Source organism: Heterocephalus glaber, unplaced genomic scaffold (genome assembly GCF_053883595.1).
Source record: "Heterocephalus glaber isolate CG9 unplaced genomic scaffold, H.glaber_assembly_v1.0 deba00001610, whole genome shotgun sequence".
In the NCBI taxonomy this organism is placed as follows: domain Eukaryota; kingdom Metazoa; phylum Chordata; class Mammalia; order Rodentia; family Bathyergidae; genus Heterocephalus; species Heterocephalus glaber.
In genome coordinates this window covers 35559168-35699170 of record NW_028258381.1, presented here as the reverse complement: position 1 = coordinate 35699170, position 140003 = coordinate 35559168, and the positions used below count along the sequence as shown (strand labels likewise).

General features: G+C 54.5%; 2 protein-coding genes and 1 long non-coding RNA gene across 15 annotated transcripts; 2 read left to right on the top strand and 1 right to left on the bottom strand.

Moving 5' to 3' along the window:
• Positions 1-21499: 21499 nt before the first annotated feature.
• Positions 21500-47128, top strand: Slc29a4 (solute carrier family 29 member 4). Of its 4 annotated transcripts, none has more exons than XM_004840388.4 (11): positions 21500-21594; positions 35301-35484; positions 38423-38554; positions 38694-38807; positions 39155-39283; positions 40565-40639; positions 41929-42167; positions 43360-43501; positions 43576-43763; positions 44312-44552; positions 46056-47128. In XM_004840388.4, the coding sequence occupies exons 2-11, from the start codon at positions 35307-35309 to the stop codon at positions 46199-46201; spliced, it is 1584 nt and encodes a 527-aa protein (XP_004840445.1). In that variant the 5' UTR covers positions 21500-21594; positions 35301-35306; the 3' UTR covers positions 46202-47128. The 4 variants fall into 4 exon arrangements, with proteins under 4 accessions (XP_004840445.1, XP_004840443.1, XP_087052575.1 ...); XM_004840386.4 differs by lacking the exon at positions 21500-21594 and adding an exon at positions 31897-32047; XM_087196449.1 differs by lacking the exon at positions 21500-21594 and adding an exon at positions 34569-35063.
• A 1321-nt stretch (positions 47129-48449) lies between these two features.
• Tnrc18 (trinucleotide repeat containing 18) lies at positions 48450-133975 on the bottom strand. 10 transcript variants are annotated; one of them, XM_021254653.2, is made up of 30 exons: positions 133570-133975; positions 131231-131648; positions 110970-111125; positions 108454-108579; positions 105889-107466; positions 99588-99690; positions 99237-99442; positions 98740-98886; positions 98282-98472; positions 96842-97271; positions 94669-95667; positions 89038-89213; positions 88051-88187; positions 87698-87826; positions 85950-86121; positions 83815-84175; positions 80013-80288; positions 75238-75480; positions 65118-65545; positions 59109-59261; positions 58580-58721; positions 57203-57320; positions 56941-57016; positions 56738-56846; positions 53824-53940; positions 52891-53055; positions 51334-52619; positions 49996-50232; positions 49807-49881; positions 48450-49638 (listed from the first exon to the last, which is right to left on the bottom strand). In XM_021254653.2, exons 2-30 carry the CDS (start codon positions 131415-131417, stop codon positions 49432-49434), a joined length of 8730 nt encoding a protein of 2909 aa, XP_021110312.2. In that variant the 5' UTR covers positions 131418-131648; positions 133570-133975; the 3' UTR covers positions 48450-49431. The 10 variants fall into 10 exon arrangements, with proteins under 10 accessions (XP_021110312.2, XP_021110314.2, XP_012926052.2 ...); XM_021254655.2 differs by having other exon boundaries at positions 52939-53055; XM_013070598.3 differs by having other exon boundaries at positions 96842-97268.
• A 154-nt stretch (positions 133976-134129) lies between these two features.
• Positions 134130-136450, top strand: LOC110348258 (uncharacterized). The gene is made up of 2 exons (XR_002393350.2): positions 134130-134760; positions 135232-136450. It is a non-coding gene; the product is annotated as an uncharacterized LOC110348258 (long non-coding RNA).
• The last annotated feature ends 3553 nt before the right edge of the window (positions 136451-140003 follow it).

The following is a 140003-nucleotide window of genomic DNA, read 5'->3' as shown; positions in this document are numbered from 1 at the left end:
GCCTCCCAGAGTGCTGTTGATTTCAGGCATTTCCCTGACCCTGTTACTTTCTGTCTCTGTTTGGGCCAACACCTGCCTTAACTACAGGAACAGGCTTTGGGGACACCTCGCTGACCAAGGGTGTCTCTGCCACCCTTGCTTCCTCACTCCATTTAAACAGCTGAGTTGAAGCGGGTGTAGTGCTGCACACCTATATACATTGACTCAGAGGCCAGGGCAGGAGGATCATTTGAGCTTAGGACAGACAGCTGGACAGACAGTTGCATAGCTGAGTCATCAGGGACCCCTGGGTCCTCCTCCCTCCACCTGATTTCCATCCTCTCTCTCATCAGGGAGCAGCTCTGAATGAATACACAGCCTACTGCCCACCCACGAGGCACACGTGTGAGCCAGGAAAAAGTGCCAGTTAGGGAGTGTGAGCATCTCTGGACATTGAGCCACTGATGGTTCAAAGCTCCAAGCGCAGTTGCTAAGGCAGTCCGCAAAGGATTCTGGGAGCCCTTAGTGAGAAAGGGCCAGGCTGGCCAGAGGACACGAAGAGGTCCCAGGCACTGCATCTTTGACTTGGGGTGGAATGATCCCTCCCTATGCCCAGGAGGCCTCTGCTGATGTTTGCTGAAGCTGCTGCCTGTCAGACCTGGAGGGGTCACTGGCATCTAGTGGGTGGAAACCAGCAACGCCACTCAGCAGCCCCCAGGCACAGCATGGCCCCACCAGAGTGAAGGACCTGGTCCCTAGTGTCGGGGCTGAAACCCCATCAGAGAGGAACTTAAATCCCACATTATTCAAGTCTGTATCTGTGAACTAATGCACTCACCAAACTCACCAAGATTTGTTTCGCCTCAAACCCGGCCACCAGCATGGTCACGGTCACTTGCAAACAGGAGCAGAGAGCTAAATCACTTGAGTCCCTTGTTCTCCTCCAAGCTCACTGTTTCCAGGCTCAGCTCTGTGCTGCAAACAGGGGAGCGGGTGTCCTTGTTGTGGTTTCTCTCCCCACTGCTGTGCTGGGGGTTGACCATAGGGCCTTTGCACTAAGCTACATCCCCACCCCCTTTCTATTTTGAGGCAGGGTCTCCTTAAGTTGCCCCGGCTGGCAATTTAGAAGTTGCTCCTTCTGCCTCAGCTTCCCAGAGTGCTAGAACTATAAGTGTGCACTGCCATGCCAGGCTTATACATTTTATATGCAGCCCAAGACAATTCCTCTTCTCTCAGGGTGTCCCAGGGGAGCCAGGATGCTGGTGCAGCCATGATGGCGTGGTATCTGCCACGCCAGTGTCAGCGGTGACTCCTTGGCAGCCGTCGAGGATGCTGGGTGGCAAAGCATGGAAGTCTGGCTGGGAGTGGCCGCGTGGCTCACCAACTGCACAGAGAGCTGGACTGCAGCCCCTCTCCGCTCCCAAGCTTTCCTAGAAGGCACAGGGTACTGTGGAAAGTACATTCATGGTGCTAGTTAGTGGTGGTCTTGTTCTCGGTGAGATCCACTCACAGTCAACAGCAAGAGCCCTGCTAAATACAGAAACAAGACCCCTGAAGATGCTCCTGGGTCCTGCTGAGAAGCTCCCAAAAATTCCCATCCTTCCTTCTCCATCCCATTTCCTGTGTCTGCTGTCAACAATGAAAGGAGGGAGCCCAAGTGCAGCCTTGTCATTAACAAGGGTCCACCGGCCAGTGGCAGAAGAAGGAACCAACTTCCCGAGCACCCCCACAGGTGAAGGGTGGACAGATGTGGCCCATCCACGCACTGGCGGGCGGCTATGAGGGATTGTAATTCCTAGGCTGGGCACACTCACTCACATGCCTGTAATCTCACTAGGGAAGCTGAGGCAGGAGGATCGAAAGTCCAAGACAAGGCTACACAACTTAGCAGAAGCCTACCTCAAAGTTTAAAAGTCTGGGTGTAGGTCAGTGGTAGAGCACTTCCTAGCATAAATGAGGCCACAGGATTGATTCCCAGTACAAAAAAAGAATAAAGTCAAGCCGGGATTTAGCTCAGTGGTGCTGCTGCCTGCCTGGAAAGCACAGTCCGGAGATCGAGCCCCGGTACCAAAACAAAAAGAATAAACTTCCAACACAAATGGAACTTTACATCACAGGCGATCCTGTGGTATCAAACTGAGGAGAGACGCCACCACAAGACCCCAGCCTGTAATCCCATTGACATGAAGTGTCTGTGATGAGGTGGACATGGGGACACCCCTGTAATCCCAGGGCTCTGGGAGGCTGAGACAGGAGGACCTCAAGTTCGAGTCCAGTTTAGCAACTTCGTGACTGTTTCAAAATTAAAAATTAAAAAATAGAGAAAGGCTGGGAATGTAGCTCAGTGTAAAGATCGTAGGTTCAATCCCCAGCAATGCAAAAAAGGAGAAAAAGGGAAGAAAGATAGGAAGGGAGGGAGCGAGGGAGGGAGAGAGGAAGAAAGGAAGGATGGAAGGAAAAAGAGAAGCTGGAGGCGGGTGAATCTACTGAGACAGTGAATCCGTTGCCAGGGAGGAGGGGTTAGGGAGGGTGTCATGTTTCTCTTTGGGGCAATGAAAATGAAGCAAGATCAGCTATGGGGACGCGTGGCACTAGACGCCCCCTGGAAGTGGGCAAAGTACGTGGCATGTGAAACAGCTCCACCACGTTGGAAGTGAGGAGGCTGCACTTCCGGGCAGCGTTCTGCTGGGGCAAGGCTGTCCAGAGCCTCCCAGTGCGGACGGACAGTGCCAGCGGCCACCTCCATGGGGGGCGGGGGAGAAGGAGGGCAGTGTGGGCTCCTGGTGGTCGCTGTGCCTGCGGCAGGCATGTGGGGGCCTGGGTGCTGCCCCTCTGTGGCCATGACAGTGGCTGCATCGCGACAGCTGCTCTCAGGGGCCGCCCTCCCTGCAGGCAGGCAACAGCATCAGAGAACTCCCCACAAGGCCTGGCGGGTCGATGACACCAGTCCTCTAATTCATGAGCCGCCTCAGGAGCTGCCCCGCCTGCCCTCCTGGGAGCCTGCTGGCGCAGCTGCCTGGTCATCGTCATCACAGAAATTGCTGCCAGCAGCAGCCCGGGGAACCAGGCCTGGCCTGGAGGTGGCCGGGAGGTGCCCGGGAGACAGGGCTTAGCCTGATCCCTGCCAGGCCACAGCACATTCAGGGTCCCATTCCTGTCTCTGGACGCCGGTCCAGCCAGGGCACCGTGGAGGATGGGTAGTGCCAGGAAGGCCCTGGGTATTAGAAGAGGACAAATCTTGCATAAGGCTCCTCAGAGAGAGGCAGCTCAGTCCCCAGCGTTGGTTCGTTTGCTTGTTTGTTTGTTCTTGGGTATTGGGAATGAACCCGAGGTCTTCATGCCGAGCTATACCCCCAGCCATTTTTTATTTTTCATTTTGAAACAGGGTGTCACTAAGTTGCTAAGTTGCCCAGGCTGGGCTGGAACTTACTGTCAGGGAGCACAGGACTTTGTCTACTCTGATGTGGAAACAGGTTCAAACCCCAGCTCCACCACGAGCCAGTTGGGTTAGTGTCTGGGTGGGGGCTGTCATGGTGAAGTCCCCCGGAGCAGGGCTGAAACATTAGAACTTCCTTCTCCCACAGTTCTGGAGGCCAGAAGTCCAAATTCGGGGCGTCGGCAGGGCTGTGCTCCCTTTCCCTGGCAGCTCAGCATGCAGCCGGGCTGGGGGCCTTGCCCTGACTCTTCTTACTTCTGGGGGCTCCAGGAACCCCTTGACTAGTAGCCAAGCTGCTCCAGCCTCCACCTCTGTCTCAAATGGCTTCCTCGCTGTGTCTCTGTGTGTCCCCTCTTCTCATGAGGACACAGGTCATCAGATTGAGGTCCTGACCCAGTTAGGTGTGACCTCATCTCAGGATCCCACAGGCCACCAGTCACATGCCGAATTCCAGGATCCAGACCAGGGTCACTGCGGCCCACCCCAGAGCTTGCACCAGGCTGGGCACCTGTGGCTCAGGCTTCGTTTAAATACGGTGTGTGAGTGGCGACTCCAAGGTGCTGGAGTGTGGCTCAGTGGGAGAGTGCTTGCCTAGCATGCATGAGGCCGTGGGGTCCATGCCAAGCACCACAGCAAGGGAGGGAGGGAGGGAGGGAAAGAGAAAGAAAAAGTTTGAGATACTGGGAGCCATCAGGGTGGGAGTCGGTGATGCCACAGAGAAGCTGGGTTGCTGCTCACAGATCCCAGCTGGGCTACCACGGTCAGTGGGAGGCGGAAGGAGGAGGCGCTGTAGTGTGCGCCTGACTGGCTCCCTGGAAGGAGCAGGCGAGGCAGGATATCCAATGAGGAAGGCTGGTCTGAACAGTGCCTGTGGGCTCTGGGCTATAGTGATGGTCCCCAGTTGTCTGTGCCTGGCCCTGGGTGACTGGAACAGGGGAATGGTGTCCCGTAGTGTGGCAGCCCCAGAGAGGGGAAGACTGGGGAGTGGACTTTGGATGGGTTGGACACCTCTGAGGAAGACCGGGTGATCAGGAGGCCAAGGTGGGGGGACGCATGTGTACCACGGGACTGTCCGGCTCACACCCCTGGGGAGATGGCCGCTCGGCAGGGTTTACACACCTCCTCCATCCTCCTCGAGGGGGCGCCCCTACCCCACAGCATGACTCCTGAGACCGCCTGGGGGCCCCAGGGCGCAGGTGAACAAACTGGGCCATGAACCACAGCAGCCCTGCCTTAGGCCACACAGACGTGTTCTATGTTTCTCGTTTGTTTGGTTTTGGCTTTTTGAGACAGGACCTCACTAAGTTGCCCGGGCTGGCCTTGAATTTTCGATCCTCCCACTTTGGCCTCATGACCATTGGGATTACAGCCCTGCTCCACTGTATCTGGCTCATGTTCTACATTTTTTGAAGAAAACATGAGTGAAGCATAACACAAAAACTAGAAAAGAATTGACACCAAAGTGTGGAACCTGCTATGTGTTCGCAGGTGAAGTGGTTGTGTCAACAGCTTTATGGTTTAGATGTCCCCCAAGGCCTCATGTGCTCATAGGTGGGGCTTTTGGAAGAGAATTGGACATGGGGGTGCTGTAGCTAAATATGTTGTCAAGAGGTGGGGCCTGGTTGGAGGATGCAGGTCACTGGCTGCGTGATGTGAAGGCCACATCTCTGTCCCTGGCTTCTTTCCTTTCTGCTTCCTGGGCCCCATGAGGTGAGCAGCTTTCTCCTGCCAGACCCCTCCACTGTGCTGTCCTACCTTGGAACTGACCAACTAAAAATAAACTTCTCCCCCTGTAAGTTGTGTGTGTTGGATATTGTTTCCCTGTGATAGGAAAGAGGCTAAGCCAGATTTCGGTACCAGAGGAAGTGGGGTTATTGCTGTGCTAGTATTGTAGACAGATAAATTAATAAGATATATTATAGGCAGCCGGGGCTGAGCCCTCAAGGGAGTCAATGCAGAGGACAATTGAGGCATATTTACTGAAGGTCAGCATTAAAAACAGGATGAACTATTACACCCACCTACTTCCCCTAGGGATGAATAGCAGTGATTGATATTCTAAATAGATGGCAATCACTTTAAGCAGACTAAAATCTCCCTAGCTCATTTCATTTCTGGAAAATCCTTATTCATTCCAAGCATGTTTGCTGTGACTCGTTTTCCCAGTTGATCCCCATTTAATCAATATTACCTAAGGGACTGTACTTGTAATCTTATTGGTTGATCATAGTGTGGTCCCACTTTGTACTCACCTCACCTCGTGGCTTTGTTCCATAAAAAAACCCTGAGAAATGAGGTCCCAGGCAACCCACTTGCTGGGAGTCCCTTTCTGTTCCTCTCAGGCAGGAGCTGTCTTTCCCTCAATAAATACTCCCTGCTCTTTTTTTTTTTTTTTTTTTTGGTAGCGGGGATCAAACTAGGGACCTTGCCCTTGCAAAGCAGGCGGCGGTGGCTTTTGAGGCAGACAGCGAAATCACTGAGCTAAATCCCTGGCCCATGCTCCCTACTCTTAACCTCCATTGTTCCTAGAATTCATTCTTTATTTTAGAGGACATGAACTCGGCATTTTGGATATCTAACCAGTTAGGAGTTATAATATTTCCCTTATTTGGTTTATTTACATTATTTGGATTACTTGGTGCCCTATATCATTAGTACCTGACCATATTATTCAGAAGCCTTTGGAATTGGTTCTCAGGAGGAGTTTGGAAAGGTTTGGAGATGTCAGCTGGAGAAGCAGTCCTAGAATGCTGTAAGCTGAGCTTGATGGGAAATTCTGGTTGGAACTCAGAGGATTAGAATCCTGATTAAAGCTAGATGGTAAAAGCCTAGGAGATTTCAGTTGAGAATGAGGACTCCATTGGCAGCTGGACTCATAATGCACATTATGCTCTGACAAAAATCTTGCCTACATTTTGCTCAAGTCATGCAATTTTGCAGAAGGCTGAGATTAAGAGCAGTGGAAATTTTAAGACAGCACAATGTTGATGCTGTGGCATGGGTACTTTTGGGGGCTTTTAACCCCACATTGAAAATCACAACCATGGGACTGGGGATTTAGCTCAATGGCTCTGCTCCGTGCCTTCCAAGCACAAGGTCCCGAGTTTGATCCCTGGTACTAAAAAAAAAACCACAAGCAAATGGCAGAGCTGAGTGATTTTAAAAGTTTTAAATTTCACCATTAAAGAAGATCCTGTGTAGTCCAGGTCTGTAAAGTTTTGGCCTAGGAGAGTTTAGGTGCTGTAAAGATTTAAAAGAAAGCAAGTACTTTACATCAGGACAATAGGAAAGATACCTTGAGGGTATCCTGGGAACCAGCAAGACTCCAACCCTTCACAGGCTACAAGATGTAAAAATGAAAACTTTGGGGCCAGGGATTTAGCTCAGTGGTTTCACCCCCTGCTATGCAAGCACAAGGACCTGAGTTCAATTCCTGGTACCAAAAAAAAAAAAGAAAAAAGAAAACTTTGCTTTGAGAAGAGAGCCCCTCTGTAATCCCAACACTCAGGAGGCTGAGACAGGAGTTCAAGGCCATCCTGGGCTACACGGTGAGCTCAAGGCTAGCATGAACTACACAGTGAGACCCTGTCTCAAAAAAAAGAAAGAAAGAAAAGAGAGCACCAGGGAACTCAGTGCAGTTAGAGCCAGCTAGGAAGGTTTCCTAGAGCTCAGGCACCAGAGGCCTCTCCAGCCATCATCCGAGGGGGCCCAGCTATTGCTCAAGCTTGCAGCAGACCTTGGCATTATCAACACTGCTGGTTTTACAGGCATGCAGAATGCAAGAGTTGTGGCATCAGGGAAGCTTCCATTCAGATTTCAGAGGAAGGCCTGGGAGGCCAGGCAGCATGTGATGCTGTTAGAGTGAAGGCAAAAGTACACTCCATGAGGGCAAAGTATATGTCCATGCTAGAAACATGGACATATATGGAAAGCCACGGGGGCTGGGATTTAGCTCAATGGTTCTGCCACCTGCCTTGCAAGCACAAGGTCCAGAGTTCAGTACCCGGTACCAAAAAATAATAATAATAATAATAATAATAATAATAATAATAAGGAAAGTGACAGGCAATGAGCAAAGGTACTCCAAGAGAGAAGCCACAGGGGCTGTAGCAGGTGGAACTGTCCAAGCCATTTGGAATTTGCATCTCTCCACAGCTTGAGCAGGTGCTAGATGTGGAGCTACAGAATATAATGTTTGGGGCTGGGGATTTAGTTCAGTGGTTTCACCACCTGCTGTGCAAGTGCAAGGACTCGAGTTCAATCCCCAGTACCAAAAAAAAAAACAAAAAAAAAAACCCCAGAATATAATATTTTGTTGTGCTTTGGTCTCTTCTCTTATTTCTTCCTTTTGGAATAAGAATGTTTACCCTGGCATTGTACGTTGGCAGTATTTAACTTTCTTTTTGATTTTTACAAAGGCTCACACAGCTAAGAGTTTCAAGTCCCATTGGAGACTTTAGACTAGAATTTTCAGCAACTGCTAAAACTATTAAGACTTTGTCACTCTTAAAGATGAACTAAATGCATTTTGCATAAAGATAAATGCATGAGCCTTTGGGGGGCCAGGGCTTCATATCTAGATGTCCCCCCAAGGCCTCATGTGCTCATAGCAACCCTTTTGGAAGAGGATTGGGCCATGGGGCGCTATAGCTAAGTGCACTGGAAAGAGGTGGACCCTGGTTGGAAGGGGCAGTTCCTGGGGTGACCTGGAAGGGTTTATCTTCTTTCTCAGTTCCTCCTTCCACTCTTGGCTTCCACCTGCCGTAAGGTGTGCAGCTTTTCCTCCTCCAGACCCCTCCACCATGCCTTTCTGCCCTTCAACCAACTATAGACAAAATTGTGACCCAAAGTAAACTTCTCCTCCTGTAAGTTGTGGGTGTCAAGTATTTTTATCCCAACGACAAGGAAAATGACTAAGACAACAGCCCAAAGGGCAGCACAGAGAGGAACTGATGCCCAGCCAGAAGCCCATGGCCCTGCCCAATGCTAAACCCCTATGGTAACTGCCATCCTGCTGTCTCATGCCTAGCATTCCATTTCACCTGTTTTGTGCTTGGGGAACATTGATCTGTCACCTGTGCTGCTTTGTGACCAGCTTCCCCCAGTCTGCATCAACGAGGCTCACTGGGGGCTGGAGGTGGCTGTTTTGTCCTCACTGCTGGGTAATTCTCCCTTGTGAAGATGGCAAATGTCTGTGTGTTCTGTTGATGGATGTCTGGTTATTTTCTGTTCAGGGCTATTACAGTATTCCCATGTCATTTATTGTTGTTGTGGTGGTGGTGGTGGTGGTGGTGGTTGTTGTTGTTATTATTATTATTATTATTATTATTATTTTGCCACGCTGGATTGAACCTAGGGCCTTTACACTGAGTTATATCTCTGGTTATTTTTTAATTTTTTTACTTTGTTTTGAGATAGGATCTCCCTAACTTGATAAATTGCCCAGGTTGGATTGAAACTTGCAGTCCTCCTGCCTCAGCCTCCCAGAGTGCTGGGATTATAGGTGTGCACCACCACATCCAGCACGTGCATCCTTGTGTCCTCCATCTAGAAGTGGAGTTGCTGGGGCTCAAGGCAGCACCACACTGGTTTCCATGAAATGGTTTCACAGATCTGCTGCTGCATAACACATCACCCCACACTTGGCTCCAGCCACATGCTGCTGTTTCTCCACACCTGCCATTCGCTGGACCGGGCTCTCCGCTGGCTAGAACATTCCAAAAGAGAGGCTCTTTTCTCATTCAGTGGGAACAGCCATGAGAGCCAGGCACCACCCTCTCCACATGATGGCCTGTCCTCCTTCACAACATGGCGGTGTCCAACGGTCAGTCTGTGATTTCCAAGGAAGAAGGAAATGCCAGGGTTCTTAAAACCTCAACCCAGAACTGGCCCAGTGCCACTACAGCTTCATCCCCTTTGCCAAAACAAATAAAGCCAGGCATGGTGGTGCACACCTGTAATCTCAGCACTCTGGGAGGCTGAGGCAGGAAGACTACAACTTCCAACCCAACCTGGGCAACTTAGTTAAGTTAGGAAGACCCTGTCTCAAAATAAAACCAAAAATTAAAACGAGTTGGAGAGCTGGGGATTTAGCTCAGTGGTTTCACCGCCTGCTGCACAAGTGCAAGGACCCAAGTTCGATCACCGGTACCAAAAAAAAAAAAAGAGTTGGAGATGTAGCTCAGCGTAAAAGCTCTGGGTTCAATTCCCACTACCCACCCCCCAAAAGCCAGAAGTTCAGGGTAGGTTTGAGGGGAAAGAAGCCAATTCCACAGCTGGTTATGGAGCACCAGGTGCAGGAAGAGGGTGAGGGCTACAAGTGGTGGGGCACATCTATAATCCCACCACACGGGAGGCTGAGGCAGGAGGATCACTGTGAGTTGAAAGCCAACCTGGACTACATAGTGAAACCCTGTCTCAAAAACCCAAATAAGGGCTGGGGATTTAGCTCAGTGGTTTCCGGTGCCTGCTGCACAAGCGCAAAGGCCCGAGTTTGATCCCCGGTACCAAAAAAAACAAAAAACAAAAAAAACCAAATAAACAAACAGAAAAGGAGAGTACACCGACTTCCACCTCCGTCTGCAACGTGAGAATTTGATGGATCATATCCTCCCTGACTTGTCAAACATCTTTATAACACTCAGAATTTTATATTTATTTATTTTTTGGTGTTTGAGAGAAAGTCTCACCATGTAGTTCAGACTGACTTTGAACTGTGCAGCCCAGGCTGTCCTCAGATCCATGGTGATCCTCCTGCCTAGGCCTCCTGAGGGCTGAAACTACAGATGTGGGCCACCACAGCCTGCTTAACATTCAGAATTTTAACCAGCAAGAAAAGCAGAGCTTCCAGACCTTGTGTCCCAGGGTGCCAGCTCTGCTTGGGAAGGCTGAGCAGCGGGCTCTGTGTAGCCCCTGCCCACCCAGCCCCCAGGCAGCATCTCCCACTGGTTGTGACTACCAGAGCCGGACTGTGGGCGGAGTCTAGGTCTCTGTGAGGCAGTCGGTGTAGGGGCTTCCTATTAGCATAAACTGGGAAGAGCTGGCTGGAAAAGAGCCATGTGCAGACGTTTTCCATTGCAGCCCAAATGCTCAGAGGTTCTTAAAATAGACCCTAGCGAAGAAATAGGCCAGCAGAGAGGCGGTGTGACACCCCGAAGCCCTCGGAACCCTGGCACGGCCTCCAGACCCGGGCAGCGGCCACCAGCTTTATGTTTAGATCTGTCTCTGGCACGCTCAGGGCTTGCTTTGGAAAGGCCCAGCCGAGCTTCAGTGCGCATGGAGGAGTCTGGCTGTCACTCTCCTCTGTAAATAGGAAGGCCACCATCAGTGCTGCGTGGGATGATGCAACAAAGCGGGGGTCTTAGCAACTGGGATGGACTCGGGGTACACAGATGTCCCAGCTGGAAACATTATGCACACACCATGGTTTGGATAAGGGTCCCCAAGGGCCTCGGGGTTAAAGCCGAAGCTTGAGACTTCTGGGAGGTGGTGGGCCTGGCGGCAGCCTCCTGGCCAGCAGGGACGTGGCCTACCAGGCAACATGGGACCTTCCTCTTCCTCTTCCTCTTCACCTTCCTCTTCCTCTCTGTGGCCTCTGGCAGGAGGTAACTGGGTTTCCCACATACTGCCACCACAATCCACTGCTCACCACTAGCCCAAAAGCAACAGGCCAACTGGCCACGGACTGAACCCCCTAAACTGTGAGCCAAAATAACCCTGCTCTCATATAAACTGATGGTCTCAGGTATTTTTTACACTAACAGGAAGCTGACTAACACAGCATAGCTGAGCTCAGACAAAAAAAGGACAAATAATCAAACATGAAGAACTCAAAGCCCAAGCAGGAAGATGAGTTTGTGGCTCCGTGGCACGGACTGGTGTGGGAACCTTCACACCAAGCAAGACTTGCCCTCGACCTTGAGATGTGGACCACAACAGAGACAGCTGAAAACACAAATCTGTGAGGAGCTGCACAATGAAAGGAGACAGGACGCCCCTGGCACCAGCTCTGGAGAGGGCTGGGGACTCTGGCTCTCCCCGGGGAATGGGGGGTTATTGTGTAGTGGTATGGAGCTCCTGCCTGGGACGAAGAAAAAGTTGGCTAATGCACTTAATGCCACTGAATTGGACACTTTTTTTTTAGATTACAAAATGATTTTTATTAAATTTCATTTTATTTTATCCCATTTCCCCCAAGCCCCCTCCCCTCCCTATGTACAAAAGCTTTGTTTCCATTTTTTCCTTCTATTTTCACTTTTTTCTTGTCCCTTCCTTCCTTTCTCCCTCCATCCTCCCTTGTTCCCCTTCACATTTGAGCACTTTCTTCCCATTTCCCAGCATCCTTCATACATTTTGGTCCTTATTTCCACTTTTGGTTTCTCACACCAGAGAAACAAGGTGGTATTTACACACGTGTGTCTGATTTATTTCACTTAGGAGTATGGTCTCAAGGTCCATCCATTTAGCTCTAAATGTCTGAAGCTCACCCTTCTTTATGGCAGAGTAGTACTCTGTTGTATAGAAAAACCACATCTTCTTTATCTGCTCGTCGGTTGATGGACATTTGAGCTGTTTCCAAGATTTAGCTATTACACACTGTGCTGCTATAAACTTGGGTGTGCATCTATCACTGTTGATGGACACTTTTTTTAAAGTCTTTTTTCCCCCTATACTGGGACACACTTCACTACTGAGCCACATCCTCTAAATGGGACACTTTCTTTTTTTTGGTACCAGGGATTGAACTCAGGTCCTTCCACTTGTGAGGCAGGCGGCAGAACCACTGAGCTAAATCCCTGGCCTGGGACACTTCTTAAATACAGTTGAAATGGTAAATTTTATGTTGCATATATTTTGCCACAATTAAAAACAAAACATACTAGAAACAAGAAGATAGAATTATCATTATTTAGAAGTAATGACTGTCTACCTGGAGGGCCCATGAGAGCAGTAGTGCTGGGTGAGTGTTTCCTACAGCCCGCAGCCATCACTTAGAAAATACAGTGGTGAGGGGTCCTGGAAACAACCAGGCTGTCTCTCACAGAAAGACATGCTGCCCTGCATCATCAGCTGAATGAAATGAGTAGAGTTTATATGAAAAGGGGCTGCGATGCCTAGAGATGCTCAAGATATATTGGTTAGTGAGTGAATAACTACCGACATTTCTGGCGGGAAATAAAAGAAAAAAGCTAAAATAAACAAAAAATTTATCCTACTTAAGGGGTTAAAAAGATGAGCAAAGACCTTGGTCAGCCTGTTTGTACATATAAAAACTATTAAAAATAAAAACAGGAACAATAACTTATTCGGAATGGCACCTAATAATGAAACTCTGGATGTCAGTGATGAAAGATAATGATCCTAATGATTAGAGAGTCTGGGTGAGGGGTCTACAGGTGTTCACTGTACTGTTCTTTTAGCCATTTGGTAAGATCGAAAATTGTCAGAATAAAAAGTTGGAAAGTCCCAGGTGTGGTGGTTCATGCCTATAATCTCAGCACTTGGGAGGCTGAGGCAGGAAGATCCCATGAGTTCAAGGCCAGCATAAACTACATAGTGAGTTCAAGGCCAGCCTGAACTACATAGTGAGACCCTGTCTCAAAAAAAAACAGGGCTCAGTGGCACCACACCTGCCTTGCAAGTGCAAAGTCCTGAATTCAATCCTGGTACCAAAAAACAAAACAAAACAAAAACAAAATGTCCTTCTCTTATAGAAGGAGACCTTGAAATATGTTGAGGTGATGCGATACAAGACCTGGGATTTTCACATCTAATACACAGTAGGGGAAGACACCCAGGCAGAGATGGAACAAGACTGACCACAAGTTTACAACTGTTAAAGCCAGGTAATGGGTACCTAGGAGCTCATTATGTTCTTCTCTTGAGTTTTCATATTTTTAAATTTTTCCACAATGAGAAGATTTTTAAAGTTAATGACTTCATTTTCGTTTGCAGATGATATGATTGTCTATATGAAAAATCCTAAAGAGTTGACATAAAAACTTCCTGAATAGGTGCTTTGTAGCAATGTTGCAGGATACAAAGTTAATATACAAACATCCATTGCTTTCCTACATGCCTGCAATGGACAACTGGAATTTGAAATTAAAAGCACAGCCTTGAAAGCTCAAGGACCCGAGTTCGATCCCCGGTACCAAAAACAAAACAAAACAAAACAAAACACAATACCATTTATGCTAGCACTCAAAACATGGAACACATAAAAAGCTACTGAAATATATCCAGATTCTATACAAGGAAGATTAAAATACTTCAATGAAATAAACTGGCGATCCAAATAAATGGAGAGATAGTCCATGTTCATGGATAGGAAGACTCAGTATTGCCAAGAAGTCAGTGCTGCTTACTCTATAGATTCAACACAATTCCAGTCAAAATTTAAACCAAAAAAAATTTTTTTTGCTTGTTTCTTGAGACAGGCTTCCACTTATGTAGCCCAGGCTGGCCTCAAACTTGTAATCTCTCTGCCTCAGCCTCCTGAGTGCTAGTGTGAAAGACTTGTGTCACCACACCTGGCAGAGCAGATAACCTCATGGATAATGACAAACAAATTTTAAGGTTTACATGGAGAGGCAAAAACCCTAAACGGTCAATACAATATCAAAAGAGGAGAACAAAGTTGGAAGATAGACACAATCTGGCTCCAAGACTTACTATAAAGTTATAATAATCAAGACAGTGGTATGGGTGAAAGAACAAATAGACCAATGGGATAGAATGGAAAGCACAGAAATACATACACACAAATATAACACATTCCTTGGAAAACTATGGAGCAGATCTGAGCTCTCTAGTAGCTTTGTACTTGTGATAGTACAAACTCTTTTTCTGAAATTTATTTTTGCTACCAGGCTGTCCTTTCCCACCACCAACTAGAGCAGTTTCTCCTTGAGCCTAGTGAACCCCTGACTAGAAGCAGAGGTCTGCAACAGGGCCTCCTGTTGAAACCCACCATGCCCTGCTGCCCTCCCCTGGGTGGGCCACTCTACAGCCTTCCCTGGGGTCCCTGGCCAAGCTCCAGCTGGATGCTCTGCTCCTATAACCAACATGCCACACACACACACAAAAAAAATTAGTGTTACTGGGGATTTAGCTCAGTGGTTCCACCGCCTGCCTTGCAAGCGCAAGGACCCAAGTTCGATCCCCAGTACCAAAAAAAAAAAGCATGCCAGCACCACTCCAAGTGCTGTACGTGACTGAATCATTCATGTGTAGACCTCACTACAGCCCTGATGGTGGATGCTTTTTTGGTGCTCACTGCAGATGAGGAAACTGAGGCCCCCAGGAGGAACTAACTAGTGAGACCATGGGAGTCAGGGTGCAGCTGCAGGTGTCCGCCCCAGACTCATCCCATCCCTAGCCTGCTGGCCCCTTCACCTGCCCCATCACCTGGGGACCCCTAGGACAGATATCTGCCTGCTCAGTCTTGCTGTCCCTGGTGCTAGCACGGGTCCCCGCACATGTGGGTATCACACATGTTGAATGAAAGGAGTCCTGGGCATAGTGTGACCAGGGGCTCCACCTTGTCTCCTGCTTCAACATCTTCAACCCAAACACTCCACTCATGCTGCAGTACAATCGTGCCCCCAGGTGTGCACCCAGTGATCGCCATGTGACGGGCCCCTTCACGCCTGGCAGGTGACCCACCCTTGGGCATTTAGCTTGCAGCCTGTGCTGCAGGGAGCATCTGTGCTAATTCACACCTCTCCCAGCATGCCTGGGCCTTGGTGGCTGAGTGTCGTGGAGGGGACTGGGCCTCATCCAGCTCCCCCCAGCTCCACACCATCCAGACCTTCCTGCTGCTGTTTTCCCTCTGTTGGAGACGGGAGGGGCCATAGCAGGGCCAACCACCAGGTCCCTGCCCTGGCCCTGGGGCTCACCCATGAGGTTCATAGGCAATTGTCATTTCTTCTGTCACTTATGGTCATCACTGCCTGAAGCTGTCCTACTTGGAGTCTGTTTAAGGCAGGATGGCATCACTGAGTCCCTTTCCAGAGGAGTCACTGGGAGCAAGAGGCCCTGGACCAACCCGGGCTCACTCCACAGCTCACCAGGTCTTGGGGCTGGTGGGGCCCCAAGCCTGTCCTGGAGCTGGGGAAGGTTCTACAAGTGATATAGACAGCTAAGTTAGGTAGAAATATTGAAGGAAGTCAGACAGGTCTGGGCCCTCTAGGAAGTCAAAGCAAAGGATGAGAACTCGCGGAAGCTGTGGCAGAGGCACATCTAAAGTCACAATGGCTGGATCTGCATACTTCCCTAAGGGATGAACAGAAGCTCGAGTTTACTGGCACCACCCTTGTGGGCTTTTCCGTAAAGATAGACCATTGTCTCATTGCGGTACGCCATCCTCCTCCACCCACTAAGACTAAGACACTAAGACTACAGGTTACCAACCAAGGTTAGTGACATCATCCATATACCCTTGTTACTATTGGGTCGATATTACCTAAGCAACTGCACTTGTAAACTTATTGATTGATTATAGTTTTTACCCATGTTGTACCCACCCCTCATGACTTTGCTGTCTAAAACTTCCTTTGAGAAGTGGGCTCATTGGCAACCCGTGTGGGACTGCTCCTGTCTCCAGGAGCTATTCCTATTTCACATTTCTATTCCCCAATACATTTTCCTACTCTTAAGGGGCTTTTTTTTTTTGGTACCAGGAATTGAACTCAGGGCCTTGTGCTTGCTAGGCAGGTACGGTGCCACTGAACTACATCCCCAGCCCTGAATTTTCCTACTCTTAATCTCCACTGTTCCTTAGAATTCATTCTTCAACTTTGGGGAGCACAAACTTGGTGTATGTGACATGTGGCATGATGGCAGTTCCATCTCTTACCCCTGTATCAGAAGGACAGCCTTCCTCCCCAGTCTGCGGCTGCCTGAGGCAGGTGGGGGTCTCCCCTGTGCGGATCCTCTCTGGGAGAGTCAGGCACCTTTTTTTTAATCAGGGGAAGGGATGGTGCCCCCACATGAGCAGCATGAAGGGGACTGGGATTTGGGGTAAGGAGGGAGGCTGGGAGCTGGGTCAGGGCTGGTTTGACTGCTGTTGGTGGGCACTGCCAGCTGCCCACCACGGATGCCCAGCCTGCCTGCTGTGACACCATGCTCCCCTTCACAAGAGTGGCCCTGGTCCTGAGCCGTGAAGCCAGCAAGCAGCAGATACCACTGTGTGTCACTGTGTGTCTCTGTTACTGTGTCTGTATATGTCACTGTGTCAATGTGTTGCATCACTGTGTCATGTGTCACTATGTACCTGAGTGCCTATGTACTATGTACCGAGTGCCTGCATCACTGTGTATGTCATGTCCCTGGGTTTCTGTGTGTGTCACTGTATCACTGTATAACTGTGTGTGTCTGTTTCACTGCATCCCTGTGTGCATGTCTCCTTGTCACTGTGTCCTCTTAAACTGAAGATCATGACTTCAACTGGAACTGAGGTCGCGTGTGGATGACGCCTGTCGTGAAGCTCGGATGTCCTTGCAAATGTCCTTCAAGAAGCAGAGGCGAGATGGGGTGGGGGAGGGGCACCGCAGAAGCCAGCACCTCCCCCCTAGCCCTGTACCAAGGGTTCTTGTGGGGACCCCTGGGGGGCACCAAGGCCTTGTGGGAACCCTGCCAGGCCTGACCACAGCACTCCAGCCTGATCATCCCAGAGGATCCAGAAGGATAAAAATATCAGCTTTGTTGCTTACAAAGTCACCTGCAGTTTAAGTGCTCATCTGTGTTGTCATGGAATTGACAAGGCCGATAAGGATCAAAGAGACCAGAATAGACTCAGAGCTCTGCTTCTCACTAAACTCTTGGAATTTCAATTCCAATGAATTTGCGGGGCGTGGTGGCACATGCCTGTGATCCCAGCACTTGGGAAACTGAGGCAGAAGATCTCTATGAGGTTGAACCCATCCTGGGCTACACAGTGAGTTCAAAGTCAGCCAGAACTACACAACGGGACAAAAAAGAAAAAAAGAAAACATTCCGCTGAAGTCCAGGCTCACTCTGAAGTCCAGTTCTTCCTTTGAAGAACTTTCTAGATGCTGCGTGCTGACTGACAGGCACACACAGGCCAGCCCTGCCCTGCCCGGTCCTTCCTGCTCCTCACTGAGGACCCCCAGCCATAAGGACTCAGCAGGACCCCAGAGCAGGCTCTGCCCACTGTCTTCCCCACAGCCGAGACGCATGCGTGGTCAGGAGTGTGGGAGACCTAAGGCCTCCCCATCCACGGCTCCACGAGATCAGGAGGCCACCGGCACTGAGTGCCCAGGGCTCAGAAGGACTCTCCGGTGTGGACGTGGTGGCATGAGGAGGCTGTGGAGAAGGGAGGGGACCTCAGGCTGACCTCAACATAGTTCCTGGGGACACGAGTCAGTCCATGGCCAGCCACTGCGCATGATGTCAGCTCCCGTGAGACCACGTGGAGTGGGGGGTGAGGAGGAGCCACAGCAGTGAGCCTTCCCTGCCCAAGTCCAAGTGACCACCAGGAGACGTGGGGTGGCACAGCCTTCAAGACCACCCGGCTCTCCAGCAAAGGAGCGGGGTGCTGTTGTTTCAACCCTCTTTTTCTTGTGGTTTTGGGTCTTTCTGGTGCTGGAGTGGAACCTGAGGGCTCACAAGTGCTGGGCTGCACCCCAGCCCCAGGTTTGGGGATGTTTGTTACACAGCTCTAGATAACTGAGAGACTTTTCACAGAGGTCACAGGAAGCCACAACCACAAGCAAGAGGGGGCTGCCTTCCCTCAGCCTTTCCCAGGCGTTTTCCCTACATGGTCTGATGGGTGGCACAGGGAAGTTTGAGTTTGTCACCTGCAACACGCTGCCCTGGATTTGGAGGGGGGACCAGAGAGACACAGAGCTTCTGAGAGACAACAGACAGCACATGCAGGGCAGGACAGTTCTTGCAGGCTGTTTACAAGAGAATGGGTCACATGAGTGGCTGGGGTCCAGAGCTGCCAGACACTGCAGTCACCTGGAGCAGGAACAAAGGAGACGTCAGCACCCCCTGAGCTCCAAGGGCCGGGAAGGGACCAGGTGCCAGCACCTGAAATGAGACAAGAGAATCCACAGGCTCCTCTTTGTGGAAATAGGTGCCTCAAATTCTGGGTGGAAGAAACAACACTCAACCAGCTTTATGACAAGAAGGGAATTAACTGGCTGGTGGAGTGGATATCAGGTAAGGCTGGATCCAGGGTCACAAATAATGCTGCCAGGTCCCCCCTCTCTCCCTGTCTTGTTCTGTGTCTCCCTGATCTTCACTCTGCATCGGTGCAAGCACACAGCAGACAGGTGGCTGTAGGAGCTTGACCTTGGCTGACTTTAAGAGGGGTTGAAAGCCATGCACCCAGGCAGACCCAGCAGCAGGTCCAAGGCAGGCCATGTGGCCGAGGCTCCAGCATGATGCCCTTCCCAGGTGGTCACAGTGACGCAGGGATGTCATCCCAATTGCCCCAGAGCCTTCCTCACCAGCCTCTCCTCTTCCCCGTGCGGGCAGATGGGATGCTCTGCAGCTACCATAGCTCACCAGAAGCACAAACAGGAACCACAGACCATTGCCAACTCTGTCCTTTTCAGGTGGGGAAACCGAGGCACAGACCAAGGTCACCCAGTGACTTTGGGGCCCAAGCAAGCTCTTCGGTTCCTCTTTGCATGAGGCCTATTAAATCCTAAAGGGCCTAATGCAGATGTCCACTGTGACAGCCACAAGCATCAGAGCTCTAACAGTTCAGGAAGGTGGCCAGGGACAGCATCCTGGGCAGACAAAACAGCATGAACAAAGACATGGAGTCTGTACCCCTGGAGCAGAGCTGCCTGGGGACAGTCGCCAACACGAACAGTCAGAACCACTGAAGATGTGGGCCGAATCTGGGGGGCTCGATCAACACTAATGAAATCATTCTTTGTCTGCCCTGTCTGAGCCCAAAAGGCTGCAATAGCAGAAGTGACAGGAGGCTGAGACTTGGATGGGGCAAGGAGTCTCTGCTCAGATACAAGAGCTGGCTCACACCGCCCTGTGCCCATGGTGCCCAGTACCATGGAGAGGAGGCCTGTGCCACCCCAGTGACCTGGTCCTCCCCTGACCTCACCCGCACATCTCCATGTCCCCCACTCAAACCCAGGGAAAAAGGAAAAACAACAATTAAAGACCTAATTGGCCACATCTACAGTGATCCCACTTCAGTTCAGTCCCAGCTGTTCTCTGTGAGCCCCAGTGCATGTGAATGCTAATAATACTAATAAACGTGGCTACTTTTTTCCAGAAAGGAAGGAAGGAAGGGAGAAAGAGAGACAGAGAGAGAGAGAGAAAGAAGGAAGGAAGGAAGGAAGGAGAGAGAGAGAGAGAGAGAGAGAGAGAGAGAGAGAGAGAGAGAGAGAGAGAGAGAGAGAGAGAGAAAGAAAAGAAAGAAAGAAAGAAAGGAAAGAAAGAAAGAAAGAAAGAAAGGAAGAAAGAAAGAAAGGAAGAAAGACACTTGAGTCTGGAACTTGGGGTCAGGCCCACCCCAAAATTTGCAAGGCAAGGGTTGAGGGTCAAAGGGCAAAAGAGCCACATACTATAATGAAGAACTGCAGAGTAAGGGACTGCGGATGTAGCTCAGTGGTTCCACTGCCTGCCTTGAAAGCGCAAGGTCCTGAGTTTAATCCCCGGTACCCACCCCCAAAACAAAACGAAACAAAACAAAAGTATATATATATATGTATATAAAGGACCAGGCATACAGCTCAGTGTAAAGGCCCTGGACTCAATCCACAGACACAAAGGAAACAAAGCACCCCAGGCATTTATTTCATTGCTGGTCCTGCTGACCACAGCTAATTGAAACTGGGCACCTATTCAGGGCCAGCCCTGGCTTGACAATCGTCACACATCATTGACGTAATTCCAACAATCCCATGACATGGTCCTATTGCCACCCCACTTGACAGGTGACAAGCTGAGGCTCCGTTGGCCAAGGAGTCTGTCTGAGGTCACACAGTGAGGAGATGGTGAGGCTCAGACCCACAAGGGTTGGCGTCCCCAAGAGACTCACCCCAAGACCACCGGCTCCTGGGCCCTGTGAAGGCGTGGAGAGCCAGGGTGGGACCGTGTGTTCGTCCACTCTCGCGTCACTGGGGTATGGTACCCGCCCTCGCAGCTGACAGGAGCAGAAGTCTAATTTGGCTCAGGGCTCAGGGAATTCCAGCCTGGGCCGGCCGGCCAGCTCCCAGGCAGGAACGGACCCTCCCACCATGCTGAGGGCAGCTGCTCACCCGATGGCAGCCCGGAAGCAGAGAGAGGAGGGAGGAGCCAGAAGAGAACACACCTTTTCAGGTCACGCCCCTGTGCCCCCCTCCAGCCAGGGCCTGCTCCTCACTGCACCTTTAGCCCCGAACTTGTCCATGGAGGGATCCACTGACTCCATCCCCTTCCAAACCCCTGAACACAGGAGCCTTCGGGCGACATTCTAGACCTAACCCCTAATGGCGTGGGATCCCCTGTCTGTCTCCCAGTCTCTCAGATGTCCCAGTCAGTGATCTCACCCACCCAGGACTCCCACCATGGTGACCCTGTATGAGAGGGCTCTGGACAGGTATCTGCTCCCCATGACACCCTCGCCTTCCTGACATGTATGCTTCTGGGTTGCTGAATTATCACCTTTATATTCAGAGGAAACAACAAAGCCATTTTCAGTTGGGAACAAATGAGGCCCTCGTTAGTAAAACCCCTCAGGCCGCTGTTCCCTTGTGGTGACTGTAACCTTCTCTGCCTAGGAGGAGCTTGGTCCCAGGGCTGGGGGATAGAGGATATGAGGGCCAGCAGGGGGAAGCTGGAGCTTCCAGGAGCCACACACTGGACACGGCCCTCAGTTTTCCAGAACCAGACATTAAGGCCCAGAGAGGGTGAGTGCCCTGCCTGGAGACACACAGCTTGAGGGTGCCGGGGCCAGCTCTCCAAACGCTCTGCTGGCCCCCGAGCCTCAGGCGACAGCTCCAGTGTTTTCTCAGCACTTGGGAACAGATGGCTGCAGCTCTCAGCCACAGAAGCCAAACATTTTCCCTGGTTACCCTGCTAATTTGCTCACAAGTCTCCTCTTGTAAATAGAGAGTACAAAGGCTCCGCGCAGCGCTGCTGACAGCAGACAGTGGCAACGTGGGGACAGGTGTGGAGGGAGAACAGCAGAGCCCCAGGTAAGACCCAGGGGGGTCTAGAGCACTGGCTCCGCACCCCCCACCCCAGCCCAGCCAGCCCCAGGCTGCCTGGCTCCCCGTTCTCATCTGTGAAGTGGGTCCCCAATTCCCCAGGACTGCACAGGGGACTGATGTGTCCAGTCTGTCGCCCACGCTGCCTCATCCAGCTGGGTATATGCAGGGCTAGGCCTGGGCCAGGGCCACAGCCGCCCACCCTCCTGCAGGTCTTTTCTCAGCCTTCTTTCAACAACACTCTCAGGGTCCCCTCAGCCTGGCCCTGGCCCAAGCCTCAAAGAGGAGCAGAGTCCGCCAGGCTTCTGAGCGGAGCTGTGACCCCAGAGAGCTGCCCTCGCCTCCCTGGGCCTTGCCCCACCTGCACAGTGGGGTGTCATCAAGCCTCCAGTGACTGCTCAGGCTCATCTCTCACGACGTCAGGGGGGCTTCCTGAAGGAGGCTCGGTGTCCCTGAAACCTCACAGAAGCAGGGGACTGGGGTGGGTAAAACATGCGTAAAAGAGGTGCCTCAGGGTGTGTGGAGTCACAGGAGACTGAGTGTGGCTGTGCTCCTGGGAGAGGCCTCGGGTTGGTGCAGGGCCAGGGTGTGCAGAGCCACGGGCCGGGCCGGGACTCAATGTAGCAGCAGCCTGGGGGTCACCTGAGGCTCCCCCTGTGGGGCCTCCCGCCCACCAGCCTCCACAGCAGCCAGTAATGAAGAGCTGCTTCCAGCCACAGCTTCTGGACCATGGCCAGGCAGCTCCTGTCCTGGGCTGGCAGCCAGCAGCCATGCAGGCCTGGGAATCTGCCCACCCTGAGGCCTGGGCCTGGGATCGGAGGTCCCCCCACGCCAGGCTGCATGCAGCTTGGGGCCTCTGCCTCAGGGCCTGGCTGGGTGCAGCTGTCTGAGCTCCACACCAAGGGGTCTGAGACGTGGATGTTCAGGGAACCGGCAGAAGGACAGCCTGTGGTCTGGGGAGGGACCTGAACCTGCTGGCCCTGCTGTTCATCCTGGCCAGGCTCTGCCATCTCTCTGAGCCTTGCCTGCCCCTCCCTGAGGCACTGTGCCATCTAAGCAGGGTTGCCCTTAGCCCCGAGTCCAGCCTACAGCTAGGTAGTGAGCGCCACCCCTACCTGCTGGACCTTCAGTTTGCCTTTTCTTCCCAGATGGATGGGCCTCGCCATTTCTGGGAGTCTTGCTACCCAGTGTGGGCAGTGAAGGGAGAGCAGGCAGCAGCTGATCTAGGAGCAAGCAGAATTGGCTTGACCTGGTGTCAGGGCTGAGTGTCCTCCCTCCCCATCCGGGGACCCCAGAGGGAACTTCTGTCCACCATCAAGTTTCACTCCCAGTGGGTCCCCAGCCTCCCCTCCCCGCTGTGGCCTATCTGTGACAGTGTCTCCAGGGAGCCACCCCTGGGAGAATTCCGGAGGTGCCCTCCGTGAAGACCTCACCCTGTGTAGGGTAGGGCAGGGGACGAATGCCCCACGGCCCCATCTGGCCCCCTGTGGCAGGTGGAGCTAATGGGAAACAGCCTGATGCACTCTAAGTTAATAAGTCGGGAATAAATTAGGTTTGCACTGGCAAGAAGCTGCTGGCTCAGAGCCGAGCCTGGAACAGCCCTTCGGGAGTTAGGAGACACCTCTGGGGTCTTTCCTCTTCCTCCAACTTCTTATTAGGAAAGCCTTAAACATAAGGGAGGGTGGAAGGAATTGTGTGCTGGACACTCACGTGCACACGTTGGCCACCTTTGCTCTCCGCACCCGCCTGTCCTCTACCTATTTACTTGTTTGCTTATGCAGTGCCCAGATGGAACCCAGGGCCTCTGGCCTGCTAGACAAGTGCTCCACTCCTGACCTCCACCCCAGCCCTTATCCCTTTAGTTTTTCTTTTATTTTAAGACAAGGGCTTGTTAAGTTTTCTAAGCTGGGCTGAGATTTTTGATTCTCCTGCCTCAGCCTCCTAGAGTACTGGGATGACAGATGGGTGCCACCACGCCTGGCCCATCTTTGTAAAAAGGTGTTTCAAAGGCAGATGTGGACACAAGGTTACAGCATCTGTAAACGTACATCGTGAGAGACCAGTGTTTGTTTGGGGGTTTTATTGTTGTTTAGGCAAAATTTACAATCAGTGAATTGCTTTTGTGTGTGCCGGGCTTCGGCACCCCACCCTGCAATGCATAAATCTGAAGTGAGCTTTTGATGAGTTCAAAAACTGAAGGCACACAACCATGGTCAAGAGACAGGGCACCACCGTCCCAGAGAGCACACCCTGGCTGCCCCAAGGGCAGCACCTCTGATTCCCTGAGCAGCCTGCGCCTGCTCCAGAAACCTGTGGAGACAGAACTGCTCTGTCCTTTGCATCTGTCTCTGTGTCTGAGGGCGGTGCAGGCTACAGGGGTACAGGGGTTCCATCCTCTGTATCCCAATAGGGAACCCCATGGGGGCCCACTGTCTGCCTCCTTAGCCATCTCCTCTTGATAACTTGGGCTCTTTCCAGAATGTGTTGGTTTTGTTTTTGTTTTTTGCAATGTTGGAAATGGAACCCAGGGCCTTGTTTATTTATTTATTTATTTAGATACAGGGTCTTGCTAAATTCCCTTGGCTGACCTCGAACTTGAGATCCTCTTGCCTCAGCCTCCCAAATAGCTGGGATTATTTTTTTTTTTTTTTTTTTTTGGTACCGGGGATCGAACTCGGGTACTTGTGCTTGCACAGCAGGCAGCAAAACCACTGAGCTAAATCCCCGGCTCTAGCTGGGATTATTGATGTGCACCACCACACCCAGCCTATTGACAATGTTTAGAAGCTTCAACCCTAGTCAGCCAGCTCCAAGGTAGAAGAACCACATGGTGAAAGGGAAGAGCCCTTCCAGGGCATGCTCCTAGTGACTGGGCTCTTAACAGCTCCTGCCTCCCTAGGGCAACTCAGCGCTACCTCACCATGATCCAGTCATCATTCAAAAGCCCCATCTGTGAGCACCGGAAGCTTTGAGGGAACACCTAGATATAAACCGTAGCAGTCTGTTTTAAAATAAAAAGGCCTGGGAGAGCCAGGCTTGGTGAGCAGATAGCAGGTAAGGTGTTGCAAAGCAGGCTGGAGAAATGAGCAGCACCTGTAAATTGCAGGATTCCAGAACAGTGCCAAATAATTCCCAGAGCCCTCTATGTAGCACTTCTCGAAGTTCCCACAAAATTCGACTGCATATAAGGACACAGATGCCACAAGGAGCCTGCTATGGTGATTCTTCATGAATCACCATTGTGTGTCTTCTAGACCAGAGTGTATTTTTATCTTTTCTTTTATCCCTTTTTTTTTTTTCCCATGTTTGCTCTGCAGAGACAGTTTTTCCCATACTTCTTCACCCTTCTCTCTTCAAATAAACTTTTGGCACTGTTGTTGGCTTGTGTCATCCAATTCTTTGTAGATTTTAATTTTTTTTCTTTTTTAATCTTTTTTTTTTTTTGGTACTGGGGATCGAACTTGGATCCTTGTGCTTGCGAGGCAGGCGGTCAAACCATTGAGCTAAATCCCCAGCCCAACCTAGAATAAATTTAAATGGCAAAGCATTTCTAAGGGAACTACCTGACAACAGTGGCACAGAGCGGAGGCTGAGGCTGGAGGATTGCTGTGAGTTCAAGGCCAGCCTGAACTGCATAGTAAAACCCCCGCGAAACAAAAAACAAAATAAGGGAGGGGAGGGACAGGGATATAGCTCAGTGTGAATGGCCTAGGTTCAATCCCCAGTACCAAAAAAACCCCCAAACAAGAATCTTTTAACACCCTTTTATTTTTTTATTTTATATATATATATTTATTTATTCATTTATTGGTCCATTTTAGGTATACAGTACGATTATATTTACCATTGGGTGCTTGTACCTGTACATGATGCATCTTGGTTCTTATTTTTTCCCCCATTCCCTGTGCTCCCTTCACCCCCTCCACCCTTCCCTATTTACATAGATTTCATTTCCATTTTTTTTTCTTTTCTCACAATTTTTCCTTTCCTTTCTTCCCTTTCCCCTTCCCTTCCCTTCACCCCTACCCCTTTAGACCTTTTCCTATTTCAAATTATCAATTGTTCATTTTAATCATTTTCATCCTTATTTACACTTTCAGTTTCTCGAACCAGAGAAACTATTCGGTATTTACACATCTGTGTCCTATTTATTTCACTTAAGAGGATGGCCTCAATATGCATCCATTTAGCTATGAATGACTCTAGTTTCTGGTTCTTTATGGCTGAGTAGTACTCCATTTTATTAAAAAACCACATCTTCTTTATCCAGTTTCCAGTTGATGGGCACTTGGGCTGTTTCCAAGCTTTAGCTATTACAAACTGTGCTGCTATAAACATGGGTGCACATATATCGCTGTGCTATGATTCTTTTAATTCTTTTGGGAAGATACCCAGCAGGGAATAGGTGGGTCAAATGGTACTTCTAGTCCTATTTCTTTGAGGTATCTCCACACTGATTTCCACAGTGGTTGCACCAGTCTGCACTCCCACCAACAATGGAGAAGGGGGAAAACAAGAATCTTTAAAGTGACTATCTTAGACTCTCTCTGCTACACTACAGTTTCTAAAAATCTTGGGCTAGGGATTTAGCTCAGTGGTTCTGCCGCCTGCCTCGCAAGCGCAAGGACCCAAGTTCGATCCCTGGTACCAAAACAAACAAACAAACAAACAAAATCTCAAGGGCAGGGTCGAAGGCATAGCTGAGTGAGAAGTAGAGCACTTGCTTATCGTATGTGGGGCCCTGGGTTTAAGAAAAAATCTTAAAAGGCTTTGTTCCAAGGCAGGGAGGCGACAGCTCAGAGCTGTGGGTGTGGCTCTGGTCTGGGCAGTGTGTTGCAACCTGACACCCAGGGATTTGGCTCCGTGGTGCTTTGCCTGTCTGGAAAGCACAAGGTCCTGAGTTTGATCCCCGGTACTGCAAAAAAACAAAAAACAAAAAACAAAAAACAAAAAAAAATGGGCCGGGATTTAGCTCAATGGTGCCGACACCTGCTTCACAAGCACAAGGTCCTGAGTTTGATCCCTGGTATAAAAAAAGATTTACAACAGAGGGGAAAGAAGGACTCTGCCTGGGGTTGGAGGGTGCAGTGCCAGAACAGAGGGACCCAGACCACCGAGGGATCTCTCCTGGGGGACAAGGTCATTCATTCATTCCTTCATTCCTTCATCATTGTGAGTGTCTGAGGCCATTAGCACAGTGCTTGGCCCTCCTCCGGTGACACAGCAGTGGCAGCCCCTGCTCGTCCCGTCCCCAGGGCAGACCCCATGGCAGCTGCTCCCAGCACCAAGTGGCTGCCTGGCCTGAGCCCAGAGACAGGAGAGGGCTGGCTGCTGCCCCCTCCGCTCCTACCACACTGTCTCCAGCTCATTCCACGGGCCTTGACTGGACATATTTTTCATCCTGCAGACAGCCAGGGGTTTCCTGATTTTTGTTTTTGTTTTTCAGTACTAGGGATCAAACCCAGGGCCTCACACTGAGCTACACCAAAGCCTTTTTTCTTTTTTCTTTTGAGACAGGGGCTTACTAAATTACTAAATTGCCCAGGCTGGCTTGAACTTGCAGTCCTCCTGCCTCAGCTTTCCAGAGTGCTGGGATCACAGGCATGAACCCCACACCTGGCTCCAGATGGCTTTTCTTCAAGGGCACTTGCCAGCAAGAGAAGCAGGACGGACACTGGTGACCAGAGGCCTGGCTGTTGCCAGTGAGGAAGGCAGCTCCGTGAGCTGGGTGTCATTGGTGAGGACGGCAGTGGTCCCCACAGAGGCCCTGCTCCTGACCCCCACCACTGAGGCACCTCCACCTACCAGCAGAGCCACAAGGCCCAGCTTTGACCTCCTGGCCAAAGACACCACATGCCTGGGCCTCAGTTTCCCCATGTGTAAAATAGGTGATAACAAATAATAGTTCCTCATTGTGGGGCGGTTGGAAAAATTACAGGGAAGGCTGTGTATAAATCAAGCCCAGGGCTTGACTGCACTGAGCATGTTAACTGGGGCTTGGCATGTGCCAGACCCCAGGAGAAGTTCACTGTCTCTGATTCCTCAAATAGTCCCTTTAGCAAACAGAGAGGGAAGGTGAGCAGCCTAAGGTCACACATCTCAGAGGGTAGAAGAGGGTCCCCATGTCACTGAGCAAGGTGAGGACTAGGCATTGGAGACCAGGGCTGAGGACAATGTGGCCTGGGGCTCTGGTAGTGTCCTTCAGTCTATGTATCAGTTATCTCTGGCCCAACAGTGCCGAGTAACAAACATCCCAAATACCAAGCCTGCACAGCTGTGCATGAGCCTCTCCTATCCTGGGTGCCTGGCCAGTGGCTCCACTGGCTTGATGGGGCTTGTAGCTCTGTCTATGCTGCCCATCCCTAGGAGACCACCCAGGGCATATGCTTACGGTGATGGCAGAGGAGCCAGCAAAGCATTTTCAGATCTCTGAGCCACCTGTGCGAAAGTTCCAGAGGGGGCCACTCAGAAAGCCCCCCCACTAGTCCTGTGCATCTTTCTTCTGTACCCTGGGCCACATCCTCTGTGATCAGCCATGGTGCATGCATCCCTGTGGCCCCCTTTGCTGGTGGGGAGACACCCAACACTCTTAGGGTCACAGAAGCAATCCAAGTTGAGAGCAGATGTGGGAGAAACTGAGTTTGAGTTTGTTTTCTCAAAATGACCCTGCACAGGGGCTTTTCTTACAAATACCCTGCTAAACATTCTGTGCAGCTGTTGAACAATTCTCTATTTTTTTTTTCAGTACCAGGGATCGAACTCAGGACCTTGTGCTTGTCAAGCAGGCATGCTGCCACTGAGATGCATCCATGATCCTGAACTATTCTGATTAAGATTATTCCAGAGTGTTCTATCTTGTTGGCACTGGAAAGAATCTTTTCTTTCATTGAGTTTTTCTAGTTGCTCATTGCATCTATGGAGAAAGGCTATCAGAATCTCTTCAGGGGGTTTTATGCGGGGCACCTGGGTCTTCCAGCTATGTGATCCTGTTACCTACAAATGACAATAATTTAACTCCTCTTGTCCACTTTTTATATGTACTGTTCTTGTCCTTGTCTTATGATGTCAGCTAGGATTGCAAAGAAAAGAGACAGGGGGTAAAATTATGGGAGTGAGAGTAGACATCACGTGCTGAGTTCCTGTTTAACAAGATGTGCATTTTGACTGCAGAACACATGAAATATCCACTGATTCTGTTTCATTGACGTTTTTCAAAATTACAAATGCACATTACATTTTATCAGATGCTTTTGCATATCTTTGTAGATGATCATGATTTCCTCTAATCTATTTCTAATCTATTAATAGAAGTGCAAGGATCCGAGTTCAATCCCTGGTACCAAAAAAAATAATAAATACCTCTAATCTATTAATAGGATGAATTATTGAATAACCTTCTTTACATTAGACCATCCTTTTATTCCTTTTATTTGGAATATTGTATTCTTTTTTTTTTGTACCAGAGATTGAACTCGGGACCTTGCACTTGCGAGGCAGGTGGCAGAACCACTGAGCTAAATCCCCGGCCCATTGTATTCTTATTTTAATGTGCTCCTGAATTCTTTTTTTTTCTACCTTGTGCTTGCAAGCCAGGCAAGATGCCACTGAGCTAAATCCTCAGCCCTCTGTTTTTGTCTTTTGAAACATGGACTTGCTATGTAGTCCAGGCTAGACTTGAAGTCACTATGTAGCCCAGGCTGGGCTGGAACTCATGGCAATCCTCCTGCCCCGGCCTCCTGAGTGCTGAGATTACAGGTGTGAGCCACTATGCCTAACTCATGTGCTCCTGAATTCTTTTTTTTTTTTTTTGGTACCAGGGATTGAACTTGGGTCCTTGTGCTTGTGATTCCTCCTGAATTCTTTTGGCTAATGTTTCCTTTAGAATTTTATATTGATATTCATAGGAGCTGTCTTTATCAGGTTAGGAGTGTTTTTCTTTTTTTTCTCTGCAGTGTTCCCCACCACTGGTATTGGGGATCAAACTCAGGACCTTATGCTTGCCAAGCAGGCGCTGTGCCACTGAGCTAAATCCCTGGCGCTCTCTGCAGTGTTTTGAGTAGCACCGTGGTTCTCTCACCTTTGAGCCTCGATGTGTCCCTGTGCTTCCCGGCAGCCGCAGAGCCTGGTGTTCCAGGGCAGAGAAGCAGAGTTCTTCATTGGATTTCTCTTTCCTCTTCAGGGATTGTTCTATTTAAGTTTCTCTTCTGATGGCAGCTTTTCTGCTCATTTATAGTTTCCCAGAAAATCATTCTACCCAGCTTCTGCAATTCTTTTTTTGCTGTTGTGCAGAGTGGAAGTTATCTTTTGCATTCCTTCCCACTTCCTATTTCTGTCTCTAACGCTCGCACATGGACAGATTTCCACCACATCATAAAGCCTCACTAACTGCACACACCCTGGTGAAGAGTCTCTCTGCAGGCTTCCATGCGATTCCACGGGTGGCTCTGGGATTTTCAAAAACAATAGCCCAGTCGCCTGCTCCCCACAGTGAGCCCCAGAACTTATGCACCTGCTTTGGGGTGCCTGGCTCTTTGCAGCACTTAGCAAGTGTGACGAACATCTTTGGATAGAAAGCCTTTTCTGTATTTAGAACTATTTCCTTGGACTGAGTTTTCTGGACCAAACAGTAAACACATTTTGGGGCCAATTTACTTTGCAGAGGGGTTGTTCCAATTTGCATCAGCAGCGGAGCAAGTTTTTAATTAAAAACTGAGTGCGCTCTTGTCCCCAATTCTGATGCAAACTCTCAGGGGCTCCAGCTCCTCCGTGTAGCCAGCAAGATGTCCTCTGGCTGCTTTGGTCCCCAAGCCCACCTTCCACCCCTTTCCCCCTGGCCCCAACACCTGCCTCCCTAACTTGACTGTGGTGAGCCCTTCCTGCCTCTGCACTTGGTGCTGCTGTCTGCTGCCCAGAACACACTGAGCACGCATCTCCACCCCGGCTCCGGCCCAGCACTCTAGCCTCCCAGTGGGGACGTCACCTTCTCTGCACGCCCTTCCCTGACTACCTGGACAGCTGCCCACCCCCCAGAGTCCCGCCCTCTGGCCCACCCCACCATCCTGTCTGACATCTTCCAGGCACCAGATGCTCACACAACAATGGCACTTGGTTATCACCAGTGTCCCCTGTTAGACAGAAGCACCATGGGGACAGGGACCCCATGTGTCCCCTGAAATTAGAGCAGAGTCTCATACGCGTGCGGTCACTTTATTTGGAAGCCTGGCTCCCTACATAGGCCACGGGCGCCTATTCAAAGCTTAGACTCATGGGAAGCTTGATTCTCATTTGCTTTGAGATTAATTCAGTGGAGCTGCCAGTCAGATATCGCCCAGACAGCAGCGGGGGAAGGCTGGGGATCCCACATTGTGCTCCAGAACCTGGAGACCCTAAAGCAGCCCCTGCTCTCAGGGGCCTCTCTCTCTTAGGAGAGACGAGCAGGCGAGGCCTGGAGCAGGACCCCAGCAGTGAGTGCAGCCCTGGAGTCCCCTGGAGGGGCAGAGGTCAGGGCGTTCCAGGCAGAGTGGGTCAGCGTGCAGGGGCTGGCAGGCGCCCGGCAGGCCTATGCCCTTCCTCCACTGTTTGGGCCAAGGAGGGCCCGCCCCCGCCTCTTCCCCGATTCCCAGCTCCACCTCCCGCTGGACTGTCCATCACGCCCACTGCAGGCTGTCTATCCTCTCTGGAGCGTTCCCAGGCCCTTCTTCAGGACAAGTCAAGTCAACCCCACGGGGCTCCACTAACTGTCCGTGCTGGGACACAGCCCGCCCCCCCAGATTAGAAGTCCATTTTCCTAGGAGAAAACCTGAGGCTTGGTGGTTGGAAGCAACGGAGCCGAGTTGGATCGCTGGGAGGAGGAGCTGGGTAGAGATGGGAACAAAGCAAGGGCAGCAAGGGGACGGTAAACAGGCCCCAGAACTGGCTGGTTTTTTCTGCGTTTTCTCCCACTCAAGAACTCCTATTCACCCTCCAAAACCTTGTCTGGTCATCTCTGTTGGGAAAGGGAGAACAGTAGGACTGGCTCCAAGTTTGAGGGGCGGGCAGCATAGATGGCCGGTCGGTCAGTGGCAGGCCACCTTGGGGTCACCAGGGCCAGGAGAGTCTGGGATTGCAATCTGGGTTCCCCCACCCCATCCTGTGTAGGCAGAGGAATGGGGAGGACGGGGCAGGGCCAGGGAGATGGGAGGGACTGTGGGCGGGGGACCAGGGTGTGGGCGGGGAGAGGGTCGGGCGGTGGGTGGAGCAATCGGTGTTGGATGGGCGGGGAGGTGGGCGGGGAGATGGGCGGGAGGGCGGAGCCGGGTTCCGGCGGCGCTCACTGGCGCCGCTCGCCCCCCCCAACCCCGCTCGGCTAGAGCGCTCTGAACCCGGGCCGGACGGACCTGGGCACCGGCCCGACCCGCGGGGAGGGAGCTCGGGGCGCCGTGGACCCCCCGAGCCGGCCGAGGTGAGTGTCGCGCGGAGCGGGCGGCGGGCAGGGCGGGCCGCGTGGGGACCTGTCGGAGCCTTTGTCTGCGGCGCGGCCCCCTCGCGCCCTCCCGGGGCGCACTGTCCCAGGAAGAGAGGTCCTCGCTCCCCGTCCTGCGTTGCAGTCCCCGGGTCCCCAGCTGCGAGGGCGGGACCCGGACCCAGGAAGGGACAGCGCCGGTGGCCCTGGCCGAGCCAGGTCTGGGCACTGCTGGTCCGCCGGGCGCATCCAAGGTTCCTCCCTCCCCTGAAGTTCCTCCCGGACCCCTCCCCGCCACCTCCGCCGAGTTTCTGGGAAAACTGCTGGAAGAGGCGGGGCCTGGGCCCAGGGGTCACCTCGTGGATGACCCTTGTGCCCGGGGTGGTGGCCTGAGGTCTGACTGCTGCAGACAGGTGGGGCCCTGGGGACTGAGTCTGCAAGAAACCAGCAGGGGAGGGCGTCGGCCCAAGCTGCCCAGCATCCCAATGCTGCCCAGCCAGTGTCCTGGAGACCCCAGGAAGCAGGTGGCCAGAGGGTCTTGAAACCCACAACCTTCCCACTGCAAGGAGCACGGAGCTGCCTAGAAGCTGGGCTGTGGGACACATCCTAAGCCTGGCCTCCGGGCACAAGGGACAGGGGCAACCAAGGACATCCGGCTAAGAGGCCAGAAGTTCAAGGTCCTAGGGGAGCAAGCAGGCTGGGGCTCCAGGCAGAGTCTGTTCCCCGCAGCCCCTCGGCTCTGCTGGTACAGGGTGAAGCCTGTCCAGCCTGGCCTGGGGCCAGACGCCCAGCACCTCCGTGCTGCCCCAGCTCGGCAGTTCCAGCTGCAGTGGGAGAGGCCCAGGGTGGGCAACTGGGCTGGGCCCCAGTGTGAGCTGCTCAGTCCTGGACTTGACCTCTCTCTGCCTCGGTGGCTCTTTCTGGAGAATGGGGGCATGAGCACTGCTTGCCAGGGCGGATAAGGGTGAGGAGCTCTCTTTGACCCTCACGGTGCTCCCCGCGTAGTGGTTTGTGAAGTGGGGAAACTGAGTCCCAAGTGGCTATCTGAAGGCCAAAGAAAGGACCTGTGTCATCTCAGCTGCTCTGCAGAGATGGACAGAGGGGTCCCGGCAGCTCTGGCTGGAGAGCAGAGAACCCTGTATCACTTGGCTCTTTGAGCCTGGTTGCCCGTCCTTAAGCCTGAATTAAAAGAGACATGGAGGGAGGGAAGGTCTGAGGCCTCGGGGTGCTGGTGTGGAGTGTGCAGGGCCAGGGGAGGGGAATTGAAGGCTGCGGGGACAGTGGCCAGGGCGTGCAGTGTGGGTGGCAGCTGCCCGCCCCACTGAGGGAGCTGCTGCGATGCTGAGCACGTCCGCCCTCCCAGATGGCGTGGCCTCCGCCGGGTGGAAACCTCACTTGCCGGCCAGGCGTGTCCAGGATGCTGCATGTCCAGGGCAGCATCTTGGGAGCCCTGCTGAGCTCGAGCCCAGCCTTTCAGGGTTCAGATGTCTCCAGGTTGAGCTTCGGTCCTCCTGAGCAGCTCAGCGGGAGGAGCACTCAATTGTTACGGACTGTCATTCTGCCAGCTGCCCCCTTCCTGGCCTTTCATGACTGAGGAGGGAGGCTGGGGAGGGGCTGGGCCCAAGCAAGGGGCTCCAGTCTCCACCCACCACCACTCTTCAGGTCAAGCAGGCATGTCTGGCTGCTAGGCGAGCGCAAGGGTGAGTCCAGGGCCACCATCAGGGAAGCTCGGGCAGCCCTGTCCTAAGCCCCCTTGTCCCTCCAGCTCCAGATGTGGCTGGAGAGGCTAGGCAGGCAAGGGGGCCATGGGGAGGCCCCCTTGAGCTCAGAGGGAAACCATTTGCTTCCCAGCCCCCAAAAGGAGAACCCCTCACCTCTTCTCCCCAAGCCATGGGCAAGATTGCCTGGGTCAGCTCCCAGCTGGTGGGGCGACTTCCCCAGCCACCCAAGACCAAAAACAGAGAAAGCTGGAGCCTCTGAGACCCCAGCCTGTGTCCTGACCCCAGTAAAGCTCTGTGGAGAGCTGGACAAGGGTAAACACAGGGCCAGGAGGAGGACTTGGCACCTGGAGGCTGGGGAAGGGATAAACTGAGGCAGGAGAGCTGGGGACATGAAGTCCAGGAGAGGGGTGTGAGGGGTGCTGGCCGGTCAGCCTGAATGATGACAGAGTGCCCCCAGCACGTGGGGTCCCGAGGGATGGTTCCCGTCAACTTCCTCCACAGTGCTCCCTTGGGGGCTGGGGGCCACACTCAGGGCCCTGGCTGTGTTGTTTGTCCCTTCCCTCCGTGAGCACACATCCTTTTTGCAGTAGAGAAATGAATTCTGTTCTTGTAAAAATCAGTTGGTAGATGTTTTAGGGGAAAGCTGGACACCGCAGGTGCACACGAGGCTGCCCACCCAGTGGGGTATCTCAGCACCCTGGATCCCCCGGCACCTTCCCTCGACGCAAGGTCAGGGCTGGCCAATCCCAAGTGCAGCAAGAAACACTGGGAGCTCCAAGGGGAACGGCCTGCTGGAAATGGGGGCCCCAGAACGGAGGCTGTAGCGGCTCACAGCTGGGGCACCTGTTTGGGGTTCAGGCCTCACCGTTTTCAACCTGTGAGACCAGAGCAGGTGTCATTCACCCCGTAACCCTGAGTTCGAATGCACACAGAGACGCATTCCCAGCCCTGTGCTGGCTCACACAGTGTGGCCCGTGGTGCTGATTGCTCACCCGGCCCTGGTATTCCACCACCTAAATATTCCTCCATGCCCGCTGCCGCCACCCCCCACGCAGGCCACTGAGGTTGCTCCGGCCTCGGCCTCTGAGCTCTGGTCTCCACTGTTCCCACCCCATCTCCATAGCAACGAGGGCACGCTCCTTAGACATCTGAGGTGACATCACCCCTCTGCTGAGTTTGTGTCCTTCATGGTGAATACCAAAAGGGGGAGTGAAGCCCAGCACAGTGGTGCACGCCATTAATCCCAGCACTGTGGGAGGCTGAAGCAGAAAGATTCAAGTTCAAGCAGAGCCAGGGTAATTTATCAACTTAGGGAAACTGTGACTCAAAATTTAAAAATTTTTAAACAAGGGTAGGGGTCTGGCTCAGTGCTGGGGCCCTGGGTTCAATCCCCAGTACTGAAGAAGAAAAAAAAAAAGAGGGGATGTGAATGTGAAGGCCGGTCCCAGGGGCCTGGGGTAGTGACTGGGCAGTGGGGCCAGAGGAGTCCCTGTCCTATTCCCACACCCTCCCATCTTCTCCCTGAAACGCAGGCAGCCATGGGCTCCGTGGGGAGCCAGCGCCTCAAGGAGCCCAGTGTGGCAGGCACACCCGACAGGAGTATGGGGACCAGCTTCAGCTTCGACAGCTTCCAGCTGGAGGGCACTTCAGCCATGGTGGAGGCGACTCAGGACCAGGGCATCAGGGCCAGGGCCATTCCCTCCCTCATGGACTCCGGTGAGTGTGGCTCGGGAGTCTGCCCTGTGCAAGGTTCGGCCTCATGGCCCTGGGCAGCCCTAGGCCGGGGTCATCTGGGACTGCGGCAAATGCGTGGAGATGCATACTCCAGGATGCCCTGCAGCGGCCATCTGTGCCCACGGACAGGCTCTGTGCCCACCAGGAAGGTGAAGGGCGGCGGTGAATGAGCCCTGAGCCATGCTCTGTCCAGAGGAGCAATGGGGCACGTGGGTCACATGCATCAGACAAAGCCAGTTGTTCCCAGCTGCAAAGGAGTCAGACAGGGCCAGAGGTTGGTTTTCATAGCTGGGCATGGCAACTCAATCCTGTCATCCCCAGATTCTGGGAGGCTGAGGCAGGAGGATCACAAGTTTGAGCCCAGCCTGGGCAACTTAGCACCTTAGTGAGTCCCTGTCTTGAAGGAAAAAATAAAAAAGGGCTACGGATGTAGTTCCATGTGAAGGCTCTGGGTTTAATCTCCAGTATGGAAAAAAAAAAAAAAGCTGTTTGTCAGCCCAGCTGTGTGACCTTGTGCAAGAACTTAAACCTCTCTGAGCCTCGGTTTCCCCAAATTGAGGACTGGGGTCCACCAGTTGTGAGGTGGGACCTGCGGAGTGGTGGAGGGCAGGACTGGCATGGAACAGGTGTGGGGACTCCCAGCCTCCCGTCCTTTGCTGCTGGGGCCTTGGATGAGTCCCTGCCCCGTGTAGCCGTGGCTTATCCACTGGGACATGGGACATGGGACGTGGACACCAGGCAGGGTGTGGGCTGCTGTGTACATCAGCCCCTGGCCCACCCTTGCCCACGGGCCCCAGAGGCTCTGCTGGCCAAGCCACTCCGTGTGGAGGGCGACGGAAGCCGGGCAGTCCTCCGGGTGGTAGACACCACAGGGCGAGGCCCCCAGCTGTGGCCACACTGGTGTGCACTACTCATGGTGGCAGCGGTGCTTTACCTAGGAGCACATGGTGACAGTGGGGTTGGTGAGAGTGGCAGGATCAGGCAGGGTTCAGCTAGAGAAACAGAACCAGTCAGAGATGGGGAGAGAAAGAGAGAAAAATAAGCCAGTGTGGTGGCGCTCACCTGTCATGCCAGTGCTTGGGAAAGAGAGAGAGAAGAGGAGAGAAAGGGAGGGAGGGAGGGAGGGGAAAGAGAGAAAGAGAGAAAGAAAGAAAGAAAGAAAGAAAGAAAGAAAGAAAGAAAGAAAGAAAGAAAGAAAGAAAGAAAGAAAGAAAGAAAGAAAGAAAGAAAGAAAGAAAGAAAGAAAGAAAGGAAGGAAGGAAGAAAGAAAGGAAGGAAGAAAGAAAGAAAGGAAGAAAGAAAGAAAGAAAAGAGAGAGAGAAAGGAAGAAAGGAAGAAAGGGGAGATAGAGTTATACAGATAAATGTATGTACACAGAGATTAATTATAAGAAGCTGGCTTGCCCGTGCTAAATGGAATCATTATGGACTGCAAACGTGTACTAATAAAAAGTAATAATGATAATTCTAAAAACAAATTGGCTTGCTAAAGTAGGGGCTGGTAAACTAGCATTTAAGCCCGTTTCCTGTTGCTTTAGGGAAATACCCAAGGCTGAGTGTTTTATAAAAAAAAAGATTCACTTTGGTCACAGTGCTGGAGCCTCGAGAACACTATCCCAGCCTCTAGTGAGGGTGTCAGGGTGGACAGCGTCCCAGGCGAAGGCCACAGAGACAGACAGGGAGACAGTGAGACAGAGGGACAGGAGAGGGGTCGCTCGGTAGAGTGTGGATTCGGAGGTGGTGGAGGCTCACTTAGGAGCCTGCTCCCCAAGAACAAGGAGCCCAGTCCCTGTCACAGACCCAGCCACCTCCCAAGGCCCCACCTCCTAAAGTCAAAGGTTCTATCACAAGGGGACCAAGCCTCCCGCACACAGGTGAACCCTTAGGGAAAACCATTCCTGCTCACAGCAGCCAGGCTGCAGCCCGCAGGGCAGGAGGTCAGGAAGGGAGGTCCAAGCTCATCTGATTAGGCCAGGCCCACCAAGGGTCACCTCCCTTTTGGTTGATTCCAAGTCCACTGAGGACAGACTTTCTTCTGCACTCCCTTCCCAGCCATACCTAGAGGAGTGTCTGATTGCTCAAAGAGAGGCTGCATGTCAGCTGGCCAGGCTGTCTCCCAAAACAGGCCGTCACGGTCCACCCCTGGCCATCCCTGGAGCAACCTCGGCTCTGTCAGCCACACTTCCTCTCCAAATAAGGTGACACCAAAGTCACAGCACCTCTGAGCACAAGACAGCTCACCCGTGTGCACCCCCAGAACTGTGCTGCCCCTTTCCCAGAGGACGATGTGTTGTCTTCCCAAGCTGTTCACCTGCTCCTTCAGGGTCCCGTAACCTTGCACCGAGCCCCAAAGTTAACAATGACAACCACACCCTGTGCTAGTGATAGGGCATGCAAGAGTTGAGAAACAAAAATATTTGGTAAGCCAGGAATGGAAGTGCTTGCCTGCAGTCCCAGCACTGTGGGAGGCTGAGACAGGAGGATCACAAGTTCAAGTCCAGCCTGGGCAACTTAATGAGAGACTCTCTCAAAACAAAAAGGGACCGGAGATGTAGCTCAGTGTGAAGGCCCCAGGTTCAATCCCCAGTACTGTGGGCCGGGGATTTAGCTCAGTGGTTTCGCCGCCTGCTACGCAAGCCCAAGGACCTGAGTTCAATCCCGGGTAAAAGAAAAAAAAAAAGATTCTTTCCCCAGTACTGCAAAAAGAATTAAAAAAAAAAAAAAAAATCCAGGCTGTTTCCACCACTGTGATGAGGGTAGCTATGGTGGCCGTGGCTTCCCAGTGGTTTGTGGCAGCCATGATGAGAGTCGTCATGGTGACCACGGGCAGTGGCTTTGGTATTATGCCCCTGTTGCTGGGTGGCCTGGGTGACTGGCTGTGGTGTTGGTGGCCATGGTGGCCACCCTGCTGTGTCTCTCAGTGGTGGAGGAGCCGGTGCCCGAGGACCGCTACCACGCCATCTACTTCGCCATGCTGCTGGCCGGCGTGGGCTTCCTGCTGCCCTACAACAGCTTCATCACCGACGTGGACTACCTGCACCACAAGTTCCCAGGTGCGCCCTGGCCCCGCCCCGCCCACCGAATGGCTGGGTGCCCTCAGGGTGCCCTCGCCCCCTCTGACACAGGAGGGAGCCACGGTGGGCCGAGGGTGGGCTGCCCCAGCGCCCCATCCTGCCCTCATCCTCCTCACAGGGACCTCCATTGTCTTCGACATGAGCCTCACCTACATCCTGGTGGCACTGGCAGCCGTGCTCCTCAACAACGTGCTAGTGGAGAGGCTGAGCCTGCACAGCAGGATCACCACAGGTAGCCCCCGTGGCTGCTGGGCCCCATTCCACTCTCCTGTAAAATGGGCACATTTCCCAGGACACTCTGGCCTTCTCTCCTGGAGAACAGGGCCAGGCCGGGCCCCTCTGCCTCTGAGGAGGCCCCAGCCTCCACCCTTGGGCTCTGCACAAACTCTTCCCCTCGCCCAGTGCCCTCTTCCTTCCTGTGGCTCTTCATGGAGGTGTCCAGCCTCCAATGGTGCCTCCTCCAGGAAGCCTTCGGTGTTGCCCCTTCTGGACCTGCCAGGCATCCTCCATCCAGGAGCGGGTGCCTCATACCCAGCTCCAGGAGGACAGGAGGGGAGCGCTGAACCCCTCTCCTCACAGGCTACCTCCTGGCCCTGGGGCCCCTGCTGTTCATCAGCATCTTTGATGTGTGGCTGCAGCTCTTCGCACACGACCAGGCCTACGCCATCAACCTGGCCGCCGTGGGCACCGTGGCCTTCGGCTGCACAGGTAGGGGTGGGCCACGCCACAGCCCCACATACTCCACCCACGTCACCACAGCCCTGGTTCTGTTGGGCTGTGGCTCGGACTTTCTTGTGGTACTAGGGATTGAACCCAGGGCCTTCACTCTGAGCTGCATCCCCAGACCTTTTTATTTTTTTAAATTTTGAGACAGAGTCTTGTTAGATCGCTAAGTTACCTAGGCTGGGCTCAAACTTGCGATCCTCCTGCCTCTGCCTCCTGAGTGCTGGGATTACAGGTGTGTGCCACCACGCCTCCAACTTTGTCTTTCACTGTGACTTCTGGGAAGAAACAGATTTGACACAATGATCTCCTCAATCCATGTGTGCACATATATGTGCACATATGTGTGCAAGTCAAGGTTTCATGAAGTCATGCTTTCCACCCAGGCACATTGGTCACATTTTTGTGTGTGTGTGTGTGTTTCGAATACCAACGCTGAAGCAGGTGTGGTGGCGCGTCCCTATGAGCCCAGCTACTAGAGAGGCTGAGGCAGGAGGATTGCTAGCTAGTTCAAGGCCAGCCTGGGCAATTTAGCAAGACCTTCTCTCAAAAAGTTTTTCTTTAATGTAGGGGCTGGGGATTTAGCTCAGTGGTTCCAGCACCTGCCTTGCAAGCACAAGGACCCGAGTTCGATCCCTAGTACCAAAAAAAAAGGCCACTAATGTGAAAGGCCACTTCCCGGGTTTGATCCTTAGTACCAAAAAAAGGAAGGAAAGGGGAGAAAAGAGGAGGGAGAAGAGGTGGTGGGAGCAGACACACTGCCCCAGCCCTGCTGAGCATCTGTGTGGAATGGGATGGAAGAGGCCTGCGGTCTCAGTGGCTTCTTGAAGCAAGTTTCCTCCCTGCTCTGGCTGCATGCCCACCCACCTCGGCGGGGCAGCCCAGTCTCTCGGACTCAGGCCCACAGCCCCATCCATGAGCAGCCTCCTGGGTCCCGGCTGGTGGGAAAGAGGGAGCTAAGGTCCCTGCGAGTCTGCACTGCCTGTCCAGCAACGATGCATGTCTTTCTGCTCCTGTTCCACCGGCCAGGGCTGGTGAGGACCCTGAGCCACGGGAGGGCAGGAACATGGGCGGCCTTGGTACCTACTGGGAGCCAGCACTGTCTCCACCGTGTGTGCCGTGAGGTGGTGGCATCAAGCCCCTCTGCCTGGACACCGGCACCTTTTCACACCCTTGCCAGCCAGCAGGGCGCTCTGGCTGGGCACACACATGGTCTAAACTGCCCAGTGACAAGCAGTGTCTCAGGTTCCCCCTCTCTCTCTTAAGTGCAGCAATCCAGCTTCTATGGGTACACGGGAATGCTGCCCAAGAGGTACACGCAAGGGGTGATGACGGGGGAGAGTGAGTATTGCGTACCCCAAGGGCTTCCACGGGATCTGGGGCCTCTTCCTGGGGACCTTCACCTGGGGACTGGGCCAGGGCTCAGCAGCTGGGAGCATGCGCTACGTGTGGACGGCCCACGAGGCCGCACTCAGGGTGCATTTGTGCGCGTGTGTGTGCATGGCAGGGGCTGAGCCCACAGTCCTACAACATCAGGTGCCCCCCTTCAGCACAAGGCTGTCCTCAGAGCTCCGGTGCCACCCACCACCCACCCCTGGTCAGCACTCCCACCCTAGGGTCCTGATGACTTCCACCTCCCTGACACTCAGTAAGTGGTGCCACTGCCCCATCATTACCCAGCACCCAGGCCTCCTCCTCTGGACCTGCCCTGTCCCCTCCTCCAGTGCCTGGTGCAGGGTGCCGACTCCCAGCCCCCAGCCCGGCTCACACATGGGGCTCTGTGCTCTGCCCCCACTCATCCTGGGGTGGCCTGGGGGGTCCCACCAAGCTGATTCTCCCTTGGTGGCATTGGCAGCCCTTGGCGATGCTCTGCTCTGGGGCCCTGGTTCCAGGAGGACGGCCGGGCACACAGATCTCTTCTGCTGGCCCGTAGAGTTTGTGCCCATGGTCCTGCCCGCCCGCGGGATGGCACAGAGGCCATGACCTGCCCCCGCCTCAGGCTACCCATGGCCTTGGTTGAACTGGACGAAGCCCAACAGCCTGGCCATGGCTGCTGGGCCTTCCCAGACACCACCACCACCTGCCCCCCAACTTTGGATCTTGCTCCGGGGTCCCCACATCCCTTCCTGTGCTCAGCTCCTCAACTGAGTGTGAGCACGGCCTTCTGCCAGCCCCAGCCAGGGACACAGCCCCCAAGTCTGCACTTGGGTCCCTTCTCCTGTAGACCCTGGCTTCAAGATCCCCTCCTGGGACAGAATCATCTCACACACACACACACACACACACGCCCTGAGCTCCCTCGAGAACCATGTTCTGGTCCCCTCAGCCCAGCCTGCACCCTGCTGGTCCTGTGTCCTGTGTCCTATCACCCAGCACCGGGGCCCGTGTCATTCCTAGTGGGTCCCGGACGCTCTGGGCCCCAGACCGGTGGCCCAGGGAGGCTGCGCCAGCCTCGAGTTAGGACAGTGAGAGCGGACTCGCGGGGGTGCTGGGGGGACGATGGGCCAGATGGATCAGGAGGGTGCTGGGCGAGGCGGGGCCGGGTGGGGTTGCCGAGTGGGGCGATGGCGGGCCGGGGCTCGGTGTGTTGGAGGCGTGGCCAGACCAGCCCCTCCCCGTTGCGTCCCCAGGCACGGCGGGGGTGATGATCTCCCTGAGCCGCATCCTCACCAAGCTGCTGCTGCCAGATGAGCGGGCCAGCACGCTCATCTTCTTCCTGGTCTCCGTGGGCCTGGAGCTGCTGTGCTTCTTGCTGCACTTGCTGGTGCGGCGCAGCCGCTTTGTGCTCTATTACACCACGCGGCCGAGCGACAGCTGCAGGGCGGGCTACCGCGTGCACCACGACGTCGCCACGGGAGACATCCACTTCGTAAGTGCCTGCGCCAGGTCAGGGCTGGCCCGGCCTCCGTCCTTGTCACCTGATGCGGAGGGGGACCAGCCCTGCCCTGGCTGAATTTCTCTGCTGGAGCCCCTCACTGGCCCCATTGTCACGGGGGCCCAAGGCTCCTGCAGCCGCTGTGCCCCACGACGCGGGGTGTGCGAGGTCCCTGTCCGCGGGGTTACCCTACACTGCCGACTGAGGCTCCTGTGCACGGGGCAGCAGGTCAGGACTCCTGGTGCAGGCCCAGCCTGAGCTCACCCTCTGTCCATTGGAACAAGCGCTGGGCGAGGGGGACACATAGGCTACCCCTTCCCTGGGCCTGCGGGGGCCAGGGAGAGGGACCCAGGGCACGGGGCAGGATCCTCATAGGCTCTAACACAGCGGCCACCAGAGCCAGCCGGGACGGTGTCCCAGGCGGAGAGGGAGTGTCCGGCTCAATTCCCACTCCCCCAGCTCCGAGGAAGGCCGAGCCTAGCTGGGGAGCCTGGTGCCCCCTGGTGGCGCAGGGCGGCAGAGCCCCGGACCTGAGGACCGGCAGGTGCCTGGGGCAGCAGGGGCCGCCTTCGGCCCCTCAGGCCTCCTCGGCAAAGCGCAGCCAGGATGGTGGGGCAGGCCCTCATTCAGGGCGTCCCCGGGGCCTTGTCCGGGGACACTGCAATGAAGTGTCCTTCATGGAGCCCGCAGACCCAGAGACGGCCTTTGATGGAAGAAGACAGGACTGAAAGGGTGCACTGGGGCCCCCGGCCTGGCAGGCGCCCCAAGAATGGGGGTGCAGAGACCACTGCAGGGTGCAGGGCGCGTGTGCAGACTCAGGCTGGGGACGTGTGCGGGGAGCGAGGCCTCCGGGGGCCTGGGAAAGGTGATCGCTTAGGGTTAGGTTTACACACTTGCCATACCAGCTTGGGGGGCTGAGGCAGGAGGATTTCAGCCTGGGCAACTTAGCAGGACCCTGTCTCAAATATAAATGAAGAGTAGGGAATGCAGCTTATTGCGCCCTGGGTTTAATTCCCAGTACTGAAAAAAAGAAAGAAAATGGAGAGACCTTGGTAAGTGAGGGAGAGGGCCCTGTAAACAGTAGGCGATAACTGGTGGTCAGCCGAGGCGGCGCTCCCCACTTGGGTCAGGTGTTCGCCCCATGCCTTCCGGATGCCCCCTCCACCGAGTCCCGTCTTCCTTTCAGGAGCACCACGCCCCGGCCCTGGCCGGCAGTGGTTCCCCCAAGGACAGCCCGGCCCATGAGGTGACCTGCGGCGGGGGCAGCGCCTACGTGCGCTTTGACGTCCCACGGGCGCGGGCGGAGCGGAGTTGGCCTAGCTTCCGAGGTGAGGGCAGAGCCCGCGCACGGATGGCACCAGGGCCTCCGCGGCGCCGCCCTCTGACCCGCCCGTGTCCCCAGCCCTCCTGCTGCACCGCTACGTGGTGGCGCGGGTCATCTGGGCCGACATGCTGTCCATCGCGGTGACCTACTTCATCACGCTGTGCCTGTTCCCCGGCCTGGAGTCGGAAATCCGCCACTGCGTGCTGGGCGAGTGGCTGCCCATCCTGGTCATGGCCGTGTTCAACCTGTCGGACTTCGTGGGCAAGGTGGGTGCGCGAGGCCTCAGGGGCTCCTGGCGTGGGGGCCTCATCCAGGGCCGCACCCTCTGGCCCCACAGGGCGACTCCCAAGTGTCTGCCGACCGCTTTCCTAGGCAGTGGGGTTGCCCACCCTCCGAGGTTGAGCTCCTGCCCCTGAGCCCCCGGAGATGGCAGGGGCCCAGAGAGCCTGGGGGAGGGTAGCACCGGCCACATCTGCAGACAGGGCTGGCGGTGAGCGCAGGGCCTTCCTGCCGGTCTAGGATGGGAAGGAGACCCAAGAGCTCAGGCAGGGCAAGCCATCTCCCTAGGGCCACACAGCAGAAAGGTCCAAGAAGCCAGTCTGTGGGTCTCGAGGGAGCACAGCTGCTTGCTGAGGGCAGTCGAGTCCTGTGACCCCATTTCTCAGAGGGAGTTGCGGTCCCACCTCCTGAGAGCACCGTGGGGCATTGGGCTGGGTGCCAGCGTCCAGCACGAACTGTGTGGATTTGAAGGCTCTTGGGGACACAGGCCGAGCTGGACACAGGTGCCTGGGGACCCACACTCCCACTCCCGCAGATCCTGGCCGCCCTGCCCGTGGACTGGCGGGGTACCCACCTGCTAGCCTGCTCCTGCCTTCGTGTGGTCTTCATCCCCCTCTTCATCCTGTGCGTCTACCCCAGCGGGGCGCCTGCCCTCCGCCACCCGGCCTGGCCCTGCGTCTTCTCCCTGCTCATGGGCATCAGCAACGGCTACTTCGGCAGTGTGCCCATGATCCTGGCGGCCGGCAAAGTGAGCCCCCAGCAGCGAGAGCTGGCAGGTAAGGCTGTGCCCCAGGGACGGCAGGGAAACTGAGCCAGGAGGAGCCCCAGCCAGGCAGCCAAAGGTGCATCTGGGAGAACATCAGTCCATCGCCTCATTCATTCACCCTGCACCTCCTTCGGGAGACACTCTTTTGTGCCGGGCACTGTCCCAGCCCTGGGGACACAGACTCCCCGTGGTTGTGGGACCACAGTCCGGAGATGAGACAGCCAATAAACCCATATGACAGAGAGACGTGATCTCACACAGAGGTGAGTACTGTGGGGAAACGAAAGCTGGAGAAATGGGAGCAGGTGGGCGCCTGTAATCCCAGCACTCAGGAGGCTGAGGCAGGAGGATCATGGTGAGTTCAAGGCCACCCTGGGCTACATAGTGAGTTAAAAAGAAAAGAGAAATGGGAACAGCAGGATGCAGCAGCAGGTTGGGGGCTCACAGTGTAAACAGCAGCAATCCGGAAAGGCCTCACTAAGGGGGTGGTTTTTGAGCAGCCCAGGAGGAAGTAGTGAGGGAGCCAGCCATATGAAGATGCAAGGGATGACTAGGATGTAGCTCAGTGGCACCATGCCTGCCTGGCAACCACAAGGTCCTAAGTTCGATCCCCTGTACTGCAAAAAACAAGCAAACAAACAAACAAAGATGCAAGGGAAGAGGGACCTGGCAGAAGGGATGGTGCGTGCAAAGGCCCTGAGGCAGAAGCAGGCATGTGTGCCACAGCCAGGAACCAGAGTGGAGGGGGTAGATCTGTGACTGAGGAGCTGCTACAGCTACCTAGGCCTGAGAAGACCGAGGCATTGTCACCCAGTGCGGGTGCTGCTGTGGAGCCGGGAGGTGGTGCTGGATTTCAGATGTTTTGCCAGTAGAGGCCACAGGGCTGGCTGATGATGAGAGATGGGGTGTAAGAGAGTTGAGGGGCACTTCTAGGTTTAGGGTCCACTGTGAGCACTGTGGACAAGAACATGGTGGCTCTCATGACTGTGATCCCAGCACTCTGGGAGGCTGAGGCAGAAGGAGGGAAAGTTCAGGCTCAGCCTGGGCATCTTACCAGCACCCTGCCCCCAAATAAAAATAAAAACCACAGGAGATGTAGCATAGTGTAACAGTCCTGGGTCTAATCCCCAGTAACATCACCTCCAGAAAGAAGGAGGAGGAGGAGGAGGAGGAGGAGAGAGCCCATTGCTGTCAGCTGAGACAGGGAGGGTTCAGGCGGGACTGATACGTTGGAGGTGCCCATCGGACTCCCAGATTGACCCCGACAAGGTCACTGGGGGCAGTGAAGCAGGGGGGCCCGGGCCCCCATTGGAGGAGGGTCGAGCTGAGGGAGGTCACGCCTGGAGGGGTCAGCGGGTGCCGGTGGTGGTAAGCACGTGCTTCGCAGGCTCCTGGGGCCGGCCCTGTCCCCATGTTGCACACCAGACCCACGGTGGCCTCGGGTTCAGCCAGTGCAGCCTGGCCTCGCTCACGTGGCTGCCGCACTGGCTGCTCAAGCCCCTGTCACCCACAGGGAACACCATGACCGTGTCCTACATGTCAGGGCTGACGCTGGGCTCCGCCGTGGCCTACTGTACCTACAGCCTCACCCGTGATGCCCACAGCAGCTGCTTCCGAGCCGCCACCGCTGCCAACGGGTCCCTCCTCATGGGGCCCTGAGCCCTGTCACCTTCCCCGCCTGGGGAGGCTGCTCTGGTGGCCGGGACCAGGCTCGAGGCCAACTGCCCGGCTGCCTGCAGTGCCTCAGGGCCCAAGCCAGCCTCCTCCTGTGCCAACGGCCCCAGCTCTCTGGATGCAGCCATCCGGCCACCTGGGCCACGTCTCTGTGACCCAGGGCCCTGCCCAGCACTGTGTCCCACACACCCTCTGCCACGTCTGTGTCCAGTGGCCCCGGCTCGAGTCAGGCCAGCCCTCAGTGGGCCCCCTGCCTGGGATGACAGAGCATGAGCATCCCCGTCCGGGTGAGCCTGCTGCAGGGCCTGCTTCAAGGTCAACTTGGTCATCATCGCTGTCCTCGGCCCTAGGTGGGGGAAGACCCTCCGCCTGGCCCTCAGAGGAGTGGTGCAGTCCCCAGCCTGTCACCCTTGGGCCACCCATCCTTGAGCACTGAACACAGGCGCCTGCTGAGGAAGGATGGTGGCCCGACCTCAGTGTCCCCAGCGGCGGAGCTGGCCCAGGAACGTCCCCTACCCCAGGCCTGGGGCTCTGTCTGCTGGGCCCTGTTGCCTCTCCAGCTCCCCTCAGCCCAACAGGGGTAAGAGAGGGGGCTGAGTTTGGGGGCCACGAAGCAGTTACCCCAAGGTCACCTCAACCCAAACTTGGCTTCCTCTCCACGCCCCATCCGGTGGGGCTTCAGGGAGGGACATGTGCCTGAGAGTCCATGGGAAGTCGGGAGAGCTGGGGTCACTGCAGGCCACCAGGCAGACTCCAGGGCATCCTGCCAAAGAAGGCTTTCCCAGGGACAGCACCCAACCGTTGTCCCCAGCCCTAGCTGTGACCATGCTGTCCCCTCACCTGTGTGTCCCGTCCCCCCATGTCCTCTAACTGTACCGCACTGCCCATTAAAAGACAGCGGCTGAGACTGCCCCACCGCGCCTCCCAGGAAGTGTGTGTTGGGGTGCAGGGCTGGAGGGGTGCTGGGACTCAGCGGGGCAGGGAGCCAGAGTGCTGGGATTTGTAGCAAGGGCCCCTTCAGCGAGAGGATCAGGGAGAATGGCTGCACCCAGCCCATGGCAGAAAACAGAAGGTGGAAGGAAGCCCCATCCCAGGAGCTGAGCCTTCTGACTCACATTCTGCTGTTGCTGATTTGTGTGACTCAAATTCCTGCAGTTTTGTGCCTCAGTTTCCCAAGGAGTGGGACTGGGATATGGGGTCCCTAGAAGGAGGGCCAGAAGGCCACCTAAGGTCCAGACCTGTAGCCTCAGGGACACAGGTGGGCACCACATGACCCAAAACCACAGGGCAGTGTCAAAGATTGCCACCAGGTGGCGTGAGGGTGCCACTCTTCCTTCAGGCTGGAGTCCACCTGCGTGTGACTCAAGTTTCTCTGCTGCACAACCTTTCCTGCACTGCCTTCCCCCGTGTTAATGCTTGTCATCACCTTGCCTCTTCTGCAACCCTGAAATACAATAACAAAGCCCAGAATGACATCGTCAGCCATCCAAACTGGGTCAGGGGTGGCCAGGCCCCACACCAGCTTCTGCAGGCCCCAGAGGTATGGGCTTGGGGCCCCTCAGCCCCGCAGTGCCTCACCCAGAAGTGGGCACAGCTGGGAGCATTTTGCTCTGCCCTTTACAGAAAAAGTAGATGAGAAGCCTCCAGGGACCCCTGGCCAAGGAGACATGGTCTGTGTCCTTTGTCTGCCCAACATGGTAGCCACTAGCCAAGCCTGGCTACAGAGAAACCACAGACACGTGACATGCGGCGGTGCTACCAAATGTCTATTGACAATTTGATTTCCCCCAGTACTGAGTAGTAAACCTGAGCCATATACCCCCCAACCCTGTCCTTTTTTTTTGAGATAGGATCTTGCTAAATTGCCCAGGCTGGCCTCGAATTCGTGATCCTCCTGTCAGCCTCACAAGTATCCGGGATTACAGGAGTGCATCACATCTGGCTTAAATTAACTCAAATTTATTGTTTGTTTGTTTTTTTGGTACCAGGGATGGAACTCAGGACCTTGCACTTTCGAAGCAGGCTGCCACACCACTGAGCTAAATCCCCGGCCCAAATTAAATCAAATTTAAATAGCCATGTGTAGTCAGAGCTGCTAGGCCCAACTTCTAGTCTCCCTGGCTCCATGCGTGAAATGGCAGCCCCTCACCTCAGCCCCCCAAAACAAGGTGGCCCAATTGCCCCAGACACTGACCCCACCCTAGACCCTGAAATAAATCACTCCAAGCAATGATACTTTTTCCAATTAAATTTTTTCTTTTCTTTTTTTTTATGAAAAAAGATCACACAGAATTTGCCAACAAACAAAATTCCAAAAGAAACTTTAAAAAAAAAAAAAAGAAAAACAATAATTCCCCCAAAATAACAAAACCAAAGTCTGGCTTTTCCTTCCCTCTAGATTGTCTGCTGGAGCCCTCCTGTGGGTTCCGGTTCCACTTCGGTTCCGGAAGGCGGGGCTGGCTAAGTGCTTTCTGGCCCAGCGAGTGGAGGGGGCGCTGGGCTGGCGGCTCCCCTCCCTCTCCCTCCCTCCTCCTCCTCCTCTGTCTGGGGGCGAGCACAGTGCGGGGGGGGGGGGGGGGACTGGGGCAGTGAAGCCGGGTGCTGGACACTCACAATCTAACAGGAAATAAAAAATAATATTCCGCACGTCAGAGTGTGTTCGCTTTTTTTCCTTATAATTTCATAGCTATTTTTTCACAGTTTTAAAAAGTTTATATTTATATATATTTATATATATTTATCTTTATATATATAGTTAAAAAGTTGACTCCATTTAAAGGCGTATCATACAGGGGCGGGGAGTCGCTCTCGGTACAATAAAACTGTACAGGTTGAGGACCCGGCGCCCTCCTGGCGGCGGGCGCTGCTGGGGGGTCAGCACCATGGGGGTCTGTAGTGTGAGGGGCTGCGCTCCCTGCCCGCTCCGTCCCCAAGTCCAGGCCGCCCTCCGTCCTGAGCAGGCGGTGGGCAGCGGGTGGCGGCGGCTGTCCCGTCTGTGGGGCCTCAGTCTGCAAGGGCTGGGAAGGTGCTGGGGCCGGGCCGCCGTGGAACAGCCACACCCTGGTCGCCGAGGAGCCGGCCCGGGGGGCTGGGCCGTGTGCACACGTGCATGCATACGGGCACACACGCCTCACTTGCCCGGGCGCGCGCGGGCACATACATGCACGCGCTCGTGTCCGCGCCCCAGCAGTGGGCCTGGCGGGAGGGCCGGGTCCTCAGCACAGCATGGGCACGCCGTCCGTGGAGAAGATCATGCCCGTCGTGGGCTCGTAGGTGCCCGCCAGGTAGTACAGGCCCTCGCTGTCCTGGTACTTCTTGGTCTTCAGCATCTGCTCGTACTGCTCCAGGCCCACCACCAGGCACTTGTGCGACACTGTCTGCACGTCATTCTCGTCCACGTGCGAGGACTGGTACAGGGCGCGCTGCAGGGCAGGGCGTCAGGCGTCAGGGACGGGTTGCCCAGAACCCGGGGGAGACCCAGAGACAGACAGCTGGACAGAGACGGAGAGACAGGAGAGCAGGGGGCAGACTGGGAGGCAGGCGGGAAGGGGCCGAGCAGGCAGGAGCCGGGCTGAGGGCGGAGGCCCTACCTCCATGAAGTCCTTCCGCTGGCTGGAGGCCCGCAAGGCGGCGGGAAGGCTGCGGCCAGACTTCTGGTCCCAGGGCTGGGGGGACAGGCAGGGGCTGAGGTGAGCCCAGCCCAGCCCCACCCCCACACCCCAGGGCAGCCCTGCACCTTAAGCTCCTGCTCAGTCAGGCCCTCGCCCGGCCAGGCTCACCTGGCCCTCGTGGAGCTGCCGGCCCGGGCTGGTCTCCTCGGGGTGGTAGAACCACTTGACGCGGACCACCATGTTGCTGCCCCACGACTCCCACATGCTCTGGATGCGGCCAATGTAGGGGAGGTTGGGGCGCCCAGCCGACAGGAACACGGCGCAGTCCCCGATGCGGATCATCTCCTTCCCGCGCACGATGGCCTTGTAGAAGAGCTTGCGGGCCTTGCCCTTCATGCCGCGGCGCTGCAGGCCAGGCAACAGTCAGGGGCTGCACTCCGCGCCGAGCCCTTGGTGCCCCGCGTCCCGGCCCTGCCCTCTGGGTCACCAGCTGCCAACCTGGGGTGCTGCCTCCAATGGGCTGGTGCGGGGGGACTTAGGGGTGGCTCCTGAGGCTGAAAGTGCCTTTAACTCCCACCCCAGTGCACGCTGGGACCTGATCCTGAGCCCCACGGGATATCCAGGGACCCCACTGCCCCACACCCCTGTGACACTGCTCCCTGCAATCCCCACTATCTAGGCAGGGCCCGTGGGGTCCAGGCAGAGGGGCCTTAAGCCCACCCCTGCTGCCCAGTCTCAATCTGGCCAACCTACAACCTCTGGCACAGCGTGGCCCTGGGGGTGGGGGTATCACTTGCTCACGGCTCAGAAAAGGATCCCCTAAGAGAAAAGGACCCCTGTTCCAGGAACAGAGCCCAAGATGGGCAGATGCCACACAGCACCCTTCTGGGGGTCAGCATGCCAGGAGCAGCAGCCTGGGAGTCCGGGGTACGTGCTGGGAGCTGCTCAGATTCCCTTGGCTCAGGCACAGGGGACCGCTGAGGTGGCTGAGCAACTGCCAGCAGCTGTGCTTTTTGGCACTCCATACCTGCTCCCCTTGGCAGACACCCCCAGTGGGTAGTCGGAACACCCCATCCTCCCACTAGCCACTGTGACGGGCTCAGGAGGGGACAGGACCCAGGCCAGACACTCAGCCCTGGGAGGGACCTGCTTCCTACTGTTGCTCCTGAGCTAGGAGAACATGACCCGAAAACCACTGTACCTTCCTGCTGCCTGGGAAGTGGGGCTGCCGAAGGAGACCAGCACAAAGGGAGGACAGAGCCCTGAGGCCTGGGGTATGAACCCAGGAGAATCTGAAGACCACCTTCAAGCCCCTGGATCCACCTGTACCTGAAGCTGCACACCCCGAGCCTTTCTGCTAAAGAGCCCAGGAAGTTAGGCTTTGTGGGTTTAGGTCAGTCTTGTGTCTCTTTCCTTTGCAGCAGTAAGGCTACTCTCTGAGGGGCACAGGATCCAGGACACAGCCACACACGCCTGCCCTCTGCCCCAGGCTGCTTGGCTGCTTACCTGGGTGGGCTTGCCAAACCACTTCCAGAGCTGCCGGGCGGGCAGGAAGGCTGCAATCTTGGGCCGGTTCTCCACGGAGGGCAGGCGCTGCCGCTTGGCCAGCTCCTTGGTGGTGGGCAGGTGCACACCCTCACGCTTCTTGGGGCGGCTCCTGGGCCCAGCCTGCGCCTTGGGCTGCAGAGGCTGTGCAGGCTGGGGCGGGGGTGCTGGTGGCTGGGCAGCAGGTGCCTTCTTAGCCGAGGAGCGGGCCTTGCTGGCTGGCTTGGGGGGCTTGGCAGGCAGGGCGGGCTGGCTGGAGGGGCCAGGCACAGGCGCACGGGTCGCCTCGTCGTCTGAGCTGCAGGAGGAGTCCTCGTCCGTGGTGGAGGAGGAAGAGGAAGAAGAGGAGGAAGAGGAAGAAGAGGAGGAAGAGGAAGAGGAGGAAGAGGAGGACGAGGAGGAAGAAGAAGAGGAAGAGGAAGAAGAGGAGGAGGATGAAGAAGAGGAGGAGGAAGAGGAGGAGGAGGAGGAGGAGGCCGGGGAGGCCGGGGAGGCCGGGGAGGACGCCCTGGAGCTGGTGGCGCTGCAGGTGTGTCCTCCCGCAGCCCGGTTGTCCCCCCGGGTCTTGTCGCTGTCCTCCTCGCCTTCTGTCTCCGAGCTGCTGCTGCTGCTACTGCTGCTGCTGCTGCTGCTACTGCTGCTGCTGCTGCTGCTGCTGCTGCTGCTGCTCTCTGACTCCTCCGCCCCGTCCTGCTCAGCCTGGGCCTTGTCTGGGCTCTTGGGGTCCCCAGGGTCCTCCATTGGGAGCCCCACCCCAGGCTCCTGGGCAAGGTCCCCACCCAGGCCCTTGGGCTCCTGCCAGCCCCCCGCCACCGTGTCTTCCCGGAGGAGCAGGGCCTCTTTGGCCTTCTTGCTTTTGGGGGACGTGACCCCCTCATGGTCCAGCTTGACGAGCAGCTCAGCTTCCTCCCCCGGCCTCCGGGGGCCCTTGGGCCCCAAATCCTCTGTGGCCAGGGCCTTCTTGGGCTTGGGCCGGGTGGCGGGCATGGTGATGAGGGGCGCCGGGGGCAGGGCCACAGTGGGGGCCGGCAGCTCCCCAAAGGGCTCAGGAGCTGGGCAGCTGGCAAAGGTGGATGGCACTGGGCCAGGCTGTGGGGGAGCCAGGCGGGCCTTGGGGGCTTTGGCCCGCTTGTCCACAGGTTCTGGGGGGCTCTTCTTGGAACTTGGGGTGCCGATTGGCTCCAGGCCCGTGGAGGTAATGGGAACCTCATCAGTGGAGGCCACCTCCTCTGAGACAGCGGCTCTGTCTAGAAAACAGAAGACAACGAATGAAATGGAGGCTGCACTGGGGCTGCAGGCTGCGGGGCCCTGAGCCAGGGCAGCAGCCTGGGGCACTGCATGCGGCCCAAGCGCCTCCCTGAACTTGCGACTGCGCTCAGGCTCAGCTTGTGACAGCCTCTTTCCTCCCTCGCCCTAGTCCAAGGCTGCACCTGGACAGAAATCCCAGTGGTCCTGGGCTCATGTGGATTCCAACCCACCCCGCGCTGCCCCTAGCCTAGCCATCCCGAGCCAACCTACCGCCCTTGGCCTTGGTGCTGGGCTTCCGCCCACGCCCTCGAGCCTTGCCTCCTGGCTCCTCGGACCCTGCTGTGGGCCCCTCTTTGCCTTCCCCGGGGTCTTTGCTGGTCTTCCTGCTGCGGCGCTTGGCACTGGGCACCAGGAGGGCTGGGGATGGCTCAGCACCTATAGGGCACAGCAGATGGTGGCTCAAGCCTGGTCTCCACCGGCCCAGCTTCCAACTCCATGCTCGTCACATCTCCAGGGAGCAAGACATGGCGGGGATGATTCTGGCCGGGCTCCCCAAGTGACCTGAATGATCAAGGCTCTGTGCACCATGAGGGGTGCTCCTGGGACCCACCTGGGAAAGTTCAAGACCTCTGAGGTTATCACACCGGAAGGCAGTGCAGGGCAAGTTTTGCCCCTGCTCCTTGAGGACCAGGGCACTGGATGAGACATTAACCTTTTTTTTGGTACTGAGATTGAACCCAGGGCCTTTGCACTGAGCTATGGCCCCAGCCCTTTTTTATTTTTTATTTTGAGACAGGGTCTCACTAAGTCACTAAGTTGTTGTGTAGGCTGGGCTTGAAACTATGATCCTCCTGCCTCAGCCTCCCAGAGTGCTGAGATTACAGGCATACACACTATGGCTGGCTTCCTTAACCTCTCTGAGCCCTGGTTTCATTACTCCTCAAAGACAATGGCCACTGCCACAAGGGACCATGGTTAGAATTCGCACTATGGCTTGGAACCATCAAAAACACTGGCCCAGCCTCCTGTGGCCCTCACGGATCACAGGACCCATGTGGGGGCCCAAGATCACCATCTCCACCGTTCCCACCCCTATGGGTTCTGATGGCCCAGGAGGGAGACACCCAGGGCAGGCTGCCGGGAACCAGAAGGGCAGCCCTGGAAGGGCAGCTGGAAGCCCTCAGTTGTGGGCTGCTCACTCACACTGGATCTTATACTCGGGCGGCAGGAGGCGGATATGCGACAGGGGGATTCTGCCTGTGTCCCCGTCATCAAACTCCACGGTGATCAGGTCCCCGTCATCCTCCAGATCCAGCAAACCTGCAGGTGTAGGGAGACAGGTCAGGGGCCCCAGAGTTCCGCCTCAAGTAGGCACAGCGCTGGGGATGCCGGCGGCAGACACTGTGTGCACAGCGAGTGTGGAAGGCTGAGCCGGGCCAGGGCCGCTCTCCACATCCTGCACTTCAGCGCCAGCAGACAGCAGATCACGCCCGAGAGACCCTCCCCAAAACAGCAAAGGGACCGCAGGCTGGCGGCCCTGAGGGACAGGAGAGAAAGGATGCTGCCACTGGGACAGGTGCACAGGAACTGACCCTGGTCTCAGCTTTGCCACCGGCAGCTGCCTGGGAGGTGGAATGCCAATGAAAAGAACAAGGTGGGACCAGGGGACCCCAACAGTGTACAGACTGAGGCCTGCAGGAGCCGGGAGGTTCGCTCACCTCTGGCAGGAAGGACACCAGGTACAGCTGGGGTCACCAGGACATCCACACCCTGAGCAGTGACACCCCATACCCCTTCTAGATGTAAACCCTAGGCTTGCACCCCCAGGACACAGCCTCAGGACACTGCTGGTATTTGGGGGTCCCCAAAAACACTCCTGCCACCAACAGGAGGCTGCACTCATGCACTGAGCCCGTCATCATTTCTCTTCACGGAGGACCAACGGCAACATCCGGAAAGTCTCTAAAGATGTCACAAACCAGGCGTGACAGCGAATGCCTATAATCCCTGCACTCGGGAGACTGAGGCAGGAGGATCAAAGGTTCAAGCCTGGCCTCAACTACACAGTGAGACCCTGTGTCAAAAAAACCCCACAGTCGCCTGCTGTGCAAGCACAAGGACCCGAGTTTGATCCCTGGTACAAAAAAAAAAAAAAAAAAAACCCCACCAAAAACAGAAAGCATGAAGAACTAACAGGCAAGAAGCAGATCAGGAAAAAAAAAAAGCTGACGAAATTCAAAGTACAAAAAATTTATCCTCAGAAATGTTTTTTAAAAAGATAATGTGTTGAAGCAGAAACATTTTGTGAAAAGGAACATTCAGGAAATAAGAAAGAACTCTTAGGAGTTTTTAAATGATAGCATGAATTTTAAAATTCAAGAGAACAGAAGGGATTAGAAGGTAAAGTAGGGGAAATCTCCCAGAAAACGGAACAAAAAGATAAAGAAGGAGACAATAACAGGGAGGAAGATATGAACGCTGAGGACGCCAGACTATCTGAGTTCCAGGACTGCAGATGGAGGAGCAAGGAGACAATGCAGGGTCAGAGCCCAGAAGCTTCCAGGACTGGAGGGGTCTGCGACACAATCACAGTGAGCACAGCTCCCAAGTCCCCCCAATGGGGAACACACACGTGGAGAAAGGTTGGGGGAGCCCAGGGATTTCGGGCCTATAGATAACAAAAAGACCCAGAGTTTCCAGAGAGAAAATTAGGGCTCTTACAAAGATCTGAGAACTGCAATGCCAGCGAACTTCTCAAATTACACTGGAAGCTAAGTAAAAATCAAACAATGACTTTGAAATGGTGAAGGGAAATTATTTCCAATCTAGAATTATTTTTGGGGGGGGGATACCAGGGATCAAACTCAAGACCTTGTGCTTGCAAAAGAGGCACGGTGCCACTGAGCTAAATCCCCAGCCTCCAATCTAGAATTTACACCTAGCTCAGCTCTCTCTAGAGAGCAGGAGAAAGAGATTACAAACACATGGGGCTTAAGAGACTCACCTCCTGGGGGTTCCTGCTCAGGAAGCTACTGAAAGATCCTCTACTAAGATGAGCCAAGAAAGAGAAAGGCAAGATGGCACACTCGAGGAGCCCATGCAAGCCTCAGCAGGTGCCCCAAGAGGCCCTGCAAGGTAGCCCGGAGAGCAGGCAACCTGGCCTGGGAGCCCAGAATCCAAGACAAATTCTTCCCACACAACAGGATATTAGGGTCAGGCGTGGTGGCACATGCCTGTAATCCCAGCACTTGGGAGGCTGAGGCAGGAGGATCACCGTAAGTTTGAGGCCAGCCTGAACTACATCGTAAGACCCTGTCTCAAAAAAACCAGAATCCTAGGGTACTGATGATAAATGAGTGACCAACAGATGGAAAAATGAATCTTCTCAGCCTAATATCCTGTGGCTCAGACTGTAACTGACTCCCGTTTCCTGGCTGCTGGGCACCCCCTATTTTGCTCACCAAGCAAGTAGATGGCAGGAAGCTGAGGCATGGACTGCATCTGCTATGTGGGTTTCGGTCTTGCGGGCACTCACAGCCCACCTCTGGATGTGCTGGCTTGGTGACAGCTGAGGGGAGAGCCCCCTGGTCCCCGCCTCTTCCCTCTGCCTGACACCCCACCCGCATCTTCTGAGGCACCCGTTCTTTTTATCTGCCCAGCTTCCATTCTCTGTCCTGCTGCCAACACCCCAACTTTCCTGGGGAGACCACCTTCCCTGTCACCCTCAGTCAAGTGTGTGAGGAAGCCGACCTCATCCTCAGCTTCAGGGACAAGAACCTGGCCCAGGCCAGCCCAGCAGACACTGCAGCTGGGTGGACAAACACTGCCTTATGTGGGCCTTGGGGGAACCCGGAAAGGGAGCCAGAATCTGATGGCAGCGCCTGTTAGGAAGGTAACGTTCCTTCAAGGAGCTGTGTGAACCAGCCCAGGGAGTCAAGTCCTGGTGGGCTCCTCCAAACAGCACCTGGATCCACCCATGCCCAAAGGCCCTGCTGCTCTCAGTACGTGAGCCAATAAAAGCCCTTCTGATGAAGCCAGCTAGCACAGGCTTCTGGTAACTGACTGAATCCACCTTGACATGTTAGGAGCCAGGGCAGTGCAGGAGGGCACATCTCACCTCGGACCACGGTGCCCGGGTAGAGGCAGCGGTACTGCTGGCTCCAGTAGGCCGCGATCCTGGTCCCCTGCGGCAGGAAGCGGGTGGAGGCTGGCCTCACATCAATGATCTGCAAGGGCACAGGTGGGCGCACAAAGTTGTAGCCACAGCCTTTGGCTGGCCCAGCCCAGCCCAGCCCCCTGGGCCTGCTTCCCACCGCTCACCGCCTCCTGCAGCAGCTGCTCCAGGCAGTAGATGTGGGGCCGGTTCCCGCGCTCCCCCTCCACCACCACACGGTATCTGCAGGGCCGGGCATCATGTGTGAGGGGTGTGCCCAGTGCCCCCACCCAGGCCGCCGAAGCTGGGGGCCTGCGAGAGCTGGTACATGGGTCCTCTCCCTGCCGCCTGTGCCAGCTGGGCCCAGGGCCCGGCCCACACTGTCCCCTCCTGCGGAGCTGACCACACCCCTCCCGCGCCTGCACTCACATGTCCGGCGAGTGCACGGTGTGCACATGCCCCGCATACAGCAGCTTGTCGTCCATGGGGATGAGCACACGCAGCCCGTCCTGCAGCTCGTCCTTGTCAATGACGCAGGAGCGCGGGGCTGCAGGCAGAGGGCCCATGAGGGACCAGCACATGTGTGCCCAGGCGGGTGCCACCCCAGCCTGCCCCAAGTGCCAACACCCTGGGGCCACCCCTTGTCCGGGGTGCCTTCCCCATGTCGGCGTCTGGCCCCTGCCCGAGGCCCTCTGGGGCTTTCCATGGCCTCTGCTCTGCCCACGAGCCCCACGGCTGAGGTTCCCTGCGGCCTCTGCGCCCACTTGCCCTCCTGGCTCCCCCAGGCTCTGTCCTCCAACACCGCTCTTCTTCCTCAGGCCTCTCCCTCAACCCCGTCCTAACCAAGACCATGCAGGCAGCGCCAGAGCCGGGCAGCAGGGACCCTCTCCTCCACCCCCACCACTGCCTACGCCTCAGGCCGAGGGGACTTCCCACACCTGGGCATGGGGTGCGGCCGCATTGCTCGCCTTGGCCAAGGGCAGAAGCAGCTGAATGCCAGATCCAAGCCAAGGCCCTGAGACCCTTAAACTCCGGCCACATCACAGGGCCACTGTGCCCACCACACCACGATGTGTCACACGAAGCAGAGTGGCACCCAGCACCGCTGGAGACAGCTGTTGGTCAACACAGCTGCCCGGGCTCCGGGACCCCAGACCCACATGCGAGTGACCAGGCACTCCCTTGGGGACACCCTGCTCCCCGCGCCCCGGCCCCCGTGCCCGCTGGACATGACTGGCCTGGAGTGTCCTCCAGGCACCCCAAATCCTATGTGGGAAACTTCAGTGCCTGTGATCCCCCACAGCTTCCCCAGGACCCCAACACCAGTCCTCTTCCTGTCTCCTCTGCTTGCACGGCCCAGCCCCACACCCTGACCACTCTCCCTCCCTGCAGCTCCCACGACGGCTGTGGTCACTCCCATCTGTCTGGAGGGCGACCGCCTCCCACCTGGACACCAGCCCTCCTGGGCCCCAGTGCACTCTCTTTGCCGCAGCTGGGCAGCTCATTTCAATCCCACCTGACCTCACCACTCTCCACTCACAGCCAGGGAGGCCACAGGTGCTCTTAGGATGCGCACCAAGCTCCTCACAAGGCACAGCAGACTGCGGGTGATCTGCTGCTACCTTCCCCAGCCCGGAGGATGCTCAGCCACCCCCAGAGCCACCTGGCCTCCCTGCATTGCCCTCAGGGACCTCACACACGCTGCTGCCTGCTGCAGCTCAGGCCAGGGCTCAGATCAAGCTTCCTGATGGAGCCCCGTGGTGTGTCCCCCCCCACATACATACACAGAGCCTCGCAGCCCCTCACCTGGGGTCAGCGGTCGCTCCACAGCACCCCCCCGAGGCAGGTGCTCGTCCTCTGAGAAGCTTGAGTCCTGGTTGGGCTCGAAGTCCTCCTCGGCAGCCATGCTCTCCATCAGCTTGCTCACAGCACCCCCCTTCCCACGGTTCTGGGGACACAGCGCAGCAGGCCGCTGGTTTAGGGCACTGCCTGGCAGCCCACCTGGTAGGGGACCCTGCCCAAAACTCAGGGGATCCACGTGTGTACACAGGGGTTCCAGCTGGGTACACCCCGAACAGTGGGAGGACGACACAGGCTGGAACTGACTGCTCAGGGCCTGCACATGCTCAGCACAGTACTCACTACTCAGTGCTCAGTGCTCAGTACTGTCCTATTACCACAGCAAATGCCTTGGTTCCCCAAGGGAAACTGAAGTGGCATCTCAGGGTGCAGGCACTACTGCCAGTCACCCGGCCTCACGGGACACCCAGCCCCAGCTTCAGAAGCACAGGCAGCTGCCTCAGGGCACTGTCCCAACACCTGCCCGGGACCTCACCTCCTTCTTGGCCTCCTTCCCGCTGGCCTTGGCTTTGGTCCTCTTGGCGGTGGCCAGGGGGCTGGCATGAGGGGCCCTGGCCTCAGGGGGCAGGCTAGGGACACGGGGTGGTGGCAGCATGGTGGCAGAGCCAGCCTCCTTCCCTTTCTTCTTCTGGAAAGGAAGCAAAACAGAAGCTTGAAGGCAGGGCCTTGCTGCCTGGAGAGGGGAGCCAGGGTCCCCATCCTGCCTCCTGTCACTCACCACGGCCCCCACCGTGGGAGTAACCCTGATGGAGCCACACCAGAGACAGGGACAAGACCCCTCACTCCCTGCAAGTGGCTCAGCCATTTTATCACTCTGCATGTTCTGTTGCCCTAAAAGACTGGCAGGAAGTATACATAGAGGTATAATCAAAAAGTACTGTGAATGTTGACATTTAAAAATTTATTATAGAGCCGGGGATGTAGCTCAGTGGTTTCGCCGCCTGCTGCACAAGCGCAAGGACCAGAGTTCAATCCCCGGTATCAAAAAAAAAAAAAAAATTTATTATAGTAAAAGACGCATTATCATTAATCCCCCTCACTTTGAACACATTTATCCCATCATTCTTGCTACTTTCTGAAGCAGTTCTGGGAGTCCTCTTTCATGTCTTTCATGAATGTCTTTAGTTGCACTGTTGTGGCTGCCTCAATGTCCTGAATCAACTCAAAATGTTTCCCTTTAATGGTCATTTTAACTTTGGAGAAAAACCAGAAGTCCCATGGTGCCAGATCCGGTGAATAAGGTGGGTGAGGACGTTTATGCATTTTTATGAGCCTGCCTTTCCCGTAGATGGTATTCAGCAGCAGCATTCATGGGATATTTGATCATACCTTGTAAAGACACTCAGCAAAGAGGACTTCCAGAGCTGCTTCAGAAAGTGGCAGGAACAGGGCTGGGGATTCAGCTCAGTGGCACCTCGCCTGCCTCGCAAGGGCAAAGTCCTGAGTTTGATCCCCGGTCCCCCCAAAAAAGAAAAATGGCAAGAACAAGGCCAGGTGTGGTGGCACATGACCAGCACTTGGGAGGCTGAGGCAGGGGGATCTCTGCAAGGTCAAGGCCAGCCTGAACTACACAGTGAAATCCTGTCTCAAAGAAAGTGGCAAGAACAATGGGATAAGTGATGAGATCAATGGAAATGTGTCTTTACTGTAATACATTTTTAAAATTGAAACATTCACGGTGTCCTCTGGCCTCTTGGATGTGAGTTCCCGACCAAAAACCCTTCTGCTGCTAACAATGTGCCAAAGCCTTCCAGAACTCTCCACCAACACACGCAGGCAGGCAGGCACCAAAGCTACACAGACATTTTTTTTTTAAGATGTGGGAATTTACCAAAAGTCCTGCTCTGAAATCCCCGCCTCCCATGTGGCTAATACACACAGGGGTGGCTCTGTTTCTCGACATAGCAGCTACAGGATATGCCACAGGGAGGGCGACTGTTGGGGGCTGTCATGCATTTGACCACCCCCAGGGGCAGACAGACAGGCTGCCTCTATTTTCCACTGTTTCAAATGATGCCACACACACACACACACACACACACACACACACGAGACCTGATGTGTAATTCTAGAGAGAGGACAGATTCCTGGAAGGGGACTGAAAACCAGGGTCCCAAAGTGAGGGGGAGCCGCCCATCTCAGAGGTGCCAGCAGGGAGAAATGTGCAGCCCCTCTCTTCCAGTCTGGGACAGGATGTAGCTGAGGCCCTTTTAAAAAGGGGCCTCCTGGGGCCAGGGATTTAGCTCAATGGTGTCCCACCTGCCTTTCAAGGACCTGAGTTTGATCCCCAGTATGAGAAAAATAAATAAAAATAAAAATAAAAAGGGGCCTCCTGTATAGCTTCACAGATCTGAGCAAAGAACGGGAGCAACCTGGATGCCTGGCCATCTGACCCACAACTGGTGCCCCACACACAGCTTAAACCCTTGGTTGCACTCCTAGCGAAAGCCAACAGCATAAGAGAGTGAAAATGCTGCTCCTTGAACCAAACTACAGCTAGCACAACCCAGGGGTTCCAGTGGGATCGAAGGCAAGTGACATGATGCTTCTGGTTGTTCTGTTTTGTTTTGCTTTTGGTGGGACAGAGGATTGTACCCAGGGCCTTCACAGCAACCTACACCTCCAGCCCTTTTTACTTTATTTTTAAATTTTAAGACAGGGTCTTGCTGAACTCAGGCTGTCATTAAACTTTTAACCCTCCTGCCTCAGCCTCTCAGAGTGCTGGGATTACAGGTATGCACCACCAGGCCCAGCATGATGCTTTTGAAAAGGGACATGTCAAACCCCAAATGACCAAGGCCAGGGAGAGGAAATTAAGAAACAGAAATTCAAAGCAAACAGCATTCAAAGGGACAAAAACAGCTGTGTTCTAGGGATAAGAGGTCTATAGCTTCATCCCATGGTGGAAACGTATTCATGTGTGCTCTGTATTTTTTTTTTTCTTTTTGGTTTTTTGAGACAGGGTCTCATTATGTAGCCCAGGCTGGCTTCGAACTCATAATGAACCTCCTGCCTCAGCCTCCAGAGTGCTGGAATTATAGGCATGCACCATCATGCCTGGCCTGTATTTTCTTGTTTCTGTGCATGTTTTATTCCCATTTATATCCCTGAAAGCAGAAGGTATGCTGAGGTGGGGAGCACCCTGGTTACACCGCCTTGGTCTCCAGTATCTGCTATTGGTTGGATGCTTTTTCTCAGGGCTTTGTGGCTGCACACCTAAGGTAAGGAAAAAGGCCATCTCTGTACAGATCTTTTCTTTTCTTTGGTACTAGGGATTGAACCTTGGTACATTCTACCAGTGAGCCACATCTCCAGCACTTTTTATTTATTTATTTTTCATAGGTTTATTATTTGTTCTTTTCTATAATTATGGCAGATTTATTAGAGATATCTTTTCTTTTCCATGTCAATCTGCCTCAGGTTTAAATATTACAACATATAACTTAATTGTAAAAAGCCTCATCTGGCAAACATTTATTGTAAGTACTGATATATTGCATTTACTTTATGCATTTTACTTTATTTCCTGTTTCCTCTATCCCTATGTATTTGTCTCCCCACTGACATTAGGGAATGTGTTGGTTTTTTGTTTGTTTGTTTGTTTGTCTGTATTGTGGTACCAGGGATCGAACTTGGGTCCTTCAGCTTGTGAGACAGGCAGCAGAACCACTGAGCTAAATCCCCAGCCAGGGAATGTGTTTTTTGTTGTTGTTGATTACACACTCCCTTAATCTAGTTGTTTTCTATTGGTTGGAATTATTCACTGTATTTCTATTCTCTTAACGGTTGTTACTCTTTGTAGGTAACAGGGAAAGGGAACATTACCAGAAGCCCTAGTCTCCTGTGAGCCACAACAGCACAAGGTGAATTAAAGAATAAAGACAGGAGAGAAGATTTAGGGCACAGCTGGGTTCTGGGCCTGATCAATGTTGCTCTGAGCAGTAAAGACGAAGACACACAGGCTTGCTACTATTTATTGGGTTCACAGGGAGTAACAAATGACTCAGAGGGTGGCCAGTCTTTATTTATTTTGAGACAGCTTCACTAAGTTGCCCAGGTTGGCCTCGAGTTTGCAATCCTCCTGCCTCAGCTTCCCAGCATCCTGGGAGCCCAGATTATGTCCAGATTTTCTCCCATTTATTTATACTCCAAATCCTATTTTGTTTTGTTTTGTTTTGTGTTTGTTTGGTAACAGGGATCGAACTCAGGACCTTGTGCTTGTGAGGCAGGTGCCAGAACCACTGAGCTAAATCCCCGGCCCCAAACAATTTTTATTATCACATAAAACCAGCAACTTTTTTTCCCTCTGACCAGAAAAATCATTGCTGGGAGCCCCACCCCTTTTATTTACATGAGAAAGCCAGGGACTTTCCCTCTTATGGGCCACCTGGGACATGCAGTTGGCAGAGGTACCCACTTCATGTCGGTGAGCACTCAATAGATACAGCAGTTCCCTTAGCCTCAACCTCTCTTTCCATGTTCCAGTTACCCAACATCAACTGCCGTCCAAAAATACTACATGGAAAATGCCAGAAATGAACAACTAAGAAGTCTCTGACAGCATGCCATTCCAAAGGACGTGATGAACACTTGTGCCACCCCAACCCATGCCCTCACAGTGGGGACACAAGCCACCCCTGTCCCTGGAGTCCAGCTGTACCCCCTTGGTCACTTGGCCACCACCTGGGTATCAGAAGGACAGCTGCATTGTGGCCAGACTCACTCAGGACTCTGCTCTCTGCAGTTTCAGGCATTCATGGGGACCTCAGAACACGTCTCCAAGGACAAGGAGCCGAATGGATCCGTGGTCTACTGGGGGGGGCCTGGCATTACTATTTATTATGTTGGCACCCTTTCACCAAGGCCTGAGAACACAAGATAGCTTCAGCCCTGAGCACAAAACCACAATGCCCATGGATGGTGCTTGGCTATCCATCCCCTCATTGGGAAACTGATTTCTGAGTCTCAGCCCTTTTTGTGATTTTTCTCGTAGAATGTCATTGTTTTATGAGGGTTCTGCCTCCACTGGGGACTCAGTGGAAAGGCCTGAAGCAGTGTACTGTGGAGTCGGCCAGTTAAGTCTGAATGTAAGCACTTAAGGGAGAAGCCACTGGCCATTAACTTGCTAGCAGCCAGTGCAAAAAGGGTAACACATCTAATTATTATCACATTTTTGAAAAGCAAGTATTCTTGGGCCAGGGATGTAGCTCAATGGCGCTGCCTGGCAAGTCCAAGGTACTGAGTTTGATCCTCAGTACAAAAAAGAAATAAAAGAAAAGGAAGTATTCTTTTTTTTTTTTTTTGATACTGGGGATTGAACTCAGGATTGCACTTGTGAGGCAGGCGCAGTGTCACTGGGGCTAATTCCCTGCCCAAGTATTCTTAATCTAGAGTGTCCATGAAGACAATTCAAAAAATCTTTTCTCTTGGGTAGGGAAAAAACTCTATCTCAGTTCAGTGCTAGAGCACTTGCCTAGCACACATGAGGCCCTGGGTTCCATCCTCAGCATGAACATCCTCAGTACCAAAGGAAAAAGAAAATCCCGTATCTAGTTTCACATTTTTACCGCAAAAGAAATGCGGTTTTCCTGCAGCTGACAGTGGAGGCCACAAACCACAATAGCGTCAGTAGCACCAGCGACGCTGCCACCAACAGAAACCAGAGTCCCCAGCCCAGGACAGTTCCTACCTACCCTCCACGCATGGGGCTCCATGCTCCACCCTGTGCTCACTGTCACCACCACCGGACCCTCTAGGACCTGTGGCCCTCTACTGCATGTCTCCCGCAGGCCCAAAGGCTGGGCCGCAGCTGGCACTTCGAGGGGGAGGTCGAATGTTTAGGAGGTGGGGCATGTGGGGAGGACCTCAGGTCACCCCCTAGACCCTCTGGTCCCTGCCTGCCTTCCTGCTGGCTGGCGAGGGGGTGGTTCTACTCCCCTCCTGGCACCCCACGAACTGCTCCCCCTACAGGCCAGAAACAATGGGGCAATGGATCCAGGGCAGCAACTTCCGAACTTGTGAGGTAAACAACCCTTTCTCTTCATGAGTCAGTTAACTAGGTGTTTGTTACAGTGATGGAAGGTGGGCCAACCTGGGGCCTAGGTACTGTGTTTATTTACACACCTTTTCTTTTTTCTTTTTTCTTCTTGTGGTACAAGAGACAGAATGCCAGGGTGCCACACTGAGCTATGCCCCCAGTCCCTTTTGTATCTTTAAAATTTTGAGCAGAGTCTCACTAAGTCCCAAAGTTGCTCGGGTTGGGGTTAAACCTGAGATCCTCTTGCCCCAGCCTCTTAGTCACACAGGTGACCACAGCCCTCCATAAGGAAGAGTGAAGGTAGCAAAGCTCCTCCTTCCTTGACAGGGTCACTGACTCAGAAGCCCGAAGCCGGAAGCCTGTTCACTGACTTCGAAGCCCGAAACCCAAAGTCCGAAGCAGGGACCCAGTCCCACAGTGGTGCACCCCGAGCCAGCCAGCGCCTACCTTCCTGGGGTCCTTCCTGTCCCGGGTGCGGCCACTGTCCTTGCGTGGGCTGGGCAGGCCCCGGGCGCAGCGGCCGGGCTTGGCAGTGGTCGTAGCGCTGCTGCTGGGTGCGGGCGCGGGCGCAGAGGCCGAGGCGTCGTGCAGGAAAATGCGCTCGCTGCGCCGCCGGGTCCACAAGTCGTCATCGCTGGCTTCAGGCCCCGCCTCGAAGCCCGGCTCCTTGGGACCCCGCAGCTTGCGGGCCTTGCGCCCCTTGTCGGCGGCCAGCTTGGCCTTGCTGGGGCTGCCGGGGCCATGGGCTGAGGGCGCGGGCGTGGCCAGCGGGGGGCTCGGCTCCCCGGGCGCCTTCTTGGGCCGCAGCAGTGTGGTGGCCGGCGGCCGGCGCACCTTGACCTCGCTCTCTGAGTCTGTGTACTCGAACTCTGTGCCTGTGGGGAAGACGGGAGGGTGGGGCAGCACTAAGCTCGGGCACCTCCTGCTGCCTCACCCCAAGAGCTTAGCCCAGGACTAGCCAGTGCCTCCGGGTACCTCGGGACCCCAGAAGTGAGGGCAGGAGAGCCAGAGGGGCCCAGCCCTGCACAGGCAGGAGGCGCCACAGCCCTGGGCCCAGCCCCTCACCAGCCCTGTCCTCAGCAGGCCAAGGGACCCACTTCCCTCTGCCCTGGGCTCCCAGGCTCTGGAGGCCTTAGCTGCCCCTGGCAGCTGCTGGCTCCTGCCCAACCCCACCTGCCTAACCTCTGCGCTTTCCCTTCCACTCCTGTTCTGCCACTATGGCATCTTGCTCCACCTCAACTTGGAAAACCCTGCAGTCCGCTACGATGGGCATGCAGGCACGTCCTCTGTCCACACCTCCCTCATCACAGTGACACACCATGGCGCGTCTGTCCCTGTCCAGCCCATCTGGCCTGCCCTGCCCTCTAGAGCGGCCCCCTTACCCCCCTTCTCATCCAGCCTCCAGCCTGGACAGAATCGGCACCCAGGAAAAGCATGACCATGTGAGTTGGTGGCACTTCTGTGGGGGCACAGGCTTTGGGTTAGAGCCCAGGGTTGGGACATCTGCAACACCGTTGGGTTAGCAGCCCTGGAGAGGGTCAGTGCCTGCCTTGGGTTCCCCTAGCACACACGGCAAGATACCAGGGCCCATGTGAGCTCTATTGGCCCCAGGCAGCTGGCAGCCTGGCCACAAGGGTTCCCATGAGAGGTCACCCCCAAAGAGGCAGCCACAGCAGCAGAGCCAGGGGGCCACCCAGGGAGAAGAGCCACTGGCAAAGCCTAAGGGTCCCAACAATTCATCTCCCTTGGGCGAGAAGGCTGCTGGGGCTTTCTGGCTGAGGAGGCAGCTTGGAACTTCTACTCTGAGCAAGAGATACTGAGACTCCTTCTCATGAAAGCCCAGCACAGGTGTACCCTGTGTGGGGCAGGCAGACAGTGGACTGAGAAGGTGCCCATGGAAGGGGGAGACTTTGCCCTGGACCCCAACTCTGGCCCAGGGCACAGGCTGCCTGGTGCTCACGGGAGGGAGGGCTGTGCATGTGTGGAAAGAAATGAATCCTTCTGGCCTTAACAGCAGGAAAGAGAAAGCTGCTGACAATGCAGGAGAGAGTAGAAAGGACTCCCAAGCTCTGTCTCCCCACACATGGCACAGAATTGATAATAGCCCAAGTAAGCAGCAGAAGTCGATCTGAAAAAAGCCACAGAGACCACAGGAAACAGAAACTGGAGTCCCAGCCCCACCAGGGCAGCCCCTGCTACAAGGCAGCACCACTCACTGAAGAAAACTAGGGCATGCGGACCCTGCACAGCCTCACCTCCATGACGCCAAGCACAGGACCCTGAGACAATCAGCAAACAAGAGCCAAGAGGGTGCACAGCATTCTGCACAGAGAAGGCAGCCACCGCATCTGACCCCGAGATGCAGCCCATGTCCAGATTAGGGGAGGAGAATTCTCTCGGGGAGATCACGGCTAGCTATTTCTAAGGAGGCAGAACAACACTCGTGTGGGGATTTTGTTTGGTTTGTAGTACTGCAGTTGGAACCTGGAGCCTTCGAACTCACCTACATGTCCGCACAGCTTTTTTTTTTTTTCGTACCTGGGATCAAACTCAGGACCTTGCGCTTGCCAGGCAGGTGCCGGAACCACTGAGCTAAATCCCTGGCCCCCGCCTTTTTATTATTTTGAGACAGGGTCTTATTAAGTTGCTAAATTGCCCAGGCAGGGCTCAAACGTGTGATCCTTCTGCTTCAGCCTCTACACCAGCAGAAAAATGGGAAGGGCCTGCAGAGGAATAGAAACAATTGAAAAGAACCAAATGGGAGTTCTAAAACTGAAAATTGTAACTCTGGAAATAAATTCACAGAAGGGATCTATGAGCAGAATGTGTCTGAGTAAAGGAGGTGAGTTTGAAATGGCAACCACAGCACCTGAGAGCTATCAGGGGGTAACCAATGGTATGGAGAACACTCAAACCAATAGATAAGCTGAGGGCAAGCAGAAATTTGCTAACAGATCCAAGATGTTACATGAACACCAAGCAGAAGCAATACCAGGGAGTCTGCACAGACCATGCCGAGGCACATCACAGTTGCTGTTGAGAGAGAATGAAAGCAAACCCCAGAGAGAAGCAGGAGAAGCCACAGCTTGGACCTGAACGGCCCAAAAAGGAGGCAGCCTGGTCCCCAGCATGGCACCTATAAAAGGCGTTTGGTCACCGGGGATGTGCCTCAAAGGGGACTGTGGGACCCCAGTCTCTTCCTCTTTCCCTCTTTTCCCCGCCAGAGACGAACAGCTTCCCTGGACACAGCTCCCCACAATATACTTTGCCCTCACAGGCCCACAGCAACACAGCCAGTCAGTCATAGACTGAACCTGCAAAATCGTTAGCCAAAATGGACCTTTCCTCTTTTTAATTTGATTGTCTCAGGTATCTGTTGTAGTAACAGAAAGATGACCAACACATGACCTGTCACTTAGAAAAAAATTTGATTAATGGGTAACTTTCCATCAGAAACTGGGGGCCAGGGCCAGGGATTTAGCTCAGTGGTTCCACTGCCTGCCTTGCAATTGGAAGGTCCCGAGTTCGAACCCTGGTACCCAAAAAAAATGGCTTTGTCTATAAAACTTTGGGGCCGAGGATTTAGCTCAGTTGTTCTGCTGCCTGCCTCACAAGCGCAAGGACCCGAGTTCGATCCCCAGTACCAAAAAAAAAAAAGAAACAAGGCCAAAAGAGAGTAGAACATCTTTAAAGTGCTGAGAGAAAAACTGGAAATGCAAAATTCTACATCCAGTGAAAACATCAAAACATCACTCAAGAACAAAGGTATATTGGAAATATTTTCAGACGAAAGAACGCTAAGAAAATTCATTACAAGGCCAGACATGGTGGAACACGTCTATAATCCCAGCACTTGGGAGGATGAGGCAGGAGGATTGCTATGAGTTCAAGGCCAGCATAGGCTACATAGTGAGTTCAAAGCCAGCCTGAACTACATAGCAAGACTGTCTCAAAAAACCAAAAGCAAAAGAAAAGGAAGTTCATCACAAAGCTGGGTGTGGTAGCACATACCTGTAATACCAGCACTCTGTAAGGCTGATGCAGGACAACTAAGCTCAAGTGATTTAGCAAGACCTATCTCAAAATTAAAAATAGAAAATAAGGCTGGGTATGCTGGACATGGCGCCACATACCTGTAATCCCAGCACTTGGGAGGCTGAGGCAGAAGGATTGCCATGAGTTCAACCCCTGCCTGGGCTACATAGTGAGTTCCAGGCCAGCCCAGACTACATAGTAAGACCCTATCTCAAAAAAACAAGAAAAAAAAGGCTAGATATGTAACTCAGTGTGAAGGCCCTTGGCTCAATCCCCATTATTGGAAAAAAAAAAATTAAGGGTCAATTTAAATGGAAAGACATCCCATGTTCATGGATCAAAAGGTTTACAATGTTAAGAGACAAAAATATTCCCCAAACTGATCTACCAGTTCAACACAGTTCCTATGAGAATGCCAGCTGGCTTTTTGGCAGAAATTGATAAGCTGATTCTAAAATTTACATAGAAATGCAAGAAACTCAGAAGCTCCAAAACAACTTTAAAAAGAAAAAAAGGAAAAATTGGGGGAACTCACATTTTCCAACTTCAAAACTTAACACAAAGCTACAGTAAAACAAGACAATGTGATACAGGCACAAGGATAGAGATAATGGATGTTTAGACCACTGGAAAAGAATTGGAAGCCCAGAAACAATCCCTCACATTTATGGTCAATTAATTTTCAACAAAAGCGGCAAGGTGCTACTGGAACTACTGGATATCTAAATGGAAAAACCCTGCATCGTTTCAACACAAAAATTAACTAGAAATGGATCACAGATCTAAACAAAACAGCCAAAACTGTAACAGTCTTAGGAAAAACCAGGAATAAATCTTTGTGACCTTAGATTATACAGTACTTTCTTCCATATGACCCCAGAATCAGGTGACATGAGAAGAAACAGATAAATTAGGTTTCATCAAAATTAAAAACATGCTGGGAGCAGTGACACACGCCTGCAATCCCAACTCCTGAGGAGGCTCAGGCAGAAGGACTGCAAGTTCAAGCCCAGCCTGGGCAACTTAAGCAAGACCCTGTCTCAAAATAAAAATAAAATGGGCTGGAAATGTAGTTCAGTGGTAAAGCACTTGTCTAGCATGCAAAAGTCCCTGGGATTGATCCCTAGTACCAATAAATAAGTTAATTAATTAATTAATTTTTTGTTTTGAATAATGTTATTAAAAAAGTGCATAGACAACTCACAGAAAAGGAGAAAATACCTGCCAATTCTATCAGGTAAGAGTGTTGCAGTCAAAATATACAAAGAAGTCATGGCCGGGGATTTAGGTCAGTGGTTCTGCCACCTGCCTCGCAAGCGCAAGGCCCCGAGGTCAATCCCCGGTATCAAAAAAACAAACAACAAACAAAATATAAAGAAGTCTTACTCAATAACTTTTAAAAAGTTAACAAAGACTAAAGGATTTAAACATGCCTTTTTCATTCAAGAAATGCAAATTAAAACAAAAACTGAGATTCCATCTCACTCCAGAAAGAATGGATCCTTTTTTGTTTTGGTGCCAGGGATCGAACGTGGGACCTTGCGCTTGGGAGCCAGGCAAAGAATGGCTCCTATTAAGAAATCAATCGGGCTGGGGACTTAGCTCAGTGGTTCCGCCGCCTGCCTCACAAGCACAAGGTTCCAAGTTCGATCCCCAGAACCAAAAAAAAAAAAAAGAAAAGAAATCAATCAATAACAAATGCTGGAGGGCTGTGGGGAAAAAGGAACACTGCCCCACTGTTGGTGGGAGTGTAGACTGGTGCAACCACTGTGGAGATTTCTCAAAAAACTAAAACTAGAGGTTCCATTTGACCCAGGTATTCCTCTCCTTAGTATCTTTCCATAAGAATTAAAGGCATCCTACCACAGCAATATATGCACACCCATGTTTATAGCAGCACAGTGTATAATAGCTAAATCTTGGAAACACCCCAAATGCCCATCAACCAACAACAGATAAAGAAGATGTGGTTTTTTATACAATGGAGTACTACTCTGCCATAAGGAAGGATGAGCTTTAGGTATTTAGAGCTAAATGGATGGACCCTGAGACCATACTCCTAAGTGAAATAAATCAGATATATGTGTTTAAATGCTGCATTGTTTCTCTGGTGTGAAAAACTGAAAGTGGATGGGCCAGGGATTTAGCTCAATGGTTCCACTGCCTGCCTCTCAAGCACAAGGACCCAAGTTCAATCCCTGGTACAGAAAAAAAAATTCTAAAACTGAAAGTGGAAATAAGGACTAAAATGTATAATAGATATTGAGAAATGGGAAGAAAATGTTCAAATGACAAGGGGAACGAGGGAGGAAGGAGAGAGAAAGGAAGGAAGGGACAAGAAAAAAAGTGAAAATAGAAGGAAAAAATGGAAAAAGCTTTTGTACGTAAGGAGGGGAGGGGGCTTGAGGGGAGGAAGGAATACGAAAAAAGAGGCGGGATGTATCATGTACAGGTGCAAATTCTCTAGGATAAATGCTATCATTATGTATGCCTAAAGTGTATGAATAAATGTTTTTCTATAAAATTGTTTTATAATTCCAAATAGATAAATAAATAAGACTGTATCCTTCCAGTACTAGGGATCGAACCCAGGGGCTTATGCATACTAGGCAAGGGCTCTGTGTCTGAGCTACATCACAGCCCTTTTTATCATTAAGACACGTTAAGACAGGGTCTCACTAAACCGTCCAGTTGGTCCTAGACTTGCAATACTGCCTCAGAATCCTGAATGGCTGAGATTACAGGCAGGCACCACTACACTTGGTTTTTTGTTTTGTTTTGCTTTTTGGTACCAGGGATCAAACTCAGGACCTTGTGCTTTCGAGGCAGGCGCTGGAACCACTGAGCTAAATCCCCAGCCCTATACTTGGTTTAAATAAGATACTTCTTAAAAGAAGGGCTGGGTAGGGGCCAGGGATTTAGCTCAGTGGTTTCGCCGTCTGCTGTGCAAGCGCAAGGACCCGAGTTCAATCTCCAGTACCAAAAAAAGAAAAAAGAAGGGCCAGGATTTAGCTCAGTAGTTACACCTACTGTCTCGAAAGCACAAGGACCTGAGTTCAATCCCTGGTATCAAAAAAAAAAGAAGACACACGCCAGGCATGATGGCACACACCTATAGTCCCAGCACTCCAGAGGCTGAGGCAGAAGGATCTCCACAAGTTCAAGGCCAGCTTGGGCTACAGTGAGTACAAGGCCAACCTGAACTACATAGTGAGAACCTGTATCAAACAATAACAACAACAACAACCAAAAAAAAAAAAAAAAAAAAAAAAAAAATTAAAAGAAGACACAGAAATAGCCACTAAGTATATAAAAAGATGCTCAAAATCATTAGTTATTAGAGTAATGCAAATCAAAACAATAATGAAGGGCTGGTGATGTGGTTCAGTGATGCACTGCTTGCCTAGCATGCAGGAGGCTCTGGATTTCATCCCCAGCCCAACAAACACAGCACACACTGAGAAAGCACTTCATATCCACAGAGATGGCCATGATCCCAGAGAGAGATAATAGCAAGCGCTGGAGAGGATGTGGAGAAACTGGAGCCTCGTATGCTCTGGTGGAATGCACTTTGGAAAAACAGTTTGTTAATGCCTCAGAAGTTACAGCTTCCAGGGCCGGGGATTTAGCTCAGTGTTTCCACTGCCTGTCCCGTGAGTGCAAGGACCCGAGTTCAATCCCTGGTACAAAAAAAAAAAAAAAAAGTTACAGCTACCCAATGACCCAGCAATTCCACTAAGAGAACTGAAAACATGTCCTCACAAAAATCCATATGCATATATTCCTAGCAGCTTTATCCACAAAAACCTAAAAATGCAAACAACCCAAGTGCTGTCAGGTGATGAGTGCATAAGATGCAGTAGATGGCTATGCAGGGAGGGTGATTCAGCCACAGAGAGGAAGGACGCATGACCCACATCACACCACATGGATGAGCCTGGAAACCGGGTGGCCACATACAAAGGCCATGCATTACAGTTTCGTTTATAATAAAAAGTGAACAGATAAATCCAAAAGAAGCAGTTGCTTAGGGCTGGAGTTGTGTGGGAATAGAGTAAGACTGGGGTTCCCTTTTGGGGTGATGAGACTGATAACAATGGATGGTTCCCCAACTCTAAATACAATAAAAACCACTGAGGTGTACATTGTGAAGATGTTTTATGGTACGTGAATTATATCTCAACAAAGATACTATGCAGGTAGATTCAAGTCTACCCATATTAATATTATATATTATTATGCATTTATTGCAATAAATATTTTTCCAATGAAAAGACAGAAATTATATAAAGGATTAAAGAATACCCAGGCATATGCTGTCTATAAGAAACTTACACTAAATATAAAAACAAAGATAAAATAAGATAGGCAGTTGTGGTGGTGCACACCTGTAATCCCAGCACTTTGGGAGGCCAAGGCAGAAAGATCAAAAGTTCAAGTCCAGCCTGGGCAACTTAATGAGACTGTTTCAAAATAAAAAAGGGCTGGGGATTCAGCTCATTGTGAAGGCCCTGGGTTCAATCCCCAGTATCACACACAGAGAAAAAGACAAAATGACAATGAACAGGCAGAAAAAAATACACCATTGAAATGGCCAGCATAAGGAAGATGAAGCAACTGTGTACCAGATAAAATGGGTCCAAACAGAAGGTATCACCAGAGGTAGAGAGGAACGCTTCATAACAAAGACGAAGTTGAGGAAAACACAATAATCACAAACACATATGTGCCGAATAACAGAGCTGCAGATACACAGAGCAAAACCTGACAGGATTAAAAAGAGACCTAGAGAATTCTGCAATCACAGTGGGAGATTTTAATATCTCTAAGAAACTAATAGAACTAGACCCAAAAAAGTCCAGTAAGATGCAGATGTGAACACTACTGGTCACACCGTTGTGACTCATGTTTACAGAGTACCTTACATCAGAACACACACAGTGCATTCACTAGGAAATGCCATAGGTCTTCAGACGCTTAAAAAATTAAAAGACTGAAATTATAGGGAATGTTCTCCAACCATGATGGAATCCAATTAGAAATGAGTAAGATTAAGATAACCAGGTACTTCCCTCAAGTAGCTAGAAGTATCTTTTTAAGTGATCACTGAGTCAAAGAAATCACAAGAGAGAAGAACTGACAGTGAAAATATGACCGCAGATCAAAATGTGTGAGATGCAAAAAAACACCAAAAAAAAGTGTGAGATGCACTTAAAGCTGTGTTTAGACAGAGGTTTGGAGCCTTCGGTGTCTACTGGAAAAGAGCGCTGTCCGAAATCAATGACCTAAATTTGTACCTTAAGAAATGGAAGTGGTTGCAAATTATGCTCAAAGAAAACAGAAGGAAGGAAATAACACAGCAGGAGTCAATGAAATGGATAACTTCTAGCCAGTGTGACCAAGGGAAAAAGAAAAGACATAAGTTATCTGAATTGGCAAGGAAAACGGAAAAATCGCTAGAGAGCCTTCTGACACTAAAGGTATAAAAGGAGTAACTCGAACTACATGATGATACATTTGATAATTGCGATGAAATGGGTGCCTGGGGTCGCAGGGACAGAAGTCCAAAAACCTGAAGGACTACAGTGGTTGGTGGCAAATCAGAACCTGTGGACAGGATCCAGATGCAGGGACAGACAGACAGGTGGTGTCCAACAGAAGGCAGTGGGGAGCCAATTCTGAGCAGAGAAGGAGAGAGGGAGAGTCCTCTGGAGGCTTCTGCCAGACACATGAAGTGGAGGCAAGCCTGGAGAGGGCCAGGTCTGTGGTCCCCATTTCCCATGCAGCCCTCCGGGGAGGGTGGAGTATGCTGCTCTTACTGCTGAGAAAAGGACACTGGGGCATCAGCAGGGACACGGGCCCTGACACTGGATGGGATCAGACACAGACACGAAGGAAGTGGAGCCAGGGTGAGCCTGAGCCTGCTGCTCGAGGGCTAGTGCTACAGCTGCAGGCCATGGGGTAGTGGGAGGGTAACCTGGTCTCAGGGGGACCGTGAGAATCCACTACAACAGCCCCTGCTCACTGGAGCCCAGCACAGCACCTGCTGACCCCGACTCCTCCAGCCCTTGGCTACCCACTGGCTCACAGACCGCGCCACACGTCTCCAGGGCCCTAGACGCCATCAGCTTTCCCATCCTCCTCCCTCTGCCCAGGCTGGCCCTTCCCCCCACACCTCCTTCTCAGCCACCACCCATATCTCTCCTGGGCTGGCTGGGCGTCACCAGCCTACAGTGGGCTGGGGCCTCTCCCGGGCTTCCACAGCCTCCAGGACCCAATTTAGGGCCATGTTCAGCAGGAGCACAAAGGTGGAGTGGCCATTCCCTGAGCAGCCAGAGACCCTACTGGGGAAGCAGCCAGGACTCTCGTCACCAGCCCCGGCACCAGCACTGCTCTGCTTGGGACAGAGTTGGCCCCAGGTGTTCCACTGCTCCCCAGCTTTGCCTCTACCCATCTCTGAGCATCAGTTTCCTCATCTGTGGGATGGGCCAACGGCGTGCCAGCAGCTCCCTGCGGTCCCCATGACACTCACTCCGCAGGCTCTGCCGCTCCTCTTTCTTCCGGGCCTTCTGCTTGGCCTCCAGCTGCACCACGGACAGGGATGGTCCCACCATGGGACTGGGGAGGGCGCTGGCGGCAAAGCGGGCCAGGAGGCCCAGCCCACTCTCCTCCAGGCCTGGCGACAGTGCCCGCTCCCGAGCTCCCAGCCTATAGCCGCCGCCAACCTCGTCCTCCTCCTCCTCCAGCTCCTCCTCATCCTCCTCGGAGGTCTCATCTGGCGTGCAGAAAACAGGGGGCAAGTCAGGGCTCTGGCCCAGCGTGTGTGGCCCCCCACCGCCCGCCACCCACTTCCCCCTGGGGCTGGAGCGGCCACAGCTCCAGCCTCGCCCTCCATCCTCACCACGTGGCCACTGGGGGAAGATCCCGAACCCGCCCAGTCCCACCCGTGCTCACCCCGGGCCTCCACCCACCAGAGCCCACCACCCCAGGCATCCTGGATGGCCCAGAGGGGCAGTGGCTCTGGGTGTCAAGGTGGACTTGTGTGTGGGGAGCACCAACATGCACGTGTGCTGTGGGCAGGGGACAGACACACAGACAGGACTGGAGACAGTGCTCGCCACGGTCACACACGCGCACACACACCCCGACAGACGCAAAGGCCGAGGAAAGAGGAGGAGGAGGACGAGGAGGAGGAGGAGGAGGAGGAGGAGGAGGGGCGGGGATGGGCTCGGGCAGGGCTCCCAGGCAAGGGGCCTGCGGCCATTTTGCCAGCTGGAGACCTGGGGCTGGTGGCAGGAGAAGGTGGAGTTCAGTCTCTTTCGGGGGCTTGATGGGGATGCTGTATCCCAGCCCAGGGCAGGGCTCTAGAGTCCAAAGCTGGCATCCAGCAAGGTCCCCACCCTGGGGAGCCTGCAGTCAGGTGCCCAGCCTCGCTGACCCCATTTTCTCAGCTGCGGCATAGGTTATCCGCCAGCCAACCAGCCCAGCTAAAGGGAGGGTCCACACGGAAAGTGCTTTGCCGGTCTAGGGAGGGTCAAGAGACAGCCTTGGAGAGGAGCTGCCGAGGAACCGTGCTGTGCGGCTGAGGACAGCTCTGAGCAGGCTCTGCCCCCCGACCCTCTGGGAAGCTCGCGGGGCGGGCAAGGCGCACCGGGAGACAGGCTCAGGCCGAGGGCTCCAGCAGCAGGGCCGGTTGAAGAAGTTCAGGATGTCTCCTGAGGGCTGAGCATGGGCTTCTCCACAGCCTCTGGCCCAGCAGCCAGCTAGGGCTCTCAGGACCAGGAAGGCTGGGCACCGGGGCTGGCCAGGAAAGCTAAACATGACAAGGCTCCCTGCATGTGAACCAATCCCTCTGCCAAAGAGAGGCTGTCCCTACCCTCCCTGGGAGACAGCCCAGCTGAGGCATCTGACACACAGCAAAGGAGCTTTGAGGGCAGGTACCCCGTGCCCATCTGCCTGGAGGCCAGAGCACTGGGAGCCAAAGCAGGGTCCAGATTGGGCTAGGAAGTGGCTCTGTGAAGCAGAAGTGGCAGGACACACACACCCTGGGCTCAGCAGATGGACCAGGGAGACAAGTAACCAAGTCCACATTCTCCTGCCGTTGCTCCAAGCTGCCACTTGGTTAAGTGCAACTAGTGGCCAAAAAGTGGTACCCCCAAGGGTGCCACCAAGGGCAAGAGCTCTGTCCTCTACCCATTTATTGCAGGGTGCCCGGATTCCTGGCAGGGTAGCCCTGGGAGGGGGAGGTGGTGAGGAGCCAGGGGAGTCGAGGAGCAGAGAAGAGGCTTGTTACAGGGGTGCAGGCGGGAGCGGGCTCCCGAGGCGATGGATGAAGCAGGCAGGGCAGGCAGGCCGTGCACACTTGCGATCATTCACATTGCGACGTCACATGGCTCTGTCTCCGCCCCAGTGGGCCACAGCGGCAAAGCAGGCTAAGTGTAGGCAGACTTTCGACAGCGCCTGGGTCCCCCTCATCGGGCCCCCCTGGGGTTGTCCAAATGGGGAGGGGGTTGGGCGGGTGGCTGGCTGGGGTGGGGGCACAGGGCTGGGCACATTCCCTTCCAAAAATATCCTGCCCTGGCTGTTTGGGTGTGGAGACTCCAGACTCCCGAAATCTTCCCTCCAGGATCAGCTACTAGGTTGGTGGGGAAGGCCAGAGGCCCTGGCTTTCTGGAAGCCAAATCAGATCCCAGGAAGCCAGCAGAAGGCCAGGCCCAGGCCCAGGCCCAGCACCTTGCAACGGCAAAACACTGGAAGGCAGAAGCCCACAAAAAGCACCTGCATAAGGGACATGCAGATCATCCTGCAATCCTGCCGGCCGCCTTCCTGGTGCTGGGTGAGTCACACTGGGCTGTTCGGACCATGTCTGTGGGGGCAGGGAAGGAGTGGGAGTCCGAGGGCCAAGAATGCCTCTCTGGAGTTGTTCACACCTGAGGCAGAGCTTGCCAAGGGCAGCATTGCCAAGGGCAGCACTGCCAAGGGCAGCATTGCCAAGGGCAGGGGGGAGAAAAGCCCCAACAAAGACACCCTAAGGAAATGCAAAAAAAACTTTTTTTTTTTTAATCTTGGCTCGGGACAAGGGGTTGGCTGTTGTAACTTGGTTTGGTTTCCCAAAACCCGTAAGCGCCAAGGTGATGTGCTGCGGCCAGACCTGGTGGGGGCAGACCCCGAGGAGGTGGGTGTACAGAGGACAGAAAGAAAAGGGTTTGCCTACCTACGGAGCAACGAGCCAGGCTCAGACCCAAGCTCCGTGACCCGCTGCGCCGTCTGCCCTACTCCCAGCCTTCGCTTTGCGTCCAGAGTGCAGCGGGAGAGCAAATGCAAGAGACCGAAACAGACACTCAAAGCATCATGGGTAGGGGTCAAGGGTGGAGGTATGGTCAAGCTGCTGGGAGGAGAAAGCAGACACACTAGAAAAGCCAAGCCAATTAAGTGTTTTAGTACCAGGAGGTCAGTAAGGCCCTATTACCCAAGTATCCCTTAAGACCTCATCAACCATCTGCTTTGCTGTGGGGGGCAGACTGAAAAGCTGAGCCTCTCACCTTAGCCCCCACTTTCCTACCTGGGCTCTGTGCACTGGCCCTGCTGTATCCAGCCCTGGGCCCTGCCTTGGGGCAACTGGCCCCTTCCTGAGAGGTCTGGGGGGCTGCCTGTTTCTCTGTGGGGTCTGAGCTGGGGCAGGAGTGCTCAAAAGCTAGGAAGCGGGAACCCTGGCTTTAAGGCTAGGTGGAGAAGGGACACAGAGGTCCAGCCAAGGCCAGGGAGAGGCAAGGAGGGGCAAGCCAAGCAACTCATCCACAGAGGGCCGGGCAGGGAAGGCCTCACTGGCGGGAGGCCTCACTGGGTGGTTAGTGGCCTCACTTCTTAGCCCAGGATGCACTCTCTGAGATGTGGCAGCGGGACAGGAGGACCTGAGCCCAAAGGACATCAAGCTCCCAGCGTGCTGTCCCCACACCCTGCTGATCTGGAGGGGAGATCTTAGCCCAGGAGCAGGAGCTGAAATGGGCAGTGTTCTAGTCCCAGGGGTCTGAGCCAGGTCACATCCAGACTCACTATGACACCTGGGACCTTCCTGATGAGGCAGCTGACATCCAGGTATTGCTACCCAGGGTTTCTGAGGACCCCATGGCCTAGCCCTAAAGGGAATCCATCCTGAAGCAGGCCTTTTCACTTGCTTCCCCTTCTTGGGACATTTCTGATTGAAGGGCCTGAGGGCTCAGACATTTCTAACCCCGGAGTCCCATTCTGTTGTTAGAGAATATTCTTGGGAGCCGTGGAGCTTGACCTTCTCCTAAGAGGAGAAGTGGCTGAAGAACCCTGGCTGAGCGAAGGCCAAACCAGGCCAGAGACCCGCAGCCAGCACTCTCCCCGCAAAGTCCTGCACTTTGTCCCCAGAAGCGGCCATGAGGCCAACACTTTCAAATTTAGCGACAAAAACCAAGGCCAGTCAACGGCCTTGACCCCGCACTGCCTACATGCCCTTCAAAACAGAAATATGTGTTAGAAGACAAGTGTTTATGTTAATACTGTTTAACCACTGGTGAGTAAGAGCAGAGTTTTAAGAAAATAAAACACAAACAAGCAGCTTAAAAAAAAGATGATGCTGGAGGTGAGGGTGGCTGACTGTCCGCCTGAAAAATGGAATGGATGCCAGAGCTCCCAGGGATATCTGAATAATAGAGAGGAGCAGCAGCCACTTCCACTCCCTCTGGGGTAGGGAGGAGGAGCGGGAGGGAGGAGGGAGGAGGAACAAATGAAGGGAAGCGGCAACCTAAGGTCTAGTAAGGACACAGCAAGAGAGACAAGGCACACGGTTTAGTTAAAAATGAACTCGGTATGTTTAATAAAGCTTGGTATTACCAAAATTGCGGTACAAACATCAAGTCACACGCCCACACGACAGAGGTCCAGTTACAAAATGCTCCTAGGGCCGGGGCCCAGGCCAAGAGCTCCCTGCCCAGGCCTGCATTCTGGGGGGGGCAGGAAAGGTGCAGAGCCTCAGGGCAGGGAGGGGAGCAGAGAGAGGAGAGGAGAAAAGTGAAGACCAAAAACCAGTTGGAGGGAAGCTCAAAAGAGCTGGGCAATGGTATTAATCACAATGATACAGTACAAATAAAAACAAAAATAAAAAGAGGTGGATACGGCAGGCTACGCTGCCAAGAACCAGACGGCTGCTTCCTGGGCCATCGGGCAATGGCCGCAGCTGCCATCCCTGCTGTGCACACGCGTGCTCTCTCTCGCTCGCTCGCGCTCACACTCACTCTCGCTCTAAAACACGGAAGAGATTTTGTGTGTGGAGCTAGTAACCTTGGTCAAACGAGTCCTCCGAAGAGTCACTGCAGGACAAGCGGGCCTTGGCCTCTCGAAGCAGCAAGCAGAATGGCTGCTTCCTGCTGGTGGCCGCCTTGGGTTTCAGAGTCCGGGGGGCCACCGGGCCCCTCTTGGTCAGCTTGGGGCCTGCGGCTGGCTTGCCGTTCTTTGCCACCATGCCACACAGGAGGGAGGAGGTCAGTTTGGAGCCGGAGGGGCCTTGGCCAGGCCACTCGTCCTTCAGGAAGTCTTCGTCTTCCTCTGAGTCCGTATCTGCAGTCAAAGTAGTTTTTAATAAGGTAAGTCACAGGGCGCGGGGGACAGGCAGTGTCTGCTTCACTGCAATCAATGCGAAGGCGCTAGGGCGTGCGAGAATGGGCATCACGGGCCTTGCACACCTCTGGCAGGTGCACGCCCAGGCACTTTCTCAGCAGGGCACTGCCAAGTCAGCCACCACATGTCACCCTGGCCCTTCCAGGCTCTCTCTGGGTCCCGGGGGCCATCCATTCCATTCCTCTCCATGGGCTGCACACAGCACAGCGGCTCTTCCTGGGGAAGCACGAGGCCCACCAGGGACAAAGGGTTCCCGAGAGAGGTAAGTGCACACATCTCTTTCCAATTCCCTGCTCGGTGACAATGTAATGACAGCTTGAACGGGCCACAGTGAGAGTACTCTCACACCACGGAAGCTGGCGAATGTCACAATAGATCCACCCCCTCGTCCTTCCCCTGTCGCACCAGCACTGGCTTCTGGTGTCTCCAGCTGAGCTATATGACTGAGCACCAGGGTTCTCGACCCCTCCTGGGAGACAACCAACAGCTTGGGGGGAGCCTGTCAGAGGGCACAGCTCTGGTTGTTTCCTACCTCTAACCCCAACATGCACCATCTTGGTCTCCTGATCTGGGAAGACCCATGCCGAGTCAGAGGAACACTGACAAATACAGCTACAGCTCTGGCCACAACTGCCATCACCCAAGTCCAAGAGAAGCACACACATGAGGAGTGGGGGCCCAAGCTGCTTCCGCCAACAGCTCTGCTTTCCACTCCCACCATGACCCCAAGTTCAGGACAGCCTAGCCAACCTAAGGTAGGGCAAGGGCAGCTCTTACCAAGCCTCTAACCCTTGCCGCAGACTCAGCTCTTCTTGTCACATCCTCCAGCTTGTTCCTTCGGAGACCACATTCCAGGCCAGAGACAGCAACAATCAACTTGGCTTCCCACAAGAACCACCAGGCACACCACCCATACCTACAATCCAAGCTGGAGAAGGAGGAGGCACCGCTCTTTCTTCCTCCTCCTGCCAGCACAGCGTCTCCACAACCACCCTGCCCGCTCACCCAGAACTACATAAAAGCAAACCGGAAAAAGGAAAGGAAAGCAGATGTGGTGGTGTACATCTGTGATCCCAGCACTTTGGAAGGCTGAGGCAGGAAGATCACAAGTTCAAGTCCCGCTGGGCAACTTAGTGAGACTGTCTCAAGTTAAAAAAATTTAAAAGGGCTGAAGATGTATGCAGCTCAGTGGTAGAATACACCTGGGTTCAATCAATCCCCAGCACAAAGAAAGGAAGGGAGGAGAGCGAGAGACTCTTCTCACAACCAGGTCCTTTTCATAGCCACCAGAGGTGGAAACAGGCCTGATAACTTCCTTGTTCAAATGTTAGCCCATTTCTCTCCCCTGGCCAGTGAAATTTAGACAAAGGTCTAGTGAAGTTAGATGAACAACTGGAACTTTTTTTCTCTTTTCTGAGACAGTCCCACTATGTAGCTCAGGCTGGCCTTGAACTCACCCAGGCTAACCTCGAATTCATGGTGATCCTCCTGCTTCAGCAACCCGAGTGCTGGGATTACAGGCATGCACCACCATACCTGGCTGGACAACTGGAACATTTCCTCAAATTCTCAAGAGCACCACATCCCTGCTGCAGAGGACGAAACTGGCTGAGGCACCCGAAAGACCTTAGGTCCCAAACTCATCTCCACCCTACCCCTGTCCATCTGTAAGCAGAGGAGTGCAGTGGTCTTCCAGCATGCAGCCAAGGAGAAGTCCTCCCCATCAACCCTCATTATTCCAACAAAGGAAATCCTCTTTGCCTTGAAAGCAACAAGTCTGTCCCTGTCCCCTCTCCTTGTTCCAGCACATAGCCAGGGACCTGGGCAGTGCTGTCAGAACATACCCATCCAGATCAGAGGGGCACTGAGGCTATAGTGATTTTGTGTGCTATAAGTCACACTGCTTGGCTCACCTGTTAGCTCATTGGTCCTGGTGAGCCACTAGTTCAGGAAAAACAAAATGCAACTTGATAAAACATAACATCAGTTCAATCCTGCACCAGGGCCCTGGGTTCAGCTCTGCCCACTTAAGCTCACTTAAGGCTCCCAAGAACTCTGGAGGGCAGGTGATGAAGTTTCACCTCCAAGTCCATAACTACTTTTATTTTCTTTCCTTAAGAAAACACAGTAGTGCACATCTGTAATCCCAGCACCCTGAAAGGCTGAGGCAGGGAGGACTGACAAGTTTAAGCCCAGCCTGGGCAATTGAACAACAAAAATTTTTTTTTGGTACTGGGAATCGAACTCAGGGCCTCATGCATGCCAGGTGGGCACTGTTGCCACTGCAACATCCCCGGCCACTCCCTGTCTCAAAATTTGAAAAGTGGATGGGAATGTAGCTCAGTGCAAAGGTCCTGGGGTTTAATCAAGGATAGATGGAAAGAAGGAAAGAGAAAAGGAGGAAGAGGGAAGAGGGTGGGAAAGAGGGAGGGAGGAAAACAAAAAGGACAGGAGAAAGGAAGAAAAAACACACACTTTATTATGACATTAAACTTGTCCGTTTTTTGCACCTGACAGTCTAACATCCTCTCCCCTCCAAATACATTCGCAGGGATCCAGCCACAGCCCATCAAAAGGCCAGGACACAGAACCCAGAATCCCCCAACCAACGTCCTGCCCACGAGTGCAGGGGCTGGGGACGGCCAGAGTAAACACACTGAGGCGGCCCTGGATCCAAGAAGCCCTTCCTGCAACTACTACATGCTCAGTACCTGTCCACTGCAGACATGAGCGGTGCTCGGTCCACTAACACCAAGTGAGTACCTTGTACCCGCCAGGCAGCAGCAGCCCACAGACCCCAGGAAGACACCACGCTCAGGTAAACCACAGTAACTCCACAACCGCGGCCTCTGCTCCACTTCAAGGGCTCAACAGTCACATAAGTCTACGACCACCGTGCCAGGGCTCTGGCCAAAGCAGGTTTGACCCACGCGCACCCTTCCTCCACCCCTTCAGGCTCCGCAGACTCAACCACAAAATGGGGGTACCCATTTGTGGAGCTGTCACAGGTACAACGAAAACACTCCCACAAAGCCCTCATTTCAGAGTCCAGCCTGAAACTTGCTCCGTAACTGGGAGCTTCCTGCGAGCAAGAGAGTTTCGTCACCTCTAGCACGCTCAAAAGCAGGGTCATTCCAGGCCTCTCTAGGCTGAGCAGCCGCAGACTCCACTGTACATTACACCTCCATGTGAAGAGCTTCCGGTGAAATAGCCAGAGCAGGTACCAGAGGGCGGGCCAACTTCGGCCCCCACCCCCAGTCAGACACCCACCAATCACAGGCACCTGCCGACACTGTATCTGCCAATTACAGGCATTTCCACTTCAGGCGATCCCTACTTCCGGCTTAGAGACAGCAGAAAGCCAAAAGAGAGCTTGAAGAGTGTCCCCGGAGAGGAAGAGGAGGAAAACGAAGAACAGAAAGAGAGAGAGGCACGGCCGGGAGGTAGCGCGGCGTCGGCTACTTACTGTAGGAATAGCTGCTCACTTCCGAGGCGAACGGGGAATGGGCCGACTTGGACTGGCCTCTGGCCTTGAACCCCACCTCCATCTTCCTGGCTTTGGTGGCCCTTTTGTGTTTACCTTCTCTAGAGGATTTCAGAGACAAGCCCAGGCCTTTGGCCAGTGTCTTCGTGTTCTTGCCCAGCAGGCTGTCATAAGGACTCAAGAACCTGCCGCAACTCCCACTAGTTTTCGATTTCCCCCCAGAACTGTCCGAAAACTTGAAGGGTGACTTCAACTTGTCCTGCTTTGTGAGGGAGAGGGCCTTGTCTAGCTTGCTTGCCAACTGCTCCTGGTCACTGGCCATCTTCTTCTTCTTAATCTTTAGCTGGGGAGGGAAGTTGGGTCATACATTAGGACATTCGGCAAAACAGGATAGTGGGTTTCAGTGCACACCTCTGACAACCCTGGGCTCTAATCCTTCCTCATACCTCAGTCCTTACACTTTGTAGAACGAGGATATTTGTGTCTGGACATTACCTGGCTGTTCTGAAGATGAACTGAGATAAGGCACAGAAAGCATTTATCAGCTTGCAATTCCAGCACTGGGGAGGCTGAGGCAGGAGTACTACCAAGAGTTCAAGGCTAGCCGGGACTATACAGCAAGACAGTGTCTCAAAAAACAAAACAAAACAAAAAAACCAGAAAGCATTTATCAAAATGCCTGACCCAAAGTAACCACTTATTAAATAGGTGTTACTATGGTTACAATTATCACTGGCCCTGGTATTTCCACTCTGGCTTTCCATGGCACTTATCTTGTACCTCCTCAGAAGCACTTTAAGCAACCAGAACCACTGATGGCTCAGAGAATGTAGCTGAGTTGAGAGAGGAAAAAGGTAAGAAGATTGAAAACCTGGCCAGGCACAGTGGCACAGGCCTATAATCTCAGTGTCTTAGGAAGCTGAGGTAGAAGGATTGCAAGTTGAGGTCAGCCTGGTCAATTTAGTGAGACCCTGTCTCAAAAAATAAAAAGGTCAGGGGCCGGGGAGCGTAAGCACAAGGACCCAAGTTCGATCCCCGGTACCAAAAAAAAAAACAAAAAAAGAAAAGAAAAGAAAAAATAAAAAGGTCTGGAAATGTAGCTCAGTTTCAATCCCCAGTACTGTAAAATAAATTACATAAATAAAATATCTAAACCAGAGTATGGCTCATCTGCTTATCTCGACCACCTACAGAAGTTGACGGAGACTGCTGCACAGTCTAAGCCAGCCTGTCTAACTAAACGGGGCAAAGCTGCCAAGAAAATGGCTGAAGTGTGTCTTGGACGCCTGAAGCAGAAAGAATAATTAGAGATTTCACAGATTAAATTCCTGGTTGCAGGCCTATCGTCAACTGTATTCATTTGTCAAAGTGAAATACACAATTTCAAAACCATTAATACCCTGCATTTCAACATGTTATCTGTTTTTCTTTGATCAGGTAGCATTTCATAAAGAGGAAAGAAGTTGGGACACTGTCATGTAAACAACAACAAAAGCATCCCTGACCACAATTTGAGATTAAAAAGGATCCTGATGTACAAACTGGCAGTCTTTCTAGTTCTGGACCCATCTCCCTCTGTACTCCCCTCTGATGGCTAAATCAACCAAAACATTCCTTTATCACAGGGCCTCATGGGGTGGGATGACAAGGGACATTAGGATTTAGAGATGAGGCCCCTTAAGTGAACAATTTCAATGCTCCACAGAAATAAGAAAAATTAAAGAGTTGGCTCTCACCCCATTACCCCTGGAAAATTCACAGAGGAAATTACAATGGCATCAGGCTCTTATTTTTTTAGAACTACAGACCGATGAAGCTGCTCGTTAAACAATTATACTGTTAAAACAACAGAGTAATTGCATTATTTGGTTAAGAATTTGCAGTCTCCCTGCTCGGTTTCAGCAAAGGGTCAAGGAGCACACAAATGGAGTTAGTTCTGGTTCTACCTCTGAGGCTGTTAACAAGTCCCTGATCTCCACTGGCCCTTGGGGAAAATGAACCATTCCTCACAGCAACTGGGGCCAGCAGACCTGCACAGGAAAAGTGCACACTCTCAAGCACGACCTCTAGACCCTTACCCCAGGATCGCAGCATGGCTGGAAGACTGGGCTACTAACCTGACTCATGAAGTCAGATGAGGCCTCGTGTTCATCCCAGTTCTGGTTCCTGCCCCTGGCCTTCCCTATTCCAATGAGAGCGTCGTGTTCCTCCTCAGGCCCTTTGTGTCTCTTCCTTATCCCAGCTCCCAGCTCATAGTCGTCCGATGTCAGCAGGGACTTGCTGCTCAGCCTGAAACCCAAACACACACTGGTCAGCAGCTGACCAGGGGCCCCTCCAGGGCTGGGGTCCACCCTCGTGGGCCTGAAGGCTGGGCTCTGGAGGCTGAAGCACAGTTTTGGATGCCATAGCACCAATCTGGGGAGACAGCTTGTAAAACTACAGTGCTGGAATGCTGGGATATTTGTGAATGAGGCAGAATGAGAGTATAATGTGAAAGAAACAAAACTTCAAGGTGGCATCCTCTGCCGGCCTCTTGTCTCTTTACACACACACACACACACACTCACACACACTCATCTTTAAACAGTGAGCTACTTTTTTACCAAACATGCCAAGAACAAGGATCAGATACACCAAGGAAATCCACCAGGATGAGAGGGGGAATTAAGATCAGGAACTTATACGAAGGAGCCATTAGCTCGCCTCCCATTTCCTTGTGAGTCCAGGCAGCTCAGACATGGACAAAGGCTGTTCTTCCCTGCTTTAGGCTGAAGCTTCACAGGTAATAAAAGCAGCTCATCTTGGCTTGGTGCTTACACTGTCTTGCACTGTGTTAGTGCCTTCTATTTTAGCTACAGAACACCACATTGTTCTGCAGCTTTTTTACAGATGAGAAAACTGAGGCTTGGAAAAGCTAACACCTGCCTGTGGTTGCAGGAGGGGTGGACCTGGAACTCGGCAGGAAGTTCAACCCCCCAGGGCCCACACCCCTGGGCACTCGGCCTGCACTGCCGGGCCCCAGCTGCATGCTGTCTTCTCCAGGGCCTCTGCCCTCCCCTGCTGTGGCTGGCAGCTCCGCATCTCTTCCTCTCTCCATCCTCTCTTCTGTCAGGGACATCCAGGGAGGTGCAGTGAGATTCTGGGGCTGTGTGCAGCTTTCTCCTGAGATGACCCACAGCTGTCCCACTGCCTCTCAGGTGCCCCAGAGGCCGTTTCCTTCTGCTTGCATGTCCTCGGCTGCCATGGCCCCGGCTGCACGGTCAGCACACTGCAGCCCCCTTCTTGTTGCTGGACGTCCAGTGATGCCCAGGGAAGACGAAGCCCAGCTCTAGAGGGTGGTGCTCTTTCCAGCCAGCACACAAGGCCACCTCCAGTGGCGCCACATGCCACAGGAATCTGCTGCCACCATCATTGAGGACCTCATCCCCCGAGCACAAAGAGGAAGTGGCCGTGGTCTCAGGCAGGAAGAGCCAGCAGATCAGGCCAGGAGGACGGGGAAATGTCCAGCACGGAAGGAACCAAGCGACAGCACGCATCAGAGGTAGTCATGGCAGGGCTGATGGCCCGGCAGCGAGGAGGTGCGTGCAGAGGGCGGGAGTTAGGCCCTGGCTGTGGAAGCAGCAGACTGGCAGGAAGGCAGGCCAAGCGCTCCAGTTAGGCCAGAGGGCGACCTCTCGCCGGGTCAGTCCTCCCAGCCTCGCTTGCCCTGTGTGCCCAGACAGCGCTGAGCTCCCTAGGAGCTGCTGTTCCAGGGGGTTAAGGGCCCGGGGGACTCAAGGTCCCTGGCCGCAGGCACCACACCGGGCCCTGCACCACCCCTCCGAGCTCGGTGCCAGTCCCCGACCCACCGAGGGGCCAGCCTTACTTTCCGCTACTGCTGTGGCTCTTCCCTCTCTTGCAGGGGGGCGACAGGGTGCTCGGGCCGTGGGTCCGTTTCCTCGGCCTGCCAGGGCCTCTGCGTGCCAAGCTTCTATGGGGATCCTCGTGCCTGTCCCTTAAAGAGAACCACAGGCTTGGCTGTGAACGTGGGGCTGGGCCAGGCGCAGAGAGGGGCACATGCTGCGCACACGTCACTCAGGTCCACGCACGCTTGGCAGCCGCCACAGCCTACCTACTGAGCCCGGCACCGGCACAACACTGCCTGGGTGCCCGCCTGCCTGCCACTGCCCGAACACCTGGCCGGCAGGCCAGCCCACAGGGTGCGGGCCAGGCACTCACCCAGACTCCCGGCGGCGCTGCAGCTTCACAAGCTCACGCTGTTTCTCCTTGTACTGGCGCTGCACCTCTGCCAGCCGCATCCGGAAGTCCAGCTCCAGGGCGTCCATGTCTTCCAGGGAAGACTTCATAGCAAACATCTGGACAGGGCAGAGTGGAGAACGAGGACAGTGGTGAGGACAGCAAGGCCAGCGACTAACCAGCTCCTTGTCAGGTGGCTACTCACAAGTGGGGACAGCAAGAGCCAGGCCTTTGGGCCCACAGAGGCCCCAGCTCAAATCCTATTGCTACCACTTACTACCTGTGGCCCGGGCTCCATCTTTGTGCTAGAGACCACCGCAGGAGAGTGTCAGCACACAGTTAAGGTGCTGGGGGTAAAGCACAGTGCCTTGCCCGTCACAAAGGCTCAGAGAGGAGGGGAGAGCCTGGTATCGTACATGTGCTAGGGCTCAGAGAGCGGGCAGCATGTGCCCAAGGACCCACAGGAAGCAAAGGGCAGAGCCAGGCCTGATACCCAGGCTGCTTTCTTCCCAGTCTCCCAAGCCGCTGCCTGGGTGATGTGCCCAACGAGGTATCAAATGGAGAACTAAAGCCAGACAGAACTGGGTGTAGTGGTACACAGCTGTCATCCCAGCACTCTGGGAGGCTGAGGCAGGAGGATCAAAAGTTTGAGCCCAGCCTGGGCAATTTAGAGAGACCCTGTCTCAAAATAAAAAAGGTTGGGGAATGTAACTCAGTGCAAAGACCCTGGGTTCAATCCCCAGTACTGCGAAAATAAATAAAAAATAAATAAATAAACAAACAAACAAACTCAGAGGGGAAACGACCTATCCAGGGCCCCATACCAACTGGTAGAGGAAACCAGGTGCAAGTGAGGAACCTCCTCTGGCTCCAAAGCCAGCTACACCCCAGGAAGAGGGCACCTCTGTGTGACACCTGTCCTGCCCCTACCCCTGGGCCACAGGCAGGAGAAAGGCCAGTGCCACTCACTCGCTCCTCTTTCTTCTGCATCCAGCTGTACTTCTTGTTGGGGTTCAGCTCCCGCGGCAGCTGCAGGTTCTTGAGTGGGTCTGAGAAGGGACTGTCCAGCACCTCCTTCAGCATGTGGCTGCTGGCTGCCAGCAGGCTCTCCAGCGAGGGCCGCGTGGCCAGGCCGGGCTCTGCACCTGTGGCCAGGTGGGAAGAGGGTGAGCCGCACGGGGAGGGGCTCCAGGCTTCACAGCATCCTGGACCACCTGGACTGAGGCCTTCCAGAGATGCAGAACACAGCACTAAGAGGATCAGAGAGGTGAGACGCACCGTGCAGCCTGGTGCCAGCCCATACCGTATGTAGGAGCATGGAGCACACAGCAGAGTCACCACAGGCCAAAAGGTCCTTTCTAGGCGCGGAGCACTCCTCACTTTTCCACAGTGACTACACATAGCTCCCATCATCAGAAAAAAGAAGCTAGCAAGGACCCAAGTTCAACCCCCAGTAGCAAAAAAAAGAACACAACACAACACAAGCAAGCACAAAGATGTGGAGGAAGGAAAGCCCTCTTCCGCCCACCAGGCAGGCCCTCCCTGGGGAGGCTGCTGACTGTACAGTCACTGTCCAGTGGTTCCAGAAACGCTTACATGTGGGTAATGATACCCCAACACACACAGGCACCCTGGGAAACGTAAAACAGTCACCAATACATTATCGCACATCACACTTCACTTTCTCCGCTTCCTGTCTCTGCCATCCCACAACAAACAGGTCTGCCTCATTCTCATTCAGGCTGGACTTGAACTCAGTATGTAGCCAAGGCTGGCCTCGAACTCCCAAAGATCCTCCTGCCTCAACATCCCCTGTGAAAAATCACCATTTCTGAAGGTCAAAAACTCCAGCCAGGCTTAGCGACGCACACCTGTAATCCTAGCACTCAGGAGGCTGAGGCAGGAGGATTGCCAGGAGTTCTAGGCCAACCCGGGCTACATACTGAGTTCAAGGCCAGCCTGAATTGCACAGCAAGACCCTGTCTCAAACAAAATAAAACACTAGTGTTTTATTTAGAAAAACTTAACAGCAGAGTAGAATTTTCTTGTGCTAATGAGTTTTAATTAGTGTAAAAATCACCACTCCTGTCGTTCAGATTGTTTTGTTTTTGGCTTTTTTTGGTACCAGGGATTGAACTCGGGACCTGGCGCTTGTGAGGAAGGCAGTGGGACCACTGAGCTAAATCCCTGGCCCTGATTTTTTTTTTTTCCCCAATACTGAAGATGGAACCCAGGGCATTCTCACTGAGCTACATCCCTAATCCCTTTTATTTTTTGAGACAGGGTCTCACTAAGTCGCCCAGGCAGGGCTCCAACTTGAGGTCCTCCTGACTCAGCCTTCCAGAACGCTGGATTACAGGTGTGCGCCCCCACACCAGGCTTTTGATTTTCTCCCCCAGTGCAAGGAGAGACACAGCCAGTGATAGGAAACCCCCAACTGAGGTGATTCCCGGGCAAGATGTGGTTTCTGCTGAGAACCATTCCCCACCGTCCAGAACGGTCGCTCCAACCAGAGCCAGCAGCAGAAGGGAGCAAGGTTCCACCTCCACCAAATTAAACTGACACTTTCCTCTGACCCAAAATATGATCCATTGTTGCGCCTGTTATGCCTGTGTTTGAAGGGAAAATTCTCTTCTCTGTCACTGATCCCCATTCTGGAAGGTGGACATTTACAATGGGACCATGAGCCCCACGCTGCTGCTCTGGGGCCGGGCGGTGGTCTGCAGGGCTGTCATTGTGGGACCTGAGCAGTCCCCCAGCCTCTCCCACTAGATGTCAGCAGTGCACCCCTGAAGCTGTGACAGACGAAATGTACCGCCACTGTCCCCTGGGGGGCAGAAGCGCCCTAGTTGACAATCACTGGTTTTGCTCATATACGAGATGATCAAAATATATAGTGAATGCTTACAATTTAAAAATGTATTACAGCAAGACATATAGATAGGGGCATTATGACCCCTTAAAATACTTCCTTTGCTTCCAACATACTCATCCCATTGTTCTTGCCACTATCTGGAATTCAGGAAGTCGTCTCATGTCCTTACGAGGTGTGATTAAGAATACAGTGAATAGGGCCGGGGACTTAGCTCAGTGGTTCTGCCGCCTGCCTCGCAAGCACAATGTCCCGAGTTCGATCCCCGGTACCAAAACAAAAAAGGATACAGTGAATAGTCCTGCCGAGTGCTGTCCAAGGAGGGAAAGGCAGCCTCGTAAAAACATGACGCTGTGTCCTCATCCACCTTATTCACCGGATCTGGCACCGTCCAACTTCTAGCTCCTCCCCAAAGTCAAAATGACCATGAAAGGGAAATGTTTTCAATCAAACCAGGATATTGAGGCACCCACAAGGGCGCAAGTAAAGACACTCAAGAAAGATGAGTTCCAGAACCGCTTCTGAAAGTGGCAAGGACAAAGTGGGTAAGTGTATTCAAAGCTGGCGGGGGCTTCTGAGGGGATTCATGGCAATGTGTCTTTTGCTGTGTTCACACCTCATATATACTTATTAAAACAGGCCACAGGGAAGCAGACCCCACCCACTCCTGTAGGTCGCTGTCAGACTGACCCCTGGTACGTCACAATGGGAGCAGACTCGGTGACCAAGCTAAAGGCAGCCATTGGGGCTGTCTGAATCCAACATGGCTGGAGGGAAATCTGAAGACAAAGACAAGCACACAGAAAGATACAGGGCAAGGATGGCCATCCACAAGTCCAGGAGACTGGTCCTTGTGGCCTTCAGTAGGAGCCAGTCCTGCCAACATCTGATCTCAGACATCCCAGCTACCTGGGAGGCTGAGGCAGGAGGATCAAAAGTTCAAAGCCAGCCTGAGCAACTTTAGTGAGTCAAATTTTTTAAAAGCCACATATGTAACTCAGTGCAAAGGCCCTGGGCTCAAACACTTGCAGCCTCCAGAACTGTGAGACACAGAATTTCTCTTGTTGAAGCCGCCGAGTCTCCAGTGAGTTGTCCGGTGGCCCCAGCATTCTGGGAGGCCAGGGAGGACCAGCATGGAGCCAGCCAAACCAGGCCTCTGAACACAGGGCTGAGGGCAGAGGTGGGTGGCAGCCACAAACCACACCCTTAACAAGGCCCTACCTTCTCAGTAGCCTTTGGCCTCACTGAAAGAAAAGCTACCACCGGTTAGATGAATCCGCGAGATTTCCAGTTTCCTCTGTTAAAAAACCATTTTTGTTTTTGGAATCTTTTTTTTTTGTTTTTTTTGGTACCAGGACCTTGTGCTTGTGAGGCAGGTGCCGGAACCACTGAGCTAAATCCCCAGCCCTTTTTTTTGTTTTTGTTTTGAGCAACACTGGGGATTGAACCCAGGGCCTTCCCACTGAGCTACATCCCCAGCCCTTGCTGAGATTTTTACTTTGAGACTTGGTCTTGCTAAGTCACTATGTCGCCCAAGTTGGACTCGAACTTGAGATCCTCCTGCTCAGCCTCTCAAAGCACAGAGATTACAGTCTGCGTGCCACCATCACCATGCCCAGCTTCAGTGACTATTTTAATGACAGAGAAACCACAATGGACTTTAGAACAACCACACGCACCAGGTGCCTATGGGGTGAGGCGGGGGGACTCTGTCACATGGCCAGTGGGACACCTGCCCAGCTTCCTGGAGGCCATCTGACCACGGGGACCAAAAGCCTTGAAAAGGCAGCCTTGTGACTGGACAGTACCACTGCTAGGAACACAAGCCAAAGAGAAGCAGAGCAGCGGAACATTTTTCCACAAGGATAACCATCATGCTATCTGCAACAGCAAAGAATAGTAAGGCAAACAAGGATGCCTGACAACCTAGGATTCGGCCATCAAAGGCCCAGGCCACGGCTGGACAGACAACCAAGCAGTCCCTAAAAACAGGGTTTCTTAAGCCAGGTGCAGTGGTGTGCACCTGTAATCCCAGCACTCTAGGAGGCTGAGGCAGGAGGATCACAACCACACAGCCCAGGCAATCTAGTGACACAGCAAGATCCCGTCTCAAAATAAAAAAATTTTAAAAGGGCTGGGATATAGCTCAGTGCAAAGGCCCTGGGTTCAATCTCCAGTACAAGAAAAAAAAGTATTCTAAAAACCACAGCTTTGAAAAATGTTTCATCAGGAATCTATTAAGTGAACGAGGCAAGTGTGCAGAGCCCTGTTCACATGATGATCCTCATTTGGGAGTAAATGTACGTGAGCCTGATACGGGAGACTCGCTGAGGGAAACACAGAACACGGCAAGGACATCAGCTTCTCCCCAAAGCCAGCACCACCCACACCCCGGAAGTGGCCAGTGGATGGGACCAGCCTGGCCCACCTCTCCAGCCTCAGGATTTGCTGCTGTAAAAAGCATAAACCAGCCAGGCATGGTGGTGCACACCTAGAAACCTAGCACTCTGGGATGCTGAGGCAGGAGGACTGCAAGTTCAAGCCCAGCCTGGGCAACTTAGTGATTCTGTCTCAAAAAAAAGAAAAGGACTGTGGATGTAGCTCAGTGGGAAGGCCCTGGGTTCAAGCCCCAGTACTAGCGGGGGGGGGGGGGGGGGAAAGGAAGCATGTAGTCCCAGCTATTGGGAGGCTAAAGTAGGAGGATCCCTTGAGCCCAGGAGTTCAAGACCTGTCTGCGTACACAGCAAGTCCTGGCTCTAAAACAAGCCCTTTGTGGGGCCAATAACTCAGTGGCAGGGTGATTGCCTAGAATGTACGGGACCCTGGGTTTGATTCCCACCACCACTACCACCCCACGCCAAAAAAACAGCATGACCCCAGGTCAGCCCACGAGAGTGAGTCTGAGTTTTTGCCAGAGCCCCAAGAAAGAGGTGGCCTCCTTCAAAAGGCTGCTGAGCAGAGCTGAGCAGCCCCGGGAGGAATTGGTGAAGCCCCCCATGAGGACAATGAGCCTGCCTCAAACCAGGCCAACAGAGAAGAAAGTGGACCAGGGAGAGAGGGAAAAGGACAGACTGCAGGAAAGGGGTACTCTGGCAAAGAAAAACTTCTCATGATTTTTGAGCACCTGGATCTAGCAATATCTGAAACAGCCCCACGACTGTTCAACATTGGTTCCCTAAGCCAATAAAGTCTCTCCTACCTTTTGAAAAGCCAGTTTAAATGAGAATTTCTGTCCCTTACAACCCAAAGAATCATGCTATTACAAACATACCTTTGATGGAAGGAGAAATTTTACCACCAGAAAACCCAAAGATTGGCTGCACAACAATGTGAATGTCCTTAACGCAAAACTGAATACTTTGAAAGGGCCAAGGTAGTACATTTTGCTGCATTTTATCACCTTTTTTTTGGTACCAGGGATCGAACTCGGGTCCTTGAGCTTGCGCAGCAGGTGGCAAAACCACTGAGCTAAATCCCCGGCCCACCATTTTTTAAATATGAACAACCCCTATTCTGGGCCTCTTCAAAGTTAGAAAAGCTTACTGAAAATTTTTTTTTGGTTTTTTGAAACAGGGTCTTGCTGTGTAGCCCAGGCTGGCCTCAAACTTGTGGCAATCCTCCTGCCTCAGCCTCCCAAGTGCTAGGATTACAGACATGCACCACCATGCCCAGCTTAAAAAGTTTCTTAAAAAAGAATCACAGAACCAACCGCTAAGTGCAATACTCACCTCCTGCCTCCTGGGTCCTCCTCTCGAGCTCCAGCTCTGCGATCTCGCTCAGCAGTGTGATGCCCTGCAGAAATCCCTGCTCTAGGACCAGGCTCGGGACCGGGTCCAGCCTCTCCAAGGCCTGGCCTCCGGTGTCTGGGGAGGGCAGTGGCCTGGCCTGAGGCATCTCCGCCGCAGCCACCAGGACATTCATACCAGCCAGCGGGTCCTCCAGGCCAGGCAGGAGCTGGTCTGAGGTCGCCTCTTCCAGGTAGCTGGCGCTGGCAGACGCAGGTGCAGCCTCCTGGACCTCTAGGTCGGGGCACTGTCCCTCCTTGGCAGGCAGGTCACAGTCTGGCAGTTTGAGGCTGGGCTGGGGCTCACTCAGGGCCGGCTGTACCAGTCCCTCCTCGGGCCCTGCCTCAGGCACAGGGGTCTCCACAGGTACATCAAGGGGCACCTCCACTGGTTCCTCCTTAGTCTCCACCAGTGGTGCAGGCGACAGCCGCCCTCCCAGTTCCAGGACGGCCACATGAGACTCTGTCCGGCCCAGCAACTCCGCCTGTGCCTCGGCCCTCTCTGCAAAACCCGGGTCTTCAGAGGGCTCTGGGCAGCCCTGCCCAGCGGTGCCCAGCACCTGAGCCTCCCGCAGGCCACCTCCACAGCTGCCCGCAGGGCTCGCTGCCACCATGGTTTCGGACACAGGCAGGGCCAGTGGTGACTCCAGCGGTGGCAACTCCGCAGGGCCCTCGTCCACATCCTCCACCTCAGCCTTCACCTCACGGTTGGCCAGCGGCTCTTCTTCCGGGCCCTCCTGCAGCGGCTCAGGGATCTTAGAGGGCGACAGGCAGATGGGTTTGTTTTCGGGCGAGAGCTCTAGGCGCTCAGGACCGTTGGCCGGGAGCGGCACGTCGGGGGCCAGGCCATCGGCATCGGCGGCCGCTGTGGGCTGCAGCAGGAATGGATAGGGCCTTCCGTAGTGCGGCGGCAGGGCTTGGAACGGGTACCTCGGGGGGATGTCTGCCAAGAACACCAGGGGTCAGCCCAACAGCCCCTTGTCCCCACCTGTCCACCACCTGGACAGAGCGCCAGGCCACAGCCAGGTCCTGCCTGACGGGCTGCAGGGCTGGGAGCATTTCCAGGTGGTCTGGGAAATGCCAGGGCCCAGGTACACATCTGGGCCACGGTGGTACCCATGGGCCACCACCTGGTCCCTAAGGGTTTTGAGTCAGGGTCCCCCATGGTGGGCTCTCCACCCTTACCCCTGGCATTCAGCACAAGGCTGGGCCAGAAGCAAATGCTTCATGAGCTCCACAAAGACCGGCACCTCCTCATCCAGCCAGGGTGTCTTGGGCTCCTGGTCCAGGAGAACCTGCCACCCCAACCCCAATGACACAGGTGCTCCAAATGTCAAAGTAACACAGTTCTGTCCACCTCCTGTACCCAGCCCGAGATTGGGACGTGTGGTGACTCTGGTGCAGTCCCAGGCCCAGCCCAGAGCAGGCAGGTTACGGGTGCTCAGCAGGAACCCAATGCAGGGGAAGAGAAATCAGAGCAACCCAGGAATCACACTCAATCGCCCCAGAGACGGGCAGCCACCTGCCCGAGCTCACATAGCACCAGGGCCAAAACCTGAATTAGAACCCAAGTCCTCCCAAGTGCAAGCTCACATGCTTTTAACAGCCCCCAAACCACCTGCCACAGGTCCCAGCAGGTACATGGGGCCGGCAGGGCTGACGCCCAGAACAGGTACCTCCGCACTGCTACTACTCAGCTCGAAGAGTTCTACAGGTCTTGTTTGGCCTAAAACCCAGGACCCCTGTTCCTGGAGGAAGATCTAATATTCCAACCCTGTCCAGGCACAACTGACGACTGTGTGCACGTGAATGCATTCTGGAGTCTGGCAGGAGGCTTGGCACACAGTAGGTGCTCAACAGACTCAAAATGAACGAAGCCTGGTTGGGTGGCACACGCCTAGAAGCTCAGCAGTCTGGGAGGCGGAGGCAGGAAGATGATGAGTTTGAGCTGAACCTGGGCAACTTAAGTGATTTAGTGAGACCCAGTCTCAAAATAAAAAATAAAATGGGCCAGGAATGTAGCTCAGTGCCAAGGCCCTGGCCCCAGTACCGCCAAAAAACATCAAACAGATGGGATGGGTGTCCCCAGAGCCAGCGCAGGCAGCCCTCAGTCCTACCTGAGAACAGGGCCTGGAAGGGGCTGGGGGCCTCCTTCTCCAGTTCTAAGTCCTTCTTCTCCACCACATTCTCGGGGGCTTCCTCCTTGCGGGTGAGGCCGGGGGTGGGAGGTGGGGAGGCGGGTGGTGGGCTGCTGGGGAGGGAGCTGGGCGTGGCGGGGTAGGTGTAGGCGGGCGGCTTGGCCACATCCTCCAGCTTCTGGATGACCTTGGCCTTCAGGGCAGCCACGGGGGAGGCACGGGGTGACAGCGGTGGGCTCACGGCCTTGCCATAGGCACCCGCAGGGCCGGTGGTCAGGCCGGGGGGCTTGCGAGGCAGCAGCCCTGGGCCTGCAGCAGCCAGGCCAGCCTTGCCCGCAGCATCCAGGCTCCGCTTGCTTACTTTCTCCTCCATCTCGACCCGCTGCTCTTGGGCCTTCAGCCGCTCCTGCTGGGGGCCGGGGGTACACAGGATCAGCGAGGCCAGCCCCGGGGAGCCTCAGGTCAGGCCCGAGGTCCAGGCCACCACCCACCCACCCACCCTGGCCTGAGACAGACATTCCATCATGGTGCACATATAATAAGTATAGGATTCCATGGAATCCCAGTGGGCGCCCAGCCCCTTCCCCAGGGAAGGTGGGGCCCTCCAATTGGACCCCTCTGGGACCCTCAAGGTGGGCATGGAGCTCCTGAAGACACCTGGCACCTATATGGCATTAGAACAACTGCACTCATGAGGAACTTACTGCACTGTCACCTTTGGGTGCTCAAGCACCTCCTAGGATGGAGGAGCCCGTGCTTGGGGCTGATGACAAATGGGTGGGAAGGAGGGAGCGGCTGGACAATGGCCAGAGCTTTTGGGGCCAACAGTTAGCACACATAAACCAAGACCAGCTGCTCCGCCAACACCAAGCCACCATCAACAACTTTGTGACTGGCAGCAACCAGATCTCCATTCTCTCTCTTGAAGTCCAGAGATGAAAAGTCACTTCCCCGGGCACCCACAGGCAGGGCTGGCAGAGCCAAGGTTCACACCCAGGGCCTGTTGAGCCTTCTCTATCCAGCAGGGTCGCAGCCCAGGGGAAAGGGGACAAGTCAAAGCCATGCACAGCTTTCGAAGAGCGCCTCAGGGAGACATGAGGACTGTGGATCCCAGGCAGCCCAACCCCACAGGGGACTCCACATGCCGTCCCGCGGAATCAGCAGCTCCATTCTCACTGAGAGGGGAGCTCAGGGCTACCGGCAGCCAGCAGCTGGGCCTTTTGAGCCTGTTCCCAGCAGCCACCCGGTGAGGAGCCCAGACCTCCCACCCACTCCTTCCCTCGGCTCAGACACCACCTCCTGCAGGAAGCTCTCACGGTCCCCTGCCTCTGGGTCCCCCTACTCTGCACCCCGCCCCGCCCCGCCCTGCATCTACCCCTGTCGCTCGCGCGTGCGTCCCTGAAGGCTCGGCTGACTCACCACTATCTGGGCACTGCGCTGCAGCTCCAGGGCCTGGGCGGCCTGCTGCTGTAGGTAGAGGAGCTCCTGCTGCCGCAGGAAGTGCTGCTGCGAGAAAAGCTGCAGATGCTGTGCATGGTGCAGGGGGCTGCGGCCCGGAGGGTACAGTGCTGGCCAGAGGGGTGGCACGGCGGCCCGCTCCATCAGCTCAGCTGCAGGGACACAGCAGGGGCATCACCCTTGGCCCAAGTCTACCCAGACCCCCACCCCGATCTTCCCAAGGCCACCAACATGAGGACCCCCAAGAGCTGGGGCACCTGAACCCCTGGGGCTGCCCAACCAGGCTCTGCTTATGGGGTTTCCGCATGCAAGTTCCTGGAAACAAGGACCCCAAAGCCTGGTGCTGTGGGCACCACCAAGGTGGGGATGTTTTCTCCGAGCCCACCCAATTCTGCAGGGCCGAGCACTGTGTCGCTTACCAAAATGAGGCAGGTGATCGCTGGGGATGACTACCAGCTGGCCTGACTGAGGGTCCCTGACAAACTGGTAGGCCGATGGCAGGGAGGCCCCCAGGCCAGGTGGGAAGGCAGGCGCCATGCCCTGGTGCAGAGAGGGGGGGCCCAAACCTAGGCAGAGGAACCAAAGTGCACATCAGTGCCAGGAGGTCCCTGACCATCTGTCCAGGGGCAGCCCCAGCTCATCCAAGCCCAGGATCAGCACAGCCCCTACCTGGCCAGCTCCCCAGTCCCTGGGCCTCCCATAAGGAGCCAAGGGCGCAGGGCAATAGCCAGCTGCAAACAGTCCCACGGGGCCACCCCCACTGGGCACTTCCCTGATGGGCGGAAGAAGATCCTGAGGCAAGAGAGGAAGCCAGGCCCCAGCAGAGGGAAGGGCAGGAGCCAAGTGAGGCCCCCACCCTGCACCCAGGTCCCTGTCAATTCCCCCAAACAGGGAGGGGACCCTGACCCCTGCTTACCATAGGGGTGGCCAGCGAGCCACATGGATGTGCTGCCAGAGCGGGGCAGCCAGGGGTGTGTGGCCAGGTGTGCCGCAGGGTCAGCAGACCAGCGGCCTGAGCCCGGCAATGCCGGGCCCCCAGTCACCATGAGGTTGGGGTTCAGGCCATTAGGAGCACAGCTGGTGGGATGCAGGCGGGCCAGGTCCGCCAGCTCCTTACTTTCTCTGGAAAGAACAGAGGCTTCAGGGACAGCCCAGGTGGACCAGGGGCAGAAGGGATAGAGGACGCATGGGGCCACAGCATCCACAGTCCAGGGGCAGAGCCAACCTGGGGACCCCTTACCCCCAGGATCCCAGACCAAGCCCTCACCGGAGCAGCTTCTCCTGGTCCCGGTCCAGCCGTCCCCCGAGCAGCCGCTCCTCCCGGTGCCTGGCCCGGTCCTCTGCACAGTCCTCGTCAGCCCGGCCGTGCCCTGGGGGCCCAGGTGGAGTGAGCCCCCAGCGGCCCCAGCCATGCCTAGGCCCTGCCCTCACGCTCGCCCCCTTCCCCTCCCCACACCTCTTCCTGCACCCTTTGGGGGCCCCAGTCCCAGGGCTGTCTGTGCCCATCCACTTAGCTCCTGGTTCCCACAATGCTGTGCCATCCCCCCAACCCCAGCTCAGGGGTCTGCTGTGCCCGGAAACTTCCTGCACCCCTAAAATGTGCCAGTCACACTCATGGTCAACTGTGGTCAGAATGAGACTACCAGCTGAGGACACTGGGATAAAACATCAGAACCCCATTGTGTAACAATAGGACACAGTCAGTCCGCCTCGGCCAAGGGCCACTGCCACCGTGTCTATAGCCATCTCGGGGCTCAGCACCCCGGCCCAGAGGCCTTGGGGTTCTGCTAGAACCAACATCTTGCCCCCGGCGCTCTCCCTGGGGTAGATGGCAGCTGTGCTCAGGCACCCCAGGACACAGCCAGCAAGCATTCTCCCCTCATCTCTCTGTACTCCCAAAACCAAAACTTCTCAAGGGCCAAACCTAGGAGAGCCTCAGGGTGCTGGACACCAGGAAGGGAGAGACCCACCAGCCCCAGGGCAGAGCAGAGGAGCCAGAGGCTGAGGATCAAACATGCAGGAGGTCCAGCAGCCTGGCCACAGGGGTAGCCCACCGCTGGGGTGGCTACAGATGGCCAGTGGGACCACCTGACAGGAGCCTCAGAGGCCACCTAGAGCTCTGGCAGTGGACCTAGGATAGCCAGGATCGCTATGTCCCAGCCCTTTTTATTTTTTACTTTGAGACAGGGTCTTGCTAAGTCATTAAGTTTCCCAGGCTGGGCTCAAACTTGCGATCCTCCTCCCTCAGCCTCCCTCAGTGCCTGGCTCTGCCACTTGCATCTGAGCAGTGAGCCAGTATCTGGGGAGACTGGGAAGGAGCTACTGTGTCCCATCAGAGGCCCCAGGAGGCCTATCAATGGCAAGGTGCACCCCTGTCTTCTTGCTAAACCATTTCCACACAGGTTACGGTGAGCAGAGGCTTCCCTGGGCCAGTGCAAAGTCACAGGACCAGGCAGGAGGTAGAGAAGGGAGGGAACGGGCTGGCAGCAGGGGGATCCCACCTGCGGGTAGGAGCTGGGCCTCACTGCATACCACACACCTCCACATCAGCCCGGTTCCCCCCACACCCTCAGATGAGGACAGACAGGACAGGGCCTACCCGTGGACCTCACAGGGAAGCTGAGGCCCAGAGGGCCACCCAGAAGCTGCGGCTGCACTGAAGAGTAAGAGTGAGGTCTCAGGTCCCCTTCTCCAGGGGCAGTAGACACCCAAGCCGACAGACCCCAAGAATTCAGCCACCCTCCTGCCCACCAGTCTGGCCTCAGACAGGCTATGTATCCTGTTCCTGGTGCCCCAGAAGGGGCCAGCCTCTGGGGTGCACGGCCCACAATTTCGGGGCTCACCATCCCGGGCAACACCTGCCACCAGGAACCATCGGCAGACCTGTCCCATCTTAGGGCATCCTATCCCCAAGGTCCCCAGGGCTGAGCCCAGGATGTCAAAGGGCACACAGCCCCTGCACCCGGCAGTGCTCCAGCTCAGCCTGCGTCATCCTGGGGCCTCTGAGCCTGGCTCACGCTGTCATACCCCAGAACCAAGCCCCTACCCTGGCCTGACTCAAGGCCCAGCCCTCGAATCTCTGCGTCTCAGCCTCAGGGCCACACACACACTGCTCCCCCTAACCAGACCTTGGCTTCAAGTGCCACCTCCTCCCGGAGGCCCTCCCTGACCATTTCCCTCCCACCAGCTCACTGGTTAGCTCCCTCTCAGCACTGGTCACTGCCACAGCTCTTCTACTTTGTTTTGGTTTTTGTGCGGTCTTTTTATCTTATTTTGTTGAGACAGGGTCTTGCTAGTAGCCCAGGCTGGCCTCAAATTCACAGTGATCCTCCTGCCTCAGCCTCCCTAGTGCTGGATTACAGGCGTGCGCCACCACACCTGGCAGCTCTTCTACTTTTTGCTGGCTCACTATCTCCTCTGCCAGACTGCACAGGGCTATGAGTTCTAACTGCTACTCCTGGCTGTCCACCTCTTCCCTACACAGTTCCAGGTAGGGAAGATGATACACAAGTGGTGAGGGATGAGTTATGCAGAGGTCTCCAGGAAGAGTGGGCTATGCAGTGGGAAGAGCAAGTGCAAAGGCCCTGAGGCTGGAATGTGCCAAGGAACAGCACAGGGCCATGGGAGCAATAGAAGGCACAGGAGATATCTCCTGAGGCAGGGGTCCTAGCCATGAACAGGAACAGGGCTGGCTGTTCAGGAAAGGGGGGAGTTCAGGCAGGTCTGAGCAGGGTGACAAGAATAACAGGCTCTGACGCTTTGGAAGCTCCCCTGGGCTCCTGGACAACACATGAGATGGTCACTCTGTGCTGAGCAGAGGGTGAGGCCCAGGCATGCCCCCAGCCCTGTCACAGGGAGCTGCCTGGCTGGCCGGGGGCCCAGCTGCTGGGGAGGTGGGTGTGCGGGGCACAGGGCCGACAAGGCTGAGCACCCAGGGGCACAAGCATCGCCACAGTGCCACAGTGCCTGAGGCTGAGCCAGACAAAGCCAACATTTGCCACTGCCTGTGCCCCACGGGCCCTTCCAGCTCTGCCAACCCTGAGGACTAATCCCATGTTCACCTTATCTTCCGAGGAGGACACTGAGACACAGGTAGACAGCAAGACCTGCTGGGGTCCCATGACCAATCCAGCCACAGAGCCCAGGGTGGGGTCCAGGTGGGTCTCCCTGGCCATGCAGGGGCCAGTGAAAGCATCCCAGCATCAGCTGCCACTCAGTTCCCATGGCAACCCCTACCTGGACACCATCTGGGCAGGTGACCAATTCATCAGCACAAGCTTGCCTTACACTGGCGCAACACGCGCTCTGTGCCATATGACACAGGGGATGGGCAGGCTGAGGGTGAGAGAAACAAGCCTTGGGCTCAGGCTCCCTATCTGCAAATGTGGAGGGCAACAGTGCCTCCTCCAAGGAGCTCCACGTGGCACAGTCCTCCAGAGCTGCTGGCACACAAGAGGAGCAGCCTAGGTGGCAGTGATGGCTCTTATTCGCTGAGCCTCTTGAGCATGGGGCAGTGGCTATATGGGGTACAAGACCCCCTAGAGGCAGCTGCGGTCCTGCAGGTGCATCCTGGGGCTCTCCGGAAGGCAGATGATCTGAGGATCCCAGGGCCCAAGGGGCTCAGCCTCTTGTTCAAGGTCACACAGCTACAAGGGACCATGCTAGAACCTGAACCCATACCAGGATATAGCAAACAAAAAGCTCCTTCCAAAACGTAGTACAATGTGTGCTGGGCATGGTGGTACAAGCCTATAATCCCAGTACTCTAGGATGCTGAGGCAGGAATATTGCAAGTTTGAGCCCAACCGTGGGCACCTTAGGAAGGATGTCTCAAAATACAAAGTAAAATTAAAAATGGCATGGGATGGAGCTCAGTGCAGAACCCCTAGGCTCCCTCCCCAGCGCCGCAAAAAGTAAGACAGTGTGACCACCCCGAGACCCAGGGGGCTGGGGCTGGCCACTGACTGGTGACAGCCCTGCTGTGTATACATGCGCCAGGGCCCCAGCCTCCCTCAAGGTCGCTCAGCACAGAGGCTGGGCCGCCTGTTGCTAAGCCCCCACCTCATACAGGACTTGGTTTAGGGCGAGGGAGACTCCAGCCACTGCCCATCACCCATCAGCAGCAAGAGAGACGGGCGGCATCTGCCAAATCCCAGGGTCACCCAGACCCCAGCCCCAGCCACCACGTGCACTTGTGTGTGCCCACCTCTCCTACATGCACACACCTGCCACCCTATGGGCACAGGTCCTTCAGGCACAGGTGGCAACCTGGGCTCCACAGCCGCCAAACAGCATCACAAGACCCTAGACATCTCGCCTCGAGGGGCCACAGACTCAAACCACTTGGGAGGTGGGGGTCTGCCAGCAAGTGGTCACCTCCGCTGTGGCCACTGAGCAGTGGGTGAGCCACTGCTCACCCTCCACTTGGATCCCAGAATATGACCAGGTGCTCCTGCAAACCCCACCAGGGTCAGAGGGTGGGGCTTCCCAGCTCCAGAGGTCCTCCACCTAGAGCAATGGGCTCCGTCAGACAGCAAACATCCACTAAGCATCATTTAGCCTTCTGTACTGGAGGAGAATTTTAAGGCAGAGTAAGACAGAACCCAAGCTCCCAACTCAAAAATCCCTCAGGGAGGTGATGCCTGGTCTCTGAGCGAGGGAAGGGCACTGTGAGGGGGCAGCAAGGCAAGAGACATGCGAGGACACACAAGGACCATCAGCTTGGTGTAAAAATGACCTTAATGAGCAATACAGCTGGAGAGAGCAAAGTCCCGAACCCCATCCCAGGGCGGGGGCGGTGATTCTGGGCAGGGCAACCTGAAGGGACACTGAGACCAATCCCGGTAGCCACTGTGGTGCAGGGACATGAGGCTGAGACAGTGGGTCTCAGAGGCAGCTGGGATGGGCAGCCAGGCTGCTCAGAGTCAGCTTGGGCCCAGCCAAGGAGGGCAGGGACCGAGGAGATGAGCACACAAGGTGCCCGGACAACTGCAGGAGTCAAGTCTGGGGCTTTCGGGGACACCACAGATGGGTCCAAACTGGACCAAGAGTCGGCATGGGGCTGGGCTGGGGCTGATAGCTGGGGACAGGCTGACATGCCCCTTCCCACCCTTTTCCAGCCTGTGACCCTCACCAAGGCACACAGACCCAGCCTCGATCCCCAATCCCAGGCAGAGTGCCCAGCTCACCAGCGGGCTGTGTTCTGGGCACCAACTCCCACAGCTACACCACAAACACTGAGTCTCAGCACCCGGAGGGAGCGCAAGGAAAACCAGTCAACTAAGCACGTTCTGGAAAACATCCAACCTCACTAGAAACTATGTGACATGCACCATTTTCCCTACTGAAATTAGCAACTATTTGTTGTTTTTTGTTAAAGCACAATGCTGAAGTAGCTAAAGCAAAACAGATGGGGCTGGGGGTGTAGCTTAGTGGTAGAGCGCTTGTTTAGTATGCAAGGGGCTCCGAGTTTGATCCCAGCACCACCAAAATAATAAAATAACTCAGACATGGTGGCACATGCCTATAATCCTAGCACTATGGGAGGCTGAGGCAGGAGATTGCAAGTTCAAGTCCCACCTAGACAACTTAGTGAGACTGTCTCAAAATTTTAAAAAGGAGGCCTGGGGATGTAGCTCAGTGGTAGAGCTACACTATTCCTAGTACCACCAAAAATAAAAATAAAGCAGAGGGCTGGGGATTTAGCTCAATGTCGCCATGCCTGCCTGGCAAGCACAAAGTCCTAAGCTCGATCCCAGGTACCCAAAAAAAAACTACCCAGAGTAACTTAAGTACTAAATGTCAGAACACATAAGAATGTGGGGACCCTGGTTTCTGCCCCTCACACACACTGGCTCATTTACCCATTTATCAAGCACCTACTATGTGCCAGTCCTCACGCTGGCTGGGTAGAGACCCTGAAATAAAATAAGTCTGGTTATACTTTACTTGGACTTAGAATCTAAGGCTTAGTATGAGTCTATTCCTAGGAACCTCTATTCTTAGAAAAATGACTCAAAATATCACGAAGGCACAATGCACAAAAATATTTCGTGCAACAAACTCAACACAAAACATCAGAGCAGCAAAAAACTAAAATGCCCACCAGGGAATGACGACCTGAACCACGGTACCTGCTGGTGCGTGTTCTCCACAGCATATTAAAGGCCATAAAAAAATGATACTTATAAAGAGCTTTCGATAGCAGGAAAAGAGCCCACACTGTAATATGGGAGCCACACACAGACCCTGAGATCGTGTGTGCACCAGGAGCTCAGCGGGTAGACGCAAACTGCACAGGAAAATGAATTCAGGGAGAGATATAAAAGCGTTCAGGGTGCTGGGAAAACATAATGGCCCTTTTTCTTCGAGCTCCCTTTCCGTACTTTCCAAACCTTTCTATGCACATAATGGAAAATGCAATAAAACTTTCAATAGCAGCCACAAGGCACAAGTGATCCAAAGGGTGCATGGGACTGGCAGGCAGGAAGAAAGGGTGCAAGAGAAGCAGATGCAGGAGGTAAGCAGAAGGGGAAACCAGAGGTGCAGGACTGGGGCCCAGGACCTACCTTTGACATTGCTCAGGGACAGGGAACGCTCCTGGTCTGCCAGCCCAGGCCCCAGCCGGCCACTGCCACCACTGTCCTTCTGCCTGGCCACTGCCACGGCAATGCCCACAGGCGGGTGCCGCACCTCAGCCTCCCCTTGGGCACCAGAGCCCTCGCGCACAAAGGTCTTGGCACTCTCTGGTCTCTCTGGGTCCCGCTTCAGCTGCCGGCCCCCACTCGATGCAGGGCCACCCGGGTGTGGGAGTCGGGCCTGGGCACGCAGGGTACCCACAGAGGTGGGCGAGGGCTCTGGTTTCATGGTGCCCAGACCCCCAAAGGGGCTCTTCTTGCCACATCCGCCAGGACGCACGGCCACCGCCTCTCGAGCAAAGCTGCCACTGTACTTGATGAGACTCTGCATGGCCGAGGCCTCCCCAGGTCCGTGAGCCCCTGCTGCCGCAGGGTGCAGGTCTGCGCCAGGCCGGGCGCGGGACAGTGCGCCCCCGGGGTCCAGGTATGCCTTCTTGGAGGCATCCTCTTCGGCGGTGCGGCTGGCATGGTGGTGCTGCGCAGCAAGCACGGCCATCTGCGTCGTGGCGAAGTTGCCCAGCTCGAAGGGCTTCCACTTGTGCTCTGGGCCTGGGGGAGCGGGGACACGCGTAGGCTCCAGGCTGAAGAGCTTGGTAGACTGCGGGGCCCCGCGGGGCGTACGCTCACACGCCCGCGGCTCGGCCTCCGGCTTGGGCAGCTCCTTGGGCGGCAGGTAGACTCGGGGATCGGGGGAGGTGCGAGCGGCTCGGGCCGGGGCCGCATCAGCAGGGGGCGGGCGCTTGAGCGAGCGGATGACCGAGTTCTTCTCACGCAGGACCTCGGGGCGCTCGGGCCGCGGGGATCCTGGGGGCGCCTGCAGCACCCCGGGCCGCCCCGCCTCGCGCTCGCGCGCCCGAGTGTCGCGCGCCTGCGACGCGATCTGGATGGGACCTGCACGCTCGTCGAAGGCCTCCACAGAAGGCACGAAGGTGGGCGCCACCACGCGGTGCTCGCGTCCCGGCTCGCGGAACACGGTGTAGACGCCAGCGGGTGCCGAGGAGGGGGGAGCGGGGGGCCCCTTTGGGGGCGGCGGGGGCAGCGGCGAGGGACAGGGTCGTGGCACCGGCAGCAGGGCCTCCGCGCGTCGCAGCAGTCGCACGCTCTCGTCCTGCCGGGTCGCCTCCTTGGGCCCCAGCCCTGCGTCGGCCGCGCCGTTGCACATGCCCAGCGCGGACGCCTGCAGCACCCCCTTGCCCTTGGTCTCAGCCAGAAAGGGCGACAGGCGTTCGGGCAGACGCCCGGGTGCTCGGTCCGGGCGGCCCTCGGTCCGCGCCTCCTGGGTCAGGTCCACCACGCCGCGCCCAGCGGCCTCCTCGCGCACACGGGGGTCCTTCTTGCCGAACAGCGGGGGCTCTCCCCCGCGGCCTGCACGCTCCTTGGTTGTCCCCTCGCGCGATGATGCTGAGCCTTTGGCCGTCGCGCCCGAGTTGTGGCCGCTGGTGGTCCTGGAGGAGGGCGCGTGGGAGTGCAGGGTGCCCGGGGCCCCTGGGGCGGGCAGGTAGAAGCCGTCTGTGTAGAGAACCACAGTTAGCACGGCCCACAGCCCACCCGGGCCAGGGCGTCCTCCACCCCACAGATAGGCTGCCCTGTATTCCCAGGGAGAGAAGGGGCACGTACAGGGGCGCCACCCTTGGGAAAGGTGGCCTCTGGGAATGGCTAGAACCGAGGTGAAATCTCACCTTGGGCTTCTAACCTTCCCGTGCCTCAGTTTCCTCATCTGCAAAAGGGGAAGAGGCCAGAGTTGTTTTAAAGCTGCCCTGAGGGCCTAACTAGAAAGGGGCTAGAAGGCTATGGGCACCCCAGTGAGCCTGTGGGGGAGCTTAAGGGTGAGGGCTCAAAAAGGTATCTTGGAGCCAAGCATGATGCACAAGCCTGTAACCTCAGCACTCTTGGGAGGCCGAGTCAGGAAGATCATAAATTGGAGCCCAGCTTGGGCAATTTAGCAACTTAGACTGTCTCAAAATTTTAAAAAATAAAATAAAAAGTTTGAGGATGTACCTCAATATGATCTCCAGTACCAAACACACAAATAAATAAGTAAAACAAAAATTTTAAAAAGGCATCTTAGGCCAGTCATGGTGGTACACGCCTGAAATCCCAGCACTCCGGAGGCTGAGGCAGGAGAATTGCCATGAGTTCAAGGCCTGGGCTACATAGCGAGTCCACTATGCAGTGAGACCCAGTCTCCAAAAAAAAAAAAATACAAAAAGGCATCTTAGTGCCAGGCACAATACACAAGCCTGTAATCCCAGCAGTCAGAAGGCTGAGGCAGGAGGAATCCAAATTCAAGGCCAGCCTGGGCTACACAGCCAACCCTGTCTCAAAAGAAAAATAAAAAGGTATCTTGGGTGGGGTTGTATCTTGGGCAGAGCACTTGCCTACCAGGACAATAATGTAAACTGCTGGGATGCTAATGAGGGACCCAGACAAGTTCGGCAAAGTCCCCATGCCATCCCCTCCCCAGCCCCCCAGTCCCACCCACTCCTGTCCACTAACCTTTCTGGGTATCAAAGATGCTGGGTTGGCCCAGCTGGCTGAGGAGGGGGCTCCCGCTGCTGGGGGGCTCCAGGTGGTTCAGGTGGAGGTAGGAGGGGTACAGCCCACTGGGCAGGTGGGAGAAGCCTGGGGAGGGGAGAGTCCAGGGCTGCAGCACTTGGTGCCTCCTGATCTCTTTCTTGAAAAGAAACCACCCAGCTCGTTGTGGCTCTTCCGGTGCAGAGAGCCTGAGGCCTAAGTCCAGCCCCAGAGTGACTTGTGCTCCCAACCCTGCCATTTAACGCCCCCAGCCCCAGGCAGCCCTCAGGCCTTGGGAAGAGGATCAGATTGGATCCATCTGGGAGATCCTAAACACTCTCTCCTTTGCCATTGTTACTGTCATTTAAACCTCAGAACTACCCTGGAAGGCCCAAGTCTTTTTCCTCTCATTCTATAGAAAACTCAGGCTCCCAGAGGACCAGTCGCCCAGGACACACAGCATGGGCCTGGCTTTGAACCGAGGTCAGCAGGCCCGACAGCCTGGATTCCTAACCTCAGAGCCAGCGTGCACCCTGACTAAGTAGTGTTTTTTATTTTCTAGGGTTTTTTTGGTACTGAAAATTGAACCCAGGGCCTTTGCACTAAGCTACATCCTCAGCACCCCTCCCCCATTTTTTTTCCTTTGAGACAGGATCTCACTAAATCACTAAATTGCCCAGGCTGGGATCAAACTTGAAATCCTCCAGTTCGGCCTCCTAAAGTACTGGGCAGATGACTGGTTTTAATGGGCCCCTTCTCTATTGTGTCCCAGCACTGGTCTGTTAGGGTTTATATCTAGTTGTCCCCCAAAGCCTCATGCACTCATAGGTGGGGCCTCTGGGAGGTGACTGGATCATGGCGGCATGAGTTTATAGCTAAATGTGATGTTGGGAGGTGAGGCCGGGTGGAAGGAGGTGGGTCACTGGGGGCGTGGCCTGGAAGGGCCTGTCTCCCTCCCCCCTCCCTTGATCCCTCTCAGCTTCCTGCCTGCTGTGCCAGCAACTATTCCTCCTCTGCCGTGCCACCCTGCCTTGGAGCCAGCCAATTATGGGCTGAAACCTCTACAAACTGTGAGCCAGAATAAACTTCTCCTCCTTTAACTTGTGGTAGTCGGGTATTGTGTCCCAGTGACGAGACAGTAACTAAGACAGTCAGTCACCTTCTCTGAACCTTAGTGGACGCAGCATCTCTGGTTGCCGGGATCTCCCAGGAGGAGCTAGGACTCCTCCAGCCTCCTGAAAGGCCCCACTAGTGACACCATAACAGAGCCTTGCAGGACTAACAGGAAACATAACCATGGACAGAGAAGCAAAAAGGCCTATGGAGGCACACAGGGAGTAAGGGCCTAGGAGGCCAGTTGGCCAGGTCCTGGGGTCCCAGCAAGGGCCATAAGCTGGACCTGGGGTCCTAATGACAGTGCCCAAGGGACCCAGGTATCCCATGTCCCTAATTATCCCTGTGAGGCCAGGGACGCAGGGCCTGTCCCTGGCTTTTTCTCCTGCTAATGACATTAACAACTATCACAAAACAAAAAGGATCACCAGACACAGATGATCTCATCTAAACGCTGAAACAGCTCCAAGGGAGGCATCAGGACCCTCTGCTGTCATCTGTAAAATGGGCACAACAGCCCCTACCCTGGCCTTGAGAAGGACATGAGTTTGGAGGCCCAGTGGCTGAGATAATCAAGTGCCATATGGGTTTGCCAGAATTGTTATCATCACCATTCTCCCCAAGATTGGTCAGCAAAAGAAAAAAGGGAGTCTTGGGAAGGAGTCCATGCGGGTGGATTTGGGGTGCTGGTGGGCACTCAGCCCCACACCTGGGAGGAAAAGGAGAGGCAGGGGTCTGGGAAAGGCCCCAAGGACCCTCAGCACCAGGGGAAGCCCGAGGAGGGTGCTAGCACCCGGAATCCAAGATCCACCAGAGCCAGGGATGGGGAGACGCTCAGGGGTCCCCAAGGCCCTGCCTTTGTGGACAGAGGAGGGGAAGGGGACTCGAGGAGGTTTAGCATTTTGTTGGGGGGTGGGGGGCAGGCCCCACATCTGGTGTCTCTTCAGAGCTACAACCAAAGAGGCCAGGGATCCAGGACCGTAGCTCCCACAATTATTAACCAGCCTCCTGTGCATCAAGGGAGGGCTCGCTCTGGTGGGAATCATCAGTTTGGGAATAATCATACAGGTGAATCCGCCGTCACCAAGGGAATGACAGGAGAGGAAGGTGCCTGGGCTGGGCCTTGAAGGAGAGCAGAAGCCCCCCAGGGGCTGGGGTAGGGGGCTGCAAGCAGCACAAACAGCTCGTGCAAAGTCCTTGCGGCAGCAACAAGAGGAAGCACTGACCATTTGAGACCATGGAAGTGATGGTAGCCAGGGCCGGGCCCGTGACTATAAAGGCAGAGGAGGGGGCAAACTTGAGAAGTGCTAGGGACATAAAATTGCCAGAGTGATGTGGCAATGGCCCAGCAGCCCCCAGCCCCACCCACCCGGCATGCTCCTTACCTTCATGGGCATGGGCGGCCCACAGCTGCACCATGGGCAGGTTGCTGGGGGTGGGGGAGCGGAAGGAGAGGTCAGAGGGCAGGGGCACTGGGCTTCCCTGGGATGAAGCCGAGGGCCCCATCCCGCTGGCCACGAAGCTGCCCAAGAAGGCCTCGCCTGCAGAGAGAAGGGGGCTGTCAGGCCACGGGAGCCCCGAGACCCCCATCACTCCCCCACTGCAGGAACACCAAAGAGATTGCCCCACATTCCCAGGGCTAGAGAAGGCTGTGTGACCCCAGGAAGCCAGGCAGAAGGAGGCCACTCCGCAGACCTCACCCTCACCCTCACCCTCCCTCAGGCCCTCACAACCTCATACAGCCAACCCGGGTCCAGGCCATACCCTTCTCCATCCCATCAGCAGGTGGGAGCCCAAGGCCACAGAGCAAGGGGGTAGAGGGGCTCATATTCCAAGCCCTATAGAGCTCCTGACCAGAGAGGACCCCACAGCAGCCTGGCCCATGGGCTAGGCGCCTAGCTGGCTGCCTGTGCCCAATTCACAGATGAGAAAGCTGAAGGGCAGGGGATTTAGCTCAGTGGTTCCGGCGCCTGCCTCACAAGCGCAAGGTCCTGAGTTCGATCCCCGGTACCAAAAAAATGATGAGAAACCTGGCACTGAGCTGTGGTGGGTGATTAGAGAGTCCCTCATCAATCAGAGGAGGCAAGGAGCTGTTACGGGTGCAGGGAGCCCTGCCCAGGGCTGTGCCTCCAGAGAACGGGCCCTGCCACGGGCAACGAGGGCAACGAGGTGGCAGAGTGTTGTGGAAGGAAACCAGGCGCACACTTGCCACGCCCCAGCCAGCAGGACGCCTCTGGCTGCCACCCAGGGTTTTTGCCTCAGCAGCTCCCAGTGCCTTCCCGGGACCCTCCACAGCAAACTTATGGCAGCCTGCAGGCCCTGGGCCGGGCCTCGATCTGCTCATCAGCAGAATGGGGCCAACGTGCCTCCTGTTGAGAACTACAGGGAAGAAGGGACAGGCATTCAGCATTGGTGTGATGAAGAAAAAAGTGATAATGACAGTAGTGGCAGCAACAACCAGCAGCAGGGTGTGCCTAGCCCTGAGCATTTGGCAGCTGAGTCCAGATTCCCCCAACCTCACCCCAGGGGAGGCTGTGACCCCTGAACCTATGGCAGGCACAGAGGTCACTGAGCACCCACCAGTCAGCCCCCCAAGAACTAGCCCTGCACCCAGAAGCCCTAAGTCCCAGAGGTGGGCACTGTTTGCTGGTGGCACAGATAGTGACTTTGCAAGGGGCACCCAGATGGGCATGAGGGCCCTAGTCCAGCCCACAGGACTGTACTCAGCCCAACCTCAGATCCCCAGCAGCTGCACTGTTCAAGGCTTGCATACCATGCCACCAATCAACTCCCAGGGGCACAGAGTCCCAAAAAGTCCAGCACACCTACTACAGGGTGTGCCTGAGGAAACTGAGTTCACAAAGGGCAAGGCCTCCTCCCCGGTCCAGAGCCACACCCTGGGGCACAGGCCCCTTCACATACCCCAGGCCCGGCCGAACTCCCCAGCCCAGCCCCTCACCCGGATTCAGGGCCGAAGCCTTGGGCCCCAGGGCCACCGGGGCTGGTCAGTGCATCCATGCGGTGGCCGGGCCAGGCAGCACGGCCTCTGGGCCCCGCTGAGCCCTCGGCTTCCTCCTCGACACGCCAGGCGGCAGGCTCCGGAAGCCACAGGCAGGGGGTTTGCGCAAGGGCTGACATCAGCTGCCAGCTCTTCCTGCCCCAGCTGCACGGAAGCCGAGGCCCAGCTTGGCCCTGCCCGGGCTTGTGAAAGCGCCCAGCAGCACCCCGGGGCCCCGCAGGACGTTGGAGCCCGGATGCCACCAACGGCTCCGCCACAGGCACTCAACAGTGCTCAAGCTCCCTCGTCCCAAGTTTGGTGGGGGCAGCCAAGGACTCTCTCGGGCACCTAGTTGCAGCTCTAAAAGGAGGTGCATGGTCCCTCAACTTCAGCCACGAGGGCAGGGGTGGTCTGCACGGACGCACTGTCCCCACCGCCTCCCCAAGTCAGTCAGACTGAAGCCGATCACCTTCCCACTGCTCACATCCCTGGTGCCTGCCTCGATCGGCCCCCCTCGGCCCTTTTGGGGACCTGCACCCCATCCCCAACCCCTTCTCATCCCCACCTGGTGGCCTTCCTTGAGCCTCAGAGAAGACCTCACACACAGCCACACAATCCAAGCAGGGTCCACCTGTGACGAGTTGGAAACAGACCTCTCAGCCTAACCATGTGTGCAGTGTCTGTCTATACACCGCATCCCAGACGACTCCCTTCCTGACAGGAGAACTCTCTGCCTTGCTTCCCCAACATGCCCTGTGCCCATGGCCTGGCCCCCAAGAGATGCTCCACTCCAGGGCCGTCTGAGAATCAGTTCCAATTCTCACAGGACCAGAGCACAAAGACACAAGTTAGGATCCAGGACAGAAAGGGGCTTAAAAAACCCAAGGAACCGGGTGTAGTGGCACACACCTGTAATCCCAGCACTCTGGGAGGCTGAGGCAGGAGAATCAAAAGTTTGAGCCCTGAGTGTGAAGGTCCTTGGTTCAATCCCCAGTGCAGGGAAAAAAAAAAGAGGGAGTGTGGGAGGCCACATGCCATCCTGGCTGTACTGCCCAGTCTTCCTGAGGCAGGAATGAGGCAGCAGCTGTCCCCTCCACACATGGCCAGCACCTCCAGATTGCAACTGAGCCCCTCAGTGACCTGCGCTCCTCTGCTCCATCCTATAGCTGCTCACACCCACCCCGGGGAACAAGCAGTGGCCACCAAGGTCACTGAGCAAAGCCCAGGCCACGGGGGTCCAGGAGCAGTGACAATCAGGCCTAGTGTTCACTGGTCTCTCCCTTTGAGAAAGCCCAAACTGAGGAGGGGTCCCCTCCCTCCAGCACTGGGCTGAGCAGAAGCCTGGCCCCCCCACGCTGGTCCTGGGCCGCCCCCTGTTAAGAGCAGGCCTCTTCTCTGCCACCTGTGCACCCCAGGGATTATTTCACCTGACACCTTAGAAGCCAAGACCATCGACCCAGTGTCAAAATCCCTAGCACAGACATGTACCAGTAAATTACCATCCCCAATGGTGCCAGCGGTGTCGGGCGGAACTCACGAGCACTGCGTGCACTTAATCACTTTTTCAGCAGCCACTATACCTTCACATGAGCCTTTCCTACAAAGGACAAGTGACAACTCAAGGTCACTCAGGCACACAGCCAGGGGCAGCGCTGGACTGGCTCCAGGCCCCAACAATGCCCATCTAAAGCACCACCCACAGAACAGTCACACAACAACCTGGGGAAGGATTCCCCTGCCTGCTCAGTCACCCTCAAGATCAGAAGCAACCTGTGTGTCCATCGGGTGGGGATTGGGTAAATATACAACATGCAGCAGTGCCAGACCAATAGGACCACAGGTGGCCGGTCTGTCCCTGTGCTGGACCATGGCCTCACATGGCTACTGAGCACCCTGGGCAAGGAAGCTGAGAAATTGCCTTCTTTGCTTTCTTACATTCTAATTCAGATTTGATTTAGTAACATTTGGGGCTGGCAAGGGGAAGGCAGTACCTCTGTGCCCACCCCCCAGAACACAGCAAGGGAGATCCTGGCTCCCAGGCCTACCTGCTCTGTGATTTGGGGCCAATTGAGTGAAACAGGTAATGTAGCAACATCCCGCCCTTGGGGTTGATGTAAAGATTAAGTGAGTCCATATTTGTAAATCGTTCACTGGCAAAAACACCATGTAACATCATTATTATTTATGGTTACAAAATAACTCAGGAGGGGCCAGGGGGATTTAGCTCAGTAGGGGGATTTCTGCAAGGGCAAGGTCCCAAGAGTTAAAAAAAAAAAAGAAACAAAATAACCCAGGAGCCAAAGTTGGTCCTCCCATGGTCAGGGTCCAAGTAGAGTCATTTCCTATCCTCAAAAGGCTGTTCAATGTTATTATGTACATCTAAAATGTACCAATAAATGTTTTGCTTCAAAAAAAAAAAAAGCTGTTAGTCCTTCCTTAGGATCAAACTGGAGAAAGCCGGTAGCTTCACAGCACTAAATGTTGCTGAGCTGTAAATGGTTAACTGCAGACTATGAATTTTCACCTCCGTTTGGTTTTTTGTCCCCCCTTCCCCTGTACCAGGGATCACACTCAGGACCTTGTGCTTGCCAGGCAGGCTCAGTGCCACTGAGCTATCCCTGGCCCCTCACCTCCATTTGTTTTTTTTAAAAAAACAAACAGCTCTGCTCTGCTGTGGAATCCAGGGCCTTTCCCAGACCCTGGCTCACCCTTTCCCACAGCCCTGGGAGCAAAAGAAGCCTGTCACTCTGGTTTCACAGATTAACATACTGAGGCTGAACAAGGCACACACCTGTAATCCCAGCACTCTGGGAGGCTGAGGTGGGAATGATTCCAAATTTGAGCCCAACCTGGGCAAGTTAATAACTTAATGAGACCCTTTTTCAGAATTTTAAAGGGCTGGGGATGTAGTTCAATGCAAAATTCCTACGTTCAATCCCCAATACTGTAAATTAATTAATTAAAAATTAAGGGCCGGGGATTTAGCTCAGTGGTTCCGCTCCCTGCTTCCCGCTTTGCAAGTGCAAGGACCCGAGTTCGATCCCCCGTACCAAAAAAAAAGAAAAAAACAGGCTCAGTGTGGCTGCCCAGGTTGACCCAGCTGGTGACCAAGTCAGCACTGAGTCTGGCGCCTGCCCCAGCAAACAGTGTCTCAGATCCCACCACCCCAGCAACACTCACTCCACGCCCAGGCTGTGCTTTTGCTACTTTTTTTCCCCAGCTTCCAGTCATGGCCCTGGAAAGGAAGCGGCAGGCCCCAACCTTGAGGATCCTCAGGGGTCCAACCCACACACACCCATACAGATCCCCACAGGAAAGAGGTTGGGGTTGTTCTTGGTAAGAGTGAGCTGTGTCCCCCAGAATCGCCTCCTTCCTGAACACCTCGGCTCCAAGCCCACAACATTGAGCAACATTCACACAGCCCTGCCTTGATAACCTCTGACCCTCAGCCGATCAACTCCACCAGACAGAGGGAAACTGAGGCTCACAAAGAAAGCACGATGTGGCCCATCACTCAGTTCAGGATCCAAGAGTTAAGCGAGGTTTTTGGAGGGTGCAGATGTGGCCCAGTGGTACAGCACTTGCCTAGCAGGTCCAGCGCTACAAAACAATAAACACAGAAAACAATGGAACTAGCCGGAAGTGGGGGTACACCCTCCTGGAGGACTGAAAATTCAAGCCCAGTCTGGACAATTCACTGACTTAGCGAGATCCTGTCTCAAGTTAAAAAAAAAAAAAAATTTAAAAGGGCTGAGATGTAGCTCAATGCAAAATCCCTAGCTTCAACCCCCACTAATTAATCACTCAATAACTAACCAAGGTTTTTGCAGGTGGGAGAGACAAGGGGCCACCCTTCCCAGCCACAATGAGCACCTACTTGGGTATCTCCGCTCCTTGTGGGAGTCTTTAACAACACTGACAATAAAAATAAGCAACTTTCCCCAGTCCTTTTACTCCATGCCAGGCTGCATGCCAAGCGCAAACATCAGCGGTTCGTGTAATGCTCACGCCCATCGGAGGAAGAACTTAGTCACACCATTCCCCATGTACAAAGGCAGAGACTCGGAAGTTGGCTGAGGTCACCAGAGGGTCGAAATGGCACCCAGAGGAGGCACTGCCATCCTTCCTCCATTCCTCAACACCCAGCAAGACTCCGTGTGCCAGGGGCTGAGGCAGGACGCTCCCTAGGCACTGCCCTCCCTGTGAGATGGCAGGTCCCTAAAAGAGTGACACGACCTCACCCTGCAGACCAGGACAATCCCACCTGTGACTCTTCTAGAAGCTGCCTATGTACAGCAGCTGCCCCTTAGCCACAGTTTCAACACAGCCCAAAATATTCAATGGAAAATTTCAGAAATAAACAATTGGTAAGGCTGGGCGTGGTGGCGTAATCCCAGTACTCAGGAGGCTGAGGTAGAAGGATCGGTGCAAGTTTGATGGCAGCCTTGGCTACGTAGTTCAAGGCCAGTCTGAACTATATAACAAGACTTTGTCTCAAAAAACAAAAAAGAAAAACAACAACAACAAAACTATTGGTAAATTAGGTTTTTCTTTGTTTGCAGTACCAGGGATTGAACCCAGGGCCTTTGCACTGAGCTACATCCCTACCTCCTTTTATTTTAAGACAGGGGTCTCACTAAGTCAGTATGTTGCCCAGACTGGGCTCAAATTTGTGATCCTCCTGCCTCAGCCTTCGAGAGGGAGGAACAAAACTATGCCATCAGGCCCAGCACAACCTGTGCTTCTTGAAAGAGCCTGTTGCAGAGAAAGCAGCCATAAACAAGAGCTACCTGGCCCTACTTTGTTCTAATAAAACTTTATTTACAAAACCAGGAAGTAAGCAAGATTAGGCTATAATTTACATTACAACATGTGCTTTGGTTTACCGCCCCAGTGCCCCTAGCACACATTAAGTGCTCAATTAATACTAAAGGGTGGGGGAAAGAAGTTCCTGAGACTCTGGCTAAGGTCTTTCACATCTCCCTGCCCACGGACCTCAACTCTGCAAGGATTCTTGTTCCTTACACACACAAGGAAACTGAGTCTCTGACTACAAAACCTACAACACCGAGACACAGTGGAGGCCAGCAGTGGCTGCTCATTTTCAATCCCAAAGGTGCTTCATCACTAGACTAGTTTCATCTTGGAGGGCTGGGGTTGGACTCAGGGCCTTGCATACACTCTAAGCAAGCGCTCTACCACCTGCCCCTGAAGATTTTTAAATGTTTTGACCTCTCAGAGGAACTGTAGCCCTGAAGATGTTGTCAAAGACTACAGACTACACCAGGCTGTCACCTGGGAAAGGGCTCTGCCTGGCCAAGCACCCACACGTGGTTTCGGGGTTTCTGTGACACAGCCGAAGCAAAAGAAGTGCAAGGAGGCAGAGACAGCCTGTGTGTGCCCTGGGAGCCCAGATTTTTCGAGTTCTATCAGGTCTAAGCCAGAGAACTGGCCACTGCCCAGGCCACGGGCGTCATTCTCCAAGAATCCCAAGCAATACTCAAAGGAGAAACCACACAGCAAGTCTCAGAGAAAGTTCAAAGTCCTTAGCATTCTAAGGAAGTATTAAAATGTAATGATGTCAGCCAGGTGTGGTGACAAAGGCCTGGAATCCTAGCACTGCGGGAGGCTCAGGCAGGAGGCTGAGCCAGGAAAATATAAAATCAAGCCCAATATGCCTCTATATCAGTATCCACTGTTTCTTGCACCCATTAGAGAGAGAAATTACAGCTGGGCATGGTGGCACACACTTGTGATCCAGCTACTCAAGAGAGACAGGAAGTATATAAACTGGAGTTCAGCCTGGGGAGCTTATGGAGCCTCCGTCTCAAAATAAAACAATAAAACAAAGAGGGCTGGGGATGTAGCTCAGCACTTTCTGAATTGGATCCCCAGGACCACTAAATAAAAGTAAAGAAGGGAATGGGACCGGGAGAGTGAGTGAGGATGCAGCTCAGTGGCAGACCATCCCGGGGGGTTGATCATTTTAGCACAAAATAATGGGTTAATTAACTTAAAAACAAGTAAAACAACAAAAAAATTCCAGGTGGATAATACAGCTTAATGTGTAAAGTAGACCAGGGACACCTGGAGGGAAAAACACACTGGAAAATGCTTTCATGATCTGAGCAGCAGAGGTTTCTTAAAAACCATTAAAAAAAGCACTAACCATAAAAATAAAGTTGATATGCTGGACTACAACGAACTAGGAATTTCTACACCTCTGACAACACCATACAGTGACACAGATGGCAAGCTACCCCATGGAAGATTGCCAGTAATATGTATCAGGCAATGAAGGCCGGCAGCCAGAATATATAAAGAGCTCTTGTGAAATCAATAAGAAAAAAAGCAACTCAGTGTAAAATTATGGGCAAAGGATAGTCACAAATAAGGAAGTCCAAACAGCTAGTTGACTTACGACAAAGTATTCAGCTCCATAAACCATAAGGGAAATGTAAATTTAAACTACTACACATCCACTGGGGCATGGTGGCACACGCCTATAATCCCAGCACTCCGAAGATGAGGCAGGAGGATTCCAGGGAGTTCAAGGTCAGCCTGAACTACAGGGAGACCCTGTCTCAAAAAACAAACCAAGAGCCGGGGATTTAGCTCAGTGATTCTGCCACCTGCCTCGAAAGCACAAGGATCGAGTTTCGATCCCCAGTACCAAAAAAAAAAACAACAAAAAAACCAACATTCGATCCCCAGTACAAAAAAAACAACAAAAAACAAATAAAAACTACTACACATCCACCAGGGTGGTTAAAATATCAAGAGACATAATCCTAGCACTCTGGGAGGCTGAGGCAGGAGGATCTTGAGTTCAAGGTCAGCCTGGGCTACATAACAAGTTCAAGACTAACCTGGACTACAGGAGGCAAGAAGGAAAAAAAGGAAAGAAAAATTACTACCGTAGCAGGAAATTTCCCATCAACATCTCACCTTTCCAATGGCACCAGCAACTCCCCTCTCCCTTCACCCCCACACTCCTCCTCCCCACTTTCTGGCAGGGAGAGCAGGCCTCGCTCCTGGATGCCTTACTTGCTGGCTGTGGGGCCTTGGGGAGATGACCTGACCTCTCTGTGCCTTATTTTCCACTAAAGACAAGGCAGCAAAACGGTTACCACCCATGCACCATGCCTCGGTCTCCTCTGTGTGGGGGGCCTAGCTCCGCTCCAGGTGACAGAGATGGGGGAGGTGCTTACCCTGCACATCCTTGTCTCCGTGGCTGAGGTCCTGTGGCTGCCACAAGCACCCCACAGCTCCCATGGGTGCAGCTGAGAGACGGCTATGAGAACCCACCAGTAGGAAGGCAGACGCCATCTGGGATCAGCCTCCTTCTGGCTAGAGGCCTAGGGGCGGGCCCGGGGGCGGTGCCGACCACCTCCATCCACCCACCCTGCCACCAGGACCCTCCCACAGCAGCCTCCACACCCCACCCCAGACCAAGCCAGTCCCTCACCCCCAGCCAGACTCAGGGCGACTCCGAAGGTGCTCAGATTTAATAGGGGGAATCCCAGGCCCCGCCAGTGACACACAAATCCGTGCACCCAGCTCGGCCGGGAGGGGCTGAAACTATGACTGAGAAAGTCTCCACCGACCACCACCGCGCTCAGGAGCAAGAGGCAGGGACAGGAGTCTTCAGGAACCACCTGCAGAAGCAGGAGGCACCTGAGCAGGGACAGCTGGGGAGAAGCCAACCTCAGAAGGCCAACATCGCACAGAAACGATGGCAGAGTGGCTTAAAAAGGAGAGACATCAGGACTGGAGGGAAATGGAGTGCAGAGCTCTCCACACCTGGGAGCAGGAAAGCAGATGGACGAGTGAGGCCTTGGCAGGGTGGCAAGTGGGGAAAACTAAAACCTAAGCTGGAAGGCAACAATCAAGAAGCCATTTCAGATCATGGTCCCCTCAGAGTCAAGGGGACAGGGAAGGGCCAAGGACAAGACAGATGGCAGTCTTTTCTTTTGCTTTGGTTTCTTCCATTTTGAGACAGTGTCTCACTAAGTTACCCAGGTTGGCCTCAAACTACAGATCAACCTGCTTCAGCCTCCGGAGTAGCAGCCACTAGACAGCTGGTTTCACCCACAGAAGAATTTAGAGCTCCACTTGTGCCTTCATAAGCCCTGTGCTTATACAGGGAAAGGCAAGGCCACTGCACCATGAATTCTCAGGGCTGGGGTGAGGCCCAGAAGGACGACAGACATCCCAGCCCAGATCCTCTACTTGTTCTCAGAAAAAAGACAAAACCTGCCCATGCAGAAACTGGAGGATTCTTGCTCCTGAGATTTACAAGATCAACAAAATATCTTTTTCCAGAGACAAATATTCAGGAAGTTCCTCAATGGCCACCAAGTCCCACCCCTGCATCTGAGCCACACCTGCTCTTGGGCCACTCTCTGAAACACAATGTGACACTTGAGTCCCGGGCCAGGAAGTCTTCAACCAACCCAGACAAATGAGAAATACATGTGGAGGAAACAGAAACAGGACCTGAGAAAAAGAAAACTCCAGAAAAAAATATAATTAATATCACTGGTGGCCACCAGGTGTGGTGGTGCACACCTGTAATCTCAGCACTCTGGGAGGCTGAGGCAGGAGGATCATAAGTTCTGGGCCAGTCTGGACAACTTAGCAACTCAGCAAGACCTTGTCTCAAAATAAAAAGGGCTGGTGATGTAGCTCAGTGTGAAGGCCTTGGGTTCCATTCCCAGTACCAAAAAAAAAAAAAAATCATCCAAGTAATGAAAATTACAGTACCCATGAAACAAGAACAGGATGCTATTTTAAAAGAGGCAGGGGCACCAGGGATTTAGCTCAGTGGTTCCAGCACCTGCCTCGAAAGCACAAGGTCCCGAGTTTGATCCCCGGTACCAAAAAAAAAAAAGAGGCAGGAGGCTAGGGATGTAGTTCTGTGGTGGCATACATGATTCATGTGCACAAGGTGCTGGGTTCAATTCCCAGCACCACCAAAAGAACAAAAGACACACCCAGAGTACAGGAGCTCTTGGAAATTACAAATGTTAACCACATTAAAAAATTAAATTGAGGGCTGGGGATTTAGCTCAATGGTTCCAGCACCTGCCTCACAAGCGCAAGGTCCCGAGTTCAATCCCTGGTACCAAAAAGAAAAAACAAAAAAAAATTAAATTGAAGTATTAGCAGATTCTATTAAGGACATCTAGAAAACAGAAGGAAAAAAGCCATGAAAAATAGAAATGAAAGTGTACAAAAATTTGATGATAGGCCCAGGAGATCCAACCTATCTAATAGTATTAGAGAATAGCAAAAATAGTGGGAAGGAAATAATAAAATACTAATAAAAATAGTAATTCAGGTGGACATGGTGGGCCTGTAATCTCAGCATTGGGGAGGCTGCGCATGAGGATTGCTGTGAGTTCAAGGCCATCTCAAAAAACCAAACAAACAAAAAGAACAGAGATCCAATGAAAAACAGTAAGAATAATTGCAAGGCCAGGCCATGTCCCAGGGACTAGGGCACACAACTCATTTAGTCTTTATACAGATGTAAGGATAGCTGCCAGCCCCGGTTTATTTTTTTCTTTATTTTTGTGGTACTGGGGATCAAAGTCAGGGTCCTGGCACATGCTAGGCAAGCGCTCTACCACTGAGCTACATCCCCAGCCCCTACCACCCACTTCTAAAAACACCGAGGGGTCCTTAGATAAAATGTCCAAGCCACACACCCAGGAGGCGGTAAAGCAGGTGGGTGACTCAGTCTGTGCTCTTAGCTACTAGTATGTGGCCCTAAAGGATACCAAGCATTTGGAAAAGGGAAAAAGAATCGGTCACATACAAAGATCAAAAATTAAAATAGGCTTTTGGTGGTGGCGCTCCAGGATGAGGCGGCCGAGGCCAAAGGATCACAAATTCCAGGCCAGTCTGGGCTACACAGTGAGTTCAAGGCCAGCCTAAGCTGCATGAGACCTGTCTCGAAAAAAAAAATTACAGGAATCAAAATGGCAAAATGGCCCTCAGTTCAATTCCCAGAACTACAGGGGGGAAAAAAGGGAAAAGAAAAAGAAAAGAATAAAAATGGCACTGTATTCCCCCAAAAGAACACTGGAATACAGAAGGTGATGTTGGCTGTTCCTTCAAAATGGGGGCTGGGGCCGGGGGATTTAGCTCAGTGGTTTCGCCACCTCCTGCACAAACACAAGGACCCAAGTTAGATCCCCAGTACCAAAAAAAAAAAAGCTTCTGCAAAATGGGGAGTGGTGGTGGGGTTTTACCAACTATCCCTCAAGTATGAAGGTAGAATAAAGGCAATTTTCAGGCATACTAAGGCCCAAAAGATTTCTTTCCTTGTACCTTTTCACAGAAAGCTACTGCATTATAGAACAGGCTCCACAGAAAGAAAGAAGTAAAACAGGAAACAGGAAGGTGTGGAAAGCAGGAAACCTCGAATCCAACATAGCAGAGGCAGAGAGAGGAGGGAGGACCATGGCTCCACAACAAAAGATGACCCGGGCATCGGACAAGCAGACCAGGAGAGGGACAATGGGAAATTCCAGGAAGAGAATCTCCAAGAAAAGAAAGGGTCAGCCAGCATGGTGGCACAGGCCTGCTACCCCAGCACACTGGGAGGCTAAGGCAGAAGGATTGTAGGTTTGAACCCAGCCTAGACAAGGTGGCAACTTAGCAAGGCGTCTAAAAACAACAACAACAAAAAAAGGTGTGGTGGTGCACACCTGTGATCCCAGCACTCAGGAGACTTTGGCAGGAGGATCACCATGAGTCTGAGGCTCAGAGCTGGCCTGAACTACCTAGGGAGATCTTGTCTCAAAAAAAGAAAAAGGGGGGCCGGGGATTTAGCTCAGTGGTGCCACCATCTGCCTCGAAAGCACAAGGTTCTGAGTTCGATCCCAGGTACAAAAAAAAAAAGGCTATAACTCCAGAAAAAAAATTTTTAAATAATTTTATTAGGGCCGGGGATTTAGCTCAGTGGTTTCACTGCCTGCCTCACAAGTGCAAGGACCGGAGTTCCCCGGCACCAAAATAATAATAATAATAATAATAATAATAATAATAATAATAATAATAATAATTTTACTATAATACTTGGCTCAAATGTGAATAATATTTACTAAATTTAATTGCTAGTATTTAATAAAAAACAATCTAGTTTAAGCAAAACTGTATTTCACATATAAATGGTGGTGGTAGGGATGACAAAAAATAGTAATCATCCGGGGATTTAGCTCAGTGGTTCTGCCACCTCCCTCGCAAGCGCAAGGACCCGAGTTTGATCCCCAGTATCAAAAAAACAAAAACAAACAAAAAATAGTAATCAACACTAAGCGCTTATTGTATGCGAGATATAGTTTCTGTCTTTTTGTTTTGTTTGTTTCTTTTGGGTTTTTTGCCTAGCTAGATAGGTTCTCAATGCTTGCCCTGTATTAACTGTTTAACTCTCAAAACAATCTTGTGGACTGCACTATTATTCTCCCCTATTTTATGAATGAGAAAAATCAAGGTACAGAGAGGCAGAGACTTGTCTCACTTTAATAAGTAACAGAGTTTGGACTCAGAGTCAGGCAATCTATGCAAAATCCTCATCTACAGAATTCGATACAAAATATTCAAACTTGAACATAACTAGCAGAAGTTATTACTTAGAAAATACAGATGAAACAGCCAGCATTAAAAGTAGAAAGGAGGAACAGGAAACACGATGCTTTGTAATGTGTCTAACACTATTTGGCTTTTCAAATGATAGAGAACTTTTATTTAAAAAGGCATATTTAAGAGCTCAGAGGGCCTGGGATTTAGCTCAGTGGTTTCACCACCTGCTGTGCAAGCACAAGGAACAGAGTTCGATCCCGGTACCAAAAAAAAAAAAAAAAAAGAGCTCAGAGTAGTGGCATAAAACTGTAATCCCAGCATGAGGAAGCTGAAGCAGGAGGATTGTGAATTCAGGTCAGCTTAGGCTACATGGCAAATTCAAACCCAGCCTAAACTATTTAAAGACCCTGTCTTGTAGCTCACGGTCCTTGGGGCACACCCATAATCCCAGCACTGGAGAGGCTGAGGCAGGAAGATTGCCACAAATTAGAGCCCAGCCTGGGCTATATAGTGAATTCAGGCCTAAAATCCGCAGCAAGACCCTGTCTCAAAAACCAAACACACACACATACACACAAAAAAGACCTTGCCCCCCCCCAAAAAATGCAAATTAAACATAAACCAGAACTATACACTTCCAATGAATAATTTAACTGCGTATAAAATATTCCTTGGTAAAACTTAAAAATTAAAGCAAGCCAGGGCTTTAGTTTAGTGGTTCCACAGCCTGTCGTGCAAGCACCAGGTCCTGAGTTTGATCCCCGGTACCAAAAAAAAAAAAAACAGAAAATATTTTTAAATGCACACATGAGGTACTACTACCAGCACACACGAGAGCCTACCAGTGTGGATGGGATGTAAAGAAACTGACACTACCTGGTGTTGACCAGGACAGGGACCCCCCCAAACAGAGGTAACAGGACATAGCTACAGGAGAACCCACAGCTGCGGGGGCTGCCCCTTGTCGCCCCTGTCCCCACAAAACCACTCCTACACAGGTACAGACCCAAAGAAATGTGCTTCTCTGTGCCCACAAGGCATGTTCATAGTGGAACCCTTCACAGTGAACACCAGAAACTCCTAGAGTCCATCAGCAAGAGAGCAGTATATCCAGGGTTCTGTGTGCATGTGGTGGGATACTACAAAGTGATGAGAAAGCATCACGCAACACCACACACACCCAGGCCAACGCATTTCACAAACAAAATGTCCAGTGAGCTGGGAGTGGTGGTGCATGCCTGTAATCCCAGCACTCAGGAGGCTGGGGCAGGAGGAGCACTGAGAGTTCAAAACCAGCCTAGGCTATATAATGACACCCTGTCACCAAAAAAAATGATCTTGGGGTGAGGCTAGGAGGTGACCAGCAGGGAGCTGAGGGGAGCCTCAGAGAGCTGGGAAGGAGCCGAGCTTAATTGAGGCTGCTGTGGTTACAGGGCTGGTATGTTCATTTTGTGAAAGCTCAATGAATCAAACACTCAAAATTAAAGCATTTTCATCCTAGCTATTATACAGAAAAGGAGAAGACTAAAACATGAGTCAAAGTCTCCCTAAATTGCCCAGATGGGACTCCCAGCTTGCGATCCTCCTGCCTCAGGCGTCCAGAGCCCTGGGACCACAGGTGTGCACCACCACACCCGCCTCAGGTTGAGATCCTTGTGTGAGGATTCCGCTCCAGCCAGAGGGAGTGAGCATAAAATTCCAGAGGCCCTGGGAGAGGCCTGGACTAGCCGGAGGGGTCTGTGAGTCATGTGCTAATGAGCACCATAATTACAGCCATCACTTTTGCTGCAACTTTTGTGGAGGGCCCCACCTGGTTAGGCACCCAGGGAGCTTGCCGGCTCAAACCGGACAACGAAACCAACCCAGTACTGGGAGTGAACCCACTTTAGAGATGAGCAAACTGAGGCTTAGAAGGTCAACATATGCCTAGTAAGTGGGTGAGCGAGGTCTGATCCTCAGTCCCAGCCTAGCCTGCCTCCAGACACGGCAGGTTTTTATCTGGGGAGCTGCAGGTTAGAACTCTCTCAGCTCAGAAATGTGGACAACTGTTAGTAAGGGATATGAGCTGAATTAGGGCATTTTTGGTCTTTCTGCTTTTTTTCTTGGCTATGGGTCCATCTCTTACATTAGCTCATGAGGTCCCTCAGCTGCAATGATGGATACAGTGTATCTGTGGCCTGGGACAGGTGGCAAGGAGCTTTAGTGGGTGGCACTTGACAGCCTCAACTTTTTCCCCGAGATACCAGGCCTCTTCGGGCAGCAAGTGTGGTAAGGATCCTGGCCCTGGGGCTGGAAATGTAGTTCAATGATAGAGTGCTTGCCTAGCATGGGCAAAGATCTGGGTTCCATCCTCAGTACAGCAAGAAAAATAAATGAAAGAGCTAGGCATAGTGGTCATTTATAATCCCAGCACGGTGGGGGGCTGAGGCAGGAGGATGGAAAGTTGGAGCTCAGTCTCAGCAACCTGGCCACTTAACAAGATGTTACCTCAAATTAAAAAGGGAGGGCCAGGGACTTAGCTCAGTGGTTCCGATGCCTGCCTGGCAAGCGCAAGGTCCCAAGTTCGATCCCCAGTACCAAAAACAAACCATCAAATTAAAAAGGGTTGGGGATGTAGTTCAGTATGAAGGCCCTGCGTTTAATCCCTAGTACTGCAAAAAGAAAGTGAAGAACTGAAAGACCCTCAACCTGACTCTCCACTGGCCAGGGCTCAAACAGGCCCTGGGAGGTCCGAGACCTCCCCAGAAACCCACCCCAGCTGGTCTTCAAAGCTGGGCTGGAGTCTGGGTGGCAGTCACAGGGTGAGCGTAAAATCAGGTCAGACCACAGCCAAGTCCACAAAGAACACTCCAAACGGCCACATCTGATCTGAAACAAGAATGCCCCATCCTCTCCTTCCCTGCTCTCTCTGCTGGAATCGGGGCTGCCTACCACTCCATCTGAGTGGCAGCCCAAGACCCAAACCCTCAGTCACCTCACCCCAATGCCGTCAAGCCACCCCACTTCCCTCATTGTCTACCAGCCTTGGGCCAGCATCCAGTCAAGTTTTTCTTTACATGCTTATTTTGGAATCACTTCAAATTTGGGGAAAAGTTTGAAATAGTACAACGAACCGCCATCTGACCTGCCTCAGGTCCAGCAACTGCAGACAGCCTTCTTCCGGCGATGTTTGCTGTTACTGACGTTATCTTTGTCTCCTGCATGCACACATAGATGCAAATTACAGCTACTCCTCTGGCTGGTCCTGAACTGCTCCCAAGAGGCAGGAGTGGGCGCGGTGTCCCTTCCCTAAAGGCCTCAGTATTTTAGTCCCTAAAAACCAGGGCGCTTTTACATAACCGAGGCAGGTATCAACTTCGTGGAACATAACATTGATTCGGTGCCATCAGCTAATCTACAGTCCATATTCTCCTTTAGAGCAATTTCTTCCCGGATCCAAGATCTCACCAAGGCCTGTCCACTGCTGTGAGCTGCCACATATTTTTAGTCTTTTTCTCTTCTGGAGCAACTCTCAGCCTTCCTTTGTCTTGCATACCATTGACAGTTTTTTAGCCCAGGCCAGTTCTGTAAAAAGTCCCTCCCTCTTTCATTCCTGTTTTAAAATTCCGAAACCTCATTACAGGACCTTAGGGCTGGGCAGGGTCTGCCCCCACCCACCTCTAAAACCTTTTCCTTGCCGCTGGCTTCCTCCAGCCTTGTCACCCTGCCGTCACCCGAACTGCCCTTTCTACTCTTCACACACAAAAAGGATCGCTCCAGGCAGTGCCGAGGTCAGGCCCTCTGACCCCGCCCTTGCCCTCAGGGCAGGCCAGACCTGAGGCATTTTCTTGTCTGCGTGGCCTGTGTCCCTATTCAGAATGACTTCCTTCTCAGATCTGCACATCCACTGCCCCGCTCCCCTCACGAGAATGCGGACTCCTAGAAGGGCAAAGACTTCAGTCCAGGTCACTCCCAAAGTCCTGGATCGCTGGCCATGCCTGGCTGGCACGCAGGAAACACTTGGAAATTATTTGCTAAGTAAATGAGCAAGTGAGGAAAGAAAATTGCCAGGCCTGAGAGCTAAAGCACCAGGAGGCAAGGAGAGCTGAGAGCCCGGGGCAGTGGAAGCCCTTCCAGATTCCAGAACCTTCCCCAACCCGCCCTGCTGCCTCTCACCAGAAAAGGAAGAGCCTGGCAACCCTTTAGGATCTTCTCCATCCCACTACCCCACCAGCCAGCGCTGATTAATCTTTCTAAGTCAATCCCAGTAGGCTGAGGCTGGATTCCAGAGCTGGAGCTGATGGGTCCTACAGAAGGCTGAGGACACCCTATTGTCCACCGGCAGGGTCAAAGTGCAGGGCTCCTCGCCCTGATCCTCACCAGGGTGTGGGGGCAGGGAGAATAAATATCCAAGCACAAACTCTTGCTAATAGATCTTTAATTGCAATGCAGGAGGACAGGGTGCGGGGCCTTCCCACCCCGGAGCTGAGAGCTGAGGCTGAGAACCCAGAGCCTAACCTGCCAGGTACTCCCCTGCACTGACCAGGCTGAGAGCATTTACTGCTCAGATTACATCAGTACTCATGGTTACAGGAAAGGGAAAAGCCACCCTGGGCTTTGAATCAAACCCCATTCATTCCCAGCTTCACCTCTTCTACAAAGAGATCAAACCCCTTAGCCAGACCCACGCATCTCCTCCAGGGGACCCCCACTCACAACAGATTCTCCCCACCCACCCAGGGCTCTCCCAGAGTAGCCCCTCTGCACCCAGCCTGCTGGACACAAGGTCACCCCTCTGCCAACCTCTGCATGGGAACCAGCCCAGAAGAAACACCCTCTCACACACACCTCCTCACTGGCTGGCTGTGCGACCTGGGCAAATCGCTCAGCTTCTCCCAGCTTTTTATACAAAAAATAAATAAGATGTGGCTGATAGCGCTGGCAAGACCTAAGAAGCTGACAGCCAAAGAGAGGATGGAGTGTGGGGTAGAGAAAATTTACCACCTGCACCCCACAAAGAAAACGGTGTGAGAAGTTCCTAATTGAGGAATTTCTAATCCACCACCCTAAGCAGTGAAGGGAGTTGGGGGTGCAGCTCCCCCACTCCTATCTAATGTGATTAGCAGGCTGGCTCCAGGCACAGGACTGGGGTCCTCTTCTCCTGCCTCAGCTGAGGTGAGCATGGGGGGCACTGAGAAGCAGCACCAAAACCCACTCTACTTCCCTCGTGGCTGAAAAAGGCTCAGGGCACAGGGGTGGCCTTCTCGCCATTTCTTCCCCAACCACAGCCCCCAGCACGTAAGTCAGGCAGGTCGGAGCTCGGGAGGCCTGGACTCAGGGCTCCGGCCACTTCCAACTGGCTTCTCTTTGCAGGTCCAAGCCTCCACCTCCCCATCCACCAGTAATGGGCTCTATATGGCCTGACTGTCACGGCCGGTTTAGGGGGACCCTACCACAGTGGGTGCACGCAGAGGTGCTCCCCAAGCAGTGCACTCCTGGGGACATTCCACCAGGTTCGGGAATGCGAAGCAGGCAAAGGCCTAGCCAGCCAGAAGCACTTTGGGTTCCATTCCAGGTTGCAGGGCCTCCGCCACCGTCCGGGGCTGGAGCAAGTAGCTCCAAGAGCCCAAAAGGCTCATGCAAACGCACTCGGAGAGCCCCCACCAGCCTTGTTCCCAAGTTCTTGGACGGGGGGGCGGGGGGGGGGTAGGTCCGGCGTGCCCATGGGGAGAAAACCTTGGCCCTCGTGGGAACGCGGCCCCCCAGTTCCCAGGGGACGCCGGGTGGCCCAGAGCAGCGACCCCGTCCTCGCGCCCCGCCGGCAGGGAACTCCGCGTGCCCCTCCCCCGCCCGGCGTCTCACAAAGGCCCTTTGTCCCGCCGAGCCCCGGAGACTCCGTTCCTGAAAAGTTCCAGGAGAAAAATCAAAGAGAGAAGACAAAATCGCCAAGCGCTGCCCAGCTGGCCAGGCGGGCAGGAGGGGGCAACCACTCCAGGGCTCAGGGGTGTTTTTCCTCCAAGACCCCAAGGACGAGAGTAGCGTCGGAGAGCGCCCCAGGAAATTGCAAAACTCCTAAACTTCAGATTGAAAGAAAAGAAGTGGATTTCTTCTCCTTAACTCCAGGGCAGAAGCCAAGAGCACCCAGGGAGTAGACCGGTGTTCCCCGGGCGGCCACAGGAAAGGGCAGCCGGTCCTGCGTCCCCACTCCTGCCTTGGTGGCGCCCTCCTGTGCGCTCCCGCCGAGCCCAGGCAGCCATCGCGGGAAATGGCGGAGCCGCCGGGCCTCCTCGGACGCCTCATCGGACATGGTTCTCTCGCCCCACGTTGGATGTCACCCTCCCTCACACCCTTGGTGTCCCCTCTGCGGCCCGCACCCGGCTTACCCACTCTCCGGGTGGCCTCTTTCCCCTAGGATCGCGGTAGCAGCGGCTCGGTTTCAGCGTCTGCACCGAGTGCCCTTGCTCCAGCCAGAAAACAAGGGTCCCCCCCCCGGGGGGGGTCACCACACACCTACTGGGATTTAAAGGGGCTTCCGAGGGCCGTCCCGAGACCGGGGTGCCAGAGCTGTGATCACCACAGTCTTCCCGGGGTCCTACAACCCCCGGGGTTCGGGAACCATAAGGGACCCAGATCGGCGAGGGTAGTAAAGCTGGAGACAGAACCCAAACCCCACAGGCCCCGGGCAGGGCATTTGCCAAGAAAAAGATCGGAGCTCTCAGGAGCAAATATCTCCCAGGGTGTAGGGGGGCTCGCCTGTTCTTTTCTCGCCCAGAATTTGCAAACTCCAGCCCAGACTCGTTTGGGAACTGGAATCACCCCTTGGTGACTCTGATTTCGGCAGATACTTAGGCCTCGGAGGGTCTCGATGTGCAGGGGACCCCAGCCTAATCCCCCTCCGTCGAGATCTCTGGACTGGCCTCTGCCCAGGACTCAGGATTTCCCTGCTATGGGAGCTGAGCCTTGCCGCACACGGTGGACCACCGTGGGAGAGGCGCCCAGCCCCAGACACATAGATCGTCCCGGACCTCCCTCCCTGGGATCCCCGGAAGGCAGAAGAGGAGGGCGCGGAGCACTTACCCGGGTGCTGGTGGAGGTTGAGGCCGGCCATGTACTTCCCGGGCGGCAGCGGGCCGGGCAAGCTGGAGCCAGGCAAGCGTCCGGCAGTAGCCGCGCCCACGCGGTGGCTGTCCATGGCCAAGCCGGACAGCAGCGGCGGCGGGGGGCCATGCACGGACCGCTGGGGCCCGAAGTCTCGGCCATCCATCCTCCGCGGGAGTGCCGCGGCCAGCCCCCCACCCGGCCCGCAGGCCTCACTCCGTGGGACCTAAAAGTTTAGCCTCAACGTAGTCCCAGAGTCCTCGGGTGGCGGGGGCTCCGTAGTGTGCATGGCCGCGGCTGGCGCTCGGTGGCGGGCCCGCCTGGGGCGCGCGGCCGGCGGGCGGTGGAACCCCTCCGGGCGACCAGGCGGAGCTGCGCGAGGTGGCACACACAGCGTCTTGGCGGGGAGAGGAGGGACGGGCCGCAGAAGACAGAGGGGAGAAAAGAAAAAGGGGAAAAGAAAAAAAAAACAAGTTTCAGAAAGTAACCTCGCCCTCGGGGTCAGCAGCTGCAGATCTGGTACTCAGAAGTAAAATCGGGAGTAGCCCTCTTTCCGCGAAAAGTTAAAATCCACGCTCTTTCCTCCTGGACGCTTCAGTCTCCCGGGAGGCGGCTTAGAAAGCTAACCCGTGGGCGCTGCGCTCCAGACCCGACTCTGCCTTGGCGAAACTGGGGAAAGGCCACTGGAGCCGGCCGCGCCAGGACAGTGTAAATACAAACCTCCGAAGAGTGTTTTATTCCCGGGCGTCACATGCTATGAAACCTTTCTATGAGCGACTCGCAGTGTCTTTCTAAGTACTGTCACTATCTGATCCGGAAAGCTTAATATTTAACCTCTTGGGGGGGTCCTTGCCTCCCTTTTAAGAGTCTGATTTTGGCAGAGCTGGCGCTGGGAGCCACCAAAGGAGTGTTAGGTTTGGGGCTTTTTGTTGTTGTTATGAGAGTGAGGAGGGTGCAAAACGAGTTTATTATTTTTAAAGAGGCTCACTGCCCTCTCCTGCCAACCCTGTTGGGCAACCGGGAGTCATAGTCTGAGTCCAAGGACCCCAGACGTGGCATTCTAGTCTGCGGACTGGAAAGAATCCTTCAAAATTGGCTTTGGTTTCATTTTCCAACGCCAGGGCCTGGGAATCCTCCAGCCCAAGGACTAGCGGCCTGGCGCGGGAGATTTGGGGGGCGTCAGAGGGGAAGGAAGGGAATCAAGGATCTCTTACCCTATCCCATCCCCCAAAAATAACCTACAAAGAGAACCTCTCAGCGCGGGCCGGGCCCAGAGGCGCCTCCCCAGGGTTCGGGTAAATCACCCTGTAGTTCCAGTTTCAAGGTGTTTAAAAGACTGGTCTTTTGCAGATTCCCGTGGGGGAAGGAGGAGGTCTTGGAGCCCACCCTTCCCCCGCTGTCCGTCGGCCCGCCCGCGGCAACTCAGCTTCTTGATTCCCGAAGGCCAGGGAGCTCCTGAAGCCGCTGATCACGCCAAAACCCCCCCGGCTCTCCCGGGTGCTCGCCCTGAGCCCCGACTCTGCGCCCAGCCCCTCAGCTGGAGACCCCTTAAGCCGAAGACACCCTGGCCGCCTCCTCCAGCCTCCCTCCTCAACTTTGCTACGGGTGCCTATTTTAGCGTGTTTTGGGTTACAAACACCCCTTCTCCCTCCCTCGCATTAGGCTCTGGTTACCAGACCCGCGTTTACTTTGGAAAAATCTAAGGTCTAAGGTCGCCACATCCGAAGATACATGTCTCAAGGAGGCGATAAGTCTCCCGTGATTTTTTTTAAAAAATAATGTTGGGGCACCTTTCTTTTAAAATTCAGCGACTCGGAGCGTGCCCTGGCACCTCTGTTTAGGAAAGTAGGGGTGAAGCCCCCCCCCCAAACCCCCTGGCAATGGCCGAGAAGCTGGCGTGGCCATCTGCGGGCTCTGCTGCGTTCTCCCTACTTTTCACCCCCGCTTAAATGCAGTTAAAATGGCTGAATTCCGGCTTTTAATTAAAAACAGCCTATAGTCGAAAACGTCTTGGCGTCTCTGGCTCTCTGGCCGCTCGCCGGGAAGCTAGCAGGGAACCGACGCCCCTCTGCCGTGTCGTGCCGGGCAGGGAAGCCTGGAGCGGGCTGGGGATTCGGGTGGGCGCCCGGGCGCAGTGGCGCGCCCCCACCCCTGGCGGGGCGCCCTCTCCTGATCCCTGCCCCCCGAGTGGGTTCTCGGGAGCCAGACGGTTTCGGGGACCCTCTGCGCAGCCCGAGGGGTGTGGGGGGTGGGGGGCGAGCTGCAGAAGTTCGGAGACCCTCGCCCCAGCGGGGCCGACGGGCGGACCAGCGGCGTACCTGGCGCGGCGGGGCTCCCGGCTCCGGGCTCCGGCAACAGCGACTCCGGCGGCGGCCCCGGCTCCCGGCGCGGCTAAGCGCCTGTGCTGCCCGCCATCCCGCGGCCGCCGCTCCCCTCCGCCACCCGCAGCCGCTTCACACTTTTTGCCCGCCTTTCCTTTTTTTGGTAGAAAACCGCTCCCTGGGCCGAGCGCTCTGCGCGCCAACTCCTCCGCCCTCCCGCGGCCCCGCTCCCGCAGCCCCCGGAAAAGCCAGCTTTCCTCCCGCCGAGCTCCCCGCTTTTTAATAAAATCCAGGTAGCGCCGGTTTAAAGAATCCCAAATCTCCATATACAGCCCGGGATTGGAAAAGGTACATTACACAACCCCCCTTTCAAGTTCCTCTCCCTGGATCTAAAAAAAAAAAAAAACCAGCGAAGGGGGGTGCGAGAAGGGGGCTGGGGGAGGGGAGCACTCGCAGGCTAAGAAACACGCATTGTTCCCGGGCGCCCGCCCCCCCCCAGGGCCGGCCCCCGGCCGGTGCGCATTGGCCGCGCCCGCCGCCCATCACACGCATGTAAACACCTTGGCCCTCAGCCATTCCTATAAAACCAATTACGGACCTCGGGGCTCCAGCAGTTTCTAGGCTCCCCTCGGCGGGACTGAATGATCAAAACTGGTGGTGAGAATTTTTCCGGACCGTTTCTAGGTAGCCCTCCCCCTCCACCAGCTCGGGGGCCCCCCCTTCCTCGTCCCCCCCCCCCCTCCAGCGTCTGGGCTGAGTGATCAAAATAGAGGAAGATGGTTGTCGCCGCAATCCAGGGCTTTGCAAGGCGCAGTTTAATGGGCCGCCTGTCAGCTTCCCGCTCGCTAAAGGAGGTGACAAGCCTGCCGAGCCGGGAAGGGCCTGGGGCTCAGTGGGCTGCACCCTGCGCCCGCGCCCCTGCCCGCCACCTCCCCTAGGGTGAGCCTCCAGAACGCAGGGGGGAGACGCCAAAATAGACAAGGGCTGCTTTTTTCTTTTTCATTTTTTTCTTCCTTTTAAAACAAAGCGGCGATTCATTCCCTCTCCCCCAGCAGCGCCTTCGGGTGGGATGGGCAGGCGAGAAGGCCGTTTTCCTCTCCCGGCCTCGGGTCCCTCCCTGAAATGCGGCGTCAGATGGTTACTGATTAATATTTTGGAGAGGCCTTGGCAGCGGGCAGCGGGCAGCGGGTGAGTCTAATCTTCTAAAAGGGGTTCCTATAGAAACGCGGCCCCAGGGCGCCCCCACCTTCGTTCCGGCCGGGGCTGCGGCGCTTCGCACAGCGCGCCCCTCCCCAAAGCCCTCTTGGCGTGGGCGCCCCTCTCTTCCCCCCTCCCCCCAAAAAAATCAGAGCAGAAAAAAGGATTAGATCGGCTGAGCGCGAGCTGAATCCCTCTCGATTCTGACATTTCAGCCTATTAGCATTTCTCCATGGGGCTTTCTGAAACCTATTAAAGTGTAATATTAAAAACCTCGTGGCTGGGGACCTCTCTCGCCTTCCATCCGCCGCGCCCCCTCCAGGGAGGGCGAGACCGGGAAAAAAAAAATGTTGAGCTCAGAGGAAGCAGCAGCCAAACCCAAAAGTGCTTGGCTGGTACGGCAGCCGGAGGGGGAGGGGAGCCGCAATCCCCAGACTTTGTACTTTTGTTTTGCGCTTTCAGCAAAATCCGTTCTGGGTTGAGTCGCCAGGAGCTGCCCGCGGCAGACCTACCTGTTTAGGGGCGCTGGAAATGCGAACCCCGCCGGAGGGACAGTCGCAGGAGCCCCGCAGCCCCACAGGCTCCAGAACCCTGTTGGGCATTACCTACCCTCGAAGGCAAGCTTTGGAAGGACAGAAATCCTTGTCGATCCTGCCTCAGAGAGCAACCCTGGTGACAGGTTTTTAATTAAGAGAAGCCTGCTCTACCCCCCTGTGCTGTAGAATCAGCGTTTTCGCATTTCTATTTTTTTTAAATCCATTTTTTAAGGCAACTTTTCTGGTGAAAAAAAGAGCTAGTTAGCGCCCCATTCGTTCTATTTTCTTTTCTCTACTTTTAGAAAAAAAAGAGGGGGAAGGGTTCGAAAGCGAACTGGGGGTGTCTAATTTAATTCCTGGATAAATTTGAGGAAAAAACTTCAGCCTCTTGAGGGCAGTTTCAAGTTGCCCTTCCTGGAGTCTCCTGCGTGGGTTTCTAGGCTGCCCTCTTTGGGAAGCTGGAGCTCGGCGGGGGGAGGAGGGAGGAGAGAGGAGAAAGGAACGAAAATAGCCGGAGCCGAGGGGACCGTGAGCGGTGACCGCGCTTGGAGCTGGGCGCACGGGTCTCGGTGGCGGCCAGGGCGGCGGGAGGCACCCGGTGCAACCCCCGGACGGCCAGGAGCAAAGACGGAGAAGAGAGGGGGGTTAGAGAAAGAAGGTATTGTGTCTGCGTACCTTAGGGGAAGGGGTGGCTGCACACGTGAAATCAGTGTGGGGCTGCGTGCGGCTGCTAAAGCCGACCCAGGCTAAGGGTCCGGGGCGCCGTGCGCCCTACAATTTTATCCAGAGGTCTTTGTGGGTTCCCAGTAAACCCTCCCGCGCCCGAGTCCCCAACACTTTCTGCACCCCCATGGCCCTTCAGTGTTCTGAACTCAGACCTTGATCTCCCACCCCCTGATCCCGCCTGGGTTCTGGAATGTTTTTCTTTATTTTAATACAGCTCAAGAAAAAAAAAAAAAACGTATCTTTGAGAGTTGGGGTGGGGAAATAACAAAAGACTTGTGGGTTGGAAAAAAACAAAGGCCTATTTTTATAAATGTTTAATGCTTTCACCCCTAGATGCTCCACGACCGTAATTGTGACGGTGGGATATGTGTGCCATAAATCATTTAGTTACTAATAAAAATTCTGCCGTTTGCCCTGGATTTGCCAATGGCGTTTGCATTTTTCAAGTATGCGCCTCGTCGGCGTGGCAAACCAAGCCGGCATTTCATTAGGGCCGCGCGGTTCGGGGCCGATGAGGCGCCCTCCCCCGCCAGAATGTGTGCGCCCCAGCCCCCTCCGCCGCCCGCTCTGCACAGCCCGCACCCGTGAGCTGCCACGCGGCCCCCCAGCCACCACCCGGCGCGGGGCCTGGAGACGCGGCGACACGGACAGAGCCAGCTCGTGCTGCTCCCGTGGGGCGCAGGAGAGGCCCTCCGCGTAGCTGCTCGGACCCGGCCTGGTGTCCCCCTCGCGGGCCGCACGCCCTGCCGCCCCGCAGTGGCCGAGAAAACAGGCCGGGAGCCATCTTGGGGCGTGGGACGGATCCCAAGAGGAGGCTGCAGCTAAAGCCCCTTGAAAAAAACCCTGCCATGACGGGGGGGGGCCTCTGGGCACCCCTAGCCAGGCCTTGGGGTCTGGGAGAACGCGGTCTGCGCCCTGGCCTGCCACACCGAACCGAGAAAACCCAGCTGCCTGCCCGGTGCGGAGCGGGAACCACCGCACAGCCCCGCCGCCATCTTCCGCGCCCCACCCCCCTCGAGCTTGTTTACCCGGCGGGATCCGTGGCCAAAAACCGTGTTGACGCAGTGGGTGTGTGGGTGTGTGTTTTGTACTGACTGGGCGGAAAATCAGCCGGGGGTGGGGGACCTCCACGCAGTCTCAAGCCGCAATTCCCGGAGAACCCACCCTGGCCAGCTCGGCTGGCCCAGTGCGCTTGTCCGAGGCCAGCCGGAGTAGCCTGAGCTGGGATCTTTGTATGTGTCCCCAGGCATCCGCTCTCAAGACGCGTTCCAGCCGACAAAATTCTCCCCCTTCATTATAAAGCCAAAGGACAGGCCAACCTTGAGCCCGGCTGTGTCCCCTGCCGCGCCTTTGTCGGCGCTGAGGCCTGCGAATGTTGGCTGGTCCTCCGATTCCTGGAGCACAAGTCGGCCTCAGTTCTCCCCACGGCACGGTCGAACCTGGTTCTTCCAGAACCTTGGTGTTGCTGGCCGCGTGGATACATCTTCCCCGTTTTCTCAGCAAGGGTAAGGGGACAGCTAGCATTCTTTCCAAGGCATGGAAGTCCAAGTCACCCCATCGGTTGCCCCGAACCGCCTTTCTCCGATCGGAGCCCCCGAACTACACCAGCGTCTAAGGTAGTGAAGGGGATGCCGAGGATGGCGAGCTCCAAAGGCCGTGGGCAGTTCTAGGCAAGAGTTTCCGCAGGGTCGAACAACCAGGGAGCTCCCTGCCCGGGCGCCGCTAAAACCCGGAGAGGCCGCGCCCGGCACAGCCATCCTCGCTGCAACTGGACCAGGTGCGGCTCAGCCAGCCCAGTCGAGAGCCATGAGGACTCACCAGGAAGGCCAGAGACGCGGTGCCAGCGCCCCGCTCGCCACCAGAACCCTGGTGCACGGCTAGGAGAGCCCGGGCCGTTGCGCCAGGCCGGGCCTCGGAGGATTCCTCCGACTCCTCTCGGCCCCGCCTACGACCCTGGCCTCTTCCTCCGGCCCGGGTCGGGTCTTCCACTCCACTGTTTGGCTCGAAGAGGACGGAGAAGCGCTCAGTGCGCTGGGGGCCGGCCACGGCCATAAATCTCCCTCACCAGCCCTCCTTCCGCTGCTCACTGGCGGGTGTTCCAGCCTGGCCACTCGTCCCCGGCCGCCAGGTACCCTGCTCTCCCGGTCACTACGCTGGAAATCACTGTCAGGAGCTTCCCCGTTCGCCAAAAAGAGGGAGTCGCCTCGCCCATTCGGTGCCACCACCAGCCATCCCCTCGAGTGCCGGACCCCGAGGCGGCCTGGGCCTCACGGATCACCGCCCTGGGTAGGGGCGTGCGGGGGCCAGGTGAAGGCCTGCTGAGGTTTGAATGGGTGCGCAGCTATCCGAGCCACCGAGGGGCGACGCCTAGGTCAGGAACAGTGGCTTCTCAGCTGGTCACCTCAACGGACCCTGCCTTAGTCCCGCGCCCTTGGATCCCTCTTCGCTCGCCACGGGTTCCCCAGCTTGGCGACCCTTGTTTGACGCCCTACCCTCTTGGCACAAATAACCAAACCATTGGGAAAACAGGAATCTGTCGCTTGCAGGTCGAAGGCTAGGCGGGGCGCTGGTTTTTCCACCCTAACAGTCGGGAGGAAGTTGTTGGGAAGATCTGCAGTAGTAACGACTAATGTTATGGGCATTGTCTGTCTTCTTTGACAGAGGGGCCCGCAGACCTCTCTGCTGGTCCCTGCTTCAGCCAAGCAAGTGGAGGTACTCAGTGGGGACTAACCACCACGAAAGGGGCCGTGGGACGCTGGGTGGGGACAGTTGCGGAGGGGTTGACAATGCACCTTCTTGGGTGCCTCCCCAAAACCTCACATGGTGCCAGTGACACAATTCCGAGCGGGTGACAGAGGAGGCCGGGTGCAGGGGCTTTTGAAACTGGGCCCCGAGGTCGCTCTCACTCAAGGAGCTCCAGCTCCCTCAAATTTCCAAAAGCACAGTTGGAGGGACCGAGGGCTTCCGGCAGCCAGGCGCGCAGGAATTTGCGCGCTGGCCCCAGCGACGCCCGGGAGCGCAGAGGCTGCCCAGCCACATTCCGGCGAACCGCCCCAGCGAGGCCCCAGCCCAGGAAGCGGCTCGGAAAACAAAGCGCTGTGGTCTCAGCCCAAGGTTAAAGTCCACCGCCAGCGCTTTTTCCCCCGGAATCTGAGAGCGATAGCGTTTCTCCAAATAAACCGCCAATAAATCAGCTCCCGGGCCGAGCCAACTGAAGAGCTCTGGTGACCTTGGGGAATACTTCCTGCCTGCCAGACCCAGCAGAGGACAGGCGTGGGGGAGGGGGCCAATGTCAGCCCGTTCCCCCCACCCCCCAAGAAGAGAGGTGTGCCAAGGACATTTGTGGGTGTTTATTAGGGTGTGCGTGCCCAGAGGGGATGGGAGAGGTTTGGAGCAAGGTTTGGGAAGCCCTGGTTATTTGGGGACCTCAGTGCGCGGTTGTAAGGAGGTTTGTGATGCTGGGGGCTGCTTCGGAAAGGCTGACCGATGAGGGCCTCCAGAGCCACACGGTGCTAGTCCCTGGGGACCCAGCCCCGGACACTCTGGGCCCCTTCGGGGGCCCTGGTCTTTGTCTGGGTGTGACAGGGTGTGTTCGGCTTCGAGCTTGTGTAGAGTGTGACTAATGGGATTTATGGATGTCAGTGCCAGGGTGACTAATGGAGGCTTGGCAGCACGTGCTTTTGGCGAGGGCCACTGCACCTAGGTGGGGACCCAGTGCCCCAGGAGGGGGCTGCTGGGTCTCAGAAGCCCCCTCCCCTCCCCCACTAGCTCCCAGCTTGGTCTGCGGCCCCTCCACACACGCCCTGGCAGGCCAGTGCATGCTGCAGCGCTCCCCGACACATCCCTCTGCGGCCTGGCCCCCAGAGGCCCTCCAGGCCTCCCATCTCTCTGACCCGTGTGGTTGGTGCCTCCAGATCCTGGCCTTCCCACCACCTTGGCAGAGCCCTCCAATCCGCCTCTCTTTCATCCTGA

What these genes read in the sequence shown, in the direction of transcription:
- Tnrc18 (XM_021254653.2), bottom strand. Translation starts at nt 131,417, where the DNA reads ATGGATGGCCGAGACTTCGGGCCCCAGCGGTCCGTGCATGGCCCCCCG. An exon ending in ACCGTGCACTCGCCGGACAT is followed by an intron (nt 57,017 to 57,202) that starts GTGAGTGCAGGC and finishes CCGGCCCTGCAG; the next exon opens with ATACCGTGTGGTGGTGGAGG. An exon ending in CCCGGGCACCGTGGTCCGAG is followed by an intron (nt 53,941 to 56,737) that starts GTGAGATGTGCC and finishes CTACACCTGCAG; the next exon opens with GTTTGCTGGATCTGGAGGAT.
- Slc29a4 (XM_004840388.4), top strand. Translation starts at nt 35,307, where the DNA reads ATGGGCTCCGTGGGGAGCCAGCGCCTCAAGGAGCCCAGTGTGGCAGGC. An exon ending in TCCCTCCCTCATGGACTCCG is followed by an intron (nt 35,485 to 38,422) that starts GTGAGTGTGGCT and finishes TGTGTCTCTCAG; the next exon opens with TGGTGGAGGAGCCGGTGCCC. An exon ending in AGGGGTGATGACGGGGGAGA is followed by an intron (nt 40,640 to 41,928) that starts GTGAGTATTGCG and finishes TTGCGTCCCCAG; the next exon opens with GCACGGCGGGGGTGATGATC.